We start from the raw sequence: 144179 nt of genomic DNA, 5'->3' as shown, positions 1-144179 counted from the left end.
TTTGACTCTCAATTCATTCCATGGGAATGTATTTAATACCACTTGTCTTAATTACGTCTCTGTGGTTGTGACGAAATACTTGACAAAAGCAACCTGAGGAATCAAATGTTAATTTTGGCTTTTAGTTTAAAGGTTAAGTCCATCATAGTATGGAACTCCTGGTACCAGGAATGTTAGGCAGCTGGTCAAATTGCAGCCACCATCAGGAAGCAGAAAAAAAATTAATGTTTGTACTCAACCATCTCTCTCTCTTTATGTAGTTTGGAATACTTAACTCATAAGAAGGATGCTGCCCACACATTTAGAGAGATAATTCTCACCTCAACCCAATCTAGAGACTCACCCACAGATGTGCTGAGAAGCCAATCTAATGTAAGATTTCTTCAAGATGTACCTGGAGGCTTGTCTCCTATGTGATTCTAGATCTTGTCATGTTGACTTCAATATCAATCCTACACCACTGTGGAAACTAATATTTAGCAAGGACTGATGTTATCTTAATCTTCCTCAATACAACATTGGAGAAAGAGAAGGGCATTTTTCACCTGTCTCACTAGCCAGAATCTGCCCCAGCCTTAGCTCTTTGAGTTTGGAGTGTTCCTCACAAATCTTGGGCCTTCCCATTTGCCACTCTTCACCACAGTGAACTCCTTTATTTGAAAGTAGAAAAAGGGTATGTGTGCTTCGATTCTTGGTTAAATGCCATCTCTTTCCTCTGAAGGCATTGTGGATATTCTTGCCACCCTATCCAGTATGTAATTACCATCCCCAAACTCTAACATTGAGCCTTGCTTCTTTTGTGAGAGCTAGGAGTACCAAGTATGCCATGATAATTTGAGAAACATGCACATAATAGAGACTCAGAAGATACTTGTTGAGTTATTAGACAGTGTGTGAATAAGTATGAGTAAGTGAGAGCTTGTGTGTACACATACATGTGTGTGTGGCCTAGAAAGGGATATAAAATACACCAATAAGTCTAGAACCATGTACATAATTGAAGAACCATAGACATTTCTTATTATTTCAATAAGTGGACGAGTGAGAGAGAGATGTAGGGAGGAAGAGAGAAAATTTAATAGATTGTAATTCTAGCTAGAACTTAACTGTTTTTCTATTAGGCATCATTCTATAGTATGGAATTGGTAACTGATGAATCAAGACAATAAAAGAAAAACCACAAAAAGAGCCAGATTATCTGCCTCCTCCTAACCCACATGAGTGACAGATATTTCTTTCCCAATCAGAACTTTAGCCTCCTTCTGCTCTTTTTTTCTTCTTGGGTAAAAATTATGATACTTTGATTTTTCTATTTGCTGTTTCTATAAAAAATAATCTCATACTGGATGATTGGTTATGGAACAAATGTCGAAGAGTGTATTCCTGGCTCCTGGGTGGCTCTGCTTAGGGGATTTAGCTCAGATCACATCACAGAGGAGGTACTACATGGCAAAGAGATCACGTGGTATGATGGGATGGAGGCTGGAGAGACAACATATTCTTGAGGAAACTGACTCAACTCATTTCTTAAAGAGTTCTCATTAGCAACAGGCTGGGTAATAGAACTTCCATGCTGGGCAATACATTTACACTATATATCATGTAGTATACAATCTTTTCATTCTCTAACATTCCATGCAGAACAACAACCAGTCTCCCAGATTCTTCCACAAGTTAATTCACACAAGCCACACTACTTTCTACTTCCTTACTTCTTCAATGACTTCAATACTTACTCACACACTATCTAATAACTCAACAAGTCCGTCTAGGTCCACTACTCAATTACCTAATCATCGCAGCTGAATAGAATTATGATAGTTAATGAATGAATGACAGATGTTATTCATATCAGATTCTATATTTTTGCCTTTGTGATGACTTCTTTCTCCTCCCTATTTTTGCTACTACTTCTATGTTCTGATAAAAAAAAATATCTTGACAAAAGCAACCTAAGGGAGAAGGGGATTGTTTGGTTCACAGTTGCAGAGGAAATACAATGTATTTTAGTGGCAGGAGCTTTAGGCTGCTCAGAAATCATGAAGTGGAGAGCAGCAAGTGGGGACAGATTATCAAATCTTAAAGCATTCCCTTAAAGCATTACACGCTTCTCCACCAATGTCTATCTTGTAAAGGTTTCATAACCCAACAGCACCACTATGGGAGCATCAAGTGTTCAAACACATAAGTCTTTGTGTGACACCTTCTGCCTCAGTAGTGATGAATTCTCACACATGCTCCCAGCACTGGAAGTCTAAGTGACAGTGTCAGCTCTAAGTTCTAAACTTTGAAGACATTCCGTCTTTGCTTTTGTTGGTCAGTGAGGATGAAAACTGCTTGTCTCAAGTCATAGCGGGTGAAGTGGAATGTTTAAAGTCTCAGTTCTCTATACTTTTATTTCTACACTTATTTACTTATCTGGGTTGGAGAATATGTGTACATGTAGGCTATGGTGTGCATTTGTAAGCCAGAGGACAGACAGCTTAGGGAGTGAGTTCTTTCCTTCTGCCATATGGGTTCCAGTGTTTGCACAGCCAATGCATTTACTTACTGAGTATCTCACTGGTCCCTGAGTTAATACATTTATGTACAGTATAATAAACACTCCCAAATTCTCATCAGCTAAAACAGATTACAATTTGTGGAGTGTATCATTCATTTAGGGGAGCTAGTATTTGTAGTCAGACTTTTTTTTTTTTTTTGAACCTGCAGTTCAAAAGTAACAACGCAGAAACTTAAAATGAAGTTTTAAAGTTTGGCCTATAGCTTTGGCTTGTTCCTCATCAGTTCTTATAGCTTAAATAAACTCATTTTAACGCATTTATAGTCATCTACATCCTATCATGTGACATTACCTATCTTCAATATTACACCACCTGTTTCCTCTCTATGTCTTCTGGAATATTCCCTGTGCCTTTATTATCTCCTGCTACTCCTCTCTCTGCCCAAAAAGTCTTGCCTAAGCCTCCTGCCTGGTTATTGGTTATTCAGCTCATTATTAAACCAATCATAGCAATATATCTTCACCCATGGTGCAAATATCACACAACAAATATTTATCTCCTTTAGGAAGCAATTCTTGGAAGACTTAATTGGAAAACATTTTTACTTCAGTCATACATGAAATTTTGGGACTACCATTTCTTATTACCACACATGGCATCTTATTACAAATTTTTATAAACATAAAATGACATTTGTAAATTAACACCCTTTCTTGGCCATTAATATTATGAGCAAAGAGTAGATAGATAGGTCAGTGGGTAAAGGCAATTAGTGCCAAGACTGACAAACTGAGTTCAGTTCCTGAGACCCCGTGGTGGGAGGTGAGAACTGACTCTCACAAGTGCTCCTCTAACATTTGCATACATGCAGTGGCATGTATGACCTCCCCTTCTTCACTACACACACTCTCACACACCCATACTTACACACAAAATAAATGTATTTCGTATTTAAAAATGGTGAATAATGTAAATCTAAGAGTAAAATGGTTAAGTTAGTTGGGTCTATGTCAGCAACAATAAGAAAAATAAACAATGAAAAAGATTAACCAAAAGGACTTAATATGAAAGCCAAATATGACCCTATGTGTATATATATGTACAGCACAGGGCAAATAAATGTATGTATGCACGGTACAGGACAAATAACCAAATTCTAACATCAAGTCATAAAGGCATGCTTTTTGTTGTCTTTTTTACTTTATTACATACTTTTCTTCTAAAAACTCACATTAATCTTATTGTGTGTTGTCTGGGGCAGGGAGGGGGGTTGCAAGTGAAATGCCATGCCTGTGAAGGGCATCAGATTCCCTCAAATTTGATTTAAAAAATGTTATGAACCTTCTGGCATGGGTGCTGGAAGCCAAACTGGGATCTTGAATCTTGTGCAAAAACATTATAGGCGCTTAATCCCTGAACCATTTTCACTAGCCTATAAATGAACTTTTTGTAAGTGTTCCCAAAAGTAAAAGAACCACGAAGTCAGATGACTCTCTGTAGGTCTGTACAAGGCAACACCAGGATTTGATTTGTGAAATACATGATGATCTTTGACCGAGTGTTCTGTGTGATTCTCAGTAGTTTGTACCTGTTCTGGCATGTATGGGAGGAGAAATCTTAACTCCTAGAATAGTTCCATGAAACACTTAAAAATAGTTTCGAAAAGTATTTGAATTTTAAGTTAGTGAATCCTGATATTTGTGTTGGTCAGCAAGGATTTGTAGATAGGCATCCCCTCTCCTCCACTGACCAATGGAACAGGATCCACTTTGTACACATGCGTCATTTAAAGCAACAAGTACGTCTTTATCTAACACAGAACACAATAAAGTAAAAAATAGTTCTGTTATCAATTAGTACTGGAGAAGTTTCCAAGTGCTGGGTTTTTAAAGACAAGCGGAAAGTCAATCACTTTATTTCTCACAAGTATCCATTAACAGTGGACTGTGAGACTTCACTATGAGGGGCTGAGTTTCCACACTGCCAATCTTGTTGATTGGCATGTAGAAACTGCATGTTTCCATCAACCTTAGCTGATAGAAACCCCATTTTCATTATATATTTGCGCCTTTAACATTCTGATATTGGAACTGGAGAATCAGCCTAGCAATTAAGAATGGTTGTTATACTTCCTGAAGTTCTGAGTTCAGTTCTCAGCACCCACATCAGGCGGTTCACAATCATGTGTAAACCACAACTCCAGTGCATCCAGTGTTCACTTCTGGACTTTGCAGGCAGTTGCACTCAAATGCATACACATTCATATACACAGACACATGAGCATAAATCAATCAAGTAGTAACATCAAATATTACAAAGATCCTGATAATTACAATGAATAAAATAGAAGTCATACATGATATTTAAAGGCTCAATGTTAACTATGAATTAATTATGAAAACAAAAACAATCTTGACATTAAAGTAAATGCTTAGACTATCTACAATAAATAACTAGGGGTTTGTAGCAACATAGAAGAAACAAGTTCAAAGTCAAAATTGTGAGATAACATTCAAATAAATATCACTCATTTTGACATTTTAGTATCACACTGTTGACTTATACACTGGAAATCATGCAATGCTACAGCTGCAGAGGCATGCTGTAACAAGTCCACCACATTGCAGTTCATATTATATTAATGATGCTATAATAAGGTATCTTATTTTCCAAGTTGATATTTAAGACCTCGATTATGCTCCTAAAAACAGTGGGTAACTTTACTTTGTCGCTCAGGATTTTCCAGAAGAATTTAGCATATACAAAGCCCTGGAACTGTATTTTGTTTTACTTAAACTACAGAGTTTGCTTCTTGGCCCTGATATAAACACATACACACAGGAATATCTTATGTGACATTTTTGTACGAAGGGCAACAGTTCAATTTTGTATTAAGAAGGCCTGCACATGGTAGAGCATCCAAATAGTGTGTGTGTGTGTGTGTGTGTGTGTGTGTGTGTGCATGTGGAGGCCAGAAGTTGAGGTCTTCAAATACTCCCTGCTTTATACTTTTGGGGCAGGATCTCTCTCTGAACCCAGTGGTCATTGATTTGGACAAATTGGATGACCAGACAGCTCCAGGCGCCCTCCTGTCTCTGTCTAGCTCTGCACTAGGGTTACCTTATTCCCCTTTATATTTTGGGTTAGATATGAAGTTCAGTAATCATGCTTGCATGTTCCCTATTTTACCAATGAAGCCATATTACTAGTTTCTTTTTTATGTACTTTAACCTATGGACTTGCTATATTCCTCTGACTAAAGAAGAGGGGAGAGTAACCATTGCTGATTAGAACATCACTGAGACTCTTAGGTCTTATTTCAAAATCCGAATAAGCTCAGCCTCACGATGAGGAAAACATCAAACATCGTGCCAACCCTTACTGCAGGATAGATTACAGTACATTGAGCTGTACTCCTCAAACTGCCAAGGCAATGAAAATCCTGAAAGCACTAACTAAGAGGGAGAGTAATGAAAGAGGTATCTTGATAGAGGAAGCCATTTGTGGATTAGGAAGGAACCTGTTGCCAGGGAAACTCCCAGGAATCCACAAGGATGACCCCAGCTAAGACATCTAGCAATAGTGGAGAGGGTGCCTAAACTGGCTGTCTACTCTAATCAGATTAGTGACTACCCTAATTGTCATCAGAGAGCCTTTACCTAATAACTGATGGAAACGGATGCAGAGATCCACAGCCAATCACTGGGCTGAACTCCAGGACTCCTGCTGAAGAAGGGGGATTGTAAGAGCCTAGCCAGGAGGGTTAAGCTCATGACCCAGAGAGAGATGACCTGATCTTACGGTAGCACATGGACCCTAGATGAACAGTTAGGGAGCCTACACAGGACAGACCTAAGCCCTCTCTGCATTTGTGTGACAGTTGTGTAGCTTGGTCTGTTTGTAAGTCTCCTAGAAGTAAGATGAGACCAGGACCGGTCCATGGTGCTCAGCTGGCTTTTGGGAACCTATTCCCCTTGCTGATTTACCTTACACAGCCTTGATACAGGGAGAGGAGCTCATTCTTACCTCAAGTTTGTTCAAGCCATGCTTCATTCAACCCCTTGGTGGGCCTGCCCCTTTCTGAATGGAGATGGGAGAATAGTGAATGGAAAGAAGTGTGGATGGGAGTGGTGGGGGGAAGGGGAGAAGAGGAGGGACAGGAAACTGCGATCTGTATGTAAAATAAATGAAAAAAATTAATTAAAATTTAAAACTGGAAATGCACTGGAAGAATGTGACCATTAAACTAGAAACCACATTAAGAAAAAAGAAACAGTCAGTAGAAGAAAGAGAAGGGTAGTTAACAAGTCAATGAATGTGGTTCTCTCCGTGGATGCTGAATAGGAAAGTGCATTATTGGACACACAATGGCTTTTACATTGGGTCTGGGGTTTGGTAACTTGTCAGTCTTCATTTTGAGCAATGTACCTTAACACACATCAAGGATAACATTAGAAAAACCCAAAACAGGATGCTGAGCTTAGAACAAACTTTCTTCCACCTTGAGCTGTTCTATAACATGAACTTGTCTCAAAATATGTTCACTTAAAAACTTAAGTGGGTCGGAGCAGTGCCTGAAACAATGGCTCAGTGATCAAGAGCATCAAGTGTGCTTTCAGAGGACTCAAGGTTGAATTTATTGCAGTGTCCTGCACCTCATAACTGCCTGTAATTCTAGCTCCAGGCAATATATTGACCCCTTCTGGCCTCTGCAGGGAGCAAATTTGCATGCTCATACCACAGAGATGCACATATTCACATAATTTAAAAAAAAAAATCTAAAACATAAAAGTGCTGACAATTCATCATTTTTTAATCAACTAGTTACATTGCCTGAGTTTCTAAGTAGAAATAGAAACACATTTTGTAAAAGTCCTTGAAGCTTTACAGGAAAAGCATGTGAAATATTTTAGAAAGCATGATTAAACCTTTATAAAAATGTAAATGTACTTTATAAGAACTAACATTTACAAGACATTAAAATGTTCAATGCAAATAGCTTGGTGGAAAATGCAAAAAATTAGCTGTTGCTGGGTATGGTGGCCAATGCCTGTGATACCAGCACTTGGAAGTTTGAGACAGGGAGATCATCATGAATGGAGACCAGGCTGTGCTACATGTTAGGGCAAGAGTAGCCTAGGGTATACAGTCAGGTTCTTTGTGATACCATAAAGTAAAACGCTATTTAGACTCTCTTGGTGGGGAGTCAGCTGTTCAGGTGTCTAAACTATTCTATAAACAGCCACGGCTGCTCATGACTAAGTTATTTTTACTATGACAAACCCAGAATGTTATAGTTATTTTTGACTGCTCTATCACAGTCCCAGCTTAAAGCTACCCTTTAGCAGTGGAGTTTTACTATTATAAATAGGCTTTAAAATGTACTGTGAGCAATATTGATAAAGAGTTTACCAAAATCATTGTGCTCATTTGCATCCCCCAATTCATTTGTAGATGTTGTAACTGACACACAGAGTGAGAGAGACAGAGACAGAGACAGAGACAGAGACAGAGAGAGAGAGAGAGAGAGAGAGAGAGAGAGAGAATGCCTGCCATGGTTCATGCTGCACTTGTGGAGATCAGCCAAGAATGTTGTGAGTTCAGCTCTTTTCTTCCACATGTCCATGGATTCCAGGACTTGAATTCAGATCATCAGGTTTCTACAGTAAGGGTCTTTACACTGAGCCATTTTCAAATATCCTTTAATTCCGACTTTAAAAGAACACTGATGCTAACATAGGATGTAAATACATGGAAAACATCTCAATTCTATCTAGCCTAGTTTTTGGTGGGACATGCCATTATGTATATATGTTTCTCATACTGGTTAATGAACAAAGCACTGTTGGCCCATAGGAAAGGAGGATAGGAGGGACTAGGAGACAGAGAGGAAAGAAGGAAGGAGTAAGTAGGAGTCAAGATGGAGAGTCTGGAGAAGGCAGAACTGCCAGCCACCTCTTGCTGGTAAGACCATGTGGAAATACATAGAAATGGGTTAATAATTAAGATAGAGCTAGCCGATAAGAAACAAGTAACTGGCCAACAGCATTTATATCAAATACAGAGTCTCTGCGTGTTAATTGGGACTGGCGCGGCGGCGGGACCAGACTAGGTGGGCAGAAAATCCTTACTCTTTACAAGTTTTTACTTATTTTATAGATTGTTCCACAGCATTACAATACCAGACTAATTTTGGTATGTTTTAATCCAACATAGTGGCTTATTTGTCTAATTAAAATGATGAATTAAGTATTTCATGTTCACACAGGGAAGGTGCTAAAGTCTTCCCTTTTAAAAAGGATTGTCAAAAAAAAAAAAAAAAAGAAAGAAAGAAAGAAAGAAAAGAAAGAAAGAAAAAAAACAGGAAGTGAAAATTCCTGCTGCGGAATATTGATTTTGCAAAACTTTCATTTGATTGGTTCATTATTTGAATAACTTACTTTTTATTGTGTGTTTGTGTATGGCATATGAGCACCTGTGTGTGTGCATGCCAGTGTGCACACAGAAGCCAAAGCAGGACAGCAGGTGCCCTGATTCCTCGTTGTCAGCTTATTTCCTTGAAACAGAATCTCTCTCTGATTCTCTGGCTAGGCTGATAACTAACAAGCCCTAATGATCCTTCTGTTTCTACCTCTGACAGAGCTGGGGTTACAGCTGTGTCCACAGGGACACTGTTGCATGGATTCTGGGGACTGGAACTCTTTTGTTAAGATTTTCAGAGGGAGCCCAGAAAAGTGAATTCTGCCCCAGTTTGTGTTTGTGTGAATGAAGTGCTGTGGTAATTATATAACCCAGTCCCCACTCTTGGGCAGGATTTGAGAAAAGGCAAGGAAATCCATCATGAGGAAAAGGCTAGTTCTACAGAAATAGGATGAAAACCCAAGGAAATAACTCATGGGAAATTTGGAAAGCAGTCTCCACTTTGTATATTTGTACTAGAAGCATTGATAGCTTTCATGGGCCTTTCATATAAATTGGTTGAGTTAATTTCATCCTCAAAAACCCTAAGATATGCTCATTTTCTGTAGTTATATTACAGGATAATTTACTGTATGTGTGTTTTTAGACAGCAGCAAAAGATTTGTGGGAAGGGTACAAGGGGACCATTAAATGAGCCCCTTAAAAACCCAGTGGACTGTTCTTCTCCTAAAATAACAAATACCATCTGTCAGACAGAATTTGTGTGAGGAGAGAATAATAACTTTTCATTTACTACATCCACCAGGAGAGCTGATAAATCTCCTTGAGGTCATGGGTATTTTTTGGAGTGGTTTCAATTTAAATTTTATTTGTGGAGATAGCTGTCAGGAGGCATACAGGAGGCAGTCAGTGGTGTGCCATCACAGCACAGGCTGTTGACAGCACACTTCACTAACACAGACTGTCTAACAGGTAATGCAGTCAAAAATACAGAGGTCAGGGGCACACACTGTTGGATCAGTTTTCCTGTAGAACACATGTTAAGGACATCTCAGTATAAAACACAGAAAATGGTAAAGTAGAAGTTATCTCCCTCTGAGTCCCATCCTGAGCATTTGCCACTTGGACCTTTGATAAGAAAACATGGCTGGTTCTTTGTCTTCAGGGAGTCAGTTTATACAACAAAGATGCTGAGCAATAGTTATGAGTGAGATAATGATCTCATATCATTATATGGGTTAAGGGTGATACTCAGATGGATGTGTTGGGTGTTTGTTCTTGAGGTGCCCATGGTGTAGAGTGGTGTCAGGCAGCTAGAGTAGTTACTTTTAACAAGCAATGGTGTGTGTCTATAGAATGTTCCACACTATGGGAACAGTTCATGTCAGTCATTCAGATCTTTGTAGACTGTTTCTAGTAGAGATGATACCTATACAGAATCTGTAAAATGAGGATAGCTAGGCTAGAGAATTGATGGTCAAAAGTCAGTGTGTCTCAGGGCAAGCAGAAAAGCACAACACCACTCCTCACCAGCACTGATGTCATCATCATGGACTCAGCAATGGTGACTATAGTAATGTAGAATGAACAGATACTCTGAAAAGGCTTCAAAAGTCTAGAGCTCCCCATCCAGGTTAGTTACACTGGGTGCCAAGTGGGTCCCAGCCATCTACCTGACTTGGCTTTCCCAGCTCTGAGATTGCAGGCAACCACAACTATGCTTTTTTTTTTTTTTTTTCCACATCATTTTGGCAGATTAAACTCAGGTCCTTAGTCTTCAAGACAATCACTTACAGACTGTTCTACTTTCCATATTCAACACAATCCAGTTCTAGATATCTAAATCCAGTTCTAGATATCTAAAAAATTATTTCTATACTGTATAATGTCAAGAGGACATACCACACAATTAAAATAAAGTGAACACTCTGATGCAGAAGTAAACATTTGCATTGCATATCACTAATGAAGCATGCAAATGGATATAAAAGTTCGTACACGATTGTCTCAAATTGCAGATTTTCCCCAATCCTTATTTTACAGTTGTGGCATGCTTTTTCTGACAGATGTGTGTTTTTAAAGAAGGAAGAAAGAGAGAGAATAAAATTCAGAGGCTAAATCTTCAAAGCAAATATCTTAAAACAAAAGATGTGTAACTTTGCAGAACCAGAAAAAAACATGAAATGTGTGTAGGCAGTTGTCATTCTGACAAAATGGCATCTGAGAGAGTATACACTACTCAATAAGTGCTTAAGTTCTAGTGAGCACCTGAGAGTAAGGTTCCTAAAAAAAAAATGAACTAAGTGTGTGTAGCAAGCAAGGAGCTAAGCAAACATGGTTGGTGCCTCTGAAATTGAGTACAGGGTTTTATTTTTGTGAGTAGAAATTTACCAATTCAATATTTATCCCTTGCATTAATGAATGTACTTCAACTTCAGAACTCAATAATCCTTTTGGTTTTCTTATCACTTCAGCCACATTTCAAATCATATGCTCTATTGTAGTTGGGCATCCAGGAAAGACTTTTAAGATGTTAAATATTTATTTTCCATGAATATTTTACTATTAGAACACCTTTCCTTTACATTTATTAGTATCTAGTGTGTGTGTGTGTGTGTGTGTGTGTGTGTGTGTGTGTGTGTGTGATAAGCCATGGTGCACATGTAGAGGTCAAAGAACAGTTTCTAAGAGTTGGCTTTTTTCTTCTACCATATGTGTCCCAGGGTCTTGGGGAATAAACTTGGCTTGTCAGGCTTGACAGCTAGCACCATTGAACACTGAGCCATCTTACTGGCCCAGAAGATGAATATTATAGACAATGGTGAATAGACCACAGCCAAACAAAAAGATGGGTGGGTTCTTTGTTTGTTTCTTCTCCCCATCCCCCTACATCTATTTCTCTTCTTTATCCGCCTCTTCTCCTCCCTTTTTTTGAAAATTTGAGCCAAAGTCTTACTATGTAGCTTTGGCTGGCCTGAAATTAATATTAATGTACATCAGGGTAATCTCAAACTCAGAACTCATAATGATCTACCTGCCTCTTCTTCCCTGGTGCTTGAACTAAAGGTTACACTACCAAGCTCCATCATCTGTGGTTTTATAGAAGCTGGATGGTGAGAATGGCTTTCCAGAGGAAATCATTTGAAAGCAGGAGTCCTTCTCTGGGAGCCCTTCACTTAGAGGCAGAGCTTGGGAAGTTGGTGGGTGGTCTAAGTTCTGCCTGAGTCAAGAGTTTGACAGTAAGCTTTGAGCTTAGAAGATGATGGTAGAATTGGTGCAGGGATGTAAAAGCCCACACAAAGCAACGTTACTGTGAATGTTCAGATGAAGTAAAATCCAATTAAATGCTAGGCAGAAGGGCGATCCATTGCTCCACTGAGTCAGAAATCATCCTCCACAACTTTTGGCTTATCCTCTGTTGACTGGAATAGGCACCTAGCATACAGTGGATTTTTATTAAAATAAGAAAGTTACCTCAAGCTCCTTCCAGAAGCCCTAAAAGAATTGTGAAGCTATGTAAGTCATGTGGCATGCTACCATAGAGAGGTCCCTTTTGCTAAATCAGAAAGGAGGCTTTTTGTAGGGTATTTGTGGGCTGCGGATGGCACGTGTTTGGTAGAGGACTTGTCTAGTATTTATGAGTCCCTGGGTTCAATTCCTAGCTTTAAGTTAGCTGAACATTGTAGTTCAGACCTTACCCCAGCACTCTGGATGTAGAAGCAAGAGGGTCGGGAGTTTGAGATTATTTCTTGGCTATAGATAACATTACATTTTTTTAAATTTACTTTTGCTATCCTATTAAAATGCAGAGCCCTGGGGCTGAGAGATGGTTTTGAAGTGTGTTGAGATTCTTTCTAGATAAGTCTGAGTATCTGAGTTTATATCTCCAGCACTTACAGAAATGCTGGATGTGAATGGAAGCCTTGCCTATAATTCCAACCTTGAAAAGCTGAGGCAGGGGACCCCTAGATAAGATGTCTAATGAGACTGGCATGCAGAGACTCCTGGGTTTGACTGAGAAAGCCTATCTAAGTAAATGAGGAGGCAGATTGACTGACAATCATCCCATACATGTGTATAACACAACACATTCCCATTCACATAGAAGTGTGTGCACCACATAACATACATGAGTAACTTATAATCTTATCTATCAGTTTTGTTGTAGAGAACCTCAGTACTGAATTGTCATCCCTTGAAATATCAAAAATAAAAATAGTAAGCACAAATATTTCCTATGGGGTAATGTCTTAATGAAGTTAACTGTGTTAACCGTCTTCTATTCTGTTTTAGACTGTCGGTGTTTTTCTTATTGCCCTTTATTGCTTCATTTTATCACAAGTTTGAATTTCTATATTTGTAACAATTCTGTGATTTCATTGTATGGATGGAGTGGATGAAATCATTTCATAATTGCATAAATTATTTTTGAAGGTTTCCTGTAAAATTAAAATATCAATAATTTGGTGCAAACTTCTCATTCCAGAACTTAGGAAACTGAGGCAGAAGGACCATGAGTTCAAGGCCAGCCTCTGCTATATATCAAATATAAATGGTAAAAAACAGAAACATACATAATAGATAGAAAGGTAGATAATTGATAGATAGATAGATAGATAGATATAGACAGACAGACAGGCAGGCAGATGTAGATGATAGAAAGGATAAACAGGCATATAAACAGTGAACAGTCTCTCTCTGGCATAGGCATTTAGCCCCAGGATTTGAGAACTGAGGACCAGTGTATTTTATTAAAATACTAAAAGAAGATAGATGGCAGGAAGGTAAATAGGTTATAAATTTGTATTGATAGGTGGATTGATAAGTAGGTAATTGAGATAGATTGATAGATAATAACAAAAGATGCCAAATTAGAATCTTTCTTAGTCCTATATGTTTTTAAAACACATCTAGAATGGTGTTTATAATTATACTGTCCTAAGCTTTTTCTCCTTAAGTTTTTACTTATCAACTGGAATGATGAAATGCCATGCAAACCACAAATCTGGTCTTAAATCTGCCTAGTAAGGAGAGATGATGCTCTCAATAGTTGTGACTCAGGGTAACTATCCCAGTGAACATCACACATTTCTGTGCAGCAGGAGAAAATCTTTTTCTGAAAAGGATAGTTGTCCTCGTGACCTGGTTGGTTTCCTGTGGCAGGCTGCCTCTCATTTGTGGTTCTGCCTCTTTTGCAAATTATCTGATTGTGTCAGAGGCGGTTTCCAGGGTACCCGGGTACTCAAAACTCAATCAGCTAAGGGCAAATATCAGCTTAGTATGTTCTGGCCCAGCTGAGGGCCAAATGTATTCAGCCAGAACTAATTAAAGTTTTCTGGAATACGTATTAGCTCATGTTAAATAAAACCACCAAATACAGTAATGTGTTAAGTAGATGTCTTATTTAAAGTTGACAACACTATTTTTTCATTGTGGATTGTCACCTTACCTTACTAAAAAGTCTAATAAGCCACAAAACCTGTATTTTAACTCACCCACTTTCTCAGGACAGTGTTATAATAAAACACCATTACCAAAAGCAACTCGGGCAGGTAAGGATTTATTTCAGCTTACAATTTCTGGTAATACTCCATCAGTGAAGGAAATCAGAGCACAGACCTACAGGCAGGGACTGAAGCAGATGTCATGAAGGAATCCTACTTACTGGCTTTCTCAGTCTGTGTTCATATGTATGCAGGACTATTTTTCCAGGTAAGGCACCACACATTTAGAGTTGAGCTCTACCACGTCAGTCATCAAACAAGACAGTGCATCATAGATTTATCCAATCTAGTGGAGGAATTTTCTCAATTGAGGGCCTCTCTTCCTAAATTACTGTAGCTTGTGTCAAGTTGACACAAAATTACTCAGCACATTTGACCGATAGAAATTTGACGCATGAGATTATTTCTATTAAACTATAGCCTTTCTCCTTTTGTTCATACATAATAGTTCATATTGATATTATAATATAAAATGAAAATAACTTTAAAAGTTACAGAATCTTTAAAACCATGGTCTTAAAAAAAAAAAAAAAACCAAAGTATCCCAAATATCTCTAAAATATTGTCTCCCTAAAACTCCAAATTTTCTCCAAGTATCTTTAAAATTTCAGGCTCTAAAGTATCCATAATCTCTCTAAATCATCAACATCTCTTTAAAAGTCCAAAGTCTCTCAGCTGTGGGCTTCTGTAACATCAATAATAGCTAAGTGCTTTCTTAATTCGCAAAGGAATAACCAGGGCATAGTCACAGTCTAAGCAAAGCAAAACCAAGTGCAATGGTATAAAATAGCCAGAGTTTGGGATCTAGCTCAATACTCTGGGCTCCAAGGGACTGAAACAGTCACACTTCTCCAGCTCTGCCCTTTCTTGGCATAAACAGCTTGTTTTATAGGTTCAAGATGGCTTCACTTCTCACATGCTGTTTGTTGCCCTTGGCCATTCCATGGAACTAGCATCTCCAACATTTGGGGCTGTCCAGTTGTTTCTCCCGAGCTCTCTTCAAGGATTCTAACCCTGTTACAAAACATCACACTTCTACTTTTCCCCATGATCCCTTACATTGATGCTGGGGGTTGGTATAAGGTCCTCTGAAAGAGTAGCAAGCTCACTTTATCACCGATTCACCTCTCAAGCCACTGGTTTAGTCCTTTGTTTACACCACATGTAAATAAACGTGCATTGAGTTAGTCTGTCTCAGCCTGTTTTTGCTATGAGCATAATGGCCCCTCCAATTCTAAGAATCCCATCTTCATTATGGATTAATAGTATACTACTGTGTACATACTACTGTTTTCTTTGTTCAATATCAATATGAACTATTAGGTATGAACAAAAGGAGAAAGGCTATATGACCATGGGAATGCAGATAGATTATCTTTGACATGCTCATTGTTTTCTTGGATATATACCCAGGAATGCAATTTCTGAATCATACTACTTCTAATTTTAATTTTTTGAGAAACCTACAGACTTTTTTCTATAGTAGTGTATTAATTAATATGCATAGCAAACCATGCAGAGAATGAATTTTCTATACATTCACCTTGGAATTTGTAATCCCTTGTCCTGATTATAGCCATCCTGACAGGTGAAGGTGTATCTCATTGAGGTTTTATTCGCCCTAGTGATGAATGATTAGCATTTTTCCTGATTCCAGCTTTCTTATGTCTCCTTTTAAAAAGCATGTATTTACAGACTAATGTGGTTTGATCACACCAGACCGCCTGAAACAGAGTACAAGCTGATCCTACATTCCAAACAACTGGACAAAACAGCCCTACAGACTACAGCTAGGATAGCTGAATCTTCTTCGAATCCCCCAAGACAGCGCCCCTTACCAGCAGGAAGTAGTTTGGAAAGAACAACGCCCAAATTCCCAAATATTGTGTATAAATGTTTGTTTTCATTTAATTGGACTTTGTTATATAAAATTAAATTAAAAAAATAATAAAAAAAAAAATAAAAAGCATGTATTTAGGTCTTTTGCTAATTTAAAGTGGTTTTATTAAATTAAAGATTTAGTGTGTGTGTGTGTGTGTGTGTGTGTGTGTGTGTGTGTGTACTCATGTATGTACATTGTGCACAGAGACGTGAAGCAGTCATTGAAAGATTGAAAGTTGGAGCTGGAGTTACAGACAGCTGTGAACTGCCCACTGTGAGTTCTAGAAATCAAGCCCAGGTCCTCTAAAATGGCAGTAAATGTTCATAACTACTAAGGTATTTCTCTATCCCTTTTCTGTATTTTAAATCTTTACATTTTTTCCATTGGGCTGCTTGAGTTTTTAGTGTGTATTTTGAATTTTTATTTCTTATCATCTTTATGGTTTATAAATACTTCATCCTGTTCTGTGATCACCTCTTCACTTCTTTTTCTTTATCTCTTCCACTCTTTCTTCCTCCCATGGCCCCCAATCCCCTTCCCCCTCCCCCCCTCCACAGGGAGGGTGACACCTTTCAGAAGGGATCATCAAAATCTGTTAAGTCAGGCCCTCCCTCCTGCCTCTAGGTTAAGAGAGTATCCCTCCTTGGGGAATGTGCTCCCTAAGTCCTTTTGTGCACCAGGGATACATCCTGATTCCACTGTCCGAGATCCCTTAGACTGCCTAGGTCTTATAACTGAGACCCATGTTCAGGGGGTCTGAGTCAGTCCAATGCTGGTTTCCCAGCTATCAGTTCACTTCTTGGGTAAAATCTTTGACTGTGTGATAGCGTGATTCATCCCATTTCTTTATTTTTGCTTTTGGTACCTGCATGCACTATTACCTTCTTATTCCTTTCCCCTCAAAAACAAATTATAGAAAATTCCTCCTACATTTTCTTCTAGGGCCTTTAACGTTTTCAGGGCATGTACACATGTCTTTAATTTTCCAATTGCTGACTTTCACAAGGGTATCCAGATATTCCGATGCTCCTTCACTGAAAAGCCTCTCTATAATAGTAGTTTAGGTACCTGTCTTGAAAAACTGGGTATATGTATGTGGATATTTTTCTGTCTTCTGTTTCACTGAATAGTCTGTTTTTCTGATAGCTCCATGACATTGCAGTGTCTAAAGCTTTGTATGTTTTAACACTGTGCCACATGTTACTCAATTCATTCTTTTATGTCACAGATTACTTCAGCTAATCTAAGTCTTTTATACAAACTTTAAGATTTACTTTTAAAAAAATACACTTGTGGTAGTTTGAATGAGAAATGACCTTCATGGTTCATTTGTTTGAATACTTGCTCTCCCCAGTTGATGACACTGTTCCTGGAGGTCCTTGAAGGCTGGAGGCTGGTCCCACTATTGGTATTGACCATGTCTCCCCTTTTCCATCTCCATACCCTTTTCTCCCTGTGAGTGGATAAATTTACCAGGCCAGCCTCTTACTGGGGCTGGCATGACATGCTTCCCTACAATGATGAACTCTGGCCCTCTAGAACAGTAAGCCGATGTTCCCTCGTTGTTTTGGCTCAGTGTTTATTATAGCAACAGAAAGTAAGTGACATAGTATCGTGGGCATTTTATTAGGGTTAGATTCACTCTCTAGATTGCTTTGGTTTGTGTGACATTTTAAAGATATTAGATCTTCAAAACTGAGTTTTTTTTTTTAACATGTCTTCTGTTGTACCACTAATTTTTCTATAAGACTATAAGGCATAGCCATCTCACATGGTTAGATTTATTTATTCTACTCAGCAGTTAGTTATTATAAAGATGAGTCTTTTCCTGATATCATTTTTGGATAGGCCATTATTAGAGTACAGGCATCGCAATAATGGTACATATTAATGTTATAGACTATATTCACCTTTTAAATTTTGTTAGTGCTTTTGGTATGATGCTTATAGTTTCTCTGATGTTTGATTTTATTTTTAAATTCATGTACATATATTTCTGTATGTACATCATATGTTCATGTGTGTGCAGGTACATATAGCAGTAAGAAGAGGATGTCAGATCCCAGGGCCTGGAGTTATAGATGCTTTTGAAATTTTTGGCATGGGTACTGAGAACTGAACCTGTGTCCTCTGGAAGTACAACAAATGATCTTAACCACTGAGCCAGCTTTCCATCCTCTCTGGTTGTAGACTTCAATTTTTATTGGCTTTCTCTGTGTACTGTAATGTCCCCAATAATCAAAGACAATGAATTTTATTCTTGTACTGTAATGTCCCCAATAATCAAAGACAATGAGTTTTCTTCTTGTCCAGGTGACTTCATATTGTTTTGTCTCCATTATCTAGAACTTGCCATAGCATGTGGTTCTTACCTAACACATTTCTCTTTTGTTGCACAGGCTCTCCTAGCCCAGACAAAGAAAATTTATCTTGTCAGTTTCATTCCTTATATATTCCTGCTACCTATTCCTATTTAGTCACTCAAAAATGCACATTAATTCTCTATGATAATGATATCAAATTAATGTTTTTGATCTCCCATTTATCCCATGATCTGCTCCTAATTTGTTACACCTCAACGCATAAGCACCATCACTCTGATTAGTGGGCTGCAGGGATAACTTGCTGGCAACCTGATGGCCTGACTTTAATTCTAGACTCCCATTGTGGAAGGAGAGAAGCAACTCTGAAGCTGCCCTCTGACCTCCACACACACACACACACACACACACACACACACACACACACACACACACACTAAGGAAAGTGAATTTCCATTCACATGTATATAAAAATAAGCAGAAATATATGTAAAAATTCAGAAACTACCTCTGCACAAAGAATTTGCTTTCCGCTGTATGTTCTAATACATATGTTCAAACATAACAACATACACAAAATGTAATGTGAAAGCCGGATAATTTTATTATCATTCTAGGCATGAGTGGGTACAAGTAGCACATCATTCTGTCTCTTTTCCTTCCATTAGTTGACAAGTCTTCCCCATTGTTGTAAAGGTAGATATTCGGAGGAGAGATCTCTTATTTTGATCTATATCCATACATCTCCCTTAGGTAGACAAATTGATCAATTTTTAACTGCATTTTCCGGGTCCTTTCTCCAGTCATCCCTCTCCCATCCAACTTCACAAGGATTTTGTACTTCCCTCCTTCTGTCCAACCACATGCCTTTGACACTGTTGAGTTATTTCCTTCCCTCTCTGGGGCTCCAAAGAGAAGAAAAGAAATCCCAAGAAGTGAACCTTATTAACCGTTTGACATCCAATATTTGTGCTAGCTTTCCCCTTAAATATCTCAAATCCTATCATTATATTTCTGCTCTAACATCTGGGAAGCCTGCAGAGGCAAATGTCATACATTCTAAGTTTCTCATAAACTCCACAGATAGCTTTCATTTCTCTGCCTTCAGATAGTTTTTTCTTTCTGAAAGCTCCTTCTCTGGGGTGATTTGAACTCCTGTTATTGCACGCAGCTCTCAGAAGCATCTTTATTCTAGTCCTTCACTGTTCCTTCTTACGGCACTCACCCAAGATGCTGATGATCTATTCGCATATGTGTGTGTGATTTCATTGGTTCCTAGTATTCATGTCTGTTCTCTCTGATATTTCCCCAGAATAGTTCTATAATGGTAAGGCTAACTACTTATTTTGCATATCACGCTTAAAATATGACTTCTTAGCTCACCATGTCTTATTCTTCCATATATATCTTCTTCAGAATAATTGTTTTAGTTAGTATTATAAGGAACCCTTAATTAGGTAAGCAAAGTATCTCATTAACCCATCTTATCTCTTCGTTTTATTTCCCCTCCCTAAAGCTAACCAGTACCCTCAATTATTTTTAAATTATGCCACCTGAATGTCTCTCTGTTGCATTTTATGGGCTGGCAGTAAAAGCAATTGCCCTGTAAATCTCATGACCTAATTTTGATCTCGGGAACCTATGGTTGCAACAGAGAACTGAGTTTTGAAAATTGACCTCTGGCATCAGCATGTTTACTATGCCCAGCAGGTGCACATGTCCACATACACACACACACACACACACACACACACACACACACACACACACACACACACAATAATACTACATGAAAGTTTGATAGACAATTTCCTCAATTTATTCCATTGTCCCAGGATCCCAATCTTTACTTTGTGGTTTCAAACTCACTAATAATATGAAATATGTATCAAGCTTAAGATAGGTCTCCCTATGAGATATCAATGTAAATATTTAAATCATATTTAATTTCATTGAGCTCTTTCTGCACTTCAAAAATTTTCAAGTTGTTGATGAAATTGGAAGAGTCAAGCTTATGCACACGAGTTGAATTATCAGAAAGCCACACTACTGAGCTGGCAAGATGGTTCAGTGGATAAAATTGCCTGTGGTCAACCATGACCACTTGCGTTCAATTCCTAGAAACCATGTATTGGAAAGAGAAATCTTATGTAAGTTTTTCTCTGATCTAGACAAAGACACGCAGCCACCCAGACACACACACACACACACACACACACACACACACACACACACACAGAGAGAGAGAGAGATAGAGAGAGAGAGAGAAATGAAAAATAAATACTACTATTACTCATAGAATTATATACTGTTGAACTTAAATCAACCAATACAGGCACAGTTTCCCCAAGCTGATGCCAAATCATAATACTTATGGAACACACACGAACCTGTTTTGTTATAGATGTTCAAAATGGTTTAAATGACAAGAAATTCATACTAAGAAAATGGGAAGTTTACCTTACTAATTTAAAAATACTTCCTAATATTTATGAGTTCATCCCACTAAAATTTTATGACTGCTTTTCAAGTTACTGAAATTTTTAAAATCTTGGTTATACCCTTGTTAGCCTCATCAAAGAAAAACAAAGCATCTTTTTCAGGGAATTATTCTTCTCACTGTTAGAGTTGTACCTAACCAGAGTATGCTGTTCAATAAGTGATATTTGAATGAATGTCTGGTTCTCACTCTTTTTTTGTAACTCTTTACTTATGGTCAGTCTTTGTAGTCAACCCATGCTTGCAATTTAATATTTATTTGTTGATATATACCAAAATGTTTCCTTGAAATAAACTGCAACTTTCTGCCTTATATTCTAATAAATATCTCCACACAAACATCATTGTTTATGGATCATAAATTAGAAGGCTGTGTTTTGTTTAGCCTTGCTTTAGATTATTTGGGGTTACTTGTTTTGACAGTAAAATACAATGCCTAAAGACTTGATTTTAGGGCTGCGAGATGGTTCAGTAGGTAAAAATACATGCTGTGATTTTCAAGAGTGTGAAGTTTAAGTTCATATTTTTCAGACCCAGGGGAAACGCTAGACATTATTTCACACCTGTTATTTCAGCACTCCTATGGAGAAATGGGAGGTGGGAGAAAAATAAATTCCTGGAATTCTGTGGTCATCCAGCATAGAGTACAAGGGAAAGCAGTCATGAAGGGAAAACCTGCCCCTCAACCAGAAGGAAAGTGGGAACCAACTCCAGAATGTCCTCTTCTGACATGCACACACACATACACAAACACACACACACACACATACACGCACACACACACACATACCACCACCACAACCACACACACACACATACACGCACAGCTCTACACTATATCACACATACCACACCACAAAACATCACACATGCACAAATCAGACCACATGACATATATACGCTGTACACACAGTGGACTCGATTTTAGCAATAAAAGTCCATTTATAAATATTTTTATGCCATGCTAGTTAATCCGAAATTCTTGACTTTAATTGTAAAGACTAATTTACATAACACTGAGTAGTGTAAAGGAGATCTTGACATAGTTAAATTTTTAATGGCCAGTATTGGCAAGCCAGTTCTTTAAGTAGGGAGCTCAAATATATTTGACTTCAATTAATTATCTCTATTCAAATACTTGCTTCATATCTATAATGAGCAGAGTTCTATGCTAGCTATCCCAAGACCTGGGCACCGTTACCTCAGGCCCTTCTTGTAGAGGAATGTTAAGAATCAAATTTTATCATTTTATTGGAATAAGGGGGACTATAATCAGTCACAATTATCATGCTGCTTTTCTGATTGTATTATTGTATTGTTTGTGACTTTTCATGTTAGTGTAGTATATGTGTGTATGATGGTCTGTGTGCATGCATCTGTGCAGATACACATCCTTCTATCTGTTTATAGAAAGCAATGTCAGTTGTCCTGCTTGATCACTTTCCACAGTATTCTTCTGGGACAAGGTGTCTGATTAAACCTGGAACAAGGCTGTCATGGAGACCCACCCCAAATGTGGGAAGCACAATCTTATAGACTAGGGTACTCAACAGAATAAGAGGAAAAAGTGAGTTGAGCATCAGCATTCACCTCTCCCTGCTTCCTGACTGCTGATGTGATGTGAGCAGATGCCTCACGCTCCTGCTGCTGTGCCTTTCTCATCATGATGCACTGTATCCCCAACTGTAAACCAAAATAAACCTTTGCTTCCTTTGCTTTTTTCTCTTTTTCAGTATACTTTTTCGAGTCAGAGCAATGAGATAAGTAACAAATATAACCACAAACGTAAAATACATAATAAAAGTACAAAATACATTCATCTTTTCCTATCTCACATGCTTTCTGACAGATAATTTACCATTGCACAGGAAAATAAATTATAAATTCGCCATATTCTCATTATTTTTTCTTTTTTGTTTTAATTTATTTAATTTAGAAACAATTTTATTTTACATATCAATCCCAGTTTTCTCTCCCTTCCATCTTTTCATGTCCCCCAAGACTCCCCTCCATTTCACCACCTATCCACTTCCCAGGGAGTAGTTTGGTATAGCTCATCATATTTTAACTGGTTCTCTAGAATATGCAAGAAACATGACAACATAGAAAGCTTAGGTCTTCCAGGAAAGATTGCTACCTATAACTGAGTTATCTCATTGTCCATACCCTGGGAAGAATATGGATTTACTGGACATCCAAGCATTACTACAAGTCTCTTAACTAGAATTTTCTAAGTATTAGGAGAAGCAGTGTGAAACAAGGATGCGTTGTCAATATATACAGTGTCAGCTTTTCTAGTAGCCCTACTAGGCTAGACCTTAGGCAGTCATTATCTAGAATCCTCCCCCACCACTATTCCACTCTGTAGTTACTCTCTGGGCATGACAAAGCTGTTTCACATAGGAAGTTACATATCAAAGTTAAATACCTGCACTAGACTAGGTCCTTCAACCTGCCATTGTGGATGGAGAAAAATTTATAAGACTCCGCCTCTCCCTGAGAAGTTACAACTGTTAATGGTGGCTGTGGGAGAAGGAGCCATATTCTTCAATAGCCATTAGGAAATTGCACTTGCACAAGATATTAACCCAGCCATGCTCATGCAGGCAATACTGATAAGATGCAATAGACCCCAAATAATCAGACAATCAAAAAGATAAGAAAATAATGGGGCACTTGGTAGGATGAACGGTTTAGGGGGATGGTTTATATAGAAGAGAGTAATGGGTGAGAATATGGTCAAAGGTGTGTGTGTGTGTGTGTGTGTGTGTGTGTGTGTGTGTGTGATGAAATAGTGGAAGCATAAGTTAAAACAACAATAAAATGTTAACCCCCATTCCTTATCCCCATGAAGTGGAAAAAAATGTTGACACTACTTCTTATCTCCATGAACTACAACAAAATGTTGACCACACTCCTTATCCTCATGAGCAAGAACAAGATGTTGACAGACACTTCCAACCTCATTATAAGTTATTGCTTGTGGAATTTGATTCTATGCAATGTCTTCTGCAACTCTTTCAAGGAGTTTTGGGTACCTAGGAAACCACTGATTTCCCTGTATGCATACCTCTATGGACAGAAAGGAAGAGTCTTGCTATCTGCACTTGATAAAGGTCAAAATCAACTTCTATGATTGCAAAAGTCTCAAGTTCTCAGTGGCTTCAAATACAGTTTGCTTGTTCATTTGCAGCCATGGGGACATAGTTTCTTTCATATTTTCCTTTTAGTCATTGAAAGAAAGCCATGATCTTTCTGTTGTTGATTTCTCTCCATCTCTCTCTTTCCTTGATTGTTTTCACCCTTGATTGCTTCCTTCCTTCTTTCTTGTCTTCCTTCCTTCCCCTTCCATCTCTCCTTCCTTTGCTTTTTTTCCTTCCATCCCTCCTTCTTTTCCTTCTTCCTTGATTTATCCAACTTACTCATAAGTAGAATTATGAATATTTAACAAAATTGCTTGGAAATTTGTTTTATTCATTGTTCTTTCTTCTGTGTCTGATTCTAGTTTGTACAGAGGCACACTCCCATGCCCCCAAAGCCAGTAGATGATGTCTGTTTTCCACCCCTAGTGCTCTCTGCTACCACATACCACTTGGCCCAGCCAGTTCTTGGATCACAAGCATCCTTGTCCATACCTGGCTATTCACATGTGTGCTATAATATGAACCAGATCCTCAAGCCTACACAGCCAGCATTCATATGCACTGATCCATCTGCCCAACCCCCAAACCCTTTCTCTGATTTCCTTAGACTATCATCCACTCTAAGTGTCATGAGACAGCTGTATCTCCACAACCAGTAGATTGTTGTTCCAGAGAAGGTCCACAATGCCTTTGTCAGAACTGAGGGATCAATTAATACATATTATTTTGTCCTTCAGCCTTGTGCAATCCTGTTTTCTTCCCTGGATTTTACGTTGTTGCTGGATCATTTTTTGAAACCTTACCTCTAATGACTCACATTCTTACCTGCAGGCAGCAAACAGGATTCATGTTTTGCCAGTAAAGTCATAGGACTAGTTGTAACCAAACATAGACTGACCCAGAATAGTAAGGAAAATGTAAATTTAGAAGCTGAAGTTTGTAAAAATCTTTAAAAGCATTCCTTTAGATGTTTGTATTTTTTCATTGAACAAAATCTAGATATTAAAAAGTGTCATCCTTTTATTATGTTCATTTCTGATGTGCTAGGGAAAAAATGTAAGTGGATATTCACTGTAAACAGCATGTCAAGATATTTTCCCTGTGTGTGTGTGTGTGTGTGTGTGTGAGGTGTGTATGCTTGCATGAGTAAGTGTGTGTACATGTTTTTTGAGCCCCAAAGTTAATATCTAGAGCAACCCTAGATATCCCTTCTATCTTATTCATTGAGACAAGGTCTCTCAGTCAAACTATAACTCTGAACTCACTGATACGTGAATTCTTACTCTTGGGGCCCCTGTTTCTATTTCCCAAAGCTAGAAGTGCAAGCAGAACACAAAATCGACCTGCCACTTTATAAAGATTCTGAGATTCTGAATGCCAGTCCTCACACATGGCAAGAGCTTTTACCTCTGACACATACTCTCCCCCAGCCCATGACTTCCTTCTGAAAAGCCCTTTCTGATATAGAAAGGGGATGCTGTCTGCATTGATGAGCTGCATAGTATTTGTAGGAAGGTGCAACTTTTAGATAATCAGAAGAATGTGTTTACTCTGGCAGTTTACATTTTATTCCTTATTAAACACCCCACTTAAGAATTAGGATTTTCTTTTGCTCTCTTGTTGAAAACACAGACACAGAAAATTTCACCTACCTAGCAATAACAAAACAGACCATGTAGAAAGGTGGCTCTGATAGGAATAACTCCAAACTTAAAAGTATAAAAAAGAATCCAGCAGAATGTAGGTCCACTGGCATCATTAATGATAACTTGGGACTTAAGACAGAGATGTCAGATAACAGAACGTTCCATAGTGATTGTTTCATAGCAGAATTGCAAGCCAGTAGCGAGAGAAAAAGCAACTTGTCATCTTTCAATATAGTTAAAACAGTAATGAGCTACAACCTTCCTACCTTCGGGATGAGCACATATTAAGGATTTCACCTTCAACTGTTGCCTTTTTACTCATTTATTCATGTTTTGAAGCACAGCATGGGTTCAATAAAGACATTTTGATGCAGGATGAAGTGTGTGTGGTAAGGGGGAGGGCACTCAGAGAGGCAACATTGAGCAGAGGGAACGGGTGTGGGTTGCTCAGAGAAGAGTCAAGGAAAATAAAGCTTGCCTAGATGTACTTGTGAACCTTTCAAAGGGCTATCTGATTGCCTTCAAAATTTTGACAAATTCATAAAAACATGAAATTGACATACATTAGTTCGACGACATATAGCCAGTCAATTCATTTTATAATAATTATTTTGAAATGAACAATTTCAAACGTGGAGAGTAAAGACAGTCTCTGCTTTTTATCAGAGAACCAGACTTAAACACCCAACAGCCACGTCAGGGGAGCTCACCACCACCGTTAGCTCCAGCGTCAGGGCTCTAACCCATTGAGCTCTCTTGCTAGATCTGGTTAAAGGGTTTTTTGTTTGTTTTTCTCTGCAGTTGTTTTGTTGCTGTTTTTAACTGCTTGTGGCAAACCATGAATCTGAATCTCTACTGGAAAATTATTGGTGTACTGAAAAGGAAAATGTGTATTCAGCAGCTTGGGTTAGCTATGTCATGGCATAGATGCTAGTTCAGGCCATTTGCTTTAGGGTCCAATAGCACTTAGCTGTTTCGTTGTTGACTTCTGTAAACAGGACATGTCACATTGTCAAAAATGTTGTGCTAGTGTTCTCTACTGTTGTGGATTTACAGCCTCTCTTTCTTATTTTATATATTTGTGTTTTAAGATTAAGTCCATTTGGAACTTGTTATTTTCTCTTGTTGAACTGGCCCCTTTACCTGTATATCATGACCTTCCTTGTATCTTTTTACTATTTTGTCTTTAATTATATTTTATATATTCAATAAATATAATCATTTTCCTTACTAATCAATGAGTTTAAAGCTCATTAAAGTAAATTTAAATATTATGAAATATAAGCACAATATGTAAAATCAACTCAAATAAGATGAAATTGGAATGATATCTGTCAGAAAATAAATACATGCAGAGGTTTTTCTTAGATTTATATGCCATCTAAATCATGTTGGATTTAAAATGTTCTTACTTAATTGGCACTAATTTTCAATGATCATTATCAGAGATTACCATTAATGTTGTGTGTGTGTGTGTATCTCAAATACACCGAGGTCATAATAGCTCTGCAATTTAGTTTTAGTAGTTAAATCAAATGAACAGATGAAATTTCATATTTATAACATGCCTTAAAATTAAAAATATGAACATATGCCAGCACTTGGGAGACTGAGGAAGTAGGATAGCAATTCAAGGCTTGCCTTGGCTTCATAAGCAGACTGTCCCCAAACCAAATATATGTGTATAAAATCAGTATAAAGAAAGTAATAAACTTCTTAACATACAATTATTTACTTAAAACTATTTAACTGTAAGAACATTGCTAAAAGCAAATTGATATTTATGTTTTAGAAAACTTGTTAAAAACACTGTACTTTCAATGCAACCAGATATAGTATCCTCTCTATCATAGATCCAGAGCTGATTTCCCTGTTACATGGTATTCTTTATGCTTAACACTCAGCACTAAATCTCTTATTAATTTTTACCTACAGTTATTTCCTCTCCAATCAATAAATTTTGTATGCAGAAATTAAGTATTATTCTTACTTTATAGTTGAAAAGTCAATAAACACCATTCAATAGCAATCTCAGAATTCTACAGAATGTCATCTTTTATCAGGTAAATATTATTTATTCATTTGTAGTTCAACTTTCCAAGCATAAAATTCTTAAAAACCCCAAATACGTGAAAGTTGTTTTAATTCGGTAAACTTTATTCAATGCTTTTATGCCTGCATGTATGGGAGATTGTCTCTCTTTGTTTGCAAAGTTGTCCTGCTTTTATACACCTTTAAATTTGAGGTTTGTTACAAATTTCCATGAACTTAATCTCCCATGTGATGATGCAAATTAAAGTACAAACCACGTGTCCACATTTTGGTTCTTTTAAATCCAGTTTCACTCCAGAGAAGAGTTACCCTGTTTTGATGTATTTCCAGTAGCTCAAAAATTTAAAAATTTATAAAAGTAAGCAGTCACTGAAGTATGTCAGTGTTGGTTATCGTGTGTGTGTGTGTGTGTGTGTGTGTGTGTGGTCACAAGCAGGTACAGGTGTGTTCTGCATATGTGAAGGACAGAAGTTAACACTGGGTATCTTTGTCAATAACCTTCCCCATTTAGGGATGTATGTGACAGGGTCAAATTTAATTAAATGCCCCACATTTTATCTAGAGAGAATCTGGTGCAGATTGGTGTGCCTCACTTGTCTGTGAGATTGATGGGATGCTTTAAGGGAATTTGGGCACTTTTGTTTGTGGATTGACCTTCCCATGCTTTCCTCTTCCCTCATAAGGGAGCACTAGAGAGAGAGACAAAGCATAAGTATTTGAAGAAATCATAGTTGGGAGTTTTTCAAAATTAAGGGCTAAAACTAAACCACAGCTGTGGGAATCTCAGTAATCTCCAGGCAGAGGGGGAGAAAGGAAAATCAGCAACCAAATCACACATATTTTATTGCTTTCTATTTTATTTCAGGCAGTTTTGGATATGCTTGCAATGCATTGTGAATGTGTTTACCCTCTGTGGTTCCCTCTCACTCATATGGACCTGCTCCTCTCCTCGTCTGCTATCATTAGTCCCTGTAAAACACACTCAAATGGAGGTGCACAGGTAGGGCTGACAGGAGGTCTGGCCTCGGAAAGATGGATAACTATGACAAACTAGAAGCTCATTTAAATGGAAACAGTAAACATAAGCTAGCAATCCTGAACTCTGCAAATGGAGGGAGGGATGGAGAAAGGGAGGGAGTGAGGGAGGGAGAGAAGGAGAGAGAGATACCCAGAGAGAGAGAGAGAGAGAGAGAGAGAGAGAGAGAGAGAGATAGAGATAGAGATAGAGAGAGAGAGAGAGAGAGAGAGAGAGAGAGAGAGAGAGAGAGAGAAAGAGAGAGAGAGTTACGACTTTGTTAGACTCAGCCTAGGGGTGTTTATTCTCTGTAGCAGTGGTTGTCCCAGGATGCTTGTCAGGCAGAAGAGATACGATTCCACACTGACACTTGGACCTGAAAACAGATACAGTGACCTTACAGGAACACGTTTTGAATTCTACCATATAATTAGATATCGTGTATCATAACAGTAGCACAAAAGACAAGGAGAAAAGTTGACATTATCTCATCAGGGCTCTGTTGCATAAGAAGCATTTTTGTTTTGCATTGAATTTGCTGGTGTTTTGTTAACGACTGTTGTACATTTCATCCCATCTAATTATTTTGTGTGTATAGCAGGTGAATCCTTGGAGTCTAAGCCATCTTATGTACCTCTTGTTAATGCTACTTACACACCTGTTCTCAAGGCTTATTCTGTTCACTACACTTGCTCTCCTCTAGTCTTTCTCCCTCTTCCTGATCCCACATGTTCCCCTCCCCCTCCTCTTCTCCCCTCCTCTTTCTCTTACCTCCCTCCCTCCTCCGTCTGTGACCACAATTTATCTTTTAAAACTAAAGAAGGTTGTTCAAGGTCATACATCTAACAGATGAGCTATTGAGCCAAGAAGCCTTAAGGAAGCGATGAGGGATTTGTTAACTTTATTTTTCAATTAGTTACTATTTGCTCATAGTTATCAGCTGGCCACTGTTTCTAGATTCTGGGGAAACAGTTGTGAACTGCTCAGAGCACAACCTTAAGAAGTTTTATTTTTATCACAAAGGGAAATAAACCGATATGAATTGATGTCCTTCTTAATACTTGAAGTAATTTATTAAAATTCAAAGGCTATCATCAGAGTAAAAGCCATTCTCAGGACAGAGGCAGTCAAGAGAGGGCAACGGGGACATGGTTTTTCCATAGAGAAGGTGCCCTTAGTTAAAGTGATGAACTTGGTGTTTTAAGGAGGGTTGCACAAGGCTGAAGTTTTAAGGAGGGTTGCACAAGGCTGAAGGACAAAATAATATGTATTAATCGATCCCTCAGTTCTGACAAAGGCATTGTGGACCTTCTCTGGAACAACAATCTACTGTTTGTGGAGATACAGCTGTCTCATGAGGAAGAAGACCGGAGAGTAATAGCGTAAGGTAACATTGCACCTTTCTAGAGGTGGAGAAAATTCATTACAGATATTGACTTACAAAAAAAGATTGATTCTATATCATATATATATATATATATACATATATATATGTATATATATATACAGAGAGAGAGAGAGAGAGACTATGGAATAGTTTCAATTGTCATTCTTGGAAATTCCTTTAAGACAGGGAGAGCCTCAGGCAAGAGAGATGGCTCAGGGACCTAAAACACTCACTGCTCTGGTGCAGGTCCTAGGAACCCATATTAAGCAGCTCAGAATCCCCTGTTGTGATAGTTTGTGCTCTCACAAATAAAGCTTTTCTGAAGATCAAAGGGTGGAGCTAGCCACCAGTTAACCATAGAGGCCAGGCAGTGGTAGCATGGAGGTGATGGCATCATATAATGAATTTGTGTGGTTCAAGCTTCTATTTGCTGAAATCACTCGTGTAATTAGAATTGTTTTTCCCATAAATGTGTGATGGATCTGAAACTGGAATTCTTGGTATGGAATTATTCACTGTCTAGTTTTTAAAGAAGTAAGGTCATGGACAATTCTTGGGCTTTATAAATTTGTATAACTTGGTGGATTTCCCTTTTGTGTGAATTTCTGGATTTCTCAATAAAAATCTTCATAAGCCTGGTAAAGGTTGGTTTTACAAGATCTGCACCAACTCTGTCTCTTTCTTAATTGATTATTTTGGTTGGATCCATCAAGCCTTTGTGTGTCTGTGTATATGTCAGATCTACTGATCTCATTCAAACTTTGCTCAGAATATCATCCTTATGATTTTGATGTTCTCTGCTTTTATTATTTATACCTGTTTAAATTATTTTTAGTTGCTTTTTCTAACATCTTAGATAGAAACTAAAATGAATTCTTTTAAAAAATATTTATTGAGATGTAACTGTTGCTCAAATACTACTTTAGCCCAAAATCAGAAATTGACATTTTCTTTGATGATAAGTTGTTTGAGGTATATTATCATTTTAAGTTTTCAAATATCTTTTCATCAGAAGCTGATAATTTTACCCCGCTGTTCACAAATATGCTTCTTATCCTATAAGTTCATTTAAAACACAAAGACCATTGAACAGAGAAAATGGATATCACATCATGCCTTCAAGATATAGTTGAAAAAATTCATAGCTGCTTGAATGTGTGTCCTGAAGATATTAAGTAGCTTATTTAAGCTTAACGGTCTTTAAATATTATATTGCTGAATTTCTGCGTGTAGTCTCACTCCATGTTATTCAGTCAATGAGATTTGATTAAGCTTTAGAGTAAGGCTTCCATGCAAATTGGATTTCATAGGAAATAAATTGATATTTTCAGCAGGTTTTATTTTAATACTTTGCCAAAATACATGGAAATGGAAACAAATGTCCTTTTCTGTACACTAGCAATTACAAACTTGTATGGAGATTTTATTTTCACTGAAAAGTGATTCTAAACTTTTAGTTACCTTTTTGTTATGAATCAGCTGTAAAGATTAATTTCTAAACCTACAATAGCAAATGGGATTAGAAGATGAGTTTTAAGAATGATCTACAGTAAATAATTAGAACTAGAACAAGTGTTGCTGAAACTGAACAAAATTTGTGGGTACGCTCTGACCTTGATAGGGAGATACATACAATTGCCTATCACTCTAAACAGAAGTGATTGGTAAAATGAATATATACTGTTCTCTTTGGGGGGAATAATTTAATTTTAAAAAACACTATTCCAGTGGACTTACATGATAAAAAAAATTCTAATTTAGAAAGCAGATATCAAGTCATGTTGGACAACAAAATAGTTTTACATAAATTCCTTCAAGTCATTACAAATGTGCAATTCTGGTGAATGGCTTCTACAGTGCCATGTTAATTAGAGAATGGTTGGCCCTCTGTATCTGGTAGTTCTTTATCTACAAACTACACCAAGAATGAAGCAATGTTCTAAAAATCTTTTTAATTTTTGAGATTATAATTGCGTTTTCCTTTGTCTTTTCTCCCTCTAAGACCTCCCACATAACCTTTCCTATTGTCTTCCACATTCATGCCTCATTTTCAACTAATTGTTACTGCACGTGCACACATGTGCACATACACACACACATACACACACACACATATGTGTGTATGTGTGTGTCTCTGTGTGTATCCCTAAATATAAATTGCTCCATCCATATAATTGATGTTGCCCATATAATGTAACATATATGTATAGCTTTAAGGATGAGCCTTTGGTACTTGAAAACTCATTGGTCAGTTCTTCCCTGGAAAGCACCACATCCCTTGCTCCTACCTCTCCTCAGTTGCCTGTTGTTCTTTGTGTGTGGTTGAATCCTTATGAGACCTTTCTCTGTCCAGTTTGGCATGCTCATTGGTGTTATCCTTGTTCAGTTCACATTTGGGCATCACTGTTGGTAATAATTTACAGGTGGAGCTTCTGATGTTGCTAGGAGAAAGATTCTCACAGCTACTTCCCTAATCCTCTAGCTCTCATTGTCTCCCCACCCATACTTCTGCATTGTTTCCTGAGCCTTAGGTGCAGGCATGTTTGGAGATGAATCCACTAAGACTGGGCTCAGCAACTCTGCATTTTGATTGGTTGTGGTTTTCTGTGGTGATCTCTGTTTGTTATAAAGAAAAGTTTCCTTGATGAGGGATGAAGACTACAATTATCTTAGGTTGAAGGACAAATGTTTATAGATTACTGTTAGGGTTTTTACTGGTTTAGTAAATGAGTGGTTGTAGATTCTCCTCCAATAATTAGGATTTAACTAGCTGTTACTAGTCAGCTAGGATTTCAACACCAGACATGCTGTTCTTACTGTTGAATGAATCGTAAGCCTAGTTAGAGAACTGTTGGTTACCTCATGCGTATGTGCCTTTGTTGCATCCATAGTATAATTGCGCCATATTCCTTGTAGATGTGGTTCATAGGCATCATAACTGGGACAAATTATTGGGTTTCTTTCTTCTCTGGAAGCTTGCATTGTAACTTCTAGTAATCAGGAAAGACAGTCCTTGGGGAGTGGGTATACAATTCTGAGAATCTTAATTTGCCATGGACAGATTAGTTATTCTTATCATTTTTCTAAATAATATTTAGCAGAACAACTGTTTTTCTGGTATTCTGCATTAAGAGAAATGTATACATCAAGTATGTAGGAAGATGTGGAAAAGAGGCAAATGTGTCACCATTTTATGCAAGGCATTTTAGCATCCATAGATTGGGACATCTGTAGAAATCAATGTGGACCATTACCTCACAGACAGCCAAGGATCGCTGCAACTGTTAGTTAGGTGATTGTCTTACACAGAAAGATTGTCTCCTAAGAAAGCAATTGTAAGACACTGAAACTTAGACATGGTACATTTTCATAAGCATAAAACTTGGCTCTAGTATTAAAATATAATGAGGTAGACTGTTAGAAAAACATGACTTTTATTAAAGTCATATATATGAGATCCTTTTGTAGACAGATTATATAAGTGTCCATCATCTGTAAGACAACCAAAATTGTGTACATCTCACTCTCAAAAGCTGCAGTAAATATCATTTCTTGTTACACAATGATGTGACCCGCCTCTTGTCAGGCATTTGCTTCACAACTCAAGTCATCTTTGACAAGTTGGAATTAAACTTCTCGGTTTCAGTGGGATTGGTGTGAAACGTTATTTTGATAAAAACTTCTGTGATACTGAGAAGAACAGAAATAAGCATGAAACATTCTTTAGTGGCACACAGTTTCAATACTGAAATATTTTAAAAGCAAATGTGTATACAAACAGAAGAAAAAACTATTTCTTGCTATTTTCACTGGAGGATAAACAGAGCAAACTTTCTACTCAGTGAATTCTGAATATCTTAGAAATAATATGGTTTTTCACAGGGCTTTATTAGTAACCAGTTTTTATGTATCAGACTGAGATTGCTTAGCCTTTTTCACAAAATAAGGCAGTGATGAAGCCTGTGTCCCACTTGAATATGAACTTCTACCCCTGTATGCCTCTAGCACCTGTCTGCATGCATCCTCTTTCTCTCCATCTTCATCCACAATATTATCGACTCTTGGATCTCATAGATGAGATCCAGAAATGGAAATTACAATCAAAACACATTGAAAGAGACTCAGTTCGAGAAGGAAACTTGATGGAACCAATTTACATGGCCCAAATAAAGTTCAAGACAAGATGTATTTGAGAAAATCAACTTGGGTGACTATCTTCTTGCCAGGAAAGTAGAGTTCACACTCAATCACTAATTCATTCTAGCATTCCCATTCAAATGGTTTTCTGGTGTTGATTTTTAAAGGAAATGAACAATTTCTGCAAAAGACTAGGATATTGTAGTAGGTAACTTAAAGTTAAAAGCAAATGTTATCACAAGCCTTCACTACTTAGAGGTAAAGAATTAGTTGAATAAATAAAACTCTATTTGGTGGAAGATGCAGTGTTATTAAAGTTCTGGCTTTGAAAATAAAGCAAGGACTGTGAGACCCAAAGTAAAGCATTCCTTATTTTCAAAAGTAGGGCAGACTTTGAACTTTTTGTGATGATAATATAGGTAGAAGTTCTCTTGGGTGCAAGGTTGATATATCTTCTCCTTGCAATCTTTCTTAAGGCCAGCTCCTGTGTTATCTTTGACACAATAATTTTACATATAAAAATGCTGCTAGGGAAAATGATCCCACTATCATTCTTTGCAACTCCCCCCTCCCCCCCCCCCGCATGAGATGACAATGAGATGACAATGACAGGCTTTTACCAAAGTAAAAGGACAGTGTGCTTGGTGGGGTTTTGTCTTGTGTACTTTTCATGAAAGGCATTGTGTCTTCTGGAATATATTTTTTCCTGTGATTGTAAACCTATTCCGTTACTTTATCTACTGATAGTTCTTCATCCCCTATCCATGGAGTTTGGCTGCTTCCTGCAGGGTGGGGGTTAAGAAGGGCATTTTGGACATGATAGGTTTTTGACACTGTGAATAATGTGACCATTTGTTATCTCTGCTTAAGGGATGCTGAGTTAAATACTAGTGGCTTGCTACTGGTTGGCATATCTGTTCATCTAAGTTCTGAATAAACAGCATCATGCATTTTTTTTTAATTCAGAAGGATTTTTATATTTTTATTTAAATTAGAAATAATTTTAGTTTACATATCAATCCCAGTTACTCCCCACCGCCCCCATCCTCCCATGCCCCTCACCTAACCCCTCCATCCATTCCCCAGGGAGAGTGAGGCCTTCCATGAGGAATCACCAAAGTCTACCACATCATTTGTGGCAGGACCCAGGCCCTCCCACATGTATGCAGGATGACAGAGTATTCCTTCATAGGAAATATGCTCCCAAAGTCCATTTGTACACTAGGGAAAAATAGTGGTTCCACAACCAGAGGCCCCACAGACTGCTGTGAACTCCTAACTGACACCCACATTCATGGGGCCTGATTCAGTTCTATGCTGATTCCCCAGCTCTCTGGCTGGGGTCCATGTTTCTTTTAGGGTCCTCCTTGTTTCTCTGGAGGTGTGGATTGTAGGCTGGTAATCATTTGCTCTGTGTAATATTCATATATGAGTGAGTATATACCATGTTTGTATTTCTTTCACTGGGTTACCTCACTCAAATGGTTTCTTTGAGTTCGATCCATTTGCCTGCAAATTTCAAAGTTTTGCTGGTTTTTTTTTCTTTTTTCTTGCTGAGTAGTACTTCATTGATTGTGTAAATGTACCACATTTTCTTTATCAAGTCTTTGATTGAGGTGCATCTAGATTGTTTCCAGGTTCTTACAATAGCCACAAACAACATAAAATATCTTTGGACAACTCTAACTAAACAAATGAAAGATCTGTATGACAAGAACTCTGAGTCTTTAAAGAAAGAAATTAAAGAAGAAACCAGAAAATGGAAAGATTGTCTATGCTCTTGGATAGGTAGGATCAACATAGTAAAAGTGGCAATCTTAACAAAAGCAATTTACAGATTCAATGCAATCTCCATCAAAACACCAGGATAATTCTTCACAGACCTGGAAAAAATAATATTTAACTTTATATAGAAAAACAATAATCCCAGGGTAGCCATAACAAACCTCTACAATAAAGGAACTTCAAGAGGCATCATTATACCAGACTTCAAGCCCTACTACAGAGCTATAGTAATGAAAATAGCTTGGTATTGGCACAGAAACAGCCAGGTAGACCCATGAACACCTGATTTTTAACAAAGAAGCTAAAATTATACAATGGAAAAAAGAAAGTATCTTCAACAATTGATACAGGCATAACTGGATGCTGACATGTAGAATATAGCAAATATATCTATATCTATCACCATGCACAAAACATAAGTCCAAATGGATCAAAGGCCACAACATAAATACAGCCACACTAAACATCTTAGAAGAGAAAGTGGGAGGTATCCTTGGAGGAATTGGTACAGGAGATCACTTCCTGAACATAATGACAGTAGCATAGACACTGATATCAACAATTAATAAATGGAACCCCCTGAAACTGAGAAGCTTCTATAAGGCTAAGGACACAGTCACAGAAACGTAAATCAAAACACATAGAAAGAGGAAGAATCAAAGTGTCTTTACTTGCAGATGATATGGTAGTATACATAAGTGTCCCCAAAAGTTACATAGGAAACTCATAAAGCTTAGAAAGACTTTCAGCTGAGTAGCAGGAAAGAATTACCACACAAATATGAACAGCCTTTCTATAAACAAATAGCAAATGGACTGGGAAAGAAATAAGGGAAACAATGTCTATCACAATAGCCACAAAAATGTTTATCTTGGGGTAACCCTTGCCAAGCAAGTGAAAGACTTGTATGATAAAAGCTTTATGTCATTGAAAGAAGTTGAAGAAGATGATATCAGAAGATGGAAAGATTCCCTGTGCTCATAGGTGAACCTATCCTTCCAAAAGCACTCTATGGGCTCAAATACATCATCAAAATTCCAACATGATTCTTCATAGACCTTGGAAGCACAATTTTAAGCCTCATGTGGAAACCTCCCTCTCCAATAAAAGGTAGCTAAAACAATGCTGAATGAAAACCAAACTGCTGGCTGGGTTATGGTGTCACATGCCTTTAAACCCAGCACTCAGGACACAAGGCAGGCAGACCTGTTTGTTGGAGGCCAGCTTGATCTATAGAGTGAACTCCAGGACAGCCAGAGCTATTACAGAATGAATGTCTGTCTCAAAAAACAAAACAAAACAATACAAACAAACAAACACTGATGGAGGTATCACCATCCCTGATCTCAAATTGTATTATAGAGCAAAGTAATAAAAACAGCATGTTTTGGCACAAAAACAGACATATTGAAAAATGGAATTGAATTGAAGACCATGAAATATGTTATCACTTTTATGGACACCAGATTTTCTATAAAGAATCCAGAAACACACACTGGAAAAATACGACAGCATATTCAACAAAAAGTGCTGGTCAAACTGGCTGGCTATATACAGAAGACGGAAACAGATCCATACTTCTCACTCAGGACAAAACTCAAGTCCAAATGATGCAAAGTCGTTAGTATGAAGCCAGATATAACTGAACCTGGTAGAAGAGAATGCATGCTAGTCCTTTCCTCATTGTCACAGGAAATGTCTTTCTCAACAGAACACTGATAACATGGGCACTAAGAATAACAGCTAATAAATGGGCCTTCATGACACTGAAAAGCTTCTGTACACCATCAATCATATAGACAGAGTATCAGCCCACAATGAGAAAAGATTTTCAATAACTCCGCTATATATATATCCCTCCCATGCCCATACACCCCCAACCCATCCCATCCTTCCCCCACTCCACAGGGAGGTTGATGCCTTCCAGGAGGGATCATCAAAATCTGTCGAGTCATTTGGCTAACTCCACATTTGATAGAGAGCTATTATCCAAAATTTAAAACAACAGAAACCTTGGACATCAACAAAACAAATAACTCAATTTAAAAATGGAGTACAGGCCTAAATAGAGAATTCTCAATAGAGGAAACTCAAATGCCTGAGAAGACATTAAAGAAATGTTCAATATCAGTAATCATGAGGAAAATGCAAATCAAAACTACTCTGAGATTCCATCTTACACCTGTCAGAATAGTTAAGTAGTTAAGATAAAAAACACAAGTGACGGCTCATGCTGGTGACAGTATGGAGTAAAGAGAACTTTCATTCATTGCAAACTTATACAGCCACTAGAGAAATCACTGTGGCAGTTTTCATAAATGCAGGAATCTATCTTCTTCAAGTTCCAGCTTTACAATTCTTGGGCATATATCCAAAGGACACTTCCTATAACATTCTGTTAATAGAGATACTTGGTCAACAATGTTCATTTCTAATCGATTCATAGTAGCCAGAAACTAGAAACAACCTTGATGTCCATCAACAAATGAATGGATAAAGAAAATGTAGTACAGTTATACAATGGAACATTAGTCAGCCATTGCAAAGATGAAAATCATGAAATTCACAGGTACATTTATTGAACTAGGAAAAAAATCATTGTTAGTGAGATAATTAATACTCAGAAAAGTAAGTGATATTTATTCACTTATATGTGGATATTAACTGTTATGTAATTGATAAGAAAGCTGTAATCCATATAATAACTAAAGTTTGGCAGAAAGGAAGGGGCTGGGTGGGCAGGATGGATCTCCCAAGGATGGAGACATATAATAGATAACGTCGGATATATTGGATGGGGCTAGAATGGGAAGATGACAGAAGGCCATAAAGGAAAGAGGAGGCAAGACAAGGGAGAAAATATAGGGAGGGACAGTTCAAGCTAAATTTGAGGCATAGTATGGAAACCTAATACAGTAGAAGGTTCCTAAAATACATACATATATAAAGGCAACCTAAATGAAATCAGCGGATAACAGAGGAGTGTGATGGCTGTTCTTGTTTGCCAACTTGACTAAATCTGAAATGAACCTCAATCCAGAACTGGAGGACATATCTTTGATCCAGATCTTGAGGTCTTGAGGCACGAATACAATAAGCCTTTGATTTTGATCTTGAAGCTGGATGTCAAATGCCTTTATTCCAGATCTAGAGGCAGAAAGATCCACCTTGAGTCTAAGCTATGTTATCTGCTGGAGCCTATATAAAGACAATGGAAGAAGAAAGGCTTCATTCTTTTTCCTCCTTGCCCATGCTTTTCCAGAACACCCATTCCTTCACTGGTATTGGAGCTTACTACTTCAGGATTCCAACATATACAGAAGACCAGCACAGACATCTAGCCTGTGGGATATGGAAACTTCTAAATTCTTGGACTTCCCATATACAGCTAATCATTTCTGTAAGTCATTCCCATATACATATATATATGGAGAGACACAGAGAGAGGAGAGAGAGAGACAGAGAGACACAGAGAGAAAGAGACAGAGAAATTTATTCCATAAATTCTTGGAATCTAGACTCTAGAGAATCCTTACTAATACAGAGAACCCAAACTGGACATATATTGTCACCAAATGATGAGTCCAGTACCAGGAATGATTTACATTTAACTGAATTCTTGGTCCAAGGGATCCCATCATGAGAACATCAAAATAATCCAGAATATTGCCAAAGCTATTGGTGACTTTCCACATACTAAGTGTAAGGCCCTATTGCTGAGGACGACATCTATACAACTCACTGAACATGGAGAAGTTGAGCTGGTGGTGCATACCTAGAGCCTTCATCCTGACAGACTGGCATTCATTGTACTAACAGATACTATGCATGCAACCAAATAAATAAAGCAAAATATCAACCTAGCTATGAGTCCTTTGAAATGAAATTGTGACCTGTCTGCAAGATTTGCTGGCACAATAGTGGCACAAAGATTTCAGGAGTGACCAATTGCTATCTGATTGGATTTAAGGCCAGCTGTGTGGGTCAGAACCCATGCCCCACATTGGGTGGCCAAGAACCTGAGATTAGATAAGCTAGGGGCCTAAAGGAAAACCAAATACTACTGTTCTGCTAAAGGAATGTAGCAATAATAAGACTCCTGATAGCATTCTACTGTACTCAAAGATCAGTACTGTACTCACCTATCACCAGAAAAGCTTCTTCCTTCAGTAGATGGGAACAAATACAGAGAATATCAACCAGACAATGTGTAGAGGCTGAGAGACCTTGGAATACTCCTTACTGAATGGGATGTCTCTATCAAATCCCTTCCCTCAGTGCTCAGAAAACAAGGAAGCAGAAAGAGCAAAAAAGCCAGAGGGGATGGAGGACACCAAGGAAATAATCCCTTCTAAACCCAGCAGAACCTACGTACACATGAGCTCCCAAAGACAGGGGCAGAATGCAAAGACCCTACCCAGGTCTGTACCAGACAGGGTCCTAGAACTGAAAGAAGTGGATGCATGCCTTCATCCCTAAGGCAAATTGATCAACAATTGTAGGTGGCAAATTAGTGTTCTCTGGGAGAGTTTTTCTGGGAGAAATAAACCACTCTTAAGGGTAAGCTAAATACCCAGCAGTAGATGGCAAAACAATAAATAAATAAGTAAAACAAAAATCAATGACATTTTTGAAGGTTCTTTGTCTCATAATATTAAGCCAGGGTATTTTTAACCTTACAGGTCTGTTATGTATATATGTATATATTATCGCTTTATGGATTCCAGATTTCTGCTTTGATGCGATTCCTGTGTGTTTAAACATGTGTGTCCTTGGGTCTCCACACATTTCTTGGTTATTTCCTTGGCTCTTTTTCTTGTTAGCTGGTTTTTCACCATTTAGATTTGTGTGCTTTTGCTTTATTTTAAATGTCTGTCTTCTACAAGGCAGAAAAAGAGGGTGGATCATATGGGGGTGAAGGTGGGGAGGAACTAGGAAATGTAGAGGAAAGGAGAACTGTAACAAGATATATTAAAATTAATTTCACTTTCAATGAAAGTGGGGTCAATGTTGACCCCAATTTAGGTGAGTTTTTCTTCATGGCAGCAACATATATATATATATATATATATATATATATATATATATATATATATAAAGTGGACTATTTTTGAGACAGTAGTGGACATCAGGAATGTTTTGTGTTGGCAGCAAGTAGTGATTGCGTCAATAACATTCAGTGCATCCTAAATTAGGTGAATTACATAAATCTGATTATGTACCTGAACTAATTTAGCAAACCAAAAGAACAAATAAAACATCTCATAAACAACGCAAGGTCCTAAAATGTTAACATGAAGCCAAATGGACTTTTTATTTTGGGGGGTCAATGGCACCAGGTGCTGAGTTGCCTCCTAGAGAGCAGTTGCTTTGGAAGCATCTATAAACAAGAAGAACGTGACCACACAGCTAAATAGTATAAGCTTTAACTGACACTATGATACTGAAAACTCTTAAACGTAACCAACATTTTTGACATCTGAAACAGTTGCAGTTAATTGAAAAATATCATTTTTTTTCTCTTGGTTGTATTGCACGCCCAGCATATAACAAGTCTGTGTTCTTCCAAATTCATAAATGAAAGCTCTTAACAATAATGAAGATGTAATGTTTGCTGAAATTCCCCATGAATTATTTTGTAGATGTAATTTATCAGTTAATACATATTTAAAATAGCCATTTTTAGGTTATATGTCATTAGTTTAATGTTCATGTTTAGACAAAACCAGACATTTTTAATAGACAGATAAAATTTGACAGCAACCCTCTAATTTGGAAATGCATCATTTCAGGTATTTCAATGCAGGTACAAGCAACTATTTCAGTTCCTAGAGATAGTTTCCTATATCAGTGATTAATGATCAGCTATTTCATACAGGGCTGTCTAGCACAAATCATATTATCAGCCATAAAGATAAAGAATGAAACTGGCTGCCATTAATTTGTTTTATGCAAGAACTTCTACCTCACTGATAATTCTTCCTATCAAGTTGTCTAACTGTGCTTTGAGAAACAAAAATGTCAAAGGTAGGAAGCTGATTCAGTGGCTAAGAGTGCATACATGGGCATCTTCATAGCTAAAAAAAGTAATATGTCTTTTAAAACATTTCTTTATGAAATGGCTCTAGAAACTGTACCTTAGTGAAATATGTTTTCACATTTTAAAAGAATAACCTCTTTCTAATCTGCTTTGTGGCTCTCAAAACTGAAGTAAAATTTGAAGGACATAAATCCATTTAATAGAAATATTTCTTTCTGTTAAGATGTAATCACATAATCCATTAAAAACAAATTTTCAGGCAATTCTACAGCTGATAGATGAGATTCAATGCACTAATACAAAGGAATTGCTCTGGGCAGAAGCCTGCACAGTTTTGCTAGGTGTTATTTTTGTTTCTATTGTTGTAGGGGTAGTACTGAGGCTCCTTAAATTAGCCATTATCTCAGATTGTTTCATCTAGTTGCAATGATAAATTGAACCACGTCAAATGCATTGTCTCTGCCAGAAGCTAACCTCATGTATCAGAAAGATAGTGCACAGTCCTTAGTTGAGAGGTACTCAGACATGGAGTGATGTCTCAGAAGATGGTAGAATAAATTGCTCAAGTACTTGATTCCCTCCACTGATGAAGCAGTAGGGTAAGAAATCCTGACAGAGTCCATAGTTTTGGAAACTCACCTAAGCCTACATTAGAAACAGACCTGAAAAACACATTATGGTTGTTCTAATTTTAAAAACCAGCTCACTATCAGGGAAGGGCATTTAAGGTAGCCTCTACACTATTGCTTAGATTGTTAGTTGGGGTCATCTTTGTAGGTCTCTGGACATTTCCCTAGTACCAGATTTCTTTTAAAACCTATAATGGCTCCCTCTATTACGGTATCTCTTTTCTATGTCTCCTGTATTCTTTCTCTGACTCAATCTTCCTGCTCCATCATGCCCACCTCTGCCCTCCTCTTCTCCCTAACTCCCTGTCCTTCCATGCTCCCGATTTGCTTGGGAGATCTTGTCCCTTTCCCCTTCTCCAGGGGACCATGTGTCTCTCTGAGGGTCCTCTTTGTTTCCTAACTTTTCTGGCAGTGTGGATTATAGGCTGGTAATCCATTGATCTATGTCTAAAATCCATAGATGAGTGAGTACATACCATGTTTGTCTTTCTGTGACCGGGTTACCTCATTCAAGATGGTTTCTTCTAGTTCCATCAATTTGCCAGTGAATTTCAAGATTCTGTTGCCCCTCCCACTGAGTAGTATTTCATTGTATAAATGTACCACATTTTCTCCATCCATTCTTCAGTTGAGGGGCATCTAGGTTGCTTCCAGGTTCTGCCTATTACAAATAATGCTGCTATAAACATAGTTGAACTGGTGTCCTTGTTGTATGAATGTGCATCTTTTGGATATATACCTAAGAGTGGAATTACTGGATCTTCAGGTAGACTGATTCCCATTATCCTGAGGAAACTCTATACTGATTTCTAAAGTGGCTGTACAAGTTTGTACTCCCACAAACAGTGGAGGAGTGTATCCCTTTCTCCATATCCTCTCCAGCATAAGCTGTCTTTGGCGTTTTTGATTTTAGCCATTCTGACAGGAATAAGATGGCAACACAGAGTTGTTTTGATTTGTATTTCTGTTATGGCTAAGGATATTGAGCACTTTCTTAAGTGTCTTTCGGCCATTTTAGATTTCTCTATTAAGAATTCCTATTTACTTCTGCACCCCAGTTTTTAATTGGATTATTTGGTGTTTTTGTAACTAGCTTCTTGAGTTCTTTGTATATTTTGGGAATCAGCCCTCTGTCAAATGTGGGGTTGGTGAAGTTTTTTCCCCATTCTCTGGGGTGCTGTCTTGTCTTGTCTTGTTCACTGTATCCTTTGCCTTACAGAAGCTTCTCAGTTTCAGGAGGTCACATGTATTGCTACTGGTGTTATGTTTAGAAAGGAGATTGTTGACTAACTTATATGCCATCCTAGAGCCTTCATCTAGTAGCTGATGGTAGCAGAAGCAGACTCCCACAGCTAGACATTAAACCGAACTCTTGGAATCCAGCTGCAGACAGGGAGGAGTGATGAGCAAAGAGGTCAAGACCAGGCTGGGAAAACCCACAGAAACTGCTGGCCTGAACAAGGGGTAGCTCATAGACTCCAGTCTGGTAGCTGGTAAACCAGCATAGGACTGACCCAGATTCCCTGAATGTGGTGTTAGTTAGGACGACTGGACAGTCTTTGGGGCCTCTGGTAGTGGATCAGTATTTATCCCTAGTATGGGAATGAACTTTGGGAGTACATTCCACATAAAGGGATAATTCCTCCACCTAGACACATGGTGGAGGGCCTGGGCGCTGCTCCAAATGATATGACAGACTTTGAAGATCCCCATGGAAGGCCTCACCCTCCCTGGGGAGCAGAATGAGGATGGGATAGGGGTTGGTGGGGGGGAGCAGAGGAGGACAGAAGGGTGTGAGAACTATGATTGATATATAAAACAATCTTGTTTTTAATTTAAATAAAATTATTTTGCCCTATTATATAACCATTATATAAAGTATCAGAACAGGCACATTTAGTCTCAAAAAAAAAAAAAATAAAAAAAAAATAAAAGCAGCTCACAAGAGAAAAACGCCATGTGATAGAGTTCAGTTCACATAAAGGTAATTTTCTTTTTAATTAGGGAAAGGGGATTGTAAAAATGGGAAAGGAGAGGGGAGAAACCCACCTCTGGTAACAGGAGCAGTGGGAGAAAGGAAAGAGAGACTGAGACAGAGAGGAAGAGAGAGGCAGAGGAAGGGATAGACAGAGAGAGAGGGTTGGAAGGTGTGTGGGACCCTTTTAAAGGGAACATAGTAATTACATGCAGGTGGTGTTCTTAGTGGCCACAGCTGGAGTCCAGCCAGTACAAATGCCTAAATACTAACAATGGTAGCCCTCAATGATCTACTGTAATTGTGTGGGACTAGTTATGAAGAAATAATGAGTGATGAGCTTGAAGAAAATCTCCCAACAAGGAAAAGTCCATTATTAGATGGCTACATTGGTGAGTTTCAAGAATGAACAAACCCTTATGAAGTTACTTCAACTGATTTTTGACAAAAAAAAATGTCAATAATATACATTGGGGGTAAATTCACCTCTTTCATATGTGCTTCTGGAAAAACTACAAATATACATGTACAAAACTGAAAGTAATATATAAAACACAAAAATAAAAGTATCAGAGGGGACTAATGGGTGGGGTAAAAAGGAAATTGTGCTAATTATGGGGGCATATAGTATATGTACAACGTATATTTGTATTAATCTGTCCTTATGTAACATAATGAACATATATAATATATGCAAACAAACTGTGACATTTATAACAGAATGCATATAATGACAATATTTTTAAAAGGAGCTATATGTAGCCAAGTAAAATTAAGAAGTTGAAGAGAAACAGGTATGTCTCACATATAATTAGGTAAGGATAGGGGGCTGGAATCCAGGGGATTGTTCCCCAAAGAAGCTCAGATGTCAAGATTCTGAGCAGAGCCATGACCTTTAACCCCCTTTATTTCTGTAAGGACACTGGTGGCACCCCCCTCCTTCCTTCCTGATTTTCTTAACTTGGCTTTTTATTTTTTTTGTCTTTTAAACTGATTAAAATATGACTACTTTGTTCATATGTCTATTATTTCCTTTATTTATACTTGAGTCTTTATTTCCTTCATGGTAAGTCGAACCTCTTATCATTTAAGTATGTTCATGTTAAACCAGGCATGAAAAAGTATTCCTGTATCTCCAGCATTCTGGAGGCAAAGACAAAAGATTCTCCCCAAGTTAGAAGCATGGCTTCAAGGGCACGAATCTCTCAGAAAATACCCCCCAAAAAACCCCAAAGAGTTCTTCATCATTCAGAGACTATTTTTGTCTACCAGTATTTATATATAACAACAGAGAAGCCATATGAAACAAAAACCGACAGAGCTGAATAGACAAGAAATCCAATAATAGTTGAGGATACTACGTTGTACATAATAATGGCAAAAGCCATGAAGACTAAAGAGACATCTAAAAAGTTAGTAAAATTCAGCAGAGTAGGCTTTCTTTCTGAATTGGGGATAAACTAGGGCTATCCAGGAGCTTTACCATCAAACCTATACACATCCTTTTACCTAGGAAATATACTTTAGGACAGACTACATGTTAGTCTAAAAGTAAGCCCAGAAGATGGAAGGAATTGGAATAATACCAGCTGAGTTCTCTGACCATAGTAGAATATAGTAGCAAATAAATAATAGAAACAAAATAGTAGTTCACACATACACTGACATTAAATGATGTATTTTGTTCCCTTTTTTAAAAATTCATTTGTGGGGTTATTTTGTTTTTTGTTGTTGTTTTGTTTGTTTGTTTTTCCAGACAGGGCTTCTCTGTATGGCTTTGGAGCCTGTCCTGGACTAGCTCTGTAAACCAGGCTGGCCTACAACTCACAGAGATCTGCCTGCCTCTGCCTCCCCAGTGCTGGAATTAAAGTCATGTGCCACCAATGCCCAGCTAAATTTTATTTTTTAGTTTTTACATCCCAACAAGTTTCCTCTCCCCCTTTCTCCTTCCAGTCACTCCTCACCTCCCTTCCCCCATCCACTCCTCCTCTGTTTCTGTTCAGAAAGCAGCTGGCCTCCCATGGTTATTGACAAGGCATGGCCTATCAAATTTCTGTAAGACTAAACACCTCCCCTTGTATATAGGCTGGGCAAGGCAATCCAGTATGAGAAACAGGTTCCCAAGACCCAGTGAAAACACTGGGGATAGTACCAGCTCCCATAGTTAGGAGGCCCACAAATAGACCAGAGAGAGAGAGAGAGAGAGAGAGAGAGAGAGAGAGAGAGAGAGAGAGAGACAGAGACAGAGAGAGGTCTTATGTTGGTCCCATGCAGACTCTGGTTGTTGGCTTAGACTGAGTTCCTATGAGCCAGGTTAGTTGTTTATGTTGGTTTTTTTGTGATGTCCTTGGCCCCTCTGACTCCTACAATCCTTCCTGCCTCTCTTTAGCAGGATTCCCTGTGCTTGGCTTAGTATTTGGCTGTGGTGTCTCTGCCTCTGCTTCCATCAGTTACTGGATGTCAGCTCTCTTATGACAATTAGGGTAGTTAACAATCTGATCACAGGAGACAGCCAGTTCATACTGTGTATGCACTAGCACTAGGAGTCTTAGCTAGGGTCATCCTTGTAGATTCATGGGAGTTTCCCTTGCATCAGGACTTTCTTGACCTGGAAAAAAATTCCCAACTTCCAGTCATCTCTTTCAGTTCTCTTCCCTTCCATGCACCCTAACCTGATTACTCAAGTCCCAATCCTCACCTTCCCCCAGTCCACCATGGAGACTGCTTTTACTTTCCCTTCCCAGGGAGTTCCATGAGTTTCTTCAGAGTTACATGAGTTCCTTCTTGGGTCTTCACTGTTATCTACCCTCTCTGGGTCTCTGAACTGTAGCATAGTTATCCCATATTTTACACTTAATATCCACTTATGAGTGAGTACATATCATGTTACCTCACTCAGGGTGATTGTTTCTAGTTCCATCCATTTGCCTTCAAATTTCCTGATGTCATTATTTTTAATAGCTGAATAGTACTCAATTGTATGAATATGCTACATTTTTGTAATCTATTCTTCAGTTGATAGGCATTTAAGTTGTTTCCAATCTCTGACTATAACAAATAAAGCTGCTAGGAACATAGATGAGCAGGTGTCCTTGTGGCATGATTGAGCATCCTCTGGACATATCACTGAGTCTTGATATAGACTGATTTCTAGTTTTCTGAAAAACTGCCATATTGATTCTCAATGTGGCTTTACAAGTTTGCACTCCCACCAGCAATGGAGGAGTGTTCCCTTTGCTCTACATCCTATCCAGCATAAGCTCTCATTTGTTTTTGTTTTTTTGTTTGTTTTGTTTTGTTTTATTTATCTTAGCCATTCTGACAGGTGTAAGGTAGAATTTTCAAGTTTTATAGACCTAAATAAAAATGCCTCAATAGAACAGAACAACAGAACAATCTCAGATGGCAGAGAAACACTTGAAATGTTTAACATTCTTAGAAATCAGGGAAATGCAAATTAAAATAAGGTATTCTTAAATATAGGGCAAGTGAGGAAAATTTATAGCTGTAAACAATGCACTTTTTTGTTTTCAGTAAAATCCTTTTCTGCTTCTAAGGACAGAACCAATAATACAACAAGACTTCACACATGAAAGAAAGAAAGAAAGAAAGAAAGAAAGAAAGAAAGAAAGAAAGAAAGGAAGGAAGGAAGGAAGGAAGACTCACATGAATCAAATCATATCTTAGGAGATGTCTCTACCTAAAACACATAAAGCTATACTACAATTCAACAGTGAAATGGGAGGTAGCTTAACTAAAAATGGTGGAAGGATCTATAGAGACATTTCTCCTGGGTCAATATGCAGATGTCCACTAGGCCAATGAGAACTGTTCAGTGTCAGCAGCCATTGAGGGGTGGAAATCTAATCCTTGTTAAGAATCTCTGCATATCCAGCAGGATAACTAAAACCAAGTAAATTAAGATGTGAACAAAATAGAACCTCAATTAACTGTTCAATGGGACTATCAAACAGTTCATCCATTTTTGGAGACTATTTGACAGCCCCTTATAAGACTAAATAAAGTTACATCATGAAGTTATGCTAGTGAAATTCTTAAATGCATAATAAATTTTGCAAGAACAGAAAATGTGGGTAGTGCTAGTGAGAAGATCCAGTGGGTAAAGAACTCACTGTGCGAGCCTGAGGACCTGAGTCCCATCTCCAGAACCCATTTAAAATAAAATGGAAGGAGGGAAATGATTGTACAAGGCTGCCCTCCAACTTCCATGTGCATATACCCATCCATAATACTAAGTTTAGAACATTTTGTAAAGAAACAATGGGACCTGGAGAGATGATTCAGCAGTTAAGAGCATTTGTTACTCTTCCAGAGGACCCAGCCTCATTTCCCAGAACCTATGACAATAGTCCCACAGCCACCTATAACTCCAGTGCCAAGGGATGTGACATCTGCTTCTGAACTTGGCTGGTATCTATTCTCATGTGAACAAACTCCCATATAGACATGCATAAATAATAAAAATAAAATTTAAAATAATCCCTTAAAAATTTTGGAAAATAGTCCCACTTAAAAAAAAAACAAAACAAAAAAAAAAAAATAGGTCATGTCAAAATACTATTGCTCCAACAAAAATGATAGACTGGTAGATAAATGAAGCTGAATGTGTTAGGAAACCTTCAATATCACCAATATTGTCATGGATGTGTTAGAAAGAATGTATCTGAACGTTTTCTGCCTTTGATCTCTCTCTCACATACAAATACATTTATTTCTGAGACGGCACATAAGAAGGAACATAGCAGTGATTATTGCTTTGTGATGTCATCCTCTCAGCCTTTTAGGAATAAATAAATAATAATACTAGATGTGAACTTTTAGTAGAAATTTGCAAGCTATTATGCAGTATGATGGTGATAGAAATAAAACTGTATTTCCATTATTTGTGACTTGGATTGGTAAATTTATCTTTCATGCCTTATATAATTTTACTTTAGATTTAAGATGTTGAACAAAATTACTTAGCATGCAACAATTAGCACAAGTGTGATTGGATAATTATTTTGCTGAAAAGCTATAAATAGAAGGGCAAACATAATTTTGAAGACAGTGATAAATCCTACAATTCAGGTGCTAGGAACTTCTACTTAATGACTAGCACTTTAGTGAGTCCATAAAAGATCTCAGCTTTGGTTCTGGTCCATACTTGTCCTAATTTTATAAACAATGAGATGGAAGTCTACTAAGAGTAAGAGCTATAATTTAAACTGAATATTCTAGAGATATCCAAATCAAACTAAGGCGACTACAGCACCAGAAAGAAATACATATTGATCTACTAAGATGAATAGAATGTTGGTAACTAGTTTTAAATAGACTCCAATTCCATAGTCCTAAAACAATGTATTAAATAAAATTCATAAATTTATAGTTTTTTAAGAAAACATCAAGGAGTAAATCAAATTCTATTTGAAAAAATATTATTGACATTTAACAGCTATGAGTTTGATTTCGTTTTTCAATAAAGAGTCTCATTCTGTTTCATTGGCCAGCCTAAGACTCATTACATAGCCCAGTCTTTTTATAGACTCCACACAATGCTCTTGCAGCAGCCTCTTGAACACCAGGCTTGCAGGTGTGAGCTACCATGACTAGCTGCACACTGGTCACTGATGTTTTCTACCAAACAAAAATGCATCATTCTTTTATAAAGTATTTACAGTGAGTAAATTTAAAGGCAAGAAAGACTAGATAAGTACATACATACCTATTTTTAACCTTTAAAATATATCTATACATTTAGCTAACGAGCAAATCAAATACAAAGTTTACAAAACATGTATAAATTCTAACATTTTCATTTAAGTCAGTTCCCTTTTCAGAGATAGTATTTAGTTTGTTCAATGAAAAATAATATACCTTGCAAAAATTTAATAAAAGCACACAATTATTCAGTAAAATTATTTATATTTACAACATGTATTACAGCTCCAAAGAACCTATTTAATCATATCCATAATTAATCCTAAATTTTTATAAGGGGAATTTCATATTCCAGTGATTAATGATAATTGAATAAACAGAAGATAAAAAGAAAAATTTCCCAGGCACTTTGGCCATTAGTTAATTTTTGTGCTTGATGCAGAAGAAAGCATGGGTACCTTTAAATTATTTATTGGGATAAGGCAATGAGTTATAGTCTTAAATAAGCAGGTGTTATAAATTATAAAATGTTCTCTCTCTCTCTGTGTGTGTGTGTGTGTGTGTGTATTTGTCATGCAGCTAAAATGCTTAGTGACTTCACAAAGTCCTAACTTTCCCTTCAAACATGTTTATACTTTAATTTTATTATTTGTACCTTTCTGGAACCTGAGGCCAACCCACCAAAATACATAATAAATCTTAAAATAGATTAATCAATAAAAATATCTTCTGTCCTCGGTCTTGTTTCAGGTGCTCTTGTGTAGTCTGGGATGGCCTTGATGTCACTGTGTAGCAGAGGATGACTCTAACTTCTGATACCCTTGCCTCTACCTCCTCCCACATGCAGGATGTACAGAGCTGCTACGTGGTTAATGCATTGTAAGGGATCATGAGTAATAGACATGTACTCTTCCAGTGGAACTACATATCCAGATGTATGCCTGTTGAACAGGTTTACAAATACAGTAAACTCAGAACAGTATTGAATTCAGACAGAAAAGGATTAAATTGCTACCTTCATCATAGAAACCCAAACAAGTTACTCAGTATTATTAATAGTGCTTTCTCCTCGTCTTGGTACAAAATGGGATTTTATTTTTTTAGAACGTTGGAAATTTAATACATCTGATTGTTTAAAACAACCATTGGCAATAGTACTAGACTAGGACAAATCTACATCTTATACAAAGAGGAGGGTTCTGGAAGTATGGAAGCTGGTGGTTATATCTTGGAATTTTACTTATTTAGGGAAAAATGAACTGAGGACAGCAAAGTTAGCTAAGAGAAAGTAAAAGTGATGAGATATTAGAAATCTAGACAGGCAGAATAGGTTGACCAGAGGTCAGGGAATATAATACCAGAATTGCCAATACAGGTTTACTGGTGTTCTTCACAGAAGAACATTTAACCCCAGGCTCTACTTTAGACATTCCTCTTGTCGCTAGCTAGTGTTGACACACAGATGTTCCATGTAATCAGAAGGATGTCACAGGTCCACACCACAGCCATAGGTGGACAAATAGGTCCTCTGAAGATTCATTTTTCTCAGTGGAGAAGATAAAAATCACAGCAAGGAAGGTAGCATATAAAAGGAAAAGATGGCATTCCCCAGTGACTGATGAATCATAGCGCTGAATCTGCAGTGAAACCAGGTATAGGGATATTAAGACACTGAAGGACCCCACATCCAGAAGCTCTCTTTATGAAAAAGAACAGTTTGAAGAGGATGGTTCAGGACTCAAAACATTTCAAGGCCTGGAAAGCTTATAATGCGGAGGGGCTGGCGAGGTAGCAAAGTGGTTTAGAGGGCTTGGTACTTTTTCAGAGGATATGGGTTTGGTTCCCAGCTCACCCAACAGGAAGGTCACAATCACCCATTGCTCTAGCTCCAGGAGATCTGAAGGCCTCTTCTGTCCTCTAAGGGCATTCTATTCCCTCCATCTCACATTACTGAGAAGCTGGTTCTGACCACTCATTCTTCATAAAAGTTGACAATACTTCAAAGTCTCTAATATGCAAAGGACTAAAGGACCAGTATTTCACATACCTGTCTGTTTTTATCTCTCCATTCATATATTAATATTGGAATACCCCCCAAACCTCCTTCATTAATATACAGTTTGGGGCTACATTTTACTTGTGCTGAGAAATGATTAACAAGGACTTGAGATGGGGCTAAAAATCCCTGCCTCCTCGTGTGGACCTGCAGCTTAAAGAGGGCTAAGAATCAATGTGCAGGTCAAGGAAGATGACCGCGCAGGGAGAGGCACTTGCCATCAGACTGATGACATGAGATTGATCCCGGGGATACACATGTAGGATAGAGAAAACTGACTCCCACATGTTGTGTCTTTGAACTCTGCACACAAGCTTCGGTGTTTATGTACACACACCTCCTAACACCTCTCACATACAAGAAATAAAGAGCCTTTGAAAGCAGTATTTAGTTTTGGATCTTTCTTTTGGGCCACTTAAGCCTTGGTTGAGATGTCTGAGAAGTTCTAGATGCAGGCATGTTCATCACTTGGAATAACAGCAGGGGAGATGTTACTATGAACCTGACACTGTTTCACATAGATAATATGAAGAATTGAATAAATTAGATCCCTTAGACAGAACAAATGAATTTCTAGAAAGACACACCTTGAAGTACAAGCTTTAGAAGAAATTATCTGTCAGTAATGACAGGACACAGAGGATCACTGACCAGGCATAGCTACCCACAGAGAAAGCTCATACACAAACGGTTTCCCTGGAAAATTCAACCAAACATGGAAGAAGTAATTAATGATAATCATCTATAAAATCTCACAAAAGAAGGAGGATGAGGAAATGCTTCCCGGTTGATTTTATCCCTTCAGGTCAAGACTTGCCAGTTATGCTAATAGGAAAACCAGATGAAGAGAATAAAATGAATGTGCATCTGTTTTTAAAATGAATAAATATAACAACAGAATGCAATCAGACAGCATCTAGTAACAAGTAAAAAAAATTAAAAAATGGCTTCTTCACAGAAATATAAAGCAAGTTTGGCAACTAATAATCAATGATCCATGGTAGATTTTTTTTTAAGTGAATCAACTCAGTAGCCTAAGAAAATGAATGTCAAAACCTGCCACATTTTCATGATAAACATATTTAACAAAGTAGAAATAGAAAAACCTCACAGCTATATAAACAGGCCCCACAAGGGGTGTACCTCAGAGAGGACATCAAACTTAATAATGATAGGAGGAATACCACTTATAAAACACTAGGGATAAGAAAGGGTGTCCTTATCACTTCTATTCAGATCTGGACTGGAGATTATAATTAGAACACCGAAGTACAAAAAGTATTTTAAAAAATATCAAACAAATCTTGATTATGAAGCAGGAAGTAAACAGTACCTAAGATAACACAGCCTTAGAAGTAGAAAATCCTGACACAGCCCATAGGAACTATTTGGTAATAAGTGTGCTAGTAAAATCTGAAGGAAGAAAAATTAGCTGCAATCAGCTGTATTGTATATGCTCGCAACAATCAATATGAAACAAACAGTTTTATTTTCTTTCATGGAGTAAGAAACTAAATCCAAAGCTTCACTTATGACCAGCAAGCACTGTAGCCTGAAATGAAAACAGATTTACAATTATACAAAAAGGATGTGTTTATAAAGTAAACTTCATGATGGATATATATAGTTATATGCCTGTACGCCAGACTCAGTTGAGAGCTTTCATGGCTTCTACTGCTGGACTCACTCCTAGGTGACATTTCTCGACTATGCTAGCATTAGGGCTGACCTATGGATCACCATGATAGAACTGAAGGTGCAGATGTAAGTTTGTGTTTTCCTGGTGGACAAAAATGTTCCAGTGTCAACAGTAAACAGGGCAAATGAGAGTCCTTTTGTATAAATGAAGGAAACTCAGACAGAAAGATACAAACTAAAAATTTCCTCAACCCCCATACAAAAATTAAAGTGTGACAAAGACCTTGGTGTAAGGCTCAAATCCATAAAATTCTTATGAGGAAATACAAAAACCTGTCTCTAGAATATGACAGCAGATTCTTGGGTTTTTACACAAAGGTTGGAAATCATTAATGAAAGAGTATATTAAAGTGAGCGTCTCAAAACTTAGAGAAGAAAGTTAAATAGTACATTATCCTCTATCAAGAAAAAGCATGAATAAGCAAGAATATGCAATATGCAAGGACTGCCCAACAAACCAGTATGTACAGTGCTACTACCTTTTTTTTAGTATTTGCTACATAAATAAGACACTGAATTTCCCAAAATCACCCTTCATAATAGCACCGAGAAACCCTTACCCTTTGTTATTCACACTCCAGTATAATTATCCCACTCACAGATTTTATACTGACAAAATTCCATGATCAACAGAACATGGTAAAAATACTAGCTTGGTATTTCCAACATTAGGAAATGTTTGACACTGTTCTTATGTCTAGGTCTGGCAATTACATGTGATTATTCCCTATAAGCACTCAGAGGATTCCTCAAGGAATCACATGCATGGCGATATTGTTAAAGCAAAATAACTTACAGCATGGTTGTTAGAAATAAGAGGTGCATGGCAGAGTGTGAAGGGAGCCAGATGCAAGAGTTCAAGCTGCTCTCTCACATTAGACTATAAAAAAGAGTGTGGGTCAGAACAGCCACGCTAATTCCTCTGGTGAGTAGTTTGTGTCTGTCTGGAAAGGTTCAAAGGCATCAAAAATCTTTGACTATCATTCAAAGGCCACACTGTGAGCAATAGGATGTCCTGCACTGTGAAGATACCCCACAGTATGGAAGCAATTGAAAGACAGACTGTAAGCAGCCACTCATCCCCATGTCAAATTGAAGAAGTCCACAATCCAGATCTGTAAGTCATCTACAACTTCTTGAAAGTCTGGTCCAGATCCACCAAGAATAGCATCCATGTTCCTGACCCGAGTATGTGAGTAATAATTCTCATTTATTCTTCCTAGCTCATAAAATTTAAGATAATTCATATTGTTAATAAAATAAAGACTATGCTCCACCAAAGGATATCAATGTCTGTTCTTGGAGTTTATGAATAAAACACTTTTACCATAAAAGGGGATTGTAATCAAGTTACGAATTATTAGTGAAAATGACTCTGAGTTATACATGTGGATGAAGCCATAAGATTAAAGTGAGACATTCCAATGCTAGATCAATGATTTCAGACTACTTTATGGATTTTAATTGAAAACAGAGGAAGCATAACAGACCAAGGGAGGTTGGTAACTTCTAGGAGCTAAAAAAAAAAAAAAAAAAAAAAAAAAAAAAAAAACAAAAAGGTAAGAAAAAGAACTTACCTTTGTCTTCAGAAGGAAAGTCAGCTTGCTGACAATTGAGGCCATAGCATTTGAAACCTTCATGTCTGTGTTCTGATTTCATATATTTAACCTTTGTAATTTTTGTTTATACATATATATGATCCTGTGCCTGCCTGTGTTTATGTACAGCACATGTGTGCACATGGTCTAGATGAAGGTGTTAGATACCCTGGAACTAGAGTTAAGGGTGCTTGTGAACTGCCATATGGATCCCGAGAACTGAACTCAGGTCCTCTGAAAGATCAGCAAGTGCCCTTAACCTCTGAGTCATCTCTCCAGGCGCAGTTTCATGTATTTCTAAAAGTATGTTCTAAAACCGTAGAATACATACCCAAAGACAAGCACAGCATGTTCACCCGTGTATAATTACTAGTTTCTAATTGCTGTGCATTTCTGTGAGAAATGAGGAAATTAGAAATAAACCATGAAATGGGGGAAAGAAAGACTTTTCACAAGAGGATGGTAAGTCTGAAGGAAGCCCTCCATATAAAGTTAGAGTCAATAACTTTCTGAACAGAGCCCAAAAGAATGGGGGAAACCTCCAAAATTAATACATAAACCTCTTCCTGCTGTGAATAGTGGCCCTTGCCTTTAATCCTGGCATCCACGAGGTAGTGGCAAGAGGATAACTCTGTGAGTTGAATGTTGGCCTGGAGTATATAGTGAGTTCAAGTACATAGACAGACCTATAGCAAAAACCAAAAACAACAACAACAAAAACCCTACTTCTCTAGATCTAAGGGAATAATCAAATCAAAGAATGAGCAGAGGCAGCCCAGCCTACTTACAGAAGGGAAGGACATCTTCAGCGAAGTTTTACATAGTAATGACTCTCCCTTTATTAGTCTATAATTAGTTTGTGAAGTTTGGATTCACCATGAACTGTTATCTAGAGTTCATGCAACGGAACACATAAGGCTAAGCCACCCCAAGCTGGTCTACAGCAATAAGCCTCATTTGGGTCCTGACCCCTTGTGCTCCCCTCTCTGACTTCCTCTCTTTTCTTCCTACTCTCACAGATGTTTAGGGTCAGATTGGTTTCACAAACCTTGCTAGAAGTCGAAGACTTGCAGTGATGATTACAGCAAAGTATTCACTAATATAAACCTTTCTCTTTGTTTCCACAAAATTTTTGGGTTTTTTTTTCCTATTATTCTCCTGACCACTATTTCCTACTGATTTTTCTTGCATGAATCTTTCTTCAGTAAGAAAACACAATTACAGTGTAAGTGGGAAAAGGTAAGAGAAGCAGCTTAGAAAGAAATAGCAATAATGCATCCCTGGGAACCATTATCAGAAATCTTCCCTCTGCTGGTTAAAAAACAATACATATAATTTACTTACTGTCCTCTGGCCGGATATATGGATCAAACAGCAGTCACTGACTGAAAATACTCTGGGATTACTGCATAGGATTGATGTATTTACCAAGAGTAAGTGAAAGGGATTCATGACTTTCAAGTTTTAGGTCTAGCTTTTAGAGTTACTTTATATAGAAGCTGATTTTCTCAGTGAAACACTTGTCTGGCAAGAATACCCCAGGTGAAGATATAAGATTATAAGATATATATATATATATATATATATATATATATATATATATTGTGTGTGTGTGTGTGTGTGTGTGTGTGTGTGGCCACTGAAGGCCTTTGTCTTTCTCCACAATGGCTATAAAATCTACCTATACAGAGACATACATCTTGGGCAGAAACTATCTACATCACAGCTGACATTCATTTTCTTTACTATAAAATCTCGTAAGGACCTTTGTAATTTTCTTAGTTTACTGAAGATCCCTGTTACACAGTGATGTGACGTGCACTTCTGATAAACGTCTGATGCACAGGTTGATGCAAAACTGCGCATGTACCAGGCTGGCTTGTGTTGCTATGATAGAGATGCTAGGACAGGCTAATTACGAAAAGAAGAGTATTTACAAAGGATTCATTATGACCCACAGTGATGGTGTGATGGCTAACCTTGTCAGTTGCTGAGATTTTCAATCAACTTGGAAACAGCACTCTGGGTGTGACTATCAGAATGTTTGAAAAAGGTGGAACTGAACAGAGAAGACTCACTCAAAGTGCATAGAACAACCCCATGGATTTGTATTTCAGGAGTGAAAGAGAGAAAGCAAGCTAACTTACAGCATCTCTCTCTCCCTCTCTCTGCTTGTATTCAGTGTGAACGGCTGCCCACCATCCTTCTGTACCATTCCACCATGGAGTCAAAACAAATCCTCATTCCTTAAGTTGCTTTTGCTAAGGATTTTGTCGTAGCAATGAGAAAAGTAGCTAATAAAGCCAAAAAGTCCAAGATTGAGCGACTTTGTTACTCTGCCTCACACATACACAAAAATAAGTGGAGTCAAAAGGGAAGAAAGAGGATAGATTGAAAGAGAAAAGGAGGCCATGATGGCTAATTCATGAGGAAAAGTATTCATGAGGAAAATTAAACCCATTTTATATGGTTAGTTTTAACTGTCAGCTTGACATAACCAAGAATTTCCTGGCAAGAGTTTCCCTGAGGGGTTCTCTACTAGGTGAGCCTGTGATCCTGTTTATGGGAAATTGTTGTAATTAAGCCAATTGATATGGGAAGGCCCATCCCACTGGTTGGGGAAACTATTTCCTATCTATAGGGTTCAGAACTGTTTAGGAGCAAGAAAATTGATCTAAGAAGAACAAACAAGAATGATATTGGGTATTTATGTATTTATCTTCTCTCTACTCCTGGATGTGAGCTCCTTTGAGTTCCTGTTTTGACTTCCTCCTTTGACTTCCTCACAATGATTGCTTGTGATAGGGAATTGCCAGGCTAATAAACCCCCACTTCCCTAGGTTGCTTTTTTGTTTGTTTGTTTGTTTTTTGGTTTTGTTTTTTGTGATCAGAGAATTTTCTCACATAAATGGACATGAAACTAGAACACCATTCATTAAGATTTCATCCAGATACCCCCCACTACTCCCCCTCCCAATATTGCTATGTTAGAAATTAAGACTCCATCACATAAACCTTTGGAGACACTAAGATCACAGCAGTTTCTATATATTACGCAGTTAAGACCTTAATGGATTCTGGAAACATTTATCAGTTAAGCAAATCTTAAATTATAAGTGAAAGCCTTTTGGAAACAGCCAGTGTTGGCAGAGTGAAGCTCAACTTTTAAAGAGGTTTACTCTTAATGGTCTGTAACTAGGGGCCATAACATAAATCAGATGGGCCCAGGGTGCAATCAACACTAATCAAATGCAGCAGGTTACAGAAGGCTTAATCCACCTCACACAACTGGGGAATATTTGATAATTCTATCTATTTTCATGTATCCTTTGTAAACAAAAATTTAGAGGCTATTTTTGAAATTTTATCTTAAATCATGTCCATGTATGTAGGTATATGAAGCTCCTCAAAAGTGCAAAAGAGAATGTTGATCCCTCTAGAGATGGGCTACAAGTAATTGTGAGCATCCAAACAGGAGTGCTAGGAACCAAAGTTTGGTCCCTTGAGAGAGCAACAAGTGCTCTTAATCCCTGAGCCATTTCTCCAGCTCAAGTTTAGATGTTTCAGTCTTGAGTCTGGTATTTAGCTATATATGTTAGGCCTGAATACAACAGTCAGTGGAATCTTCATTGTTAAAATACAACTAGAATGTTGCTTGTGGTTGCAACAGTGTTTACACAGCGTAAAAGAACACAGTGGAGTGAAGTTAACAGGGCACACTGATTTACTTTTTATATTTCAGTGCACACGTGTGTTTGTGTGTGTGCCTGCCTGCACACATGTATATGTCTGAGTATACAAATAGAGATCAAAGGACAACCTGTAGGAATCTACCTTCATTTTGTAGAGATTAAGGATGGGTTATCAAGCTTGGCAGCAAACACTGTAACTTGTAAAGCCATCTTGCTGGCCCAAAATTATTTCTTAATTCTAGCCTCTTTAAGAGTTCAGACATTGAGGTCTGGTGTCTTCTTCAATCTCTTCTCCATTTGGTTTCCTGACATGGTGTCTCAGCAGATCTGGGGCTCACTGGTTTGGTTAAACTGGCCAGCCAGCGAGCCCCAGAAATCCCCCTGCCCTCACACTGGCCCATAGGCTCAGAGCAAAGCAACTGGACATTTACATGCTGTGAGGGTTGATCTAAGACCCCAATGCTTGGGGAGCATGCACTTTACTGGCTAAGCTCTTTCCCTGTGCCCATCAGCCAGCTTTTAAAATGCCTGAGACACTAAAAAGCATTAAACTGATATGTTGTGAAAGATATTTTAATTACACTCCTCCCATATCATTAGAATGCTAAAACAATGTTAGGTAATACAGTTTGCCCAACCTCAAAACTCACGGAAAAATCTATTATTTCACGTACTCTTCTGAGCAACATTATTTTGTAGGGTTTAATTAACAGAAATTTGTTTTGGCAAATGTAAGGTTTCAAACTGAAAGAGACAATTTGGAACATGTTCCGCTGTATTTTGCAGTAAATATAAGCAGGAAAGGAACATTTGGAGTTAGGTGAGATGAATGTGTCTGCTGAAAATTCACTTACATGGTATAGCTAACATGTTATAGCTAACAAGTCAGACAAAGTGGAATAGCGTTCAAGCACTTGCTAGTTTGGGCTTTTTGTTGCTGGTCACGTAACTAAAAACGCTAGATATGTTACATAAGAGTAATTCTTCTAAGCTAAATTCCGAACCCATGGGATTTGAGGCAAGGTAAGCTCTAGCTGGCTTCAAACTCCTGATCTTCCTGCTGTAGCCTTCAAAATCTGACTGTAGGTGAATGCCACCACATCAAGCCATACTTATTTTCAACAAAACTAAGGGGAGAAGAGGATGGGGGGGGGAGAAGAACATGAGGGGTCAGGATGGCTGAGCTGGCAGAAGGACAGAAAAGCAGAGCAAGAAAAGAGATACCTTGGTAGAGGGAGCCATTATGGCGTTATCCAGAACCTTAACATTAGGGAAATTCCGAGGAATCCACAAGGATGGCCTCAGCTAAGAATTTAAGTAATAGTGGGAAGGATGCCTGAACTGCCCTTCCCCTGTAATCAGATTGATGACTACCTTAATCACCATCATAGAACCTTCATGGAAGGTTCTGATGGAAGCAGATGCAGAGATCTATAGGCTAAGCACTGGGCTGAACTGGAGTCCTGCTGAGAGAGGGAGGAGTAATAATATGAGCAAAGGTGTCAAGACCATCTCGGGAAACCCACAGAAACAGCTGAGCAAACAGGAGCTCACTGACTAGGGACTGACAGCTAGAGAACCTGAATGGGACTGAACTAGGCTCTCTGAATGTGGGTGATAATTGGGTGGCCTGGGCAGTTTGCGGGGGCCTAGTGAATGAACTGGTTTTTTGGAGTCCATTCCTTATGGAGAGTTATCTTGCTCAGCATAGATACAGGGGAGTAGGCCCTGGTCCTGCTTCAAATGATGTGACAGACTTTGTTCATTTCCCAAGGGAGGCCTCACCCTCTCTGAGGAGTGGATGGGAGTGGGGTAAGGAGAAGGTAGGGAGATTGTGGGTAGTAGGAGGTCAGAAGACAGAGGGAACTGGGATTAGTGTGTAAAATAAGATCAAATTTTTTTTTGTGGGAGGGGAGGGTGGTTAGAGTGCATGTGAGAGGGCAGAGAAGCTAAAAGGAAGGGAAGGAGGGAGGGAAGGAGGTTGGGAGGGAGGGAGGGAGAGGGAACTGGGATCAACATGTAAAATAATAAATTAAATTAAAAAAAAAATGCTTTGACTCCAAAATTTAAGTTCAAGGACAAGTTACTGGGGAAAAGGATTTCTAGTTTTGTTTCCACAGAAAATAAAAAGATGTGGATTCCTTCCAGACTAATGTGGTTTGATCAAGCAAGTACCAGGTGATCCTACATTCAAAACAGCTGGACAAAGCAGCCTTACAGACTACAGCCAGGATTTCTGAATCTTCTTCGAATCCCCCTTGACAGCGCCCCTTACCAGCAGGAAGTAGTTTGGAAAGAACAATGCCCAAATTCCCAAATATTGTCTATAAATATTTGTTTTCATTTAAATGGACTTGGTTATATAAAATAAAAAATTTGCCAAGGGGGAGGTTAAAAGATGGATTTTTATTATGTGTTTGTGTGTATGCATATGTATCTGTGTGTATGCATGTGCACCTTAGTATAGCCACTTAAAGAGGCCAAAAAATGTCATTAAGACCCTACAGATGGATCTCTAAGCAGCTATCAGCCCCCGGATGCAGGTGCTAGGAACAGAACTTAGGTTATATACAAGACTCCTAACCAGTGAGCAACCTCCCTAGCACCATCTTTAGAAACTTTAAGCACAACCTTTATGTAAGATAGATTTTAGCAAACTGGGTGTGGTGGTGCATGCCTTTACTACCACCACTTGGGAGGAAGAGACAAGTGGATCCCTGAGTTCAAGGCTAGTCTGGTCTACAGAGCAAATCACAAAACAATTAGGGTTGCACAGAAACTGTGTCTTGAAATAGAAAGATCTTAGCAAACATAAAGGTGCTCTAAGAATAGCACCATATTATTAGATGGAAGCAAAATAGAAACTGTCAACACTGGGCATTTATAGATAATAGTAATTGGAGAAACATCTGCACAGGCTTGACCACCAAAAACTACACTCTTTGATTAGTCATGTCATCAAAAGCATAGAAGGCTACATGCTAAAGCTTCTTGTACCTATTATGGTTTCTCATAGGTTATAAGAAAATTTTTATGATGGCCTCTTATTCTAGCCAATAAAAGATTTTGTTTTCTTTTTCTTAAACACAGTCTTAAATAATTCAGAAATTAAACAGAATGTCACAGACGAATGAACATAGCAATTCACTGTAAAAGTTTTGAAAAACAAAGGTGTTATGGGGGCCTTTACTATCTCAGCTGCACACAATAGTGTAATACTTACTTTACACTGTGATCTTGACTATACTGGGAATAACGTTTACACACCCTCAGGACACTGTGAAGCCAACTTCAAGAGGTTTAGCTGAAAAAGGAAGACTTGCTCTGATACTGACAATTGAGTAAACAACCTCTTAAGGGTTCTGGGCCAAATAAAAAGGGAGAAACTGAAAAAAAAAAAGTTAAATACCAGCATTCAGACTCCTGACAGCACATACCATGTGACCAGCAGCCTCTCAAGTGGCCCCTGCCCTTGACACCAGGACCCATCCCCCCATGCTGACATACATCCTTCAACTGTGAGACAATAAATCCTTCCTTCCTTGGGAGGCTTTTGTCAGATATTTTCACACACCAACAAGTAGCTAAAACAATGAACTAAAATAAAAATGTTCAGACCAATAATTTCAGCCATGACCTTAGGAACCTATTATAGGAAAAGATGAGCACAATGCAAGTGGAGGGTGGGATTACAAGCATAAGCGCATACATAGATGAAACTGAGAACAAGAAAACGATGAATAAAATGGAGCTATGTATCTGTAAAGATCAAGAAAATTGATCAGCAAATAGAACGGCAAAGCACATCTAAATGACTTCCCCCAAATCACAAAATATGTTAGCATGAGAAGGAAAGACTTCCCAACCAAAGAAGAGAAAGCAAATGCCCCCAAAACTATTAGGAGGAAAATACAACGTACAGGAATTCTTCATGAACTAGGGCCTAGGAAAATTCCTTCACCAGTCAACAAAAGTAGATCTGTTAAAGGAATCTCGTTGGTGAACTGTGTTTTATTAAGTTAAACTTTTGCACATCACAACCACTTGTAATTCCAGATCTATGGGGATCTGGTGCCTTCTTCTGGGCACCACCAGCATCTGCACTTAAGATTTGTGTGTGTGTGTGTGTGTGTGTGTGTGTGTGTGTGTGTGTGTGTGTGTGTATATATATATATATATATATATATATATATATATATATATTCTACTTATTTATTTTTTAGAAACTGCATTTCTTATATTTCAGACTAACTTTGATCTTGCTATGTAGCAAAAGATGACTCCAAACTTCTAACCCTCCCAAGTGTCTGGATTACAGCTTTGTTCTCTTGTGCCCTGTTTTTCAGGAACCAGCATGGAACTGAAGTCTTCATGCTTGCTAGACAAATGTTCTACAAACTGCAACCCAGCCTCAGCCTTATATATGTCCTTAACAATAGTGTGTTATCCTATGACCATCTCAAATAGTCTCACTTAAATGAAATTTAACCCATATATCACATGATAGACATCAAATATCTGCTCTTTTATGGGATCAAATAAACCTTGCCTCAAAGACATACATGTGCAACTAATAAACACTGTTAATTTTTCACTTTATAGGTATATGTGTAAGATTACACATGCCCACAGAAACCAACAGAGGGTATCCCTTTCCCAGGAGCTGGAGTTATAGGAGGTTGTTATCTGCTGGGGAAGTAGGGATGCTGGGAACTGACCTGGGCTCCTCTAGTAGAGAGGTGCATATTCTGACCAATGAGCTAACTCTCCAGCACCCTACCTTGTCACCTTTTATATCATACCCCTAAAGGTTTCTGGGAATGGTAGAAGATCGGAAGCCTTGACACAGGCTGTCTCCCATGTTCATCTTTCTTGCCATCTCTGGACCTCTTGTTAACTTTGGAAATGCATAGAGTTCTCCATCTCCTGGTTAGATACAAGGACTTGCCTATCTTCCATAAAAGCTTGTCTTCAATTGTCTTGTTTTTTCTCCACCCGGGAAATGCAAAGTGTTGTCTTAGAAGAAAGCTTGGAGCTGTAGAAACCTCAGAGCTAATTTGTTTTTAGACTCCCATCCACGTTAATGACACCACAAGGTCATTGCTCCCCGGAGTCTGGTGTTTGTCAGATGAAGTGGCTACTGATTCAGAGACTGCAGCTTATCTAAAAATGGACAAAGTATGATTTATTTCATTAAATATGCATACATTGGCCAGCAGAAGACTCTTGAAATAAATGAAAATGCCTGCTGCTTTATTGTCCCCTTTATTTATTACTGCAGAGAAAACTAATTTTTCAGCCCTGGAACCTAGTAACTTAGTAACTCATTACTCCCTCCCAGATTCAGAGACTGAAAGTGAGCCTTATGGAATTGTTTGTGTGAATAATGACCCCAGACTGGTCTTCCATACTGAATAAACCCATTGACTTTAGCAGCCATGTTGTTGTATGTCAGGTAGATAGATAAATTATACATAGACGTGAGGATGATGGGCTTTGAGAGTGCTCTTTCCATGTCCATCTCCATGGTGATCAGAGTCTATCAGCCAGTTACTCACACCGCCACACATGTTGCCTGCTGCTATCTGGTTCGTGTGCACTTCCTAAGAATTCTTTTCTGTCAGTGAACTAAGAAGCCTTCCCATTGAAAGGAAAAGTATGACTCACATTAAAGGTCATTTAAAACTATTGTTAGTAACTTAGTGATTATTTATTAAAGATAATATGCAACTTTGTAAGGATTTTAAAAAAGAAATAAAACCAGGAATTAAAATAACATTTTTAAAGTACTCAAATGGAGGATCTAATACCCATAAGATCTGCCCAGCACAATCTTGCTGGCCAAGATTACATTGAGAATCAGTCAAAAATAATGAAACTACTGCCAATCTCAGGTACTAATAAAATATTATCTTAAATATATTAAAATATTATTTAAATATTATTAAATATTAAACACACTTCATTATTTATTGGCTCTACGGTATTAATCTTTTTTTCATTAGTTTTTTGTTAACTTTGAATATGTTTAAGAATTAGAATAATAATAAAATGCTGGTGACATGGATCACAGGGTAAGGACACACAAGCCTGAGTAAAAACCCCGGAGTCACATGTGGAGGGGGAGGGCTGAATCGTGTGGGCTGTCCTTCAGCCTTTGTACATACACTGCACACACACATGGGAACACATGCACCCTTACCACTTTACGTTCTCTCTTTCTCTTACACACACACACACACACACGCACGCACACACACACACAAGCTTCTTTCAATTGCAAAATAATGAAAATCAAACTTCTGGGAAAAAATTACTGCAAGAAAAGAATAAGAAGCTGTCATAAAGCAAGAGGTTTTAGGTCATAGGAAGAAGTTCTCAAAAATATGTAAATCTTCACATAAAGTATTTCCCTATTTCCCAAATTTAGAGTTAGAATTTTAACACATCAGACACTGTTTCCTATAGGCATACCAGATCAGATTGTGAGATGATTTCTCCCCCAGCTTACCTGATAATCTTTGAAAATCTAATTTGGCAAATATTTTCTTTGTTTGTTCCAATATCATAGTATCACATCAGAGACACAAACTGAAACACAAACGAAGTCCAGTAACTCTTATGGTACATTTAAACAAAATGTAAATTGTATGAGCCAACATTCTTTTCCACCATGAGTAGAGCAAGATCTGTACTCATGTAAGTAATATTTACCATGGGTTGTTTAAAAAAAAAAATAGTGTTCACATGCATTAAAGACTGGTTCATTACTAAAATGTTAAACTTATGCTTATCCTGTCTTATCCCTAATTTCATATTCGCATGAGAAACACTTTATATTTCTGCATTTTCTTAGCCAAATCCATACTAAAGTTAGGGCAAGAAGATAGTGCAATCGGGCATGGTGATGTACTCCTGCATGCTGACACTCAAGAAGGCTGAGACAGGAGGGTGCTGGCTTTCAGGCCAGTCTGGGCTACAGAATGAGACTCTGAAACAGGTGCATCCCTTTTAGGATGTGAGACCCCATGAGGCCTCAACACGACTCGACTCTGGTGAGGTACTGATTCGTATAAAACAGATATCATACTATATCCCAGGGAATTTATGCAAATTGCCTGTTTATACTTTTAAAATGGCTAAATTCTATTTAAACTCCTGTGATTTTAATCTGCATGCATATATGCAATGAGAGCATAGTGCAAATGTAAATATCTACAAATTCATTAATGCTCATAAGATATATGAAGAGAGATTTCTGTTAACTAATGGCACTCGAAATGTTAATTTCTCTTCCATTGATAGATGCAATGTCATTATTTCAGTGATAGAGAGCCTAACAAAAATTAATTCATCTGTCGAGACGTCTTCATAAATTCATTGCAGAGATTTAAAAATATTTTTACTTATTACACTTATTTATTTGTGTGGGAAAGGACACATATGTCATGGTAAATGTGCACGACAGAGGACAACTTGCAAGAATCCATTCCATTTCTACCATAAAGGTTCCAGGAATTGAACATGGGTCATCATGTCAGCAGGTGCCTTTACTTACTGAGCCACCTTGTCAGCTCCCAGGTGTTTGGCTTAGACCAACTGTTTTATTTATAGAAATCTGTGTCTCTTATGAAGTTCACAAGGTTTACTTCTTTCTCAGAAGTTTTGACAATTATTTCTGTAGTAACACACAAACTATTTTCCTTCTCCTGTGTATTTTCTTCCCATCATAACATTTATCCCCAGGTCTTCTCTTATGTTCATGGGAGCACACCCCACCATGCCCCACCAAATTCTCCTTCTGTGATGGGACTGGATCTTGCCTGCTGTCCACATTCTTCTCAACACAGTATACGTTTCACCCCCAGAACTTTTGTGAGAACCACTGATGGTTGTCAAAAACATCATTATGTTAGGAGGTTACATTACAAAGTCATGACTGATGGTTCCACAGTTAAGAAAACTTGCAGAGGGCCAGAGTTCAGCCCCAGCACTCAAGACAGGCAGCTGACAACCACCTGTAACTCCATCCCCAGGCGATCAGAAACTAGCTTCTACCCTTTTCAAGCACCCAAGCACATACCATCCTCTCCATACGTAAATACATAATAAAATGAATCTTTTAAAAGAAGAAACTGCATTACTGTCTGCATAAATACTTGGCTGAATTGCTTTAGTTCTAATATGAGTAAAGAAAAATGGAGGAGGAAGGTACACTGAAATATTATGTAGGAAAAAAACAACAACGAAAAGGTTGAAATTCCATCATTTGCAACAAAGTAGTTGGAACTGAAGGACACCACACTCCATAAGATGCATTGGAAAACAAGAGCTATTCCTATTTTCTCTCATATGGAGAAACTGAGAGTCCTCGTTTGAAAGGTAGATAGTAATTACTGGAGATGATAATGGTGAAGGCTGTGCTCTGGAGGTTGGTAAAGAGAACTTGGATTTGATGAGGTTCACACGTAGAAACAAGAGTGGGGGCAGACCTGGGATGAGTAGGAAGTGAATGTACCTGATGTTCATGATGTCAAATTCCCAAATAGTCAATAAAAATATTAAGAAAAAAAATCTCCCTCAAAAAATAAGACGTGGGACAATAAAGGAAGACTCATCTCTGGCTGCTACCCAAATTTACACATGCACATACACCACACCCGTAAGAACACATGACCAAGAGGTATTGCCAGCTATTTGAACATGATCAAGTAATTCAAATCATTCTCTTTCTAGACAGAGTTGATATCCCTGGTCTTTTAAATGACTGATTTTAAGGTCAGCTAACTATGGGATGGTTAAAATGGTGCTACTGGAAAACATGATAAAATAGTTTCAAATAAGTATTGAAAAAGAGGCACTATTCCAAGTATTGTCTAATACTTGGAAAGACCTTTGACAACTCATATTTATGAGCAAACTCTTCCATTTTGTTTTGAGCCAGTGTTCCCTGTAGGACAGGTTGGAAAGAAACTGGCTGAGGCCAGTAAGACGTTGACCATCTTACCCTCCTGCCTTCATCTCCAAATGCTATGGTTACAGGTGTGCACTACCACATCTGGTTTCCTTGGAGCTGGGGATTGAACCCAGAGCCTCATGCATGCTAGGTGGGCAGTCTGCCAACTGAGTGGCAGTCCTGTTCCTTTGTATTGCTTTACCTTGTGCTCTGTGTACTTACAGAAATGCAAAATGATATAACTCTGACCCCAGTCATCAGGGAAATATCCTAAGTTCACTTTCCATGAAGTGAAAGAAACATCTTCCCTTGATGCATCCATTGTCTGTCAAATGTCGAAGCAAGACATTTACATATGGAAATATGTGTGAGCTGAGAGAAGATGTGAAAGGAATGATCTGTCCTTGGGAACTCAGACGACATTTCGAAGAAATATGAAGCTCGGTGTTTTGCACAGTGGTGGCTTTGTATTGGGTGCTTATGTATAACCAATGAATTGTGCATGAGGCCACACAGCAGTTACCTTAGACTCAACACAAGTCTGCACTTAAAATGATTCTGGCTCTGTTTTATATGGGAGAAAACCAGAGCTTAATTCTCAGAGAGACTAATTAACGACCTTGGTCCTATGTAGATGTTAGGTGGCCATGCTGAGATTGAAATTGGCATAATTTTGCAGCCTGTGACCCTTTAGCTGTGTTTCATGGAGAGGTCTGCGACAAAAGCATTGTGGTTTAAATTAAGATGAGTGGACCCCTGAGAAGCTTCAGTGCCAAACCAACATTAGACATATAATCTTAGCATACAATTTTAGTACAATTGGCATTTTATTCCGGAAACTAAATGACTACATCTCTGTATGTATGTGCATTTGTGGGTATGTGCATGTGAGTGCAGGTGTCTTCAGAGGCAGAAGAAAACCCCTGGAGCAATTCCTGTCCTGTGCAAATCAGGAAGTTCTCTTTCCCTCTAAGCCAACTCCCCAGCTCTGAGATGATATTTATGAATGTGCCTTGCTTACGTTAGGAATTTATTCTGCTTAAAAATACTTATATACCTTTCTTAAAATCCATCCAAAATTATCTCATTGGCTGTCTGAAACTAGAATCAATCATTATAAGAGAAGACTCAAACTATCAAGGAGGAAAACACAGATATTGGCTTGGTACTGCCCAGTATAACTGAGGGTACAGATTTTACTATTAAACTTGTACCTGATTACTTGGCTCTTGATTCTGTGTTCACTCTCACTATGAACAGTAAAACTAATTCTCGGGAGGCAGAGGCAGAGGCAGGCAGATCTCAGTGAATTCTGGTCTACAAAGCAAGTTCAGCACAGGATCCAAAGCTACTGAGAAATCCTCTCTTGAAAAACCAAAAAAAAAAAAAAAAACCTTCAAATTCTCAAATTCTCATTCAGCTGGTGGAAGGCTGCTGTAATGCAGTAATAATTCAATTCTAGCAGGGAGCCTCTATATTTGAATTTCATTCCTGACCCACACACATCAGAATTTCAGATTCCAGAAGCTTTAGCTCAAGGCTTAATGTGTGAGGTTGATTGTACACTAATAAAATTATACTTTGAGTGAAATTTGGGTTTTAACTTCCACAATATTTGACATAAAATGTTTCAATAGTAGAATATAATTGGTAACATCCATAAATGCACCTTAAATATTATCTGTTTACATTAGTAATCCTATTATTAAGTAAAGCCTCTTGGAAATTAATAAACTTTTACAGTAAAGCAAAATATTATTTCAAGTTACTCTAAAGGGTGAGCTTAAGTGACAAATGTAGTGATTAAATAAAATGAAGTCTCTATTCTTTGTGCACCTGTTTCTTATGATTATAAAATATTTTGTATGTATGTTATACCTGCAGCTTTGTATGGGGGTGAACATGTGTATATGTACAGAATAACTGTGTGTAAACATAAAGAGGTCAGAGGTCAACATTGAACATCTTTCCCAATTATTCACCATCATATTTATTGATGTCACTTAGCCTGCATCTTAACAGCTTAGCTAGAATGGTGACCTGTTGGCCTACAGGATCAACTATCACTGACCCCCGGAGTTGAAGTTACGATGACATGCTACCATACCCTACTTTACACAGTTTCTCAGGATCTGAACTCAGATCTGCATGCATGCATGACAAACTGCATTTTATTTTACCATGCACTTTACCAAACTGAGCCATCCACCGAGCTCGGGATACTTTTGGAACTAACTTAGAATACAGTTCTCAAATACACTTTTGGGCATTCCTATAGTGATTACAAACATCTGGATCCTGATGCTCTCAATAAAGAAAGACAGAGCAACACACACACACACACACACACACACAAAGGTCAAAATCCTTTATCCTGAAGTTTCAAAGCATCTCTAGTGATATTGAAATGACTGACACTTTCTTAATGGACATTCTGGTGAAATTTCACATAGGAAATCTGATTAACATGATATTTACTATGATATGATAAATTTACTAAAGTACAATCTTCTTACATACAGCCATTTTTTGTGTAACTTAATCTGTCAATATTCCTGCAAAGCACACACCCTTCGATCTTGGAAGAATTTGCTGAGTGAGTTTATAATTACCAAGGTCTGGAAGAAATGGCTGGGGTCTGGTTCCTCGCCTCCATTGATGGATAATCTTCACAGTCAACTTGAAGACTTAGAAGTGCCATGGATACATGTTCTTTGGTATGTTTGCAAGTTCTCAGATTGAGTTAACAGTGGTAAAAATCGCAACCCAGTGGGTGGGCAGCTCCATCCTGGGGGCTGAGGGCCCACACTGAATGAAAAGCAGAATGCTAGCTGAGCCCCCCATAACCTTTCTCTGTTTTCTGACTGTGGTTGCAATGTGAACAGCTGCGTCTGCCACCTAGCAGCATAGTTCCCCTGCTCAGACTGGGAGCAACAAATAGATAGATAGATAGATAGACAGACAGACAGACAGACAGACAGACAGACAGACAGATAGATAGATAGATAAGGAACCAATCCATCTTCTTTGTCTCCTCTTAGTCCTGTCTGTATACCTGTGACTTGAATCTGTAAGCACCAGTCTTGGTTTACTATTTTTTTCTAGTATTCTTAATTGCTACATTTGTTGACTTTATGGCTAAGCCATAAACAATTTCCTAATTATTGTAATTGTATTTACAAAAGACTTCATAATTGATGTTAAAGCATCATATATCATTCGGGGGAAGGAGGTCAGGTTTATAACTCGAAACTACCTCTATATCCTCCATGCGAAACAGTTGAGATAATTAGTTCTATGAAATGTTGACAGCTCCAACTGTCTTGAGGTATCTCTACTGCATGCTGTAAAATACCCACCTACGGGTGATAAAGACAAGTGGCTCAAGAAGACATAAGACTAATATTTCTCTGTGTTTCTGATGATCATAGGAAGACAAGGGATATTCATCAGATGGAAAGATGACAATATTCAGTCATGAAGACATGAATGTTCAATCTACCCTTCACAAATACTGTTTTCACTAGAGCAGAGAAAGCCTGCCACTGGAGCATTTATTGAAATTTAAAGTGATATATTTGTCTACACACTCATCAGGAGCTTGGCTGTCACATAACCCATGAGAATAGTCCTTAGATAAATAATTTAATTCCAATGTTTTATTCATACTTTGGATAAAATTATGGCATGAGAATATCATCTCATTTTACCAACACAACAAAAATAACAAATTACTGTTTAAAGATTATTCTTAATGTTTTATCTTTACTTATATTTATATGTCTGTTTGGCACTATGTGCATCACACATGTATATATGAAGGTAGGAATACACTTACGCGTGTGCCCACAGAAGCCTTAAGAGGGCATCAACTCCCTTAAAGAGACAGAGTTACAGTTGTTTATGAGCTGTGTAATGTTGGCGTTGGGAACCAAACTCTAATCTATAAAAATGGGACTTGTCATAACTGAGGCTTGTATCCAATCCCACAGTTCATGTTTAAAGGCATTATTCTCAGAGAACACTGTGGGTGGTTGTGGACCCTAAAAAGTCATCCACTTTGAAAAGCTCTCACATGACAGATAACACGGACTGGGAGGGTTTTGCAGACAGCTGTCACTTCCCCCATTCTTCATACCCTTCTCATGAGATGATCACTTTTACCAACCATGTGTTCCCAACAAGTATCAGAGTTGGGAAATGTGGACTGGAGCCTTCTGAACTGTGAGACAAAATAAAGGGCTGGAATAGTAGTCAAAAAAGAAAAATGAATAAAAGTATAAGCAATTTGAAGTTCAAAGTCTTTAAAGAAATGCCTAGTAAAAATCAGTGAGTATATGCATGGGTTGTTTTCTATTTGAAATGCCCCGCCGCAGTTTCATGGGCATCAATGCTTGATCCCTAGCTGGCGGTGCTGTTTGGGAAGGCTGCAGAACATGGAGGAGGAGGAGTCTTAGCACAGAGTGAGTGGGTACCTGGGGATGGGCTTTGAGATTTTTAGAGCCTGGTCCCACTTTCTGATTTCTTTTGTTGTTGTTTTCTTTTTCGTTTTTGTTTTCGCTTTCTGCTTTCTGTGTGGGGATCAAATATAACAAGTCAGCTGCCTGATACTGTTGCCATGCCTTTCCCACCAGAATGGACTATGTCCCTCTGGAACTGTAAGCCAAAATAATTAATTTCTATTTTAAGCTATTTTTATTGGGGTATTTTGTTATAGAAACATAAAAGAAAGTATTACAGCATTGGTATGGCACAAGCAATTATATAACTGCATAAAATATATGAATATAAAGGCAAAATATTATTTTCAATGAGACAAATTTGGGTGCAAACCTGTTTATACATGACATAACATTACATTGTGCTCCCAGGATAATCGTTTCTACTTCATCAAAATAAATATAAATCAAAGTAGATCAACATTCAGGAAATAAATGTCCACACTTTTTTGGAATCAATTACAAAATGAGAGCCCATACAGTATCAAAGGGGAGTATTTGTAAAAGTTCTAGTTGAGATTTTGCTGAATTTTCATTTGCGTGAAAATACAAAGCTAGTTTGAGCTCTGGGGGAAGAAATACTTCACAACAACAGAAGGTCTCCCTCCTTCAGCAAATGAAACCAAAGAGCAAGATTAAAATGAATTAGTCAGTATGTTTCATAGACTCAGAGAACTTTGTAATTATCAAAAGGCCAGTCAAGTCCATTTCAGTATCAGATGGATGAGAAATTTTAATCCATAGCTGCAAAGTCCCTTCATTTCTATATCAATTTATGCAGATAATGGAAACATTGAAAGTGGAAAGATAAAATTGGCTAAATGAAACTTCTAGTAATTATTACAATGGTTAAACTTTTGATATTCCTATACTATTTATAGATTTGAGAGAGGAAATTCAATTTTTAGAAATGTTTTTGAATACATATTTAAGATTTAATGTTTATAATACCTTTGTCTGCATGTATATCTGTCTACCATATATGTGCCTGGTGCCTATAAAGCCAGAAGAGGAAGTCAGATCCTCCCCTACCCTAGAACTGAAGATACAGATGGTTGTAAGCCATCATGTGTTTCCCTGTGGGAGTAGCCAATGTTCTCTTCACCCTTGAGGAAATTTAATCTTAATGGGAGAAACAAGAAAAATGCTTACATTCAAAATGTGAGCATGGGGTCTGGGGATATGCTCAGCAATTGGGACCAGGTGTTGTTCTTGAAGAGATGCTGAACTTAATTCCCGGGATCCGTATGATGGCAACCACCTGTAGCTCCAGTTACTAGAGATCCAGTACCCCATACTTCCTTTTCAGATCCTTCATACCAATGCATATACCATACACAAATGCACACAGATAAACATAATTTAACACTAAATATTATAATGATAATTAGATGGTGGTAACTTTTATCTATATCTATCTATATACGGTTTCTATGACACTTAATTATAGTGATGCTATTTACACATAGATAGAATCACATTATGTAAATGCCTGTGTACAAAGTTTTTGTTGTTTTGATGGACACACCATAAATTTATCCTTTTAGAATTGTGTATAAAAGCTGTATTCTGCCATTGAAATAGACCTCTCAAAAAGTAGCACATTGCATGCATAAAAGTATATCCGTTGAACAATTACTTTCCCTGTCCCTTCTAACATTGACAATCACCATTCCATTCAATTTTTAGTTTCTCCTTTAAACACGACAGAATCTAACGAGAAATTTTATTTTGTAATTATCATATTTCTCCTAATATACATGACATGTTGTATTACAAAATAGAATATCTTTCATTTGTGAGGGTAATATTCCACAAGCTAGGTGTCAAATGTTTTCTTTTTGTGACCTGCACATTTACCCACAACATTTTGACTATTGTAAGTGAAACTACAAAAAAAGATGAAAGAACATATTTCTCTTACAGATGCATTCTTCAAATTTTTTGAATTTATACCCAGCAATAAGATTGCAGGATTATAGAATACTTCTCTCCTTTCTTGTGGGACCTTCATGCTACTTTCCATAGTAGCTAGGATATTGTACAATCACTTCAACAGTGCATGAGGGTTTCAGCTTTTCCCTTATTGCTTTAATTAGTTTTTATGCTATCAATCTAAGGAGTATGGAGTAACCTCACATAATGATTTTAAAGTTCTGTATTGATTGGTGACGGGCTATATTTTCTCACATGTCTGCTATCAAGTGCAGATAAAATGTATCCATATTTATATCCCTTTCTTGCTGAACCATATAAGTTTTTCATATGTTGGATATAGCTAACCTTTTAATATTAAATCAAAAATATGGTTTTTACATTTCACTATTAATCTTTAAAATTATATATATATTTAATACTATACACACATATACACTGAGATATCACAGACATGTATATGATATATATGTATATATATGATATATGTGTATATATGTATGTATGTATATATATATATATCACTTATTTTAATTTTGTCTACACCTAAGGCATGCTGTGAAGAACATTTGGAGGTCAGAAGCTACCTTTTAGGAGCTGGATCTCTCCTCCTACCTGAGAGGTCTAGGGATGGAACTCAGCTTGTCAGACTTGCCTGGTCAGCACCTTTATCTCCAGAGCCACCTCACTGGCACCATAATTTTGTTCTTATAATTCTAATTATTCCTTTAGCTGCAGGAAACCTCCTCAGTGTAATGCAGTCACATTAGTTCATTTTGGCTTCAGTCCCCTGTGTATTTTGCCATCTCCAAAAAATTATTTCCCAGTCTAATTTCATAAAACATTTCTTGTCTGTTCTATTCTGCGAGTTTTCTAATTTTAGTTCTTACCTTTATGTCTCTTATTAACCTTTGGTTCACTTTGCAATGTGGACGAAGAACGTGCCTTTGTATTCTGCAAGTGGATTCTGTTTTTACAACACAGTTTGTCAGAGAACCCACTCCCCCACTCTGTAAATTGTTGACACCTTGTCCAATATTGTTTCGTAATTATTACAAGGACTTTGGGGCTCTATGTTCTGTTTCGTCCGTCTTTGTTAATATGAGTACATTACCATGATGTTTTGATTTGTGTGCTTCACTTGAAGTACATGCAGATGCCAGGAAACTACAGAAGGGACCCTGGGTGTGGGGAGGAGGAACATAGGTGGGGAGGTGCTGTAAAAGACCAGTGTTATGAGGAATCAAGAGGAGTAACTGGTGCAAGGTGTAAGTTGAAGGAAAATGAAAGGATAGGGCAGAGGAGTGGGTGGGAATCAGGGTAACACTGATGCTGTTTGGAACAGATGACAGAAACCTGCTATTTTATGAACATAGTTTAATTGGTGGCAATGAGGCTTTCCTCAAGGGCCTTATACTATCACGCAGAGTCCTGGTCCCAAGCGTAGTATGTGTTGTTAGTCACAGAGACTCCCAGAACAATATAAATTACTTCCATTGTTCTTATTTCCCCACTAGAAATTGATGGTAAACTGTATTGCTGAAAACACCAAGCACATTGGTCATAGGAAATAGAGACAACAAGCTGGTAGCACATGCTTTTGAGTAATTTCATTTTATATTTTGAATCAGGAAGTGAGATGGCTCTAGCTTTAATCATTTTTCGCGTTGTGGGTCCCTTATGAAATCATATAAATTTTAGAGTTAAAAATATTTCCCTGTCTTATTTTATAAATTAATAAAATAAATATACAGTATTAATTATATTATGTGTGGTTATATAATTAAGGTATAGTAGTGTGAAATTTATTTATTTGTTTATTAACGTATTAATTTGTGAAACATGATTCACATAGGCTATGCAACCTCATACCTACTATGTACTTTAGGATGAATTTGAACTCTAGGATTGGGACCACATGTGCCACCATGCTTGGTTTATGTGGTACTGGTGGTGATAAACCCAGGCCTTCTTGCATGCTAGGCAAAAACTTCACAAACTGAGCTAAATCCTCAGCCAAGTTTTAGAGTTTTTTTGAAAATGAAACCCACTTGGATTCTTACTTACTGGGTTGCGTTGCAGCTGAACTCTTTTCAGTAGGACAGACATCCTCATATTATTTCCCTTAGTCTACAAACCTGAGAAAACTTTTTATATTCTAAATCAATAGTTTCAAATGATTTTACTCTGGAGGAGGATCTGGACTTCTTCAATTCTGCTTTTGAACTTCTCTGTTGAATATTTTTGCGTGAATTGTATTAAATGTGTGTGTGTGTGTGTGTGTGTGTGTGTGTGTGTGTTTGTGTGTGTGTGTGTTGTATGAATGCCCTCATGCCAAAGCACATATGTAGAAGTCAAAAGATAACTATCTCCTTAGCCCCCTATTGATTTTTCTATTTTTTTTTATATTATGCAACTTCAGAATCTGCCTGTTTCAATTGTAGCTCATTTTCCTTTGTGAAAAGTCTCATTCTGTTTGTGTCTTATTTCTGGGTTTGTTCAGATGTCTTTCTTTCCCCATAAATTACTGAACATACAATTTAAAACTAGCATTGTCTTACATTGTCCTAGATAATTCTTGGAATTTTTGGATTTCCATTTCTTTAGGTTTTTCTTTCTTTCTTTTTTTTTTTTTTTTTTTTTTTTTTTTTTTTTTTGTTTTTTTTTTTTTGGACAGTTATTGTGTTTTTTGTTGTCTACATTTCCTTGTTTCTCCATGTGCCTTGCAATATCTTACTGGTGTTCATTCACTGGAAGAAAAGCAGTCCCCACGTGGTATTGGGGGCTACCTTCTTATTCAAGAATTCCTTCAACAACTAGACTAGAAACAGATTCCTGAGCTTAGTGAAGCCATTTAGAGGGATGTGCAACTTTTCTGGGTATATGCTTGTTATTTCTCAATGAGAGGTCTCTGAGGATTTTCTTTTCAAAAACTGGCAATATATTCATCTTTCTGTAATCTATGCATGATGTAAGACTCCTACATCACTCTTGTTTGCATTTTCTATGGTCAGAAAAATAAAATATTTTGAGGAAAAGTAGACTACTTTTAGTAAACTATTATAGTACATTTTATTATTTTGCATTTTATTATCTGCACTATTAATTACCCAGTTCTCCTAATTTATAAATTAAAACTCATCATGTATAGAGTTCAGAAATAATTAAAATTGCAAGTGTCGACTGTGGGGCCCCAAATGGATACATGGAAGGCCCACTGTGCTGCAGATTCTGGGGTGCCACAACATTAAGTTTCTCCATGCTCTTTTATTCTCGGTGATCCAAAACATGGAAGTTACTTTTCAATAAAGGAGTGGGGTAGGGTTGGAAGAGGAGGAAAGGAAGAGAAAAAGTAAAGGGAAAGAATGAAGGAGGACCACAGGGATGGAGGGAGGAATGAAAGGAAATATGAAAAAAGTAAAGTGGGGTGAAATGGTGTCTCCTCTCCCTTCAGAAAGAGCCGCAATGGAGCAGGCTCCCTTGGCCCCTCTGAGAGGCATCACCCACTGTCCATGGTACTTGTTTTGTTTTGTTTCCATCCATATTGCTTCTATTTTCATCAAGCCTTTCCTAGGCTCCCACACTATGCCAGGGCTAATTCTGGGAATTCGAGGAGAAATAATCCATCCTTGGTCAGTGTTCCAATCCTAGAAGATGGCTCTGTTCTTCTCTGTTCCTTTCCGTGGTAAGCTCTGTGCCCAGAAGTTTCACTGGTCAGAGGAAAACCTAAGGGTATGCTTTTCACACATCAAGGTGGCTAGTTTCATTCTCTCCTCAAGGTGGCTTCTCCCAGTCTCCTCTCATTTGAGCACTGGAGTTTTCCAGTTGTTCTGGGTCTCTCCTCAGATATTTTGACCCACACAATTCTAAGGACATCTCTCTACGGTAGTGAGGGCAGAGACCTCCTGATTTTTTTTTTACAGATGTCCATATCTATTCTCCTTTAGCAACACTTAGATTAATGGAGCAAAAATTATATAAATTTTACTATTTCATTTACTATCTATTGTTTAGGAGAGTGAATATATATTTGTTTAATAATTAAACATGAGTTCCCAAGGTCTGGGAAGAAGGTTCAGCACATAAAATCTTGATGACCCAATTCCTTCCCTGGGCCCCACATGGTGGAAGGAGAGGAATGAATGCCACAACTTGTGCTCTGACCCTCACATGCACTCACATGTGCATACACATGTACATACATACACAATCAACGGGTACATAAATGTATGCAATACAATTTCAGAATTAGATGTGAGTTCTCCATTTTGAACTTTCCTATTCTATAAACATGGCTACTCATTGGACTCAGCTTGAACAGAAGAAAGGAGGTACAGTGGAGTTTATTCTTCCCACTAGTCCCTGCACATAGGTTTCTACAATTACAAAATGCTATTGCAGAAATAGCCTGAAGACATACACCTTGGTTTTACCTTTAACAAGTACAGAAAGATCTGTGGGGTTCCTAGAAGCTTCATTCAAAAGTACAGATTTGGAAATATATATTAAGCACCAAATTTGAGTCTACCTTTTGCTTTGGGCCATTTACTCAAAGTTTTAGCTTCTTATGTATTATGATTAAACTGTATTACAATCACATCTGGATTCAAAAATGTCTTTGAAAATGAAATTATAGATAAGTGTAAGCTAAACGTGGTTGCCAAATTATTAAGCAAGATAAACAATTGATAGATATATACAAAGATGATAGATAGATAGATAGATAGATAGATAGATAGGCAGACTATAATATACACTAGTTTATAGATCTATGGTTTCCAAATATGCACTGGATACTTGTAAAAACACATTAAACAGACCCCTGTGCAAACAATAGACTTCCACTGTAAATTTATTATTCCAGTGTTCAAGATTACCTTTTATTCCTGCTTTATATGTCATTGTGCTGAGCTTCCAGGATAAACACAGTAGTGAAATGAATGTCCACATTCTCATCCCTGAATTTCAACCACTGTCAACAAGGGCCAACCTTATTTTAGATTCCTTATTTCATGCATTCATATATTTAAATTTAAAGAAAAGGTTAAAAATAAAAGTAGAGTTTGTTTGAGTTGTAAAACAGTGAAAAAAAACTGTTGACAATTAATGGCTTCTGGTGAAGGAGACCCCATTTCCTTTAATGGCATGGCTCCTTGAATTGTGGTAAGCCCACAATTCTCAAGGATATGGACCTGTACCCATGAATTTATGGGCAGAATATCATTGTATGCATATACAAAATTCTTAAAACATTAATAAAAATACTGTACTTTAAAAACTATATCAAATCATCCTATCATAGTTTTATTTAACACATTAATTATATTGCTATTCATAAAGCATGGAGGTTTTTTAAAGTAAAAATTCCACATGGGACTTTCTACAAGAGTTCACTCCTTTCTGGCCAATTTAGTGGTATTTTATGGATGATGATTTCCATAATCTGAATAGTAAAAGTATGCAGGAAGAATCCCATTATTCGTTCTATCTACTTCCAGTAACAACACTGGTCTGAAAGTATTGATTTTATTGGCTAGCTAGCAATAAATCAAAACAAACAAGAAACCAAAACAAAACCCAAGCAATCACAAAACCAGAAGGTACAACAGGAGCCTGAAGTTTGATGCGAAATCTAATATAGTCATGTAGCTTTTTCAACTCAAAGTAAATGACTTGTCAACCAGTATCATCTTCTTTCTAACTTCTATGAGACTATCATGAATTCCTCTCATCTGTGTAGGGATTTCATTCTTTTTAATGTCAGTATGTATATTCACTATATTCACTCATGTGAGCAAACATACACAAATAGGGTGGATACACTTGACCATTGTGTGAGTTCCTCAATTGTTCTGTACCTCACTGTCTGAGAAAGGGTCACTCAGTGACCTGGGTTCACCTTGTAGGTAGACTGTCTAGCCAGAAAGCTCTTTAGGTTTGCTTGTCTTCATTTTCCCAACACTAGGGCATGCCACCAGAACCAGCTTTTTTTAGGTGAGTTATGAGGGACCAAATTCAGGCCTTCATGCTTGCCAGGTAAGCACTTTATTGAATATTACATCTCCCCAACCCCATTTTGTTTCTTGATCTCTCCTACTTTCTATATGTCTAGATATGCCTCTTTGTATCTTCTGCATCCTGTGACTTTATTAACAGTTTTATTTTTCTAAAACATCCATTAATATCTATGTCAATAACTTCTTCCTACCAAGCAGAACTCAGCTATCAAGTAGTCTCATGTCAGCAAGACATAACTTCCCCTTCATCTGGCTTTGGATTCCATTTTGTGCTTTCATTGTATACAATAACTGACTTGGTAGACTGCTGAGTATTTTAAAAGTTTCATTGATAAGTATGGTATGTCATTATGGTGGGTGAGTTGTTCACTTATTTGACTGCTTTTTGCAGTGATGAGAATTAAATTGGGAATTAAATTATAGTGTATTTTAATTTTTTCAAACTTAGAAGACTATATTTCTTCTTAAATCATGATTATCATAGTATCTCACTGGCTACATAGTAATTTCTCACTTTTTGTTGTTTTTGACAGCATATTATGTGTGTTTGGGGGGCTCGAACCAATTTATTCATAGCTGTTCTTAATTAGTATATGTCACATGGTTAGCTCATCAACTATTCATATTCAAGGCATTTCATCAACTATAAAACATATTCACCAGCAAAAACACTGAAGCCATGGGTACTAACTTTACTGGATATTTTCAAAGTCTTGTTAGTTAAATCATCCTAATGGACATGTATTTCCTAGGCATATAGGTAATCCATTTCATCCTTTTTCATAATGATGTAATGCTCTGTATAAAATATTTGTAGACTTCGTCAAGGTACAATAATGATAATGAGTACCACATACTCATTATCAGTCATCAAGCCAATTTTTACTTATTCATTATTTGAATGAGTTAGATCTACATGTCATATGTTTGTTATATTTTGTTTTAATTTTAATAAAAATCATATATCTAAAAAAATAAATGAATTTTAAACAAATGTAATTGTATAGACTGTATTTTACCTCTTACCAGCCCAAAGATATGCTTGAAAACAATAATGCTCCAATATTATGTAGTAGAAATAGAGTGAACAATAAAGAAAGCATGTTTTATTTGACCAAGAAAATGATGAAACAATCTATATGCTCCCAATCTTCAACATGGTCAATGATATGGCTGAGTTCAGATGTGGTAGTATGCAGTAACTCATTTTTTGCCATGTCCTCAGATTGAGAGTAGTTATCCATTGAGATCCATATACTTATTATTTTTATTAATTTAGGAGAGTATAATCTGAGATCTTTTAGTACCTAGGATTTGCACATGGTCTTATGGAGCCTGACAACATCAAGAATACAGAGGCATCTGCAAGCCAGTATAAATATCATAGGGAAAATGAGTGAGGACTCTCTGTAAGAATTCACTAGGAGGGCTTTAGCTACTTAATGCCTGAGGACTGAAGTCATGACCACTAATCAGTGAAAGACTATCAGCTATAACAGCATTAAAAATGCCATTTATAGAAACAGTGTTCTGTTACAAATGTGATGGGCATAAAATAAACGAAAATAGGTATATAGGCATATGTACACAAATATGTACATACATACATTTTGCAAACATGTGCTGACACACACACTGTTATATGGCAATTTCTTCTGAGATTAAAGCTGTCTATGTGGAGGAAGCTCAACACAACACAGGAAAATTTACAACAGGCTGTTCTAAAAATGAGCCATTCCATTTTGCACAGAAGTTCATTAAGTTCAGGAATTAACCCAAATAGCCCCAGGAAGTTCCTAAACTAACCCATTCACCAGGATCCTTCTTCCTAAAGCAGATATAAGCTGTAAAAACCATTGAGAGACACTCTCCCACAAGCTACTCTTCTGGAACAAGACTCAGACTAATTAAACTCCCTTGAAAGAACATCTTCCAACCTGTTGTACTACCTGTGTCGTATGCTCCAGGTTTCTAGCTTTTGTGAAGTGTCGACTATATTTGGTTGGGTTTTTGGTGATGTAGCTATCTCTGTGCTTCTATTTCTCTTGGTAATCCCAGTGAAAACCATTGTTTCATCAAATTGGACCTATGTGGTATCCATACTTTGTTCTGTCATTGACTCCCTTTTGGGGATGTAGATATTTGTTCATATCTTCCCAGGAACAGTGTCACACAACATGTGTACATGTACACACGAACACAAATGCATATAAAATAATAACTTACTTTGTTGTTAGTTTTAATTCCACACCTGACATAAAATAACCTAGAATGACCTTGAAGGAGATTCTTAGTTACAGACCGTCTTTATTGGTCTTCTAAGAGATTGATGTGTGAAGACCCAGCCCACTTTGGGTTCAGCCCATTCCCTATGCAGGGGATGCTGAACTGTGTAAGAATAAAGAAATCAAGCTGGCAGCTGGGAGGTGGTGGCACAGACTTTTAATCCCAGCACTCAGGAAGCAGAGATATGTGAATCTCTGTGAGTTCAAGGACATCAGGACATCTTAGACTATAGAATGAGTTCCGAGATGGGCATCAAAGCTACACAGAGAAACCCTGTCTCAAAAAACCCAATAATAGTAATGGTGATGATGATGAGGAGAAGGAGAAGGAAGGAAAGTCAGACAGAAATCAAGCTGGGCACAAGCAAGTAAACATGAACACAGTTATTTCTCTGATCTTCATTGTGGGTGTGACTAGTTATATTAAATTCCATAGTGATGTACTATTTCCTGGAATAATAAGGCAAATATAAGTAGCTTTTATCAGGGTATTTTTATCACAGCAACAGAAATTAAACTAGGATACATATACTTATATACACATGCATATATGGAAATAGAAAGAGAGATGATAGATAGACATGTACACAAAACACATATGCCTATATAGACACACGTAGTTATGCACATACATGTATTACCATAAAAGATGCCCAATATGGAGCAGAGAAAAGAAGAGAAGATACAATTTAGTGGATTGTATTAACTGCATGGATGAAATGTATCAGGTTGGCTCTTAGGGACTGAATTCTATTCCCTTAAAATACCTACAAAAATAATGCTCAGATTCTGTAACTATGTTCACTTATAAAACAAATGGAATTTTGCAAGCATGATTAAACAATGAGTGTTCTTTAAACTTCCTGGGTGAGCAAAATGTAATCACGTTGTTTTCCTTTTATAAAGGAAAATAAAAGAATCAGATGAGAAAAACATATGAGCAGATACTGTATTTATGACTTTGAAGTTGGACAATAAATCCATGAAATTAGGAATTTAGGTAACCTTTAACATTAGCACAGTTACACATAATAAGATATATATGAATTAGGTGAAACATATTAAAACAAATAAAAATAAGTTGAAGAGGCATGAGTTTGAAGGAGAGTAGGGAGGGTATGTAGACAAGAAAGGCAAGGGAGAAATATAATTATAATTTCAAAAAGAAGTAATTAAATAATTTAAGAAATTACTTGAACATAAACTAAACTTGGCAGATGAGAAAAGGGGATTTAAAACAAATAATGTCTAGCAATTCATGGTTGAAGCTTTGACTGATTTTGAGGACAGCAAGAAAGAACTGGATTTGGGGCAGGTTGACCACAAGCTTCTATTTTGGTCTTACTAGGAATTAACTGCCTCTTCAATCTTCAAAGGGAAACACCAGCAGGTCATTGAGATAATGCTGTTAAATATCAATGAAGAGCTCAGGGCCTATGGGAAATAAAAACAATCATACTGCTAGGGATGGCAAGGAGGAACAGAAACAGCTGTTTAAATGAATCCATGGAACAGAAGCCAATGTGGGACCAAACTAAGAACAAGAACAACACATCTCTCAAGTTAACTCAAGACCAAAACAGGAAAAATATACCTTGCAGGTTAAGGGTTCTGTTTGCAGTTAAGACAGTTAAGAATATGTTCCTGTTTGTCTTATGTTTGTTTGACTTCTCTACACTGGATGTGTTTGATCTTATGTGGGCAGGACATTTGTGGGCGAGAAATACACCAGGATGGACACTTGCCCCTGATTGGATGCAGACAGGAAAATTGTCAGGATATATGCCTGTCATGTATGCTTGCCCAAGTTTACACCTGATAAAAAATTGAGTAAATTGGGGCTTTAACCCATTTAAAATCCCTGAAAGAAATGTGACTTGTGGCCATTATCTGGGATCCTAGAGATGGACCTGGCTAGAGTCCATCTTCCTGGACAATATTTAATTAAAGCTTACTTCAAGTTGGCTTTAGATTGTGATGGTGGTATCATTCTCAACCAATGGAGCTAACACCAACCAGTGCCGTGAAGGTGGAGGTTTAGAAGGCGGGAACTGGAGGTAGCTGGTGTGGTACTAGTTAAAAGTAGTCTGGCAATGGACAAGAATTCAGCTTATAAGATCAAGGAAGAGTTTTCATGAATGCTTTTGTTGTTATTGTTGTTGTTTTGACATGTAACAGTTTTCACATCCCTGTGACCAAGTCCCAGACAAACCAAGAGGAAAAGGAAGGGCTTCGTTTTTGTCCCGGGCTTGAAAGTGCAGCCCATAGCAAACAAGGCTCATTGGCAGGGAGGACTCACAGCTGTGGCACAGGAATGGAGATTTTCACTTAATCTCTGGAGCAGGTGTGGACTGGGACCCAATCACATTTCCTCCAGTGATGTCCTCCACCATTCTCAGTTCAGTAACTGCAAACCTTTTGAGTCTTTAACAACCAAATATGCCAAAATAGGTAAAAAATGAAATAAAATTATTATGCAAAATTAGATTCCTTATGCTAAATGTCATTGTTACTATTTTTAGTTGAGTTAAATTGAAAATGAGCTTGAGAGAGGCTCCATGGGTAAAAGGCTTGCTGTGCTTCAATGGGGACCTGAGATCGGATTCCCTGACCCTCCCTGAAAGCTGAATGTGGTAGCTAAGACATGTCTGTGATCTCATCACTGCCAGGGAGAGATGTGAGGCAATGACAGGTGAATCCCTACCAGCCTGTAGGGCTAGACATGAACAAGAAATCCTGCCTCAAACAAGGAGAAAGATGAGGATTGGCACCTGAGATTGATCTTTAACTACAACATTTGTACCTTGGCACAAATGCTGGATTTTCACACACACACACACACACACACACACACACACACACACACACACACAATCCTAATAAATAAAACTTTACTAAACATAATTGCATTGAGTTTCCACATTTCCACCTTTTAAGATTTCCATTGCCTTTAATTTATGTTGCATATTTCAAAACTTAAGTGACATTTAATATTATTCAATTTTGTATATAAATGTAACTGTCATCCTTTGTAAGTTTGCTCAATCTATATTCTTATTCCTCGCTTAAAAACTGGAGAAAGGCAAAAAAAATTGGCACAGGATCTGCTCTAAAATTATGCAGGTTGGGTCAACACGTTCCATATTTATAGGCTCACCTATACTTGATTATATTGCATTCAGTTTCTTGGAAGAGAGCTAGGTAATTGATTATGTTATTGTTTAAGTGAAATGCCAGTGAAAATAATAATTTAGAAACCAGTTGGAACCACCCCTACAATGCTGTACACAAAAAGACAACTCAAGAAGAAATCAATATCATTGAGTAAAAAGACAAACCTCTACTGGCAGCATCTATATAAATACAAGTGCTCAGAGCTATTTGCTATTATGAAACAGTGTCCTATATACCTTGCTGCGGCCCGGTATATAGGCGTGCACACAGATATTTGATACTGTCTTCCTTTTTCCTCTAAGATAACATAGCTAGCCTATAGGTTTATTTGTATCTGAACTATGTTTTTAATTATTTATATTATATTTTGGATGGGTATTTAGGTATCTGTGATGGGCAGGAAGGGGTGTTGGATCTCTTGGAGTAATAGTAATAGTTTTGAGTTGCTTGCTACACTGAACACAAGTTCCTAAAGAGCAGGATATACTCTGAACCATGAATCCCTTTTTCTAGTCCTCCTAAGGTGTATTAGAACCAATGGGTGTTGAGATAGGGATGGAAGGAATACTGAACTTAAGAAGAGTGAAGATGGGTGTTTGTGTAAGACCATGAAACCAGAAAGAGTAGAAACTAGGGGATGCAATGAGAATGTTACATACAATAAGGAGGACCTATTTGTTATTGGTGCTAAATGAAAAAAAAACATAGAGTTAAAGGCTGGGGAGATAGCTTGCAGAATAAGACGACTTGCCATGTAAGCATGAGTTCCTGAGTTCAAATACCCAGCAGCAGCTGGAATGAGTTCACACACATGTGCCTGGAACCCCAGTGCTGTGGAGGGCAGAGAAAGGAGGATTACTGAGGCTTTGGTCACCAGCCAAGCACTGAGTTAAATTAAAGACTCTTTCCCAAACAAATAATGCAGATAATGTCAGAGCAGTTCACCCAGAATTCCCCCACACATACAATGGCATAATATCATGTGTATATATGTACAGTTGCACTGGCATGCATGCACACACACAAGCATACACACACACAAGTTTAAAAATAAATAGGATTGGAAAGTCATTTAGTGGGGGCAAAGAAAATGATCAAGCAGAATTGGAAAGCTGCAAAGGAATATCCAGCTGAGATCAACTTGAGACTCTGAGATCCACCTTCCAGGCTACACAGGGCTATTGGTGCTCAAAACTAATGCCTTTCAAACTCACAGAGTTCATGGTAAGAGTTTCTAAGAAATTCACATTAATTTCAACATTTTAAAAAATGTTAGGATATTATCTGGGGCTGGAGGAATGGCCCCATGGTTAAGAATCTGAGGGCTTTTTCAGAGAACCCAAGTTTAGTTCCCAACACCCAAGTCACAAGGCAAATGAGCCCCAAGGGACTCAAAGTTCTCTTCTGCTCCATGGGCACCTGTATTTGCATGCAAAAACAAAACAAAAAGCATAAACAAGGAAACAAACAAATAAAATCACACCCCAAGCCTCTGCCACCAATGTACATGGTTAAAATGTATTAGAAAGAAATCTAAAGAACAACACACACATGAGGACATTAAGCATTGTTCTTTCATCTTTTCAGCCATGATCTACACCCACTTTCCTGCCACTGACTTAAATTAATGACTCTACAGTGTCATGACAAAACTAAACCGTGGTCACATGGCTGGCAATCGCTTGAGAACAGGAACTGCAACCCTGTGCAGGACAGCCAGATACAACTTGTTGGTGACAAGAGAAAAAAATGCCTGCTATATTGGCTAGTAACATAACTGCAGAATATGCTGCTAAAATAGTCACTTTCTTCTTATAGAATTGATTTACAAATTAAAGCTTGATGCATGCATTAAAGAGAAAAATAACTAAGCGTGAAGTTTACAGAATTTGACGGCATTCGTATTAGTATAAAGTTGAACTTGCCAAGTGTCCTGTGTTTTTTTAAAATTATGATTCCATCATCTAATGGATACATTCTTGCTGAAAATAAATGTCCTGGTCTTTTCTCATAGGATTTTATGTAAACAGCTCACACACACATATCAATTGTACAGCATTTGTTCCAAATATCCCAGATTTATATATATTGCCTTAAGTATGCAAAATACAAGGACAAAATATTTGAATTTCTTTAGTCTGTTGTGGTAGCAGATAAATGACTCTAAATTCCAGGAGAAAAAAATTATAACTAACTATTCCCTAAGGAAATAGCATCCTCACTAAACATTTTTCTTTAGCCTTGCTGTGGATCTCTTTTGGGATTGTGCTTGAAATATAAACAGCTTTATGCATGTGGTATAAATTCAAATTTGTGGAAGCTAGATGCATTATTTAACCAATTCGTCTTAGTCTCCCTAACAAAATTACTTATTTACAAATAAACTTTGGTATTAGCATGTCTCTTTTGGAGCAGTTAGCGGACAGAAACAAAGGAAAGAAGACTCTTGGAAACAACGAAATCTGTCTTCAGATACAGAGTGGCTCTCAAACAGTTTGTCAAATGAATGCGTGAATGTGGGGAAGGGTTTCATAGGAAGAGGGACACGTAGGAACTCATAGGAAGAGGAAGGAAGGCAGGTAAGAGAGCATGAAGGTGACATAGTAGAATGTACGGTGTAAATGTATAAAATCAGCAAAAAGAGTAATTTAATTTAAAGACAAACAAAAAGATGTCAAATTCACAAGAGACAACCCTGAAGACAGAAATATTTAGGTATGCTTGAAGTCTTAGGAGGCTATTATTGTCCTGCGCTTACATAGCTGTAAGTTAGCATGATGCCAGGGGCCAATGTCTGTATTTCTTTTGTGTTTATGCTCTCCACTTTATTTTTCCAAGACACAGTGTCTCAGTGTACCTAGAATTAATACTTTAGCCAGTGCAGCTAGCTACAGAGCCCCAGCAAGCTTCCTGCCTCTCCCTTCCCAGTACTGGGGTTGTTACACCCAGCTGTTAAAAATACTAAAATCTGAGTTCTGCAGCTCAAACTCAGGTCCTCACGAGTCATCTTTCCAGCTCCATAGCCCTCACTTTATGCAATTTCGTTTTTTTTTTTAGGTGAATTAATTGTTATAAACAGGGCAATGAACATGTATGTGTTTATGTATGTTTGTGTATGGGGTTCAGATAATAATAATAATGCCTAGATCAAAAAACTAATACCTAAAACAAAAGCAATGAATATTTTTCCAAGTGTAATTCCCATTGGACACCGTGGCAAACCTCACTGACTTCAAATTGTGTTCTCAGAGTCTCCTCATCTGTATTATGTCACAGGAAAATGAAGTTAGGAAAAATGTGCAATGTATCAATGTATGTATTGGATTTAGACTATATTTTGGAGAGAGAGTGTGTGTGTGTTTTAAAGGAAATGTTTAAGTGATTTGTTACATAAATGTTGAGGTAGTCAGATACTTGACCCTGTATTCCAATTTTCATATATGTTAGATTTCTAAGGCAGCATAGAGACAGAAGGCAGAAAGAGAACAGTCTGATATTCAACAGCTAGATAAGACTGTATATACATCATACATACATACATATATACATACATACATACATATTGGCACACACAGTGATGCAGCCTCTCTCCCACATTAAACAGAGAGGTCTGCCAAGGGAAAAAGTAATCCATGCCTCTTAATAGAGCTGAGAAAGAGGCTTGAGAATGAGGACGCTGTTGCAGTCATAGAGACTACATACCCATCTGTGGTCTCCCCTTCCTGAAACTGTATGTCCAAGTCGTGAAAGATTCTCTTGGGAGATGGACAGTCTCAACAGACACTGGTTTCTGGGCTGAATGATAAGGCTGAGCAAGGTTCTCTATTGTCTCATAGGAGTCCTGTTTAATAGCCAGCATACTCTATCGATACAGAGTTTAGTTTGTGTGGAGCTAATACTAAATTCCTTATGGATCCATTTTGATCACATTTAATCTACCCGATATTCCTAGTGATAACATATTTACAATTCAGTGTGGAAATTACATTGAAGGGTTCAGGTGGTAATCATCAACTATGCACAGAGCAGCAGAGATGGCTCAGTGATTAAAGCACTTGTCACTATTTCACAAAACTGGAGCTTTGTTCTTAACATTTATATCTAGAGGCTCCCATCACCCTGTATCTCCAACCCTAGAGGAGCTGATGCTCTCTTTGGCCTTGTTGGGCTCCCATGCATGTATGGCATACATACATATAAATAAAAATATAAAAATATCAAATTTTAAAGAAAACCCCACATGCTCCTTTTCACAGTATGAGTTTTGAAGGACCTCTTAATTTTTAGCCATGTCATTTCTTTGATGGTGAGGAATTAAAAATAAAAAAAGTGTCTTCTCATTTCTGGCTTTCCACTGGAAATATACTGGGACTAAGAACTCTTGGTGAATCCCTGGCTCCTGACTCTGTGGAAACATAGTGGGATTTACAGCAGCAACCTGTGCTCCCTGCTGGCCTCAGAGCCCTGCACACTTTAACAATCTGACAGAGCACAAGTATCAGTCACAGATTTTCCTGGGCAGATCTCATATCAAGTACAAAAGTTATAGTCTATCATTCAAATGAATGTGGATTTCTAAACCTGAGAAAGCCTTAATCAGATAATCACAAAATTGTATCTTTGAAAACTGACAAATTCTACACTGGAAAAGAGTCGTGGGGAATTGTAATAGCAAGATAGGGGGAGCTAATCTAGGGGTAGAGAGCTTTCTGATAAATCTTGCTGGATTTGTGAAAGTAGGAGGGTGTTCAGGGAAGGATGAACAGCCTCAGGACACAGGGTTTGTGGGTAATCACATACCTGCTAAGGATAGAAGGTGTCTTATTTCCTGCAGCTAGAATTATAAGTGATTGTGAGCCACCATATGTGGCTGGGACCTGAGCTCAGGTGCACTGGAAGAGCAGTATGAGCTATTCACCATGGATCTGTCTCTGGCCATTAAGGATCAATCTTACCTTATTTGGTAAACATTTTTGGATATCATGGGAAAATGATTAGAAAGATATATAGGTCGCTATTCCCAGTTCAGAGTTCTGGAACACAAAAAGCTCTCATGATTGAGAATGTAGAGACTGGGGGCTCATAGGAGATTCTGTGAAACAGAAATGGAATTAAAAGTCAACTTTTAGGTGTATGCTTCCAGGCATTATGCAACAAGTAGTCATGTATGTCTAGAGGGTCTGGACGGTCATATTCTGAGAGGGTAATATAAGGAAATATCTCTAACTCTAGGTGTAGACAGTCACTCTTTTCCTTCTTTAACAGTTAATTCAATAGGGGAGGTCAAGGATCTGGCTAGGGGACACCCCTGGGAGAGCAGTAAGAGAATGTATTTTTCTTTCCTAGAAGTCCTGCCCTCTACTGAAATCCCTATGAGCCAAGCCATCTCTAGGCACCATGATGATTAGCTGGGTCTTCCTGCCTTGCTCAGGCTTGACTTGGAAAGGTGTTTCTTTCTCTTCTTCTGAGTTTTTCTATTGTGTGCTGTCCAAAATCAAAGGATGATTTTTAGACTCCCTTTCTGACCTTGAGGGCAGTGCTGCTCTTTTGTCTAAAGCACCCTATCAGCCAAGTGGCTGGCCTCCATCTTGCCTTAACTCAGACAGGAGGACAACCTACTAGAAGATAACAACAATATGCAATAAGCAAACAAAAATAAAATAGTGTGTTAAGACAAGAAATGATAGATGTTAGTTGACAAAAATCATTGAAGATAAATGTATTTTGGAAGTCTAGAGGGAGTTAGACTGAGTTTTAAATAAAATAGTGAGGAAATGTATGCTGCAGAGGTGACCGGTGAGTGAGATCCACCTCAGATGTGGGGTTGGGGCATGCAGATCAGTATCTGGGCAGACATTATAGCAGACAAGGGATGAGAAGGTTCAAAAGGCAAACAAACGCATGTGTCCAGTGTATTCCAGTCTCAAGAGGACACGGGGAATGGATCTGAGAGAGGAGAAAGCAAGGGGAGATGGGACTGTTCTCAGAGTCCTCTTGAAAGTTTACATGATGGAGGAGTGATGGAAGGATCAAGGCAGATAGGGCAAAGGGGACTGCTCCCTAAGACAGAGGCGTCCTTCCCGGTGAGAAAGGCTATGAGAAGAAAAGGACCTCTCAGGCACAAACACCTGAGCAAGACCAAAAGGAAAACAGAAACCAGAGGTCTCTGAGCAGACTCCTAACTCGGATTTTGAGAATATGAAAACCTACCTCAATTAGCTTTCGTTACTTCGTGCTCTTTTTTTTTTTTTTTTTTTTTTTTTGGTCATTATCTTGCTCGATGTTTTTTCTGGTTGTCTTTACCAAACAGTAAATTCTTTGCCTGACCCACAGAACGAACTTGGCTAAACACACGGCCCTGCTACAATGACCGAGAGCATAGAAAGAACTGGCAAACCAGCTATTCTGGGGCAGTACCCACCATTTGTCATTCTCATTGCTTAACGCCCGAGACATCCAAAAACTGTGTCTTCAAAGTATTTCAAATAATGAAGCAGTATGAGAGTCCACCTCCATTATTAATCAATCCTTGAGCACTGGTCCTCTCCTTGTTCTCCTATTCTAAAAAGAGATTGTGATAGTCACCAGGTGGGAAGATATCCAGGATGCTCAAAATGGAGCATATCTGAGCGTGAGAGCGGCGCCCTCTGTTGGATACCCTGAGCTATCCCTGCCTTGGGAAACTATCTTGGATTGAGTAAAATTGATAGGAGGGAAAAAAGGTGTTGGACCTGATTCAGAGAGAAACGGGGATGATGGGAGAGCTCAATATGCACTCTGCGCATTTGTGAAACTGTCAAAGTACAACTTTTATAAAGATATTTCCTAAAAGGATTGAGAAAGGAAGTACAGTGCCAATTACACATACCATGTCTGCATCCATTTACACATTTCCACCTACCCCATTATAAGTCCTAAACTCCTGGAAATCTGAGAGACAGATGATAAGACAGTAATATTGGATTCGGCATTTCCAGACTATCAGCCAAAGAAAAAATGAGACGTTTTCACTGTGTGTTGGTTGACAGAAACCTAGCAAAAGGAAGGATATTGATTTACTGGTGTGGACATATGCCATTGTTAACTCGGGTCACAAAATTCATGGTTTAACACTCATTTGTGTGTGTGTGGGGGGGGGGCTTCTGTGTGCCACAGAACATCTGTGCAGGTCAGAAAACACTCCCAGGTAGATTATTGCCTTTCACACTGTGGGTTATGGGGAATGAACTCCTGCTACCAGTTGTCTTTATTCACTGAGTTATCTCATCAGCTCAAGTGTTAGAAATGTTTTAAATTATCATGTGTTTGGGATAGATGGAGATAACATTTAAGCATGCATACATATGGATGCCTGTGTGCACATCTACACATGCATGGGTGCTTGGGAGTGAACTTCTGCTGTTGCTCTCTAGGTGACATCCTCATTGGTGTTTGAGACAAGGCTTCTCACTAGCCTGGCGCTCATGAGTTACACTATGGTCTTGAGCCCTTTGCTTATCTCTCCTCCCTCTTTACAACTGGATTCCAGGAGTTCGGCTCAGTGCTTAGCTGTGGATCTCTGCTTCTGCTCCAATCAGATACTGGACAAAGCTCTAGGAGGGCATTTAAGGTAGTCATCAGTCTCAGTATAGGAGAAGGGCATTTAAGGTAGCCTCTCCACTATTGCTTAGATTCTTAGTTGGAGCCATCTTTATGGATCTCTGGACATTTACCTAGTGCCAGATTTCTCTTTAAACCTGTAATGGCCCCTGCTTTCTTGTTGTCCTCTATTCTTCATCCAAACTCAATCTTCCTGCTCCCTCATGTTCTCCTCCTGCCTCATCTTCTCCCCTTCTCTTTCTCCTAACTTCCTCTCCCCTCCCCCCCACTCCCAATTTACTCAGGAGATCTTGTCCCTTTCCCTTCTCTGGGGACCATGTATGTCTCTCCTAGGCTCCTCCTTATTTCCTAGCTTTTCTAGAGGTATAGATTATAGCCTGATAATCATTTGCTCTATGTCTAATACCTAAATATGAGGGAGTACATACCATGTTTGTCTTTCTGTGTCTGGGTTTCCTCACTCAGGATAGATTCTTCTAGTTCTATCCATTTGCTTGTGAATATCAAGATTCCATTGTTTGTTTTCTACTGAGTAGTACTCCATTGTGTAAATGTATGACTTTTCTTTATCCTTCAGTTTATAGGTATCTAGCTTGCTTCCAAGTTCTGGCTATTACACATAATGCTGCTATGAACATACTGAACAGATGTCCTTTTGGTATGAATGTGCATCCCTTGGGTATATGCCTAAGATTGAAATTGCTGATACTTGGGGTAGACTGATTCCCATTTTCCTGAGAAACCACCATACTGATTTCCAAGTTGGTATCCCCACCAGGAACAGAGGAGTGTTCAGGGCTTGGGAATGTTCTGTAGTTCTTTTGTGGGAATCCTTTATTTTTTTTTTCCATTTACCTAGAGTCCTTCTCTTTTCAGCTTTTTCTAAATGAAGAGACATCGGAAATAATGAGTCTAAAATTGGCCAAATGTACGCATCCAGGGAAGCACATACAGGCTAAAGGAAAAGACACTGGCTGGAGTTATGGCAGTGAACCTTCCTGGCTCTTATAGCCCCCTCTCTTCGTAAACTTTTCACTTACCCTTCAAGAATTGTACTGGCTGCTTTTTGTATTATGTGGCAAAAATATCATGACCAAAAACAACTTATAGAAGGAAGAGTTTAATTTGGCTAAAGTTTGCAGATAGAGAATGCATATGATAGGGAGGGAAGGTGGCAGATGGCTGAAGAAGAAAGCTGGGAGATAACATACTTATGCACATACAGGAAGCAAGTGGGAGAATACTATAAACACTCGAATGCCCACTGGCATCATACATACCTCCATTTCCCAAAGGTTCCACAACCTCCCCAAACAGTGCACCAACTGGGAACTTCAAACATGCAAGTCTATGAGGAACACTTCTCATTCAAACTTCCTTGGACATCTTATCAAATCAGACTAGATCACCAACACATAAGTGGTATACAGTGTCTTATGTCAAGAAATACATTTGCTATATAGCATCATTTGTTGTTTTATTCACGTGTATATGTTTGATTGGAACGGATATATTCACAGAGAGCAGTGCCTTTAGCGGCCAGAAAGCACCATCAGGTAGGTTTGTGCCTCTAGAGGTGAGTGCTAAAACCAAACTCAGTCCTGCAAGAGCAGCGCATGCTCTTACTCTCTGAACTTTCTCTCCAGTCCCTGTGTCATAGGTTTTATTCAACTTATAAAGGCAAGAAATTTGGGGCAAAGTTTTGAGTTTTAGAGTATGGAAATTGTTCAGTCAGTGAAGGGTTTGACATGCCAGCTTCAGTCCCTAAGACCAATTCCTAGAAATCACTTAAGTCCATTGGTGGTGCAAACCTGCAATATGAGGGCTGAGTATGGAGAGACAAGACAAACAAGCCCTGTGTCTTGCTAGATAGCCGTTCTTGACAAGTTAATGAGCTCCAGGTTCAGTGAGAGACTGTCTCATAAAGTAAGGTGAATAATAATTGAGGAAAACATCTGATGTTATCACTGGCTCCCATATATCATACACAAGTGTATTCTCTATATAGACATGCACATATATGTATGTACACACAGAACTCATGCACACACACACAAAGCCATGAATCTTACGCTGATGGGAATGGTTTCTGGTATATTCTCATGGCTTCCATTTGCTTTGGTGTCTTACAATCACTGGGACCACACAAATGCAAACGTTTTTGTGGTGATTGTGGAAGAAGATATATGTTCAGCCACCTTGGTGCAAATTATTTCTATGTAGTCATAGTTTGAAATATAAATAAAACAAATTAGTAAATGAATATGATACCAAGCAAATTGAAGTGATAAATTGTCATTTGATTTCCAGGAATATAGGTTTTCCTGAAAAGCAAGAATCTTGCAATAGAAAGATCCCTTATTCAAGAATTAGAAGAGCTGGCTTGATGAGATGGCTTGGTGGGGTAAGTCACTTGCCACAAGTTCTGATGTCTTGAGTTTCAATGTCAGGTAAATAAATTGTCCCCTGACCTTCTCCTGTGCCCTGTGGCTCACGTACATTAACCCCCACAAAAATAAGTAAAATACAATGAAAGAAATAGATATTAGGGGAACTAAATCCTGTGAAGGTTTGATAATATAGAGCCCAGAAAAAAAAATGATTTCATGTATTGCACATTTTCCTTCACATTACTGAAAGCAGTGTTATAGTGGTTCCTTAGCTGACAGTGATAAATACATCAATATTCATGGAGGAAAATGAGCCATAACTCATGATTGTCTTTGTTTATCTGAAACCTAGAGTTCTAAGAACTAGACATTAAGAAATGAAGTCCCGATAGCACAGTCCCATTACAAATCATCTCTTCTTTAAACAGACTAATGTGATTTTCATTGTTTTTAATCAAAGTCCATCAAATCACATGCACCAATAAAAAAAACTCACATCAAAGTATACACAAGGCTTGAGAGAAACAGATTACCTGATGACATCATCATAGGCTGGGCTTATCATTTATAATACCAGGTAAAATGCTAGAAATATCCTGTTAGTAAGTAAAGACTTAACCATTTTGACATTTCCATCTGCTATAGAAAGATAACATTAATATTCCAACATGTGAAAACATGAAAATATACAACGTGGTCTATAATGACAACCATATTAAAATCTCTGCTGATTTACAGGGAATCTCAGATCCTCTGATGTTACATAAATAGCAAGATTTATTTGCAGGGTTAAGTCCCTGAAAACTGTTGCTCACGCTTTATACTAGTTCTTTCTGACAGTCTCCTTCTCTCTTCTTCTCTGAGTATCCCTTGTCACATTTTTGCAAACATCTGGCTTTGTTGGCTTGATCCATTCTTATGAGCAAGTAGAAACTGATTCACTACCTACAAATTATTATTTTATTGACCCACTCTGAAACATACATGTACCTTTGTTTGATGTACACGGCCCTACCCAGAAGGCACCGTTTGCTGTCATGTGATACATGTGTAGGAACAGGCACACCTTGCAGAGTTTTCACACCAAATAGCATTTCCTCATGATTTTGCTGTATCAGTATAGACAGCATATCCATAAAGCCAAGACTGATGGATCACAGAATCTTTAAAAGCAAGATGATAACTTGAAAGAGGCCAAATACACTTCTTTATAAAACCTGGCACAGTTAGACCCAAACACTAGAATAGTCTTTCTTGTGGCCTTCCATGGTACTCTCCAGCACATTTTCTCCAAGAAAAGATAGAAACTGACCTCCAAAAGTATTAAATCCAACATTAATTAATTCATCTTTAAGTTACCAGTCTGACTAAATCATGTCTCAGAAAATAGCTCAATGTGTATGCAGGTGAATGAGAAAAGGAATTTTTACACTAACCTTGAAATACCTAACTTCCAGGAAACTGGGAGGATTCTTCAGTAGGTAAAGTGCTTACTTTGGAAGCACAGGAGAGTGTTTTCAATCAAGTTTGAGTGTAAATGCTCACAGAGCCAGGGATGGGAAAGCAGAGACACAAAGTGAAATCCAGGTCAATGAGCACTCTTATTTTTAAAAAAATAAAATATGGATAGTGCTTGAGGGAGAACTTCTGAAGTTCTCTGTCCTCCATATACATGTGCACACACACACACACACACACACACACACACACACACACACACACTTCCAATACCTGTCCCTACTTCATTTATCTCATGACATGGAAGAAAATCCAGTCCATATGACTGGTATCATTATTACATTGTTCTCAAAACACTAAGGAATTGTTACAAAGCTATTCCCATTGACAGAGACTTTTTGGTAAGTTCTTGTCATTTTTTTTTAATTCAAATGGAATAAAGATGAGGTTTTATCAATGAGTAGACAAGGGGTAGTGAGAATATTTACAATTAATCATTAATATTGCAATATCAGAATACAGACTCAACTGATCAAATCAGCTAACACCCAGGCCCAGATCCATCACTTTAAATCAGTTCAACTCAACATCTACCCATTTATACGCTGCTAGAGCCGGTCCTGTAGAAGCAGAGGTGCAGGATCACCATGACTCTTGCAACAGCAGGGTATCTGAGATGAGTCTTGGCAATGTTCCAGTATTTATGGCACTTCAGAAGCCAGACACCTTGAACTAGACCAATGACGCGTTACAATGAATATTTTCGTACAAAACTGACACACTGCCCAGCCACGCGATCTCCCTGGTACTCAGCAATGAACATGATGTCCATGGTGAAGAACAGTTTATATTCTGGATTGGACTTCCTTGAAAGACCGCTATGGTCAATGCTACCCTTGGAGGCCATTCTGGTATTCAAGGCCTGCAGTCTGTGGCTATGTTGAAGACCACAGTTCATGAGGAATACTATGGTCCTACAACAACAGGGAACAATGTTGATGTCCCTACCCAAGTTACCACTGAAGACCATACAGATATCCTTGATCTGGGATTCTACTTGAAGCCATATTGACATCTCTGGGTTGTGCTGCTGGCGAGGGAAGCTATCAGAGCCTTCAGGAGCTAGAGCCTTTCTGGAGGAAGCATGTCACTGGAGGAGGCATCTGGGTGTTAACAGGGCCTTCACTCACTGTCTGCTTACCCACTCGTCTTCCTATACACGGATGGAATGTGGTCACCCAGCTTCCTGCTTCTGCCACCGGCTCCCATGCCTCTCTGCTCTGGAATCATGAGCCAAAATAAACATTTGGCTTTAGGGTGTTTTATCCCAGCAATAGAAAAGTAGCTAATATGTGTTCCTTCCTCCAGCCCACAGTACTGCATCCAGCTGATATGCAGAATTTTTGTTTTTCCTACACAGACTATAGGCTCTGCAGGCTTCTTTGAGATTGGGGCATCGAAGTTACTTCCTTCAATTATTCATTTATCCCAGGCTAATGGTCTTCTCTCTGGCTTGATTAACAGAATATACCTGCTCTCTGGGCAAGAATCCACATACTATTGTGAACAGGTTTTCCTTTTATAATTTATCCATTCTTCATCATATCGTTTCTTTCCTATTTTAAAAACTAAGTACCACATTAAAATATACAGAAAAAATTGCTTTGAAGGAGCTGGCAAGGCTCCTTGTGGAAAAGGAAGAGTTTGATTAACAGAACCTCCCGAATCCTGTACAGCAGCACAGGATTACAATCCCATGGCCGGAAAGAGACAGAGGATGTCTAGGACTCACTGGGTAGCCGACCTTGCTGATCTGGGTTCAATGAAGTAGAGAGGAGTTTAGGAAGACTGCTAACAATGCCTTCTGGCCTCCACATGCACATGGAACTGGATACATGCTCACACTCACATAAACAGGTTTATAAACCACAAGCACACCAAAACTTTGATTTCAATACCAGCTGCAAACTGTCCACATGGCATGCTATTTCTCCCTTAAAAATGCTAAACCTCAGCAGCAGCAGCAGCAACAATAACAACAACAAAAGCACCCTGACTCTTGGCAAGCTCCTGAAAGTACCCTCCATGTATCAGCAGTGCTGTCCATTCTCAGAGCACTCCATTATGGTCAACCTACTGACCCACATTGATTGATAAATGATCGTGAACAAAAAGAAAAGATTAGGGGATTGCTGGGGCTTGCTACACTCTGACAGCAAGGTATGCTATGGAGAGCCTGAATTACACCTTCCTAAAGCAGTGGTTATTGCAGGCAAGGGATCTTTATTGATATAAGTGAAGCCAGAGAAACCCAGCTGCACAAAGGCATGTTTACTAACCCCATGGCTCAGTTCTATTTCAGCTGCTGTTTATGACTTAATATAGTCAACTCTAGAAACTGGAACTCATAAAGACATCCTCAGTTTATACAGCCTCTACTCAGACATGGACAGCTAGTTGGAAAGACAATTATAATTTGAATATGTTAAATACATACAGCAACTTCATTCAAGCACTAGATATGTAACTACTTATCAATAGCATCCATTCTTTATTTTTCTATAAATATATGTATACATAAATAGATTCCTACCATAGCTAAAACATGACCCATTACAGGAAGCAAATAATCTGAGGGTATGAACTGGGGATAATCAATACTATGACAGTATCTACCATCACAGAACAGCAAGTTAACACTGGCCGGTGGAGCCTCGGGTACACAAAGGGGGAAAAAATGTAACTATGAAGATAGCTCTGGTGAAAGCAGAAAGTTTTCCAATACAAACTTGATAAGAGAAAAAGCCATAAGTTCAACTCATCTTCCCACCTCAAAATCCACCTGCTACCGGTTTCTGAGGGCTCACAATGAAATGGTTCCAGCAAGTGACATTTATATTTTCATCTCTTTTATGTGTAGGGGCATGTGTGACTGTGTGTATGTATTATTGTTTTTTATTTCCCACATATTTGCCTGAATTTTTACCTGATTATACTTAATTCTTGTTTTTTATTTTATTTGTTATCCCCACTGAGGGTGATTTTTTTTTCTTTTCTTTCTTGTGACTTTTATCTGCTCTTCTTTTTATTCAATTTTTAAAATTTTACTTAATAATATTTTATGGATGAGTGCTCTGAATGCATATATGCATACCAGATCCTATTCTGTAAGGTTCTAACCTATGTGGTTGCTGGGAATCAAACTCATGACCTCTGGAAGAGGAAGCAGTGCTCTGAACCTCTGAGCTATCTCTCCAGCCCCCTCTTATTTCTCTTCTTTTTTTACTCTCTGTAATTTAACAATGTTTGCTACCTTATCTCATTTTTACTGTATTTAGGTTTTATATTATGTTTCCAATTTCACATTACAATTTTAATTTTCCACCACTGCAAAATCTCTTGTGTAACTTTCATATGTCAATAACTAATTTACCAAGGAAGAAAACAGGGAAAATAATCCCATTAATAATAACTTGATAAAGCAGTACAATACTTGGGAATAATCTAATCAAAACAGTGAAAGGTCTGTACAAAAATATTATCTTGAGACACTGATGTAAGAACCTGGAGAAGACAATCAAAGGTGGGAAGATTCTCCATGCCCACAGATGTGAGGAGTTAATATTGTGAAAATAGATATATCACAGAAAGCATTCTACAGATCCTTTGCAATCTAAATCAAAATGTCAATGGTATTCTTCATAGAAGCAGACAAAGCAAGATTCTATACAATAGCCCCAAAGGACCTGAAGACCCAAAGCAATCTTCAACAGAAGAGCAATGCTGGAACATCATATTACTTGTTCTCAAATTCTGTTACAAAACCATAGTGACAATCCCATCCTGGTGCTCTCACAGAAACAAACATGAATTCCAATAAAACAGGTTACAGGTCCAGATAACCCCGTGCAGTGAATGGCACTATCAAAAACATACATTGGCAAAGTCTACTTCTTGAACAGACCACTAGATTTCCATATCATGAAAGATACTATAAAGACACTATATTCATTTCTCTACCCTGGATAGAAAATGATTTTAAATGGATCAGGAATTCTAACATAAGAGGGGAGAGCCAGTGAGAATTGGAGAAAAACTTAGTCATATATACATGAGGCAAAAGATCACTATCAAAGATGTATTAAGAACTGTAAAATCAAAACAGCACCTCCATCATCTAGCAAATTAAAGGAGCTAATGAACTGAACAAAAATTCCCAGAAGAAAAAATGCAGAATGCCCATAAATCTTCAAAAAGTGTTCAGTACTTTTTCATGGAAGAGCAAATTAGGACTTCTTCAAGATTCCTTAGCATCCCAGGGAAACACACAGAAACAAACATGGTGAAGATGTGGAGAAAGAGGAACTCTTATTCTCTGCTTGTGGGGGTGCAAACCTCATGTAGCTGTTATGAGATTCAGTATAAGGTTTCTCAAAATGTGAAAGTAGAAATTCACCACATCGAGGTACATACGCAAAGTACGCTAAACCAACATACCACCAGAGAAACTGGGAACACATCTCCTGACACGCTATTCAATAATTGAAACCATGAATAATGGGTATCAAAAACATGATTGTACATACACACAGTGCAATGTTATACAGCCATAAAGAAAAATGAAACCATGACATCTGCAGGAAAATATATGACTGGAAATTATTTCATTAAGAAAAATGAGTTAGACATAGAGGTACAAATATTCTTTCCCTCCCTAGATTTAAAAATATGAATGTTGAAAGTGGAGGCTTCTGTCCCACCTGGTCCCACAACCTCTTTGCCCCAAATAAACACACATATTAAGTATGAAATGTTTGACCGATAGCTCAGGCCTCTGTCTTTGACTCCCCCCAAGGGGGTCACAAGCCACAGATTGGCAACCACTGTGCTAGAGTAAAGATTCATAACCAAACAGCAATAAAATAATAACAACATTTATTTACATTTGAAAAATAAATAAGAGCAGCAACTCCCCATGAGTTGCTGGACACTTCTGTAAGTGCTTTAGTTTATTTATAAAAAAATGTTTATGCTTTTGACCACCTGTTAGGAATGAAGATTTTAGTTTCCAGATGAAGATACCAGGATTGCAACACAAAAAGATACATATTCACACTGTGAAAGACTCATATACTGTTGGAGGAAGACTCCTGGAATACTACAGATTTAGAGAAGTTTATGTCATCTCTCAGGTGTTACTCACCTAAGACCTCCTTTCTATGGATGGAGCATGGGTTAACTGCTGAGCATATACAAGGCCCTGGGCTAAATCCTCAGTACTGTGAGATTCTTTTTCTATATAAAGCTGAGAAAATCCATTAAGTCTGCCTCATTCCTTGAACTTCTTACCCTGCCAAGCTTCCTCAATAACCCATTTCCGGTCCTTATCAATCAAGTCATGAGATGCAAAAATTCAGCTCACAGTATCCTGTGTCTAATAGAAAAATTCAAATGCTCTATACACAACACTATTCTCTGATTGTCATCTTCCCAAGAGAAATACCTAGGGTCAGTATCCAGCCTTGCACTTCCTGTCTTGACTAATAAACAAACAAAAACAGCTTGACCAAAAGCAACTTAGAGAGGAGTTGGAGAGGAGGGAAAAGATTTACATGGCTAATGATACTAGATTGTAGTCCATACTTTTTATTGGGTCCAGGGGTACAAAGTGTTGGGGAACAGAACAAAAAAGTCTAAAACAGAAGCAAAGTTTATTTAAAAAAATAAAATCACTACGCAGCTGAAAGGAGTATGGTTTTTCCTCCCACCGCTGGCCTGGTCTGGTCCCGCCACCGGCCAGCCCCAAATAACTGCTGATCTATGTATTTCTCTTTACCAGGGAGCTGCCCGTATTGCTTTCTCCAGACTCTCCATCTTGGCTCCTCCTTCCTCCTTCCTATTTACTCCTGTCTCCTAGTCCCTCCTATCTTCCTTTCCTATTGGCCAACAGTGCTTTTTCATTAACCAGTATGAGAAACATATACAGAATGACATCTCCCATCATGAAGCACCAAAAGCTTTCCAGTTAACTGGGACCACAGCCTGAGTTTGGGTTTCTGACACTGGCAATCTGGGCACCAGATTGTGGGGCAAAGAGCTTTGTCTGGATGAATAAAAGACCTTATGATTTTCTTCAGTTCTCCAGACAGGTGGCCTCTATTTGTAGCTACAGGGTTTGCTACATTGTTTTTATACTTCAGAAACTTAATCTCTAGCAGAGTGCCATACCTCCAGTAAAGTCCTGTTAGGGATTTAAATTCACACAGGCCCAAATCCGGTAGTGTTTGCTGTAGATCTTGTCACACTTTGGCAACGATCTCAATGCCATGAGACATCTTTTGAACATAGCACCTAGGAGAATAAAAGACGATACACAAGGAGGATGTGACTGCTCCTAGGTATGGAACAGGACGTTTATTGTAGATAAAAGGGAGAGCATAGGCAACGGCAGAGGTATCTGGGAGAGTCCAGAGTGGACCCGCCCCTGATCTGAGCCGTGTGAGGAGAGGAGGGAGCGTGTTAATTTCCACCATGGCAGCATCCTGCCTCTCTCTGCTGCTGACGCAGCTGCATCATCACCTGCCACCAGCTACCCTTCCACATGTGCACCCCTTAAAAATTCCCACCGGGCATAGCTCACCCTCTTGCTTCTCCTGCCTCCTACACGGTCTCTTCCCTGTTCTCTCTGTCTTTCTGTCTGTCTGTCCACCCCACTCTGAGGCCACCTTCTTCTCTTTCACTCTGCCTTTCCACCTCCCCCAACAAACCCCTTGCACTAGCTCAGCTGCGCAGAGTGCTTGTTTCTTTTTTATCCTTTCAGAGAGGAGTGGAGGGAGAAAGGAGGCCAGGAGACCAAGAGGTAAAGACCATGAAGGTAAAGGGTAAAAATGACCAGTGTAGCCAAAATGGTTGGATGATATAGGGAGGAATCACTGGGGGGTAAGAACAAACTTGGGCTCCAGAGCTCAAGGTAGGAGGCAGAATGAGCTAACTGGAGGAATTGAGGCGTGCTGGGAGAACCTGGAGGCCCCAGATCTGCTTTGATGTGGTAAATAGGCCCTCTTGGTTAGTGGTTTGTCCTGGAATGGAGACCTAACACTGGATTCATGCTGGAATGTCAAGTAGTCTTGTAAACTTTCTCAGTTACAGGCTTAGCTCTGTGGTGTGTACTTCTCAAAAGCTAAGTCAACAGTGCAATTTATTTATCCCATCGTTCCTATTTTAATGGGTGGAGTGATTTGAACAATTTGTACTCACTTTAAAGTGTCTTCAAAGAAACATTATGAGTTACTCTGAATTGACCCCTATTCCCTCACCACTTAAACCCAACAATTTTGCTCGTATGTTGTAAAGACATTTTTTCCCCTTAAGTACAGCTGCAGACTACACTCTAAATCCCATACCCTGTTTGTCAGATATCTAAAGTTAGCAGAAACAAAAGTAGGTAACACTTAGGCTCTCCAATAGTTTGTTCATGCAACACTCAAATTAATGGATATGCGAGTCACTGTAAAATTTGAAAAGAGATATAGACTAATTGGAATCATAAAACTAAATGGGAAAGTATTATAACAAAATATATTGAAAGGATTCTTGGAGTTGGAGAGGTGGTTCAGAGAGTAGGGGAATCTGATGCTCTTATAGAGGACCTGATAGCCATACCTCTATCAGGAGGTTAACAGCTACCTCCAGGGAATCTAATGCACACACACACACACACACACACACACACACACACACACACACTTGAAAAGTTAAATGAAAACACTCAAAGGTCTAATGCATGTGTGTTTCTCCTGGAAGTTTCTATGTTGACATAATGCGTCAGATAATCACCTCTCTCCGTGTCACAGATCCTGGACTCATCTGCTGTTACACCCGCATCCCAAGCAGCCAGCATTTCTTTCCCCAGTATCTACTCTCACACCGAGGAGTTAGGCTGACTTTCCTCTGCTGTTCTTCTCCCTGCCTCTCATCAGCAACAAGGGTAACAGATGTTGTTCGATGATTAAAGAATTCTCCCCTTCGAGACGGGAGAGGGACAGTGGCAGGCAGGAAGTGCTTATCATCTAACCAGTATCTCTTGCTTCACTCACAAAGAAGTAGCTCATATATAGTGTGTCATGTGATTCTTAGGCCTGACCTGATGGAAGGAACGTGAAGCCAGTTTCCTTTTGATGGTAAAAAAAAAAAAAAAAAAAAGACAAATATATTCTCGTAGCACTGCAAAAACATAATCCTCCATGGTAAATTAAGAATTTTTATAATTATACTGTAGAGATAGTATTTGTTTTGGCAGACCATTCCAAAGATATGAAAAACTTCGGGCTCAAATAAAACTCGAAATAAATTATTTTTTTTTTCATAGCGACAAATCAAATTCAGATTTGTGACCATATCTGGCTTATTAAATGATATATAAACCATTTCATAACTAAATTCATGCTTGTTTTCCTATTTTCTACAGGAGTTTTATTAAGGTAAAAAACACAATTGTATGCTTCTTGCCCACTTATTTGGGGATGCATGTTAAATCACCTTGATCAGCTAACCATTAGCTATAGAGATGTTCTTAAATAATACTGGTTGTTTTAGCATACTATCATGATCTTATATTCAGTAAAGACAAGTGTAATTATACTACTTTCTTGGGGACATAAATAATATTCAAGTTATGTCACAGTAGATAACGTTATCAATTAAGCAAACATCTCCATGACTACATATACCTATTCGAGATCAGTGAGATACAGAGATTCATATGGGATTGGATTCAACTGACGTGACTGTTTCTAAATGTGTAATGCTGAGTTGCTTTAAACATTTGCACCTTCACTTCTGCTTTGAATGGAGACACAATTAGGTTTTATAATTGTTATTAATATGACAAATAATATATGTACGACTTACTGAAAGTTATCCATGAATAGCCAATAAGATGGCTCAGCAGGTCAAGGCTCTTGCTAACAAGTCTGATGGTCAGAGTTGGATCCCCACATGATAGAAGGAGGGACCAATCCCTACAAGTTGTCCTCTGATTCCCCCATCTGCATCCATGACATGATGTATTCCCACATAGACACAAATAAATAATTTTGATAAAATAGTAAAAAAGAGTAGAAGAGAACAAGAAAAGAGATACCATAATAAAGGGAGCCATTATAGATTTAAGGGGAAGTCCGGCACTAGGGAAATGCCCAGAGATCTACAAGGATGAACCCAACTAACAATCTAAGCAATAGTGGAGAGGCTGCCTTAAATGCCTTTCTACAATGATGAGATTGATGACTACCTTATGTGCCATCCTAGAGCCTTCATCCAGTAGCTGATGGTAGCAGAAGCAGGCACCCACAGCTCCTGCCAAATTAAATGACAGACTTTGAAGACTCCCCATGGAAGGCCTCACCCTCCCTGAGGAGTAGAAATGGGATGGGCTGGGGTTTGGTGGGGGTGACAAGGGAGGACAGGATGGTGAGGGAACTGGGATGGACATGTAAAACAAACTTGTTTCAAATGTAAATTTAAAAAAAGGAAAAAGCATCCGTGTTGTCAACAACACCTACATAATCATGACATTTCGTTCAATGTACTCTTTCTTATTAGATACAATATGAAACTTATCAAAATAAGATGGGCCCTAACTACCACATTTTAAATTAAAGGAGAAGAGGAATCATCAAAACTGTCTGCAAGTTACACTTCTCGGGAGAGCTGAGACTCTCCATAAGCAACGCCAGCTAACAGGTCTCCATTTCAGACACTCTTGGAGCAGTTCTCTACTGTATTAATTCCAGGTCAACCTTGACAATAGCAAAAGCAGCTAGAAAAGGGCTGCTGTCCTGCAGAAGCTAGCTGCTTCATTAGCAGGACAAGCCAATGTCCAAACTCTCTGGCACCATCTGTTTTTCCTGTGTTGTCTTCTTGCTGTGGCTACTGGGGACTTAAAAGGAAGCCTAATTGTTCACAGAAACAATATGTCAAGAAGGGTAGCTCTCTCTACCCTGGTGTGTTTCAACAACAGCATGCTATCGACTAGGGTAATTATAGATTTGCCATCCTCCTTGTGAATGTGAAATGGATACAGAAGGTGCCATCAATCAGAGGTTCAATGAACCTCATTTCTGCGTGAATGCAGGTCACTAAGATGGCTTACACTGGGGGTGCCTCCATCATCAGTCCATCGATTCAGTTGAGGAATGTGGACTTGAGTTGTGGCCGGCCACATGCACAACATAGACAAGAATGAGATGTGCTGTGCTTGGACCCAAATATATTGCAAAATAAAGAAAATAGTGCTAGGAACACGGCGCAGTGGCTAAAGTGCTTACTACAGAACAATGAAAATATGATTTGGACCCATGCCACATACAAAAATGCACGTTCAAGAACTCTGTCTCACTTCTGTCATTTCCTAGCCCTTATCAAACTGTATTGTTAGTTTTTTTTCCTTCAGTTTTTTTAAATTATGTGGGACTGTGTGGGAGGGCATCGGTGGAGGAGGTGTGCACATGAGTGCAGTGCCTGCAGAGAGCACTACAGGCCTTGGAGCTGGATTTTCAGGTGCTAGGAAATGAACTCAGGTCTTCTACAGGAGCAGTTTGTGCTCGGAACCACTGAGCTACTCTATAGCTGAAAGGTTGCTTCTTGAAAGCTATACAACAGTAAATCTATAAAAATCCCAAAATGCTATTCATTACAGGGCTCTGGTCAGAGGCTGCCAAATACAGCATTAGCCAATAAAAGGAAGCTCAGAATTTAAGTATGGGGTAGGAAGGAAGAAAGGAAAAAAAGAAGCTGACCCTGGGATTTTGAGTAGATTCACCCAATAAATGGCATATAGGCATACCTGTAAGTTCAAGGTAAAGAAAAGGATGACATTGAAATATCCCAGTTCTCCAGGATCTTAGGTAGAAATATGCCTCAATAAGAACGAGCTTTGAATTAATAGCATTTCAAAATGAATGAACATGATTGTGGATAGAGGAAACTAAGTTCACTTATTTCCATGAATTGCATATTAAGAGCATGGTATAGCAACTTGAGGCACTCTGAACAACACGACATTCATCATAAGATTCAATCTTAAAATCAAACTGAAGGTATGCAATTCTAGAATTACACTAGAGTCAGATAAGCAGAAAGTATCTGCACCCAGTAGTGTGCATTTTAAATTATATCTCATTGGTTTCTGAATGCTTTTGTTCCTATAAACGTCTTCAGGGTTCTTCTATAATGTGGTTTGTTGACAGGAAGATCTTTGATCTTCTTATGCTGCTATTAATCCATTTAATAGGCAGAACCACAACAACACATTGACTGAGATTTAGACAGATTTCTCATTGTCCAATGAGATCGAAGGTAAAAAAAATTAGGTCCATCTCAAAGCATGCTGTGGTTACTAGAGCCCATGCAACCATGCCGAGTTCCTCTACAAGTGTCTTTAGTCTCTAATCTGTCTCCACTACTCTCCACCAGCACTAGGTAATTTGTCTGTAAATTCATTGAGTTATTTCTCTCCTCCCTAGGGATTAGTATCTTCACCTGTGTACATGTGAATGTCAGTTTTAGACATGACAGTTGCCTTCTCCTAGAACCCTGTCTGTCACACTCTTTTCTCTTTTCATTCTGGCCTTTGTGAGCTGTCAGAACTGCTTGTAAGCTCATTGAGATGATCTGTGCCTCATTTCACCATTAGTGTGCCTGCCATACGATAAGGATACCCTCAGGTAGGGAAGCCAAGGAAAGAGATCCCTTCCTTTGTTTCTCCTCTGCAATGATCACCATTATTCATATGCAGACACCTAAAACCTTGAAATATTCTGTGCAATACTTTTTTAATTCATAAACTGTGTCCATGTTGGGAGGTGTTATACTATGGGTATGTGGGGCAGATGCACAGGCCAGAAGCATTGAATACATGGGATTGGAGGGTACATGGTTGTGAGGTCATCAACCTGGGTGCTGTGAACCAAATACAGATTCTATTCAAGAGTACTTAGCCACCTCTACAACCCCTCATTTTTTATTTTCCATATTTTTATTCTAATGAATATGCACAGCCATATGTGGAGATCAGAAATCAACATCTGGTGTCTTCATCTATCATTTTCTGACCTTACTTTTGAGACAGACACTGTGTCTTCCACTAAAACTGAAGCTCACCTATGCCTGTGTGGCCAACAAGTTCTTAGAATGCTGATGTCTGTACCTCTATGGCTCCGAGATTACAGGTACACATCATTTCACTGGCATTCAATGTACATGCTGAAGATTCGGTCTCAGGTTGGCATGGCTACACAGCAATCACTTTACTCACTGAGCCATCTCTGCATTTCACCTCTGTCATTCCATAAGAATATAAAACAGAAGTCCTGGGAACTGAAGAGATGGCTCGATGACTAAGAGTCCATCTTATTCAATGTTGTATTGCTGTGAAGAGACATTATGGCCATGGCAACTCACAAAGGAAAACATTTAATTGTGACTGACTTACAGTTCGGATATTTAGTTCATTCTCATGGCAGGAAGCATAGAGACCTGGTGCTGGAGATGTAGTTTAAGAGTTCTACATCCAGATCCACCGGCAACAGGAAAACAGAGACCAATAGGACTGGTATTTGAAACACCAAAGCCCCCCCCCCACCTCCCCACCCCCCACCTCTGTGGCATACTTATTCCCAAAAAGGGCACACCTACTTCAACAGGTCACAACTCCTGAGCCCCGTCAATTAGTGACACTTTCTGATAACCAAGCATTCAAATATATGAGCCCCTGGGAGCCATTCCTATTCAAACCAAAACAGAGTCACATGCTGTCCTTGCAAAGGACCAGAGTTCAATTCCCAGTATCTGTGTCAGATGTCAGGCAGCTCACAACTACGTGCAACTATAGCTTGAGATGATGTAATGTCATCTCCTCTCCTGACTTCCACAGGTACCTGAGCTCATCATGTGCACACACCTATACAAATTCTCTCTCTCTCTCCTTCCCTCCTTACTTCTCTCTCTTCCCTCCTTCCCCCTCTCTCTCTCACACATACACACACTTAAAAATAAATGAAGACATGCTATCAGGATTGATATCAAAAATGCCATTCCTTTATAAAGTATTTTATACCCACATAATTTCTTCCTAGCAAGTGCATTTCATCAGACTTTCCCTTTGAGCAATTTTTACTTCCTACTTTGTGTGTTTTAATTTTTGAAGATGAAACTGATTTCTCACTGAAATTACTTCTAAGACTACCCCCGCAAAAAAATTATCCATACACTTTAGTGTGATGCTTTCATTTTCAGGGAAGTAATCTTTTCCACATTGAGGAAGATTATAACAGGAAGGATTTTTCTTTTTAAGATGGAAATGGTTTGTTTGCTATCACCTACATACTGCTTGAATTGTGTGCTTTAGAGTTATATTCAACAGCTCAGTGCTATGTGGATGGCAGCCACTCCACAGCATGAACATGGAGACATGCACCTCTCATCGTCTCCTATTTTCTCCAATTGCTCATTCTGCCCAATCTTCCCCATGTACAACACTGGGCATTCTACATTGTTTTCCAGACTTCCAATAAACTCCTTATAATGTCTAAATATGACACAAGGTAGAAATACAACCTGAACTACAAATAACACAGAATTGTTGAATCCTATGATTCGTGCCCTAAAATACATCTTGTGGTATATAAAGAATACTGATTTTAAATAGTTCAGCATTTATATAAGAATAAACTCCAGCTTGGTCTATGCAGAACAAAAATTATCTGATATCTTTCATGTTGTCATTAAAGATGTTTGATACACTGGTTTAGTAAATAATCATCACTCAATGTCTCTTAGAAATTTTGAGATGTTTAAACCCTGTTTTAAATCAGCTAATGTATTGATATTCAGGTTACATATATAAAAAGAAGAAAATTTTCAATCATGCCCCTGTTAGTAGAAAATTACTTAGGGAAGGTTCAATAATCATCTGATATGTGCTTAGATGTACATATGCTTTAGGAGACCTGTGGGGTCTGTGGGGCTAGCTCACTACTGAGAGAACCTTCTGCCACTCTTCCCTAAAGCCTATGTTTTTTTCCCTCAGAATTTAGGCTTGCTACTACACAATCACCTGTAATTCCAGTTCGCAGGAATGTGATTCCCACTCCTGAACTCTGTGGGCACCTGCCCTCACATACAGAAACTCTCCTATGGACACACACATTACTAAGTATGTAAAATTCAGTATAGTTTAGTACTGAAAGGCTTAGAGCAATAAGCATAGAGACAAAGGGGAAACAGATAGGGAAAAATCCCAATTATTATCTTTATTGTGGCTTTATTCACAAAAGACTCTAAAGAGTCCACCAGGAAATTTCTACAGCTGATACTTTTAGTAAAGTAACAGGATATAAAATTGATATATAAAACTTGGTGTCTTTTCTACATACAAAAGCAAACCTATTTAGAAATAAATCATGTAAACAATCCCATTTTCAATAGACTTAAAATCATCTTGGAATAAATCTCAATAAGTAAGTGAAAGACTTCTACGATAAAATTTTAACACACTGAGAGGAACTGGAGAAGGCACCAGAAAATGGAAAGCTTGATGTGATCATGGATCAGTAGGATTAATATTGTAAGAGTGACCATCTTACCAAAAGCAATGAACAGCTTCATAGTTTGTTTGTGAATATCACAGTATATTCCAAGCATATATAATCTCAGATATAAAAATTATATATATTGAAAATTAACAAAGAAATTATTAAATAGTTATTTTATATCTTTTTGAAGATCAAAACTTTCAAACTTTGAATAAAATTATAGAAATTATAGATCTTTCAAATTTACATTCAAATTACAAATTAAAATATTATTATGAGAAATAAGACAAAAGATTGATTAATACAAATGAAAAGGAGAAAATATAAAAGTGGAAACATAAGTCTCACTTAAATGTGGTAATACAGTCAACCCCAGTTTAATGTGGAAAGAACATGACAATGAAAGTTGTTCATCTACAATCACATAAAGAAATGCACCTTTGGACCTGGCTGTGAGGGAGGTTCTAGACTGGGTTAACTGAGGATGGAAGACTCATCCTGAGTGTGGGCACAACCAGCCCATGAACTGAGATCCTGGAATGAATATAAAGGAGGAAGACAGCTAAGCACCAGTGTTCATGGCTCAGCTTCTTGATTGACCAACTGCTTCTGGCTCCTTCCTAATGTGGTTTTAGTCAGATGTTTGTCACAACAGTGTGATATGCTACAAACAAAGACTGTGAAACATTTCTTTCTTTATCCACAGGACCAGAATATGTGAGTCTGACAGCATCATTTCTGAGACAATACAGAAATATTGCCAATGAAAAAAGAAGAAAGTTGACTGATTCTCTTAGATATAAAATCCATAGTGTCTTTTATTTCCTAATTCCAATCCTGATAGAATAACAGGGTAGATTACTGAGCCTATTTTTTAAAAGGAACCACTTGTCTTAAATATTTTGCATTGATATGGATCTTTGTATACTGATACAAAGTTGAGATTATTCTTGTTAGAACATACTGTACATACAATTCTACTGAAGTTCAAGGCATTGTACCTGTACAACTAATTTAAACATATAATGTAAATTTCTAAACCTTGAAAGTTTAGATATAAATATGCAAATTAGTAGTTAGTCATTGCAATCAAACATGTCTTATTGAATATGTTTTCAAGGTCAAACACATATTTTTGATAGATAGCTTGTCCTCAAACACTCTAGATATCTAAAGAAACAGAAGTTAGCATGTTTTGACAACTTACAGGTTGTGTTTTGTTTTGTCTTGTTTTGTTTTTTATGACAATGAGTCCTGTTTGCTCCTGGCAGCACAAATCTACTTCAGAGAAGACGGTGGAAGTCAAAAAAAAACTCCACATGGAGTTTAATTTATTTGCGGCAAAAGTTAGCCACTTGGCAAGAAAGAGCTCTTGCCTTGACTGTTGACAATATACTGTCCAAAGTGGATTTGCATGGCACAGAAGAAAGTGACTACAAAATTTTGCCAAGGCAGGGTAGGACAGTCCTTCAGAATATCCTTCTTTACAGAAAAGTCTGTCAGGTATGTTAGGCCAGTAGGCTTAAATGAATACCCCAATATTGCAGAGGAACCTTGGGAAATTGTCCAGGTAACTAAGTGTTTCATTTATCACATTTTTTTTTTTTTTGAAGTTAACTGCTTGCATTTCCTGCTATTTAGGTAAAAATGACTTCTGGAGTTTCATGATGGAGTTGAAGACTGCAGTTTCAGTTGTCCTTGTTTCCTGATTCAGAAAAGAAATTTACTAAAGAAATGTAAACTGTTAATGGTTGAGAGACATAGAAAGATAATTTTAGGATGGTAATACAAGTTAGGCTAGAAAGTGAATTAGGTACAGACGTTAGACTTACCAAATTATAATAGTTAATGGAGTATTTACTCTAAATTTTTCAAATGTTTATGGACTAGGCATTGTTGATATATTTATTGCCTGTATATATTATAAATAGTTATTGTATTTATTGTATATAGTTACATTGTATATTAGTTATAACCTTTCATATTTTAGACAAAAAAAAAGAAATGTGGTGACATTTTGTTTATGCTCTAATAAATAAAGCTTTCCTGGAGATCAGAGCATGGATTTACCCACTAGTTTACCATAGAGGCCAGGCAGTGATGGCACAAACCTTTGATCCTAGCACTTGGGATTTCATGCCTTTGATTCCAGCATTTGGGAAGCATAAGCCTTTAATCCTGACGCTAGGGAGGTGGAAATAGGATTATGAGGAGGCTCGAGACATGCTCTCTTGCCCATTCATTCTGAGGATTCATATAGACAGGAGATAAACCTTTTTGGTCTGAGGATTCATAGGGAAAGGAGACCAACCTTTTTGGTCTGAGGAATTCATAGAGGTAAGAACTCTAGTGGCTGGCTGCTCTGCTTCTCTGTTCTTTCATGATTTACCTCCTAGTAGCTGACTCCGGGTTTTTGTTAAGAAGACAAATTAAAATGCATGCTACAAAATCCTGCATTTATTTCACACTGCTACTTTCATATATGAGACAACTCATGCCTGCACAAAGAGAATCAGCATTCAAGAGTCACACAGCACACTTTATTTATAAAAGGAGAAGCAGCTGTTGGCTACTCCCTGCACAAAACCTCAAAGTCAGTGGTCCTGAAGATCTCCTTTACTTATCCATGCAGATGCCCCTGACCTCCAAGGTCATCATCAATGTGTATAGATAACACATCTATGTATCCCTGGAAGAGTTTGACAGGGGATACAGAGATAAGTGGCAATTTTCTAATGAGTGATAGCAAATGTGAAGTACACTGATGTGCCTGTATTTATTTAACCCTCATTGCTGTGACAAAATAAGACAACTTAAGGAAAAAAAAGTTTGTTTTGATCCAGGATTTGAAGGTATGGCCCATTGTGGGTTGTGTGTGGGTGTGGCAGAAGCATCGGGTTTATGAACTGCTTGCTATTTTTTCTCATGATCAGGAAGCAGAAAGGACGGGAAGTAGAGCTCATCCTCTGGTAACACCCATCCTCAAGCTATGTTCTACTTCCTCAAGGTTCTAGAACCCTCCAAAACAGCACCACAAGAAGCAATTTGTTCAAATCCAGGAGTCTGCAAGAGATACTGAATGCAAACCATAATATCATATGTGCTTGGGAACCATTTACTCCCAAAGAAACATGAGTTCTACCAAGAAAAACATGCCTGTGTGTTTCTTACTAATGTGTTTCAGATACCTAGAGCATTGCCAGCCACAACCCTTCATTGAGGTGAATAAGTAAAGCAATTATGGCCACTCATTCATCTTTATTAACTTGCCACTCAGCACTTTCAGAATTTTCTTTCAACCTCTGATTACTTACTAACAATCCATGCATACTCTTCGTGTTTGCAGGTTCCCGTTTAGCTCTATTTTATATTAATTATTTTACATGGGCCAGTTTGAAACTTTCAGAAATATCTCTTCAATATTATCTTATAAGACTATTTTATACAAATAACCAAAAGATCTCCTTTAACACAATACACATTTTGCCTTTTTAATTAATGATGCAGACTAGTACAATAACTAACAAGAGGGAATTTTTCTGCAGCCTAAGAATAGAATCCATAGCCACAAGTGCTCTCTACATCAATGAAACTCTAAATCCTTTATATTTTCATGTTGGTCTCTTTTGCCTGGTACTTTTGTTTATGGCTCCTGTGTTATTTGATCTGTTAGTAAATTATTTAAGGATCCCAGCAAGTATAGCGTTCATATTCTGTTGATGATAAAGTTTTAGAGGCAGATGGGAACAAAACAAGGTCAGGTCTCATCTGATAGAGTGAAGTTTGTTCCAGCCTAGGTAATGCCATAGCCTTGAAGCTGTTTTGGTTTTGTAATTTGCTGGCTGTGGGGAGTCCTTGTCTGTGGGAGAGCTCTATATTCATGACTACATAAAATCTGATTGTCCCATTATTTAACGGAGTCAGAGTTTATCTGTAAGAAACTGACAGTTTTCAGTGATTGAAAATTAACCTAACTCTCTAACTTCAAGTGTTTTATTGAATGGTAGATTATAAATGGATAATTAACAAAGTGTGCAGTAAACTGGATCAGGAAAGTGTTTTTGAGGATATTGTGCCTCACTGAATTCCCACCAATGCCTTGTGCAGACACCTGTCAGGCTTGTTCTGACCCTAGGGATATCCCTGATTGGTTTCCTGGATATGTTGTTGTAGGATCAGATGGAACACTGAGACAATATCTTATGATATCCTGAGATGAACTGTAACAAAGTGATATGCCAAGGCTTTTAGGAAAACACTGCCATTGAGTTCAAAGAGAGACATAGAAACCTCATAGGCAGTGAATACTGAGAAGTTTCATCTAAAACAGAAGTTGAAGTCAACAAACAGTGTGAAGCCAGAGTTCCTAGTCAGCCACGTGACTGTGTGACTGTGTCATTGTGAGAACCAGGAGAGGGGCTTCAGAAAACCTGGAGTTATAAACTATTGATAGGGCAGTGTTTTGCTTTATTTTTTCTTTCAAATTTAGTTCTTTCATGAAAAATGAAATTTTCAGGTAAATTACTGGAAATAGAAAATATCGTGTTGAATGAGCAAACTGAGACCTAGAAAGACAATGTCACATGTTCCCTCTCATAAGAGGCTGCTAGCTCCAAATCCTCAGATGTGAGTTCATAGCCTGAAGTAACCTCAGAAACAAGGGAGGTAAAAAGAGACTACTGCCAGGGTACATGGTAGGAAAAAGCAGGTACAACTTATCTGACAACCAGAGAAATGAGATGTGGGGTGGGCTCTAATTAGGGGAGGGGAAAGGCGGATACATACAGAAGAAGAAAGATAAATGGTAAGAATTTTGACAAAGGTCATAGGAAATCATATTATTAACTATCTGCCTTGAAAAAAGCCCTGTGTTACCTGTAAGTTTGTAATTATCTCCAAAAGGTTGGCCCTTTCATATTTTCAGCACACATGGTAGATGGGCTCTTGAGAGATGATGAACAAACTGGTGTTGGGAAAAGAAAGTCCCATTCTCTTCAGTGGTGTACCTTGTGAGATGCTGCCGTGTTCCACTGAAGTTAGCCCCTATTCATCTTCACTCACGCAACTTGAGAGACAACAAAACAGAACAACTGAAACAGCATAAGGCTGGTGAGAAGGATTTCAGAGTGGTGGACGAGAGGGGATAGGGGCTGAACATCACTCAAATTCAGGACATATGTGTATGAAACTGTCAAAGAGTACAAATTGCTCTATCATATATAACAAATGCATAATCTTAATTCATATCCTAACCCCCCCACACACACACAATGGAAGATGTTATTCTGTATATGTTTCTCTTATGATGAATAAAACACTGTTTGGCCAATGATGTAGGAAGATATATGAGACTAGGGGATAAGGGGGATTCTGGGAAATGTAGGCAGAAGTGAGTTGCCATGTAGCAGAGGAAGGAGTAAAAAGTCTGGACCCTTCTCCAGTAAGATTAGACCATGTGGAAATACATAGATTATAGAAATGGGTTAATAATTAAGACAGAGCTAGCCAATAAAAAATCCCAAGCCATTGGCCAACAATTTCATAATTAATATAAAGTCTGTGTGCTCATTTGGGGCAAGGCAGCTGGGGAAAGAGCTGCAGGAAGCTCTCTCTCTCTCTCTCTCTCTCACACACACACACATACTATACTCTATATATTAACACATATATGAATAATAGAGAAATTCAGTTGGGAGGAAGTACACTTGCAGCCCTTTCATTTTGTTGTATTTGGCCTTTGTAAATTGGTTGGTGTGCTTTCTTTTTCTAAGACAGATTCTCATTGTAATGCCCAGGTTGTCTTAGAACTCCTTCCAGGTGTAGGAAATTATGCCTTTATTTACAAGGTCATGGAAAATAAAAGTGTGATACTAAGCTAAATAAATTCAATATCAAAAGTCAATTCTTAGATCCTTTATGATTTCACATTTCTGAGTGGCAAGAATTCAAATAGAGTAGTCTTTTGAAATGGAAGTTTTGATGGAGGAGCAAGACCCCTTAATGTCCAAGCTGCTCACTGCTGTGCAGCCCATTTCATCTCAGTTAAAACATGCCCTTCAGGAAAGAGGGGAGCCTCATGAGCTCTGGAAGTAAATACATTTACATGTCTTGGGAAGTGAAACTTAAAAGGTTCAATACCGTTCCTCCCCCCCCACCCCCCCGAGGTTACAGACTGACTTAGTTGGGGTTTTGCTTCTGCAACAAAACATGCTAACCAAAAGCAAGATGGGGGGGGGGGCTTATTTGGCTTATACTTCCACATCATTGATAGAAGCAAGGACAGAAACTCAAAACAGAAGTGAAATCAGGAGGCAGGAGCTGATGCAGAGGCCACAGACAAGTGCTGCTTACTGGCCGACTCCATGACTTTTTCAGCCTGTTTTCTTATAAAGCATAGGGCCAGTAGCCCAGGGATGGCCCCATCTATGATGGGTCACTAATTAAATTAAATGCCTGATAGCTGGGAAACCAGCATTGGACTGACTCAGACCCCTTGAACATGGGTCTCAGTTAAAAGCCCTTGGCAGTCTAAGGGACCTCTGACAGTGGGACCAGGATGTATCCCTGGTGCACGAAAGGACTTTGGGAGCACATTCCCCATGGAGGGATACTCCCTTTACAGGCAGGAGGGAGGACCTTGTCCCTACTCCAAATGACTTGACAGATTTTGTGGATCCCTCCTGGAAAGCATCACCCTCCCTGTGGAGTGGGGGGAGGGGATGGGATGGGAGTGTAATAGAGGGGAAAGGGAGGGAGGGAGAAAGAAAAGAAGAGAAGGAGAGGGAAATGGGATCGATATGGAAAATAAGAAAAATAAATAAATAATTTTAAAAAACCAAATCAACAAATAAAAAAGAAAGAAAGGAAAAGAAAAGAAAATTCCATAGAGTGCTATGTCAGGGAGGCATTTTCTCAATTGAGGTGCTCTTCTCACTGATGACTCTAACTTGTGCCAAGTTGACATAAAACTAGCCAGTAGCATCTGCAGGGAGAAGCAGACTTTGAGCTACTGAGGTGCCAAGAGCAGTCCTGGACTTATCCAGCTGCCTGCAAGTTGTACAGGGTTCCTTGTGAAAGGACCTGGAATTTGGCACAGATACCCCAAGACCAAGTTCTCAGCACAAAGAAGATTTATTTGCCCCAGAGGATCAATGACAGGGAATAAATGCAAAGACCAGAGATAGATGGCTAGGGAGAAGAGGAAAGGAATAAGGGAGAAGCCCTCTCCCTGAGGGACAAGGACCGCCTCTAGATAGAGAGGGAACTAACATGGCTCACAGGCAAATGGTTTAATGGTAAAAGGAGAAAGCCAATGCTAGATGAGGTGTTTAATTTTGATTGGACATGTTCATTAGGATAGACAAAAGGGTACTTTTGATTGTTGCACTTCCATACTTTGCTAGCTAGAACTTGGTAGTCAGCCTCAGGAGGAAGATGTGGCCAAATAGAAGAATAGACCCTGATGGCTAGCTATGGGAATGCAATCAAATAATTTAGCAAGGAAGAGGGAATGGGGGGAAGGGTAAGTCAAAAACCTGTCAGCAGCATATTTGCCCTGTTCTGGTCTGCTAGAGCCCTTCACCCTGATTGCAGCTTTTTGAGTCATCATTCTTATTCGGATGCCATTTTTGTTGAGCAGCTGCTTTTGAGTTTACTCTGATCTTATAAATAACCCTTCAGCTATCCTCCAGTTAGTAACCACAGCAAAAGACTCATTGGTTCAGCAAGGTAGGCTTCAGTTCATTTGTTACATTTGGTTAGTGATGGTTCCCTTTCTGTCAGGTATAGTTTCGTGGTGTGTGTGTGTGTGTGTGTGTGTGTGTGTGTGTGTGTGTGTGTGTGTGTGAGGGGAAAACTTTTTTGGAGTTCCTTCCTCCTTCCATCAAGTTGGTACTGGGGATCACCCACTCTGGTATCACAGGATCCCTCTAAAAGATTCTATATAAAGGAAAAATTGGCTATCTAATCTATTATATATTTTGACCAATTAACTGAGGCCATGGTCTCCAAGGAGAGAGAAAGAGAGAACATGAAGAAGAGCCAGTTTGGCTTTCTTTATGGCTTTTTGTCTCCAATAATAGGTAGTAAGTTTCCATTTCTTTGTTGATTTTTTTCCAGTCACTAAGTTTTTCTTCTCTGTAATTCAACCTGTTTCCCCACACACACAGTGAACAGTCTGAAGGTGTGTTTTGCCAAAGTATCTTCTGATTGGTTTTAAAAAAGAGCTGCATGGACAATAGCCAGACGGGAGAGAATAGGAGGGACTTCTGGAGAAAGAGAGGAACTCAGGAAGAATCTGAGGTTCGAGTAATTAAGCCAGCAAGACATAGAGGTGTCAGACATAGGATATGGAGGAGAGGCAACAAGCCACATGGCAGAATGGAGGTTATTATAAATGCGCTAACTTAAGTTTCAAGAGCTAGTTGTGAACAAGACTAAGGAAGACCAAGCTTTCATTATTAACAATGGACCAAGCTTTCATGATTAACAATGGACTCTATCAATTGGGGCGGGGGATGGTGGTTAAAACAAAGTCCACCAAGAAATACTGGCTCTATCCAACACCCACTATATAATGGTCACATGGTATCTATCTGTAGTCCAAAAATGGGAGGGAAGTGGAGAAGGTAACTGAGTGGGGCACTCCACAGGAAAATGACCCCAAACTACTTCAGAGATAATAACACTCAGCAAACCTCTTTATGTGCTTGAAGAGTCTGTAACACTTGAAAGTAAACTTAGTTCTGCTATAAGCATGTTCCCTGTCTTTTAATACTTTAACTGACAGAGAAAAATAATAATCTACAAAGCTTAGCTGTATAAAATAATAGTCAATACAAACTACACATTTACCCTGTTTATTAGAAGTTGATGTTGTGACAATAAATAAATGTGTCTCTATTATAAATAGAAATTTGTGGTTCCTTGAAATATCAGAGTATCAAATAGGAAGGTAAACAGGACATCTTGCTATGCAGAATAATGCTTCATCATCCATCCTTAGCATTTTGTTACACTGAATAAATTCTGAGATAACTTCATGGATCTTAAGTATGTTTTCTAAGATCATAAGTTTCTCCTGATTTTTTTTCTTTCTGCTTTTATTTGCAAGATTCACTTTTCTGTTTATTGTTAACTATAACATGGACCCCTCTTCTGTCTCAGCATGCTAAAGCCCTACCTTTCCTGCCTCCACAAAGCTTGTTCCTGGAAAAGGTTTTGGGTTTGAGTCTTCATAAAGTATGTATTTGCCACACTAAGGAAAATTGTAACTCATATCATTGCCACTGGGGAATAGGAGTTCTCTCTCTCTTTCCCGAAATAGGGCTGATATGAGGGACAATGACTATTTCATATATTCTGAGTCTATAAATCTTATTTCACAAAACATAAAATGCATTCTCATTACTTAGTAAGTGTTATTAAATCCACAGCCAGTATAACCTGGTCTGCTTAATCTGTGTGAGGAACTAGGTTAGAGATGACTAAGCAAGGAAGAGTTACTGTTTGTGCAGAAGACTCAAGTTCTGGTCCAATCACTTGATGATATAATCACATCTAACTCTAACTCCAGGGACTCTGATCCCTGATTCTGGCCTTTTGGGTACCAACACACACACACACACACACACACACACACACACACACACACACACACACACACACAACTAAAATATTATTAAAACATGAAATAAGGAAACCAAGGCTTAGGCAGTAAAAATAATCTACCTCTCTAAACTGTGTACAAAGTTCTGTTTTCAGAACGCCTGTTAGAATAAACATTTCTACACATTTAGTCAAAATGATCAATATGTAGGCTGGTGACTATTATGTTTGGTTTCAATGCAAACTAGCCACAAATTAGAATCACCTGGGGAATTAGCCTGATTGATGTGGGAAGTCTGAGGCTGATCATAGGTAACAACTATTGTCAGGGGCTCAGATAGGAAGAGCATTCCAGAAGGAAATTTACCACACCCTTTGTGCATTTTCACTGGAGTAGGTAAATACAAAAATAGTTCAAAACAATCAGGATCCCTCCTAGTTGCAAACAACAGACAGGCTGAGAAAGCAATCAGGGAAACAACACCCTTTACAACAGCCACAGATAATATAAAATATCTTGAGGTAACTCTAACCAAGCAAGTGAAAGACTTATGTGGCAATAATTTCAAGTTCTTGGAGGAAGACATTGAAGACAATATCAGAAGATAGAATGATCTCCCGTGCTTATAGATCAGTAAGATCAATATAGTAAAAGTGACCATCTTATCAAAAGCAATCCATTCAATTCAATGTAATCTCCATCAGAATTCCAACACATTACTTCACAGTTCTTAAAAGAAAAATATTCAACTTCACGTGGACAAACCAAAAACCAGGATACCTGAAACCATTCTGAACAGTAAAATAACTTCTTGAGCTATCACCATACCTGATTTCAAGCTGTTCTATAGAGTATTGTAATAAAAACTTCTCAGCATTGGCAGAAATGTAATATTGAGAGGAAAATTAAAAAAGAAAGATGTTTGATTATATATATATATGTGTGTGTGTGTGTGTGTGTGTGTGTGTGTGTGTATTCATATAATCCCCTTGGTTCTAAAGAACCTATACTAAAGCATTGGCTTAGCAGATAGCATACTTGTGTTATAAATCTTGGCAGCAAAACATATGTGCATTCATCCCATTAGACCAGTGATATTAGATGATGATGCTTTCCTTGTTGCATTTCATATTTCTATTTCTTTATCAAAACTCGGGTGTTCATAGGTGTGTAGATTTATGTTTGGGCTTCAGGCATAGAAGAAAGGAGAGAATTAACTCCACAAAGTTGCTCTCTGACCCCCATACTCACACAGTGGCATGCACATAAAAGTGTGTGCTCACACATATGCACAAACTAATCAAAAGTCTATATTTAAAGAATACCCATGTATATTTGCAATTCTTGGAAATATTGCAGTCATTGAAATCATTTGTATGAAACATTCTTTGTAGGGAAATTGTTTTGATAAGCCTGTTGAGGGAGAGAAACTTGAAAAGCATTTTAAGACATAAAAATAAAACTCTCTAAGTCAGTGCACAAGAGGAAGAAGAACCTAGGAATCTGAGTAATGTCTGCATACATCGAAATGGCTAAATGATCCCTGATGGATAAGAACCCTGAACAGAAACTTTGGGTAAAAATTGTGTGACTCTTGGAATTTACAGGGACACTGATAATATCTGCACTTAATTTTCAGTACATTATATCAAAGGTTAAATCTTGATGATTTTTTAGAAAGACAATGTTATGAACAAAGAATGTGAAGACGAATTCCTCCTCTAGAATTCATCAATAATCAGTGCTTCAGCAGGGAGGAGGGGGACTCCTTGGAACCCTCACCAATCCACAATTGACTATGTATGTGCCTAGCCTTCTGTAGTCTTCCATGATAGTTCTTGACAAACAGGCTCTACTAGATAGTTCCAAATGCATTGCCAGTCACACAGATGACCTTGGTTAAATTCAGTGGGTCTTAAAACCAATCCAAGAAAGAAGGAAGGAAGGAAGGAAGGAAGGAAGGAAGGAAGGAAGGAAGGAAGGAAAGGCAGACAATGTGTGAAAGGGAACCATAAAGAGGAAGGATGTAAAGGGACTAAAGGGAGTTTAGAGAGGTTTTATTGTCACAATAGTTAGAATCCTCTTTGTACATATATGAAATTGTTAAAGAACAAACTGAAGGAGAGGTATAAAAATAAAGAATGTAGAGAGTTGCTGAATCCTGCTGCAGTGATAGACAGCCATGGACACTGTCTGTGAATATTATGTCTACCACTGAAATATGTGTAAAAGAAACAGAAACAGAAATGGGAATGTATCACTTATGCTTGAAGAACTGAATATGTAGCTGAAGATTCAAGTAAGAAGTTAAGAGTAAAGCCTTAATATTTTAACTGAGTGGGTTAGTAAGAAATTAATAAAGGAAATGTCTTGTAGGGTTGTTACTGGCAATTTAAATAATCCTGGCAAGACATGGTGAACAAAGCTGCATGCATGCTGGCCCCATCATTGCCCTGACTGGACACAGAGAACAATGGCTGCATGCATGCTGGCCCAATCATTGCCCTGACTGGACACAGAGAACAATGGCTGCATGCATGCTGGCCCCATCACATGCTAACTAGACACAGAGAACAATGACTGCATGCATTCTGGCCCCATCATTGCTCTGACTGGACACAGAGAACAATGGCTGCTTGCATGCTGGCCCCATCACACCCTAACTAGACACAGAGAACAATGACTGCATGCATGCTGGCCCAATCATTGCCCTGACTGGACACAGAGAACAATGACTTCATGCATGCTGGCCCCATCATTGCTCTGACTGGACACAGAGAACAATGACTGCATGCATGCTGGCCCCATCACACCCTAACTAGACACAGAGAACAATGACTGCATGCATGCTGCCACTAAGTTCCCTTTCTTCATTTTTAAAATCCAGACTCACAGTCAAGGAATGACCACACCCACAGTGGGCAGCACTTACCTCGTCAATTCATCCAGTCAAGATAATCCCCCGGAGGCATGCCATGAAGTCCCAAGGGTCTGTAATAAAAATTAACATTAACTATCCCACACATCAATTTAATATGCTTTAATGTGAGATACAATGACTATATTGGATTGTTTTTAGTTGAATCCTAAGAACACATTTCCAGTGATGTATATAGAAACCTTTCCTATTCCAATGTGGCTTATCACTCTAATGGCATAGACTTTACAAAGATGTATTTCCAAGAGATATTAGCTAGTAACTTCCTTTGTTGAGAACATAATGACATCAACTGAAGGTTAGGAATAAACATCTATTGGTTCATGTGAGGGACCTTAATACATTAGGATGGTAGACAGGGACCAGCATTAGACCTGAAAGATCTCTATCTTGTACTGTTGCCTTTCTTGAGAAAGGAGATTGTTCATCTGATGTGACTTAGAAGGATGCAGGCTCAGTGTGAGAATGTACCCTGCCCGGGCACATGAATGATGCTCTAAGCGATTTCTCTAAACCCTCATTTTCAAGCACTGCACAGCCCCATTTCCATAATTAATTAACTGTGTGGGGCTGTGCTCTGCAGTTGCTTGCTTGAGAGGAAATCAAAGCATGGGTTTCAGAGAAGCTGGAGTGTCCTTGTCAGTTTGGCTGAGACAATGGGAGTGTTGTTCTCCTGACAAGACTTGCACAGTAAGGTGAGATCTATTTCTGAGCGTGCGAACACCTCCTAAGGAAACACAGTTAAATACAGTACATAAATACTTCCCTGCTGAAGGTAGAACCAAAGATCAAGGTCACAGCAGAGTGGAGAGCAGTAGTTTCCTCCCCTTTTTTTATGAATAGAGAGATTCCTGGGTCAGATAATTAACGGGAGGTACATTGTATTGGTAAATTGCCACATGTTTAAGATCACTGAGAAGCTGGCTCTGGAAGCAAGGTTGTCCCTCCTCCCCAATGTCCCTTTCAGATCTAAGAATGTTTATCTCAAAGTGTCCTCTAGGGCCTCTTGTCTGGGCATGGGGTGGGCCTCCTAATTCTGTGACAGGGTGGGTGAAACAGCTCAAGACTCAAAATACCATGTCCTTGATAACAGGAGGCTAAATTGTTAAGAGTAAAAACAGTGTGTCCTTGAGCACAGCCAGGAGGTAAATCACCCCTAGACATCCCCTTCTAGGATCTAAAGACTCAGCTCCTGTTTATCCTCTGATATAATGTGCCTGCAGTGCAGAGAGGAGCAAGGAAGTTCAGCCCTGGAGAGAAAGCTCAGTCGGAACTCTAGGCTACTGTCTCTAACTTCCCTGACTGGTTTCTGCAGGATGTCAGATTTGATGATGTCATCTATTTGTGTTTTCACTTGGAAGCATAAAGGGAGGGCACTCTACTCTTCCTGAGTTTGTCCTTGGGGAACTGTAGCTGCCTGCCTTAAAGGGGCTTCCTCAGTTTTTGCTAGGTGTTTTGAACACCCAATTCGATGACATTTTGCAGCCCTCTCCATCCTTGTGTGCCTGCGTGCATGCGTGCGTGCGTGTGTGTGTGTGTGTGTGTGTGTGTGTGTGTGTTACTTTAAACTCACTTATCCAAATCTGAAGAGTAGGGCTGCCATAGATTATTCTCAGGACTTAAAAAACAAGTAAATGAGATTGTATTTACTTCAGTTCAGATCTTCAGAATGCAGGCTGACTACCAGATAAAAATGCCAGGAATTATATAGAGCAGTGAAAGCAGATTGGATCTTGTAATTAGTATTCCATATTTTTCTAAAGAGCTTAAGTTATTTAATAAAATAAACCCCATAATTACATATATTTTTGTACGACTTATCTTGGACAAAAACAATATGTTTTAGAATAGACTTTAGCGATAGGTACATTTGGGTTTTAGCTTCTAAGAGGAGGAAATATTGCACGCCAGCTGTTACTAGGTGATGGCAATTAGCAAAATCCTTCTGAAAGTAATGGAGCTAATTTGTACTCCATCCCTGAGATCTTACTACACAGTAAGCAGAATGGGAAAATCCTAAAAAGATGCTCTCACGGAAAATATGGACCACTCTGAGTAGTAACATGCCTGAACAAGGCCTTGTGTGTATAACCAGTTTCAAACCTCAAGACATGATCGTCCTGTATCACCCAGGAGAGCCTTCTTTAAATTTAATGATAACTGTATTCTGTAGACAATCTTTTTCAGTCCCACAAGCAGCTCCCAAGTAATGACCTAGAGACTCATTGATAATTATGAAACTTGGCTTTTAGGCTTGTCTCAACTAGCTTTTATAATTTAAATTAGCCCATACATTTTTTTTAAAATTTTTTAAAGTTCTTAAAATATTTTTTATTTTTTAACTTTTTTCCTTTTTTAATGTATATTTTTTCTTATTTTACATATTGATCCCAGTTTCCTCTCCCTCCCATCCTCCCACTCCCATCCACCCCTCAATCCCTCTCTCCAGTCCCATTCCCCATTCACTCCCCAGGGAGGGTGAGGCCTTCCAGGAGTGATCATAAAAATCTGTCAAGACATTTGGGGTAGAGCCTAGGCCCTCCCTCCTGTCTCTAGGCTAAGGGAGTATCCCTCCATGGGGAATGTGCTCCCAAAGTCCTTTTGCGCACCAGAGATAAATCCTGGTTCCACTGTCAGAGGTCCCTTAAACTGCCCAGGCCTCCTGAGACCCATGTTCAGGGGGCCTGGGACAGTCCTATGCTGGTTTCCCAGCTACCAGTCTGGGGCCCATGAGCTCCCCCTTGTCCAGGTCAGCTGTCTCTGTGGGTTTCTCCAGCCTGGTCTTGACCCCTTTGCTCATCACTCCTCTCTGCAACTGGATTCCAGGAGTTTGGCTCAGTGTTTAGCTGTGGGTGTCTGCTTCTGCTTCCATCAGCTACTAGATGAAGGGTCTAGGATGGCATATAAGGTAGTCATCAATCTCATTATCAGGGTAGGACATTTAAGGTAGCCTCTCCACTATTGCTTAGATTGTTAGTTGGGGCCATCCTTGTAGATCTCTGGACATTTCCCTAGTGCCAGATTTCTCTTAAAACCTATAATGGCTCCCTCTATTATGGTATCTCTTTTCTTGCTCTCATTTATTCCTCCCTGACTCAATCTTTCAATCTTCCTGCTCCCTCAAGTTCCTTCCCTTCCTCTTCTCCCCTTCTCTTTCTCCTAACTCCTGCTCCACTCACTCCCTCCCCCCACCCCAGCTCCTAATATGCTGGGGATCTTTTCCCTTTCCCCTTCCATGAGGGACCATATATGTCTCTCTTAGGGTCCCCCTTTCCTAGCTTCTCTGGTGGTGTAAATTGTAAGCTGGTGATCCATTGTTCTATGTCTAAAATCCATATATGAGTGAGTACATACCATGTTCCTCTTTCTGTGACTTGGTTACCTCACTCACGATGGTGTCTTCTAGTTCTATCCATTTGCCTGTGAATTTCAAGATTCCGTTTTTGTTTGTTTGTTTGTTTTTGTTTTGTTTTTCCCACTGAGTAGTATTCCATTGTGTAAATGTACCACGTTTTCTTTATCCATTCTCCAGTTGAGGCGATCTAGGTTTCTTCCAGGTTCTGGCTATTACAAATAATGCTGCTATGGATGTGCATCTTTTGTAACTCATATATTTTAATCTATATTGTGCCATGCAGCATTACCTCCCTTCCATTTTGCACCCCCTACCCCCTTTTCCTGCCGCCTTCTCCCAGAGTCCTCTCTATCTTCTGAAGTCCTGCCTAACCTCTTCCTGCCTAGCTTTTGACCATTCAGCTCTTTATTGCATCAATCACAGCACTACACCTTCACATAGTGTATGGATATCCTGCAGTAGTCTTCCACTAAAGAAAACACAGGGACAGACATGGAGATAGCAATATGAAAATACAGCACACATTTAAAGGCTATGGTCTCTAGACAAGGAACGGAGCATCGTCTTTAATGTAGGGAGTAACACAGCAATTCCACCTCAAGACTTGGAAGGGGCTTTGCCTTGATGATACCCTAATTTCGGAACTCTGTTCTCAGTAATGTGAAAGAATGCATTTATATCTCTGCCAGCCACCCAATCTGGCACAATGTGTTTAGCAATTCCTGTAACAAATAGTACATATTATCCTTGTCCCCCAACAAGGTTCATCGAAAACGGATACTGAGAAAGTCATTTTGTGTGATAAAGTGGCTGTTTTCATTTCTTTAATGCTCTAAAATTTTATAAAGAGTTAGGCATAATAAACGTGGTGGATCTGAAAAGCCATAGGAGAGGAGAAAGTCTGCCTCTGAGTGTAGGGAAAACGAGCCCATGTTGGGATGGGGTCTACACAGACCAAGCAAGTATACCACCTAAGAAGAAAGTTCATCTCTGACTGGGCTTGTGAGACTATTACTAAAAACAAACAGAAAAACAACAGCAAAAACCTCTGGTGAGGAAGCAGATACACTGGGAGGGAAAGGCACAGAGAGAGACGGAGGTGCGCGCTAGCCTTCCTGACTCAATCATTGCCTGTCAATTCCTGTCTCCAAGCAGTGAGAGCAGCTCAAGGTCTGTCACTGAGCTAATGGGGGGGGGGAGGCTGGCTCAGTCTGGAAAGTTCTTGTTTAATGTGCAGTGATAAGACCTCAATTCAGTCCCTAGATTCTATATGAGAAATCAGGAATGGCAGCATAAGTTTGTTTGTAATCAACACCCCGCCCCAAAAAAAAAACCCAAGATGGACAGAGTCTGAGGAATGACAGCCAAGATTTTTCTTGGACCTCATGACATATGACCAAATAGATGCAAGTGTACTCACGTGAATGAGCACACAAAACCATAGTGGAGACAGGAGCGTCAGTGCTTCCAGACAACCCAGCAGAATATATGAACTGTTTTCTATCTCAGACCCCTCCGCCTAAGCTGACAGAGTGGGTCACTGTGAAGGCCCAGAGTTCTCAATTCTCTGTCACATGTTTCACTGAGGCCTATGATGCTGGCCTCTCTTACCACTGCTTGATAGAGAGTTCTGCCTCTAAGTGGGAAGCATAAGGAGCTAAGATAACATTCAGGGTTACAGAGGGAAGAAGGTCCACTGTTTGGGATATTTGTACATTTGAAGTCAGCTCTCTCTTGCTGACCTGTTAGAACATACTTGGGACTCCTTATGTAAGCAAGGGAATCCAAATTCATTCTCCAGAACCCAGGAAGAAACACTGGGCTGAGGAGGAGCAGGAGGATACTCACTTCCCTGCCTCTTTACTGGATTGGTGTGCCTATCCTTGTGAACACATTGCCTCACAAAACAACCAACCCCCCCAAAAAAAAGAACAAAAAAGCTAAGTGATCAGAGCCTGAAGAACATTTGAGGTTGACCTCTGACATGTACATACTTTCACACATAGTTATATATACCAGTATACACTACATGTATCTATAGATGCAACTACCAAACACACACACACACACACACACACACACACACACACACACACACGGGGGGGGGGTGTTGCTGGGAGACCAGTAACTTGCTGCCAGAAGAGAAAAAAAATAAAGCAAAGCATATCTCATAATCTCATTTTATTCATTTTCCTCAAGTAAGCATGAGGAGATAGTTCAGAGCTGGGGTAGAAGTTCTATATAGTTACATAAAAGTGGGTTCCTCTTCCTGACCCTCTTTTTCTCAGCTGCTTTTTTCTAGGTAGTAGTCTTGTACCATGGCTCTTATCCATTCACCTGGCAATATGCTAATGTTCGCTTCTTCATTTTTCAGCATACCTCGTGAAATCTTTTCTGTGTCAGGTTCTAGCTGTGTTCGATTCTGTCTCTGTTTCTTCAAGGAGCTTAAAGCCTGCTACTGAGTCAAGCAGATGAGCAGACCCATCTGTGGTGTCTTAATCAAGATACCACAGAGCCACTAAGCTAGGGACAGGCAGAAAATATAGGAAGTCAGGGAAGTCCCTCATGCTGTGTATGCTGGGGACCAGTCATACCTCATGGGCTTGGTCTTTGTCCCTATAACTGTACACTATTTCATCATATGACAGTGCCACCGTTGATTGGTTGACATATTTACACAGATACCAATGAGCATTTGGGGAGTGTCCAATTTTGAGTTAGTATTGCAATAAAATACACTTTTCTTTCAGAATGTGTGCTCATTTGGAAGCCCTTTCTTTTACTTACTAGACCAAGTTCACCTGATATGGTCTCAAGAAAGGAAGCTAGGCCAGTTAAAGCGTCCACAGCGGCTCTCAAGCTGTGGCAATTTTATTGCTATCAATCAGACTTTTTAATACCTTTATCAGAAACAGAATATAATGGCGGTTTCCAGGATCAATGCAGTTGTAGTAGCCAGGATACAAAGACATTTGCAAGCTATACAGGGCGCACAAGAATAATGTCTAAGACAAATTGTCCTGTCAAGCTTCTGTGTTTCCTTGACTTCTAAGAGAACATACAGAGAAACACAAAGCAACCTGAATGCTTCACTGCCTGCGGGAGTGCATTGGTCTCTCAGGAAATGGAAGTCAAATTGGACCCCAGGAGCTATGGACTCTAACCTGAAAAACCTATGACATATGCTTTCAAGGTAGCTAGGTCAGGCCAATTCCATGACTCCCTCTACCCATTTACACCACATTTGTATTAGGAGCAGAAGTATTTCAGTATGTCTCATAATATATATATATATATATATATATATATATATATATATATATATATGTGTGTATGTGTGTGTGTGTTCAAATAGTATTTAAATGTTTTCAAGAAAAACTTTACATGTTGTACACATTTCTACAGACAATGTCATTTCTAAGAATAGGTCACTCATTTTTACACCACTGCTGACACACATTAGACATGATCACTTCCTTGCAACCGACTTTTCTCCTGAAGTCTGTCTTCTACCATCTAGTGCTTCACGTGTGACAGCTGGCTTCTCCCCCTGCGGTCGCCATTGATTCCTTTCTCTGTTTGCAGTCTCTAAATTCAGTGAGGTGCAAAGACAGATGATCCTGCCCCCACACATCTTCCTAACGTGTCTGCTTCCCTCTCTCGGATGCCCGCTCTCTAGCTAAGCAAGCACTGTGCTCCTCTTCCGTCATCAGTCACAATTTCTTCTCATCCTCTCTTCTTTTTCTTCTTTCAATCCTTCATTACACAGGCAAGCAGAATTTTTTATTTATTTATTTGCTTTCTTTCATACCCTTTTGTAAAAATTTTCCATTGGTCCAGGCCTGGCTCAGTGGGTAAGCACTTGCCACTCAAGCATGAGGAACTGATTTTGGCTCTCCTGTACCCTTGTCAATCCAAACACGCGTGTGGTATTGCACAGCTGAAATTGTAGTGCTTCTACAGTGAGGTGGAGGCTCGAATCTGCAGAGGTCCTTAGGCCAGCTAGTACGCCATATGCAGGGACAAGAGAAAGCCTGTCTCAAACAAGGTGGAAGGTAATGACCAAGACCTGAGTTGTGTTCTGGCCTCCATCATGGACATACCCACTGTCACACAACACACACACACACACACACACACACACACAACTTCCACATAAAATGTTCTATATTATAAGGTTTTAAAGATTGCTTCAATTTTATTCTGACCACTCCTGTTTTTTATCCTACTGTATAATTATAGGAATTAAATAAAATAGAAATATATTTCTTTTTATTTATCTACTTGTGGATAAACACTTGGATTATTTTCACTTCTTGGTGATTGTGACTAGAACTATTATTGTTTGGCTAAATCACATTAAGTCAAGAATCTAGAACCAAAGGCCACATAACAAATACAAGATTACATTAAAAAGAATAGCCAAAAATAGGCAAACCTAGAAACAGAAGGCAGATGAGGAATAACTGCTTTATAACCTTGAGAGACTTTCATGCAAGGTACTCAAGTCAGTTAGTTCTAGAATAGAATGTTATGGAACACAAAGTAGAGAGAGTCCTGCAGTACTGTGGTTTCTCTGAATGCTACTGGACTATAAACAGTAAACAAATTATATGCTATGGACACTTTTCTTCAATGAAAAACAAACCACCACATAATCAGGATTGGTTTGAGTTGCAAACACAGTTCAAGGCATAATCACCTGGGGAGAGTTTCAATGAGGAATCACCTAATCAGTTTGGCCTGTAGGTGTGCCTGTGGGAATTATATTGATTAGGGAAAAGGTGTACCTATTGTGGATGGTGATACTCCCTGAAAAGAAGATTTTGGATCACATACCTAGAGAAGGCAAGGCCAGCACAACTGTGTAAATTAAATTAATGCATTGCTTCATCTCTTATCTTTTAGAAATTGTTTTAGTTAATTAATTTTTGCTAGCCTGATTAGGATTTCCCTCCCCCCCCCCTCAACCTTCCCTCCCACTACCACATCTCTTGACTGGGTGTGATGTGACCAATTGCTTGAAGTTTGCAGTGATAACCTTGCAGTGACTATAACAAAGGATTGTGAACTAAAACTTTTTCTCCTTCAAGTTGCCTTTGTCAGGATATTTTATCAAGGCAAATGGGCAATAAAAAGGACAAGGATGGTTACATAATTCTGTAAATGCTGAGACTTTCAAACATCATACTTTATGTTAACAAAACTATTTGTGGAGAGTGTCTGCATGTGATTTCCATTTTATTTCCACTAAGAGCTAAAGAATCAAGCTTGGATAGACTGAACTCTTTCGGCATTCTTAATACCCTCTTCACTTTAACTGTTCCCAGCCTCCTTTTCCTTTTAGTCTCTGGAAATAACTCTATATGCTTTACTTGGCTCCATTTGCATAGTAATCACCCTTCCCTGGAATTTCACTCCCCTTGCTTGTCTCTAATGACTAACTCCTTCCCATATTTACAATTTCACCTCAAATCTTTTTTTTTTCTTCCTGTAAATGAATCTTCCGTACTCTATTTGAAACCCTGAAGGCCTACCTCCTGCATTCACATACATTCTTTATACGTTACTATGGCCCTACCACCTGGCCTCCACACCTCATTCTCCATCTCTGATAACAATGTGTTTATCTACTCGGGCTCTCTATCTCGTCAGAGTGCACTCTCAGTACAGATGGTGCTTGATTTATCCATCACTCCCACTTCTTTGTACATGATCAACAGTTAAGAAATAGTTATCAGAAAATTAAGGCTTCATCGTGGCCCTCTCAGTGGTTGACAATAGAAGACAACATTCCAACAGGTGCTCAATGAAGGTAATCCAAACCGTCACTGGGAAAACTATAGAACCCCAGAAAGAGCGGGTTTCTTGTCTAGGAAGTTGCTTGGAGAAGAATCTTAGGTTCCCAAAGGGGAAAACTGGTCTATTTAAAGAGAAACAGGGATGTCAATGTCTTCTCCTTGTCATTATATATGAAAGTTTGTTCTTCAACACAATACTAACATAACCATCATGTTTTTTATGCCACTTCAGTGCTATACAACCATGCTTATAGCTACATATCTTTGGAGGTAAACTATTCTTGTAAAACCCTCAGAATGAGAAGTCTCCCAGTTTTGTTTTCGGTCGGTACCCCCTAGAACTCAATGGTCAGTCCAGTGGATGCAACATGCAAGAGGCTTTAATGAACAGGAATCATTTGTGCAAATGGGCTCCCTCAGCATGCAGGCTAGAGAGAAGCCTCATTCTCCAGGCACAGGCGCTTTTTTAAAGGCAAAACCCACATGCTTAGGGAAGGGTGTGATCCTCTGTCCATTGAGTAAGTGACCCTTTGAGGCGAGATAGTCAGGCTGTTAGGGTCAGCAGACCTTAGGGCCTCAGGGTGTGCTAATTAATCTTGTCTGGGCAAACTAGAGTTGCAGCTGTCTCTTTGTTTCTTAAGGACCCTATTTACCACCTGCAGACTCACGGAAAGGAGGGGCAGTATGAATTCTTCGTATCCTGCTATCTCAGGGCCTTGTGAGGGAAAGTTAGCAAATTCCAGGGAACTGATAGTGGTCTGGGTTAGCTTTCCAGGTCAGACTGTCCTTCATTTCAAGTGGGAGGGGTGGTTCCTTAACTTTACTTTTTTGTCTTTCATTCTGATTATTGTTTAAAATAACTTGTAAAGAGTCTGTGAGATGGTTCAGTGAGAAAAGCATTTGCTGTGCAAGCATGAGGACCTGAGATCAAATCTCTAGAAACCATTGATATGGTTGAGCATGCCTCTATGATCTCAGCACTCCTATGGGGTGGTCTGAGGGGAAATTCCTGCGAGCTGCCTAGAAAGGCACATACAGCTGAAAACAACAAAATGACCCTGTCTCAAACAAGGTGGAAGGTGAGGACTGACATTCATATAAGCAAGCTCCCACTAATACATCACTCAGAGATACACAATTACCACTCACAAAGATTCATGAGGATTATCACCGTACATCTACAAGGTGTGGTGACTGGGAGATTCAAGCTTGCTGCCTGTGAATGCCTCAGCTTAAATACAATAATTTAACCTTCCAGGGAAATAAAAGCCAATCACAGGAGCCTGTAAAGGCATCCTCTGTAAAACAAATGCTACTAATTTTAAATAGAGAACATGTATGCACAATCTCACATTTGGTGCTGAAATGGGAAATTAAAGAATTCACTCTCATTGGTCCTAAGTCAATTCTGAATGAAAAATCTCTCCTCACTTGGGAGTTGGAGCAATAAACACAGCTTTAAAGTAGTGTGTGTGTGAATTTTAAGCTCTTCATTTTATCCCTTTACGATAAGGAAGATTCAGTTTGCAGCATAAACTTCCTCCTGCATGGATGCCTCTCTCCCTCTTGGATGACAATATCATTATGAAAACAACATTTTGAGAGGGTCAGAGCTAAGGGCAATAAGGAAGGGAAGGAAATTTTGAGAAGATTTTCTTGTGAGACTGTTAGCAGTACTTTTCAACTATTGATAGCTCTATCTCCCAATGCAAACTCACAACACACTCAAGGTAATCTCTTCCCTCTTGCATGGACTCCCAAGCAATCACTCCTGCTAAATCAGAAGTGCAGTGAGTTACCAGGGAGATATGCTTGGATTCAAATGAAATGGAGTAAAATAGAAATATAATTAAAACATACTTAAGCATTCCAACAGTCATGACTGCCCTATGTAGTAAATAGGAGAGGAACACTTCTATTAGAAACAGAAGACACATAGCCAGTCCTGCAGAGTGTGTTTAGTTATCCTAACTCTCATGCACTCCCATTCATTGGAGGTAACTGACCCACCACACAGTGACTAATGCTGCCATACACCCATTTCTGGGACCTGGGACCTGAGCTGTACAGAGTAACCACCAAGGACAGTTACAGTGAAGCAGAGCTATCAAAACTGAAGGCTGCTAAATGGTATGCTGACAACCCAGAAAGCCCTTTATGTGTTGAGAGAGAGGACTGCCTGCAGCTGAGAGAACACATCTGGGACTAAACTGTAAGGGTGACATCCACCATTGGCAACGTCCTTGTGAGCTTGCCACACTTGGATATCCGAGCCTAAAATAAGCTGTCCTTATCATGACTCTTGCCATAGCCAAAGCAGACTAGGTCAAATAGTGGCAAATGATGACCTCATAGCCTTGCTCCTTTGTGGAGGTCAGGGGAAAATTTCAGCAAAAATTCTTTTCCATCCTATGGGTACCAAGGATTTTACTCCGGTCATCAGTCTGTGTGGCAAGCACCTTTACACACTGATTTACCTTGTTAGCCCTTTCTCCAAATTTCTGCTTTTGTTAACTAGCATCCTGGCATGTGTTCCATGTAGTTATTATTGCATATGGAAATCAGTATGGCATTTTTCTCACACAGCCGTCTCTGTATCACAGAGTTCTGAGACTTCAGTCACCAATTATAGTTCATTTATTTAAAAGATGTATTTTAATGTATATGGATCTTGTACCTGCATGCATGTCTGTATACCAGGACATATAGTGGCCAGGGAGGCCAGAAGAGCTTATCAAATACCCTAGGATTAGAGTTTCACACAGATGTGAGCCACCATGTGAGTACAGAGATTTGAACCTTGGTCCTCTGATAGAGCAACAACTGCTCTTAAGTGCAGAGACATCTCTCCAGTCCTCACTAATTATATTTCTACTTTAAAAGTTCTTACTGATTCTTCTATCACTTATGTCAGACATCTTTAAGATTGATCTGTCTTCAGATAACACAGTAATATTTCAATTCCATGTATGGAGGCCTCCTCTAACCGAATTCCTCCTTCAGTTCCTGGAAGCAAAGCCAGGGTAGGGAAGCCTGGCTTTCAGAAAGATTTTCAGAACACAAGCTTCTCTCAAGTCCAGAATTACCTCACTCTGTTCAGAACTGAGGAGGTAAGCAAGATAAAAAAAAATAAATATCTGGGAAGGAAGGAGAGAACTCAAACCAGCAAAACCTCCTGTTGCTATGGCTGCCATTCATGTCACTTAAGCACATGCTGTGGCCAGCCCACACATATGTGACTAATCATTACTAATGAAAGTCACCTTTTAGATGAGCAGGAAATAAATATTTTCTAAACTCATTCTGTTTTCTTAGTTTCCTTTTTAGCCCTCAGGCTCAACTCTTTATCATTTGTCTGCTTCATGAAGCATTTCCTTACACATGTTTTCTTGGCTGGTGTGTGTGTGTGTGTGTGTGTGTGTGTGTGTGTGTCTGTGTGTGTGTGTAACAGAAGAGAAAGAGAGGGAGAAACAATATCAAGGAGAAATGATGACAACTTTATTTTACTCTTATGTTTAATATATTTTCAACTGTATTGTATTTGTGTGAGCCTATTCCACAGCATACCTGTGGAGATCAGAGCTCAAGTTATGGGGGTCAATTCTCTCCTTCCACAGTGTGGTGTTGGGGATCCAACCTAGTCACCTGACTTGGTGGCCGGTACCTTTTACTCACCGAACCATCTAGCAGATCCCTTGATGGATTGATTTTGTTAAATATGAAAGGATTCTTTTGTGTGCATTGTAATTTGCATTTGATTATTATTTATACTGTTATTTCTCTGTGGGGATACTCCTGGCAGTGATTAGTGCAAACATTTCTTCTTCTTGGTGTTTCTTCCCTGGGGTCTTAAGGCCTTCTATGGTGAACCCCACACAGCTTCCTTATAACTCCTGGGGACTTCCCATTTAGTTACCCTCAGTCTTACTGAATCTGGCCTTTAACATGTCTAGTCAACTGACAAACTCAAACACAGTCAGTCCTCATTTATATTTCATTATTTAAAAACTAGATTCTGTCCTTGTACTTCTTTCTTACGATTTCTATCTTCCTGAAAACATTGCCTACATGGTTTCCTACATTTGTTTCTTTTTTTTTTTAATTAAGTCTCTTAACAAAGTAAATTCAACTCTTGCCTGATCATTTGTAAAGTTTTTTAATGTGTAGTTTTGATACTGGTTCTGCCATACTGTAATTTGTTTTGATGGTTTGTACATTTTGTATTTTTATCGTTGAAACACAGACATTGGAACTAGGGATGTGGCTGAGTTGGTAGAAAGCTTGACTAGCATTCATGAAGCCAAGGTTCTGTCCATAGCATTGCATTAATCAACCATGGTGCCTTGGGCCTCTAATCTCCGCGCTTAGGAAGTGGAGAGAGGTAGATCATGAAATTCAAGTTCATCTTTGGCTATTCGGTAAGTTAGAAGTCAACCTGGGATACATAAAATCCTGTTGAGAGACAGACAGACAGACAGACAGACAGAGACAGACACAGAGAGAGGGAGGGAGAGGAAAAGGGATGTGGAGAGGGGTAGGGAGGGGACATTGAATTGTATAAAAAGAGGAAAGAGTAAGAAAGACCACCTTGTAAGGATTAATGGTGAGAAGTGGAGCCACGCTTAATGTTTTCCTGGGCATTGAATATGGGCGCAAAACAGAAGCATCCCCCATTCCCAGCATCTTCCCACTCCCATTGCCTGTGGGCTTCCCTAAGAATTCCACCCCAGAGCAGGCTGTTGCATTGCACTCTTGTCTGAAATCCCCACTAATGCCAAGGGTGTGAAGGCAATGTATCTGTACAAGTAAGAGTTATTAGAATCCAATTTTAGCCTCAGAGTGAGCCCAAGACTCAGACTTTGTCTTGAACCAGCTAGTATCTTCTACCCTTATCAACTACTTTGCAAGTCAAGAAATCCCGTTCCTTGCCTTAGAAAGGCTTTCTGATGAATCCTGTTTTTCTCTCTTGGGTCTGTGACAACTGTTGCTCCAGGCATTTTCAAAACTGTGGGTCTGTGACAACTGTTGCTCCAGGCATTTTCAAAACTGTCTAGGCCCCTCTCCTTGCAGGAAGCAAGAATGAATCTTCCTCAGATCCCCATCAAGAGATCCCAGAGGGTTTCACACCTCTGGGATTTATAGTTTAAATAGTATAAGGGTCTATAGTTTACAGCCTTTGCCAGATTCATTACAGTTTGCCTGTAGTCATTAATCAAAGTTATCATTTAATCTTTCTTTTTGGCTTTTGGCTCCTGTGGCTTCTTTCCAAGGAAGCAGGTGAAGACTGAGACCCCAGTGGTAACTGTCCCCATATTCCTTTCTACTCTGTAGTCTCGGTCCAGGAAAAGTCATTTATGTCCTGAGATGACTCCAGGTTAAGAGTATAAACTGCTCCTGCAGTGAATCCAAGCGCAATTCCCAGCACTCTCTTTGGTTGGCTTACATTGCTAGTAACTAACACTCCAGAGGAGCTGACACCTCTGGGTCCCACAAACACCTGCACTCGTGTTCAAGCCTGTATACAGACAGGCACAATTAAAATATAAGTAAATCCTCATAAATATATGTCTTATAGTCACAGACACACAAGAATACATACAAACTACCACGTACACAGAGGAACACACATCCGTATACATACAGACATTTAAAGAAAGAATCCCAGGAACTTCTGCCCTAGCTGGATCCCTAACTTTGAAGGGAGAAGAAAGTTCAGATGTAGCCACATTGTAAGGACCTACATTAGAACTTTAGGACTCCAGTTACCGGCATCTTACTAGTCAGAGATGCAGACGTTAGAACTTGTAAATGGATAGACTTGGTTTTGGTGCTACAAGGTGATATTAGCAACCCTGGTAGGTAGCAATGCTAAAAAGCTAAAGGGGGCAGTGGAAGACGAAGGCAATACCAGCAAAAATACTTATTTCTGTCAGATGGGGAAAAAGGACTGTGCGTTTATACATTCAAGGCACACAAAATGAAGTATCATTTTCCCCCAATGTAATTGAATAGCTATATATCAACGATTCACTTAATCTAAGAATTCCTTGAGCAAAGAAAATCTTGTTGAGCTGAAGAATTCATCATTGCTGTCCAGTAACTTAGCAGCATTTTTCCCTCAAGATTTTTTAAATTACGTTTTGTTTGCATTGAAGTCACAAGTCTCAAAGCTGGAGAAATGGTTCCGTGGTTAAGACTGTGTACTGCTCTTGGAGAGGACTAGAGCTGACCCCAGCACCCACACTGTGTGGATCACAACCACCTGTAACTCCAGCCCCAGGGAATCTAGCACCTTCTTGTGTGGCCTCTGCTGACAACACCCTGCTGACAGCTGACACCCCCCTAGAACCCCACTTACAAGCACACACCTGCCCACACACACATACATAATTGAAATATTTAAGAAAGAAGTTATGTGTCTCATAACATTTTCATACAGATGGGTCAATATGCTTTGCTCCTGTTTGTCACCCCTTCTAACTGCTCTCCTCTGTTCCTCTGATTTCCCTCTGGTTGGTCCAGTTCTTTCCTCCAAACATTCTCCCATTCTTCAGCATTAAGCACATTCCATTACCTTTTGGAGTTTTGAAGGGAAGAGAGGCCAAGCTAGCAGGAAAAAGAAACCAAGTGTTGAAAGTCTCTGCTGTATTGTCCCTGTGGGTCTTCTTTCTGCTTGCAAAGTACATATGTCTGTCACATGTTCTTTCTGTTTTTTACTCTTCCTCTGCAGCATGGTTTAGTTGCATCATTTTAGCTGTATGTTTTCTTCTCCATGAAAATTCTCTGACTCCCTACAGGGTACATGATTCTCTCACATTTCCCACAGAGCACACCAGGAGTTTTACAGATGTATCACTAACGTATTAGAACTGTTCACTAGAGTTAAAGCACAGAAAACAATTAACAGGGAGACATCTGATGTGGTTGGTGGTAGAAGACCACCTTTCAGAAATGAATGATAGCCAATATTCCAAAGACCAGACCAGGCAGGCTACATGAAGGACCTTGAGGTTTGTTTTGCTTGTTTCTAGAACTCCTTTAACGGCTTCTGAAGCAAGAAAACGCTTTACAGAACCAACTGGAGATGTAATCTGATTGAAGAGATTACATAGTAACTGACACAGGTTTTGTTTGCTTGCTTTTTTTTTTTAAAGCTTTGTTTATTTTGTGTGTCTATGCATGTGTCTGTATCTGCTCTTGGAGGCCCACAGAGGGAGTCAGACCCCCTGGAGCTGGAGTGACAGGTAACTGTGGTCCTCCAGATGTGGGTGCTGGTGATCGTACTCTGGTCCTCTACAAGAACACTACGTGCTTTTAATCACCAAGCCTCCTGCTTTGCCCAGACACAGGTGATTTTATCCTCCTTACTAAATCCCTCAAAACAATTTACATAAAAAAGGTTCAGGGGATTAGCAATGCTTTGTTTCTGTGTGAATCTAAGACTGAAACTTGGATGCTGATGATTGTACACATCATGGCACAGACCATTCAGTTTTATAATCCAATGCATAGTGAGAGACCTTTGCATTGACTTCCACAATGGCCTAACCAACTTATCACGACCCTCTCTGGAACTCTTTTCTACTTCTTCTCAGCCTTATCCATACCTCTACCTGTTTATATGCATGCATGAATACATTACAGGCCAGGATCTTCGTCTACAGGAAAATATGTGGCATTTGTTTTCCTGTGTTTGAGTGACCTTGCTTACTATTATACTTCCCAGATCCAACCATTTTCCTGCAGATATCATGATTCCATTTTTCCTTAGAGCTAAATGAAATTTCACTGTGTATAAGATGCATATTTTTATTATCTGTTCACCTGCTAATGGGCACCTAGGCTAGTTCCATCTCCTTGATATTGTGCATACAAATGCAATGACACGGTTGTGCAAGGTTCTCTGTGGCTTTCAAAAAACGTCCTAAATGACATATAACATCCTATGTATTCATTTAAAAATAAAACAAAACAAAAATAAAAAACAAACAGCCAGCAACTCCCTGGCTCCCTTTATATCTCAGTTCAAGTTCATGCTCATGGCTTCAACTCACATAATTTCACAGTGCAGTGCTCAGCACCTGCTTCCTGATAGCCTCTGCATACCAGGATCCATTCCTGCCAAAGGAGAGGCAGGTGATCAAGAAAAGAGGAATAAGCTTAAACATACAAAGGAAATGATGCCGTAGGCCTTCCTAGTCACCTCTGTGATAAGTTCTGGCATAGTCTATCTGAACACTCAAGCATAAATCATGAGACAATATAAATTACTTTCACTAAACATTTATCAGACTGTGGCCTGATACACTGAAGTATGGAGAGAGGATATCTGTACCCTTGAACTTACAGCAGCTTCAATTACCTGCAGAAGGCCTGTACAAGATGGAGCATTTCAACTTTCCATCATATATTGGGGCGGGGGTTATCTCTTAAGGCAGTTAGAGGTCCCTAGGGGAAGGAGATGGGAGGTGTGGTAGCCTCTGTTAAGGTCCGGTGCTCCTGTAGGTAACTCCAATTAAATATATTGGTTCACAAACGATAAAAAAAGGCAGACATTACAGTAGAAGGAGACTATTTGGGAGGGAATGAAGCTCAATAGGAATTGGAATGAGACAAGAGAGGGTAATAGGTGAATGTGAGTGACAGATTATACATACGTATGAAAAGGTCATAATGAAACCATTACCACGTACCGTTAATATAAACTAATACAAACGTTTAGAAGTACATTTAAAATTAGCTGGAGAATGTCTAACACGCCTATGCAGGTACCATGTTTCTGGAAACTTTGTAGTTTGGCTTTCTTGGGTGTGGTTTTAATGCTAGAGGTAAGAGGATTCTGAAATCCTCCAGTTCCAGGAACTCTTGGTGTCTGGGTAATATTGTCCATGTCACAGAGGAGGAGGAGAAAATCCCCTGAGTCCCAAAAACAAACACCAAAACAAAACTAGTTACTAAGTACCTAAGGCTATGCATGCAAGATAGGAAGGTATTTCCTAACAAATCATCAGCCAATGTATCATATGTACAAATACATTTAAACAAATCAAGTATCATTGAGGAAGCACCAGTCCTCAGCAAAGTCAGAGATGCCCCTGTCCAATACAGCATGACTTTCAAGCCTCAGAGGCTGCTTGACCACAGTCCCTCCTGTAAGGCCTAATTGTTTATCCTGATCCTTATTAAACCGTGATACCCTCCTGTTTCCCGTTTCCCAGCATCAGCTGTGGATGAGCAAAGTTATGAGGTACAGTTATGGTTTGGATGGCTGTGATCCCGCAGTCTAGGGGGTATTGTCAGAGATGCGATAGCGCTGTGATCTTCATGAAGGTGTACTGTAGCATTCAGCTCCCAATCCCCACCCCTGACTTCACCCATGTTCCCTCATGCCACATTTGGAAAGCACAGGCTTTCTCAGACTTTCTAGAGGTTTAGATTAGATCATATTTATAGTAGATCATAAAGAACGAAAGCCACCAATTTCACTTTCATCTCTCTCTCTCTTTTTTTTTTTTTTGGTTTTTCGAGGCAGGGTTTTACTGTGGCTTTGGAGGCTGTACGCAGTACTGGAACTAGCCTTGTAGACCAGGCTGGTCTGGAACTCACAGAGATCTGCCTGCCTCTGCCTCCTGAGTGCTAAGATTAAAGGTGTGAGCCACCGGACTCCAGGCTTCATGCATACTTCTCACACACTTGGAAGGCAACCAAGTGACAAAGCTCCTCAGGCCAGCAGGATGGGATCATACCTTCTCATTTAAGGACTTTTGTAACTTCCTGTGACTATCTGGAGGAATAAAAATTCACGAGTACTTCTTATGTCTATATGACTATTTTCTTTCAGCAAGGGAGAGGAAATTACTTCTGCTAACCACTGAAATTTTTTGTGTGATTTCTTACTACATATGCTAAAGGGGAATGATTTAA

This window comes from Phodopus roborovskii, unplaced genomic scaffold (genome assembly GCF_943737965.1).
Source record: "Phodopus roborovskii unplaced genomic scaffold, PHOROB, whole genome shotgun sequence".
NCBI classification, from domain to species: domain Eukaryota; kingdom Metazoa; phylum Chordata; class Mammalia; order Rodentia; family Cricetidae; genus Phodopus; species Phodopus roborovskii.
This window is presented reverse-complemented; position numbering follows the sequence as displayed.